General features: G+C 37.7%; 1 protein-coding gene across 1 annotated transcript; it reads right to left on the reverse strand.

The window, feature by feature from the left end:
- Positions 1-47,904: 47,904 nt before the first annotated feature.
- LOC127411545 (cadherin-11-like) lies at positions 47,905-112,878 on the reverse strand. The gene is made up of 12 exons (XM_051647211.1): positions 112,425-112,878; positions 73,244-73,709; positions 71,319-71,613; positions 70,425-70,544; positions 69,551-69,718; positions 67,825-68,012; positions 63,652-63,905; positions 63,058-63,194; positions 61,333-61,454; positions 60,977-61,094; positions 56,309-56,560; positions 47,905-49,575 (listed from the first exon to the last, which is right to left on the reverse strand). Exons 2-12 carry the CDS (start codon positions 73,490-73,492, stop codon positions 49,085-49,087), a joined length of 2,394 nt encoding a protein of 797 aa, XP_051503171.1. The 5' UTR covers positions 73,493-73,709; positions 112,425-112,878; the 3' UTR covers positions 47,905-49,084.
- Between the last annotated feature and the right edge of the window lie 31,301 nt (positions 112,879-144,179).

The raw sequence follows: 144,179 nt of genomic DNA on the forward strand, positions 1-144,179 counted from the left end.
GCTCTGCTTCATTGGTCCATCTCTTTACAGTCCTTACTACTGGCTTGGTTGATTTTAATTTCTGCCTGTAGGTTGGAAGAAGATGAACCAGACAGTGATCAGAGAGTCCCAAAGCTGCTCTAGGGACAGAGCGATATGCATCCTTTATTGTTGTGTAGCAATGATCCAGTTTGTTCCTGTCTCTGGTTGGGCATGTGATGTGCTGTTTGTATTTGGGCAGTTCACATGTGAGATTTGCTTTGTTAAAATCCCCAAGAATAACAATAACTGAGTCCGGGTATTGTTGTTCCGTGTCTGTGATTTGATCAGCCAGCTGTTGCAGCACTGTGTTCACACACGTGTTTGGCATGATATACACACTCACCAGAATAAACAAGGAAAACTCCCACGGCGAGTAGAAAGGCTTACAGTTAGTAAAAAGTGCTTCCAAATTAGGACAGCACATCCTCTTTAACGTTGTTACATCTGTACGGCAACTTTCACTGATGTAAAAGCATGTTTGCCGTTAACTCCATGATGCGATCCGCTCTAAACAGCTGAAAGCCTGGCAGATGTAATGCGCTGTCCGGAATGGCTTCACTCAGCCAGGTTTCTGTGAAGCACAAGGCAGCAGAGGTTGAAAAGTCCTTGTTTGTGTGGGTGAGGAGATGTAGTTCGTCCATTTTGTTAGGAAGAGAGTGGAGATTCGCAAGATGAATGCTTGGCAGGGCTGTTCGAAAGCCGTGCCGACGGAGTTTGACCAGCGCACCGGCTCGTGTCCCTCGTCTGCGTCTCCTGAACAACAAAGCTGCGCCTCCAACTAAAATGTCCAGCAAAACATCTGAATATTCAAAAACCGGGAAAAGACGGTCTGGTATAAGCTGTTGAATGTTCAGCAGTTCGTCTCTGGTAAAACTGACTGGAAAAAGATTGCTAAACACAGGACAAACAAACAAAAACAACAAAACAATAGGAGTGCTCCACACCGAGGTGGCCATCCGCGGCGCCATCATGAGAGTATATCTTAGAACCAAATGGAATGTCACAAAGGCAGACAGTTAAAAAGTTCTCTGGCCATGTCTCTCAGAGGCTTTGCCAAAAGAGGCAAAAACCATGAATCGCTACTCTGCAAAAGTCTATGTGTGAACTGGGCACCTGGAAGGGATTAGTTAATGATCACTAGAGTCTGATCAAACACTGAGAGACTGATTCAAGATGGGTCATCTGCCATTGATCATCCCTCCTTTTATTTACAGTGAAAACCATTTAAAATGTTTGTGAAGTTTTAGAATAAAGTAATTTCTCTTTCATGTCAAAATGTTAAATAGTGTGACCATTTTCTCCCATGCAGGGGTTCTTCAAACCAAAGCATCAAAAATCAAAGCATCATGGGGCAGGAAGAGTGTTGAAAACAGAGGACTGAGAACACACACACACACACACACACACACACACACACACACACACACACACACACAAATAGTCTCCCATTCACTGTCACATACACGTCTGGGAAGCTGTCAAACCTCCAAGAAGATAAATGTCCTTTATACTGCAGGCACAGCAAAAGAGAAAATCAGTCCTGATTAAATGTTTAGAAAGCTTAAGGAAATGGCCCATTAAAATCATTTCCAGACTGTTTTACACATATGCACATTCTGCAGAATGGTGGTTGGAGTTTTTTGCCTGACCTCACCAAGAGTTCAAACTGTGATCTGAGCTGTGAGCGCATCCATCACTGAAACGGTACAGAACGTTAAATGTCTAGCCCATGCCATGGCTTGTTATCCATAATGACTTCATTGGGCAACTAAAATCAACTGTGTGAATGTCGGTATTGCAAAGGGAAACAATACACGGACCAAAACTAAATACTAATGGAAAAAAAAAAAAAATCTTGTATTTTGGCATAAAATAAATTATGCTTTAACTTAGCATACAATTAGATAAACTAACAAAGAATTTGAAATTAAAATTCCCCCCAAAAAACCACCCCCCTCCCCAACCTCCACCCAAAAATGCACAAAGTCTTCATAGCAGGTGATAAGAGAATAGAAAATAGGCTTGATTGAATTGTATGCTTCGATTGCCACCAAAGCATAGGTCAGCTTTGCGTCATTAAAGCATTTTAACCATAACATTTTCTATTTTCCCATTCATCTTTCTTGCTTTGTTGTGAAACCTTTTTGCCTCCAATTATCCCATTAGGTTTCGAATACACTCACAGAGAGTAAAGGTTTTATGGACAATGTATGCAAACATTCAAAGCCCTCTTCCAGCATTTATGAACCTAGCAACCAACCTCAAAGATTTCCATCACTATGATAGTCCAAGAACAGATAATTATTTTAGATTATCATACTTTATATTTTCAGTTTAAGTTTTAGAATGTATGCATTAATTTATTTATTATTATATTTTTCATGATATGCCATTTGATCTGAAATTTTAGGACAGTCAGATAAAGGCTAGGCTGATTACTAATAGATGGTTTAGTTACAATTAAATGCTGGATAAGGAGTGTTCAGCTGCTTTCAGGGGAAAGTACAAATTGTTTTAACCCCATCAGGAAGAGAGGGTGAATGGCAGCATGCATAAAGAAATGAGCTCATGGCCCCTGCCAATGAGAAATGTTGGTGTTATATTCATCTTCTGTGGAATGGGAGCGAGAAAAAGGAGAGTCACAATGGCTGCCCTGTCACATCTCTATCAGCAGATTAGTCTGATGGCTTGTGTTTACTTTGTTTGATTCAAGCCCGATAAAGCCTAATGACCTGTATCAGAATCTCAATGTGTTTTTTTTTTTTTTTTTTTTTTTTTTTTTTTAATTCAAAGGCACTCTGGAGTTCTATTGAAAAAGAATGGTCATTTCATTGAGCATTTCAATAATACTTCATAATACCATCTCTTTTTGATTGAGTTACAAAATACCTGTATATACACTTTTTGGTCAAAAGTATGTGGACACCCAAGCACAACATCCATATGTGCTTGTTGAACATTTAATTTTAAAACTATAAGTAGTTGGTCCACCCTAACAGTTTCTACTCTTCTGGGGAGGCTTTCCACTAGATACTGAAACATGGTGCACGGATTTTCTCCCACTCAGACGCAAGAGCATCAGTGAGGTCAGGTGCTGATGTTGGGTAATGGGGCCTGGCTCACAGGCGGAAATCCAATTTATCCCAAAGGTGTTCAATGGGAATAAGGTAGACTATTTTAGTAAAAATAGACATGAACAAACATATCCAGTTCTGTCAAATATATGTTAAAACCTGAAAGATTTGGTGGAGATGGATGTTTAAACCGCTGCTGTCAGTAAGGGCAGCATATTATTATTATTATTATTATTATTATTATTATTAATCTTACTTTGTACGGATGCATTACAATGTGTTTAATCATACAGTAAGGTATGCAGGAAACCCAGACATAATTGGAATATGTCATTTGCAATGTATTTTTATTGCTCCTAGCCCAATCCTTATCATAACCACAGTAACCTCTTTTAAAGCAATATTTAACACAAATTACTTTGTCAGGGTAACATGGAACTACATAGTTCTCTTAACATTTTCAACAACTTCAACAAGTCTTCAAACATTTTCAGAATGATATCACAGGAAAGTCTGTGAATGGAGGTTAATTGTATTGTCTGCTGAAGTCAGTCTATGCTTTCTAAATTTCCCCACTGGCCAAAGCTGAAACTACCAGACTGATCTCGCTGTGAATTTGGCGACAGTAGGTCAAAAGATCTTCAGCTAAAATCAGCTTGTACTTACCAAAATTCCAACCACTACCCCCAGTGGCCAAAACTGTAAGTGTTGTTGAACGCATGGACACGTGTGAGCTCCACTTTCCAGGTGAAAAGTCCATAGAGTCTAACCAAAAGCGAGTAGTTTTTGGTTTGTAAACAGTCAACAGGAATACATATTTCATTAACCATATGCCCTAACCCAAACACTAAATGTAATCTATAACAGTACTTACACCAAATCAGCATTCTATAATTTACCTTTGTACAAATAAAGTATCTTGGGTGTAGGATTATCCACGAACGAAGCCATCAAATGAACACAACACCACATTCCACAGATCAGAGAGATCCCCCACCAAGCCATTAGAGAGTCATAAAAACGAATCCATGGTGCCTAAATTGCTGACACGTATGGACAACCCTTCTTTGTTCCACAAACTTAAACCCTCTGTAAGACCAAATGGCCAAGTAAGACCTTGTGACCTTAAATGCATAAATCCGCAGCCATATCAGGAAACGGAGACTCGTGAAGGAATCCATGAATGTTGTACCTTCACTGAGTTAACCCTCTTAAATGTACAGAATGCATTTAAACCTACAATGTACAGTGCATCCAGAAAGTATTCACAGCGCTTAATTTTCTCCACATTTTATGTTACAGCCTTATTCCAAAATGGATTAAATTAATTATTTTCCTCAAAATTCTACAAACAATACCCCATAATGACAACGTGAAAGAAGTTTGTTTGAAATCTTTGCAAATTTATTAAAAATAAAAAATGAAAAAAATCACATGTACATAAGTATTCACAGCCTTTGCCATGACACTCAAAATTGAGCTCAGGTGCATCCTGTTTCCACTGATCATCCTTGAGATGTTTCTACAACTTGATTGGAGTCCACCTGTGGTAAATTCAGTTGATTGGACATGATTTGGAAAGGCACACACCTGTCTATATAAGGTCCCACAGTTAACAGTGTATGTCAGAGCACAAACCAAGCCATGAAGTCCAAGGAATTGTCTGTAGACCTCAGAGACAGGATTGTATCGAGGCACAGATCTGGGGAAGGGTACAGAAAAATATCTGCAGCATTGAAGGTCCCAATGAGCACAGTGGCCTCCATCATCTGTAAATGGAAGAAGTTTGGAACCACCAGGACTCTTCCTAGAGCTGGCCGCCTGGCCAAACTGAGCGATCGGGGGAGAAGGGCCTTAGTCAGGGAGGTGACCAAGAACCTGATGGTCACTCTGACAGAGCTCCAGCATTTCTCTGTAGAGAGAGGAGAACCTTCCAGAAGAACAACCATCTCTGCAGCACTCCACCAAGCAGGCCTTTATGGTAGAGTGGCCAGACAGAAGCCACTCCTCAGTAAAAGGCACATGACAACCTGCCTGGAGTTTGCCAAAAGGCACCTGAAGGACTCTCAGACCATGAGAAACAAAGATTGAACTCTTTGGCCTGAATAGCAAGCGTCATGTCTGGAGGAAACCAGGCACCACTCATCACCTGGCCAATACCATCCCTACAGTGAAGCATGGTGGTGGCAGCATCATGCTATGGGGATATTTTTCAGTGACAGGAACTGGGAGACTAGTCAGGATCGAGGGAAAGATGAATTCAGCAACGTACAGAGACATCCTTGATGAAAACCAGCTCCAGAGCGCCCTGGACCTCAGACTGGGGCGAAGGTTCATCTTCCAACAGGACAACGACCCTAAGCACACAGCCAAGATAACAAAGGAGTGGCTCTGGGACAACTCTGTGAATGTCCTTGAGTGGCCCAGCCAGAGCCCAGACTTGAACCCGATTGAACATCTCTGGAGAGATCTGAAAATGGCTGTGCACCGACGCTCCCCATCCAACTTGATGAGCTTGAGAGGTCCTGCAAAGAAGAATGGGAGAAACTGCCCAAAAATAGGTGTGCCAAGCTTGTAGCATCATACTCAAAAAGACTTGAGGCTGTAATTGGTGCCAAAGGTGCTTCAACAATGTATTGAGCAAAGGCTGTGAATATTTATGTATATGTGTTTTTTTTTTTTTTTTTTTTTTTCGCTTTTTAATAAATTTGCAAAGATTTCAAACAAACTTCTTTCACGTTGTCATTATGGGGTATTGTTTGTAGAATTGAGAAAAATAATGAATTTAATCCATTTTGGAATAAGGCTGTAACATAACAAAATGTGGAAAAAGTGAAGCGCTGTGAATACTTTCCGGATGCACTGTACACCATACCTAGCCTTGCTAGATAATTCTGAAAATTACTTTGACCTGTGATTACTTTCATAACTGACAAATGAATGATTATAGCCTGATGTACCTTTTAAAATATGTGTAGTGATTTGTAATCACTTCTAACTAATAATCGTTAATCTTGTATTATTCATCTCAATCTACTAAGAATGATAACTAACCTGATAATATACCCTGACAATCAGGTTTCTCATAACGTGTAATGTTTTATCCATGTTGTAAAACCAATGAATTAACCAGTATGACTGGTAATCAGGGATTTTCATGTTTTGTTACTTACACGTGTAATACCCATGAAAGTATGTCACAGTATGTAAATGCTTGCTTGTTTACGTAGGAATGTTTTTGACAACGAATGTCATGTCTCTTGCAACGTTTTCAAGATATAAAAGTTCATGATTAAACATTCACTATTTTGAGCGAGAATCTACCACACAAAGGATCGTAAATCAACTGTGAAGAGGACAGACCAGTCGACCATGTGACTCTGAAAAGCCACTTCTGATTGGTTCAGGACGCCTTTGGGGTGCAGCCAATTTCAGTTCAAAAATTCCTAAACAGGAAGAACACGCTCTCTTACTTCTTCGCTGCTTCTTCTCTATTCGTCTCTTGCTTTTCACTGCAGCTCTTCAGCACCAGATCCTCCATGCCATGTAGAGTTCAGGAAATCTCTGCTCTACAGTTCAGACACCCAACAGGAGTCACGAGTCCTCCTTGCAGAAGACCTCGTTTCATCCAGACAACAAACTATCAGTGATCATAACAGAGTCCAAGACATCAATGAAACGAACTTTCTTCAAACGCCAAAGAACCAAGCAACACAAGGAAGCAAAGACACGCAAGTACATCTCCAGACTTTTGCTCAAAGTGCTGGTGTATTAGTTAAATACTTTGGGTAATCCCATTGCAAATCGATGTAGACTCAAAGAAGGATAGATGGTTCTTAAGGCATTGTCAACAGACTCTATGTATTGATCATTTATTTCACATTCTGTCACTACTCACCAACCTGTTTCATGTTGTATGTGTTAGATTAGTTTTATGTTTAGAATAGCAATAAGGTTTGTCTGTATTTAAAGATAATTTGACTGTGGTATATTTTGATAAATAATCTCATCCCTGTTTTTAAAAGATTTCGCTTCAAAGCTGTACCTAAATAGGTGTAATATTATTTTCAATAAGCCATGAGAATAATATTACTCCAATAAGTGAATTAATCATAATTCCCTTATTAAAGCTAATTCCTTACAGTAGAAATTGTGAGTGGATACAACAAGATGTTGTATTACAATTTTAATGGTGGATAATTTTATTCAGACAAATAATCTAGTAATTTGTCATTTATTTAATTTATAATGGTTGTCGAACGTGACTAATTCCATTATAAATTTCCTTACATAATAATGTAGAATAAGAACAGTTTAAATTAATTCCTAGCTCACACATACTCTTTCCTTACATATATTGGTGGTCGAATGCGTGCAAAGATCTAAATGAGTTATTTGATGTAATTCGCTGCATATAATGGTGGAGGTACGCGGGCACTTTAACCCATCCCGTGTACATTTATACTATCAAATTCGCTACATGGATGTGATGCCAAAAGTACAGCGCTGTCGATTTGCTGGGCATCATTTGCTGGATGGTGATGCTTGGCCGGATTTTAGGTGGAAAAACATTCGGAACTAACATGCAGATGTCCCATATTGTCATGTTGGAGCCATACAGACTACTTTATGTTGTGTGTGTGTGTGTGTGTGTGTGTGTGTGTGTGTGTGTGTGTGTGTGTGTGTGTGTGTGTGTCCTTTTTGGAGCATGACAGACATGGTAAAAAAAAATCCAGAGTTCTCCACATGATAATCTAATCTAGTGATTGTTCGCTAGATTATTACACACAAGGTCAAATTTGTGTAGACTTTTGTAGGAAATTAGTGAATTTATGGCAGGGTATATTTACAACTGCCAGCATTCATCACCAATAATATGTAGGATTTTATATGTAAATTAGTTTAGGAATCTTGCCCACATTTGACCACCATTATATGAAGGATAAATGACAAATAAAAATAAAAATAAAAAATAAAAATGATCCACCATTAAATATGTAATACGACAGGCTCGTTGTATCTGCTCACAATTTATAAGTCAGGAATATTAGCTCAGGAAAGGAATTATGATTAATTCAGAGAATATTGAAAGAATTAAGGTGTACATCTAATCACTTGGCCACACAGAGTTGATATGACATATCTGTCAACTCTTTAGAGTAATACTATTCTCATGGCCATTGAAAATTATATTACAAATATGTTGGAATATTGTTTGAGCATGTAGCGTAGACCTTTAAGAATCAGTTGACGAGATTGTTTATCAAAATATACCACAGTCAAATCCTCTTTGAATACAAACAAGACTTAATTTCTAATCTACAACATCAACTAACAAGCATAAAAAAAATAAAAAATAAAAAAAAAAAAAACAGGTTGTTGGATGAGCTGTAACAGAAGGTGAATGGAAATGACCTGCAATGGAGAAAATTGAACTTTATGAAATCTATAGGCCAAGCCCTGAGAACCATCAATACTTCATTTATTATACCTCAATTTGCAAAAGGGTTACCCAAAGTATTTAAATAAAACACCAGCACTTTTTTAGCAAAGGTCTGGAGGTTTATTTGCATTTTGTTGCATTGCGTTGGTTCTTTGGCTGGGTCCGTAGAAAGTTCTGGTTGTTCTCTGCTCCTCTCGGAACTTTGCATTCCGAGCTTTTCTGAACTCTATATTGTGCGGAAACTGGGCAGAGGGGCGCCGAAGTGAAGCCAACCAAAGAAGGGCTAAGAGAAGAGCAAGAGCCAAGAGAGATTAGAAGAAGAGCGTTCATCCTCGGCGGGGAGGTTTTGTTGAGTTGAGGTTTGCCACACCCCAAAGGTGCCTTGAGCCAATCAGCACTGTCTTTTGCTGGGTCACATGTTAATTTCTGTCCTCCCCTCAAGATAATTCATTTATGGTCCATTGTGTATGAAAATTTTCCCGCTCAAAATAGGGCAATGTTTAATCATTCATTTTTATATCTTAAATAAAACAAATTATAACAATTAAATTAATTCACCCATTGCTCTCCTCATGGGAAAACAAACCTTCACATACCAGACACGATACATTTGGTCTGAAAAATAGTTAACTAACTATTTCAACAAGGATAATACAAGATTAAAATTCATAATCACCAATTTCTCAATTATAGTCACTACACATATTTTAAAGGTTATATCAGGCTACAAGAATTTGTGTAAGATACATTTTTACTATCAAAAATAAACTGTGCTTTGTACAGTGTAGAATGATACAGTGGAGTCTTTTGATAGTGTTATAGTGCCTGTATATGCATTGCACAAACCCAAGAAAAGTTAGTTTTGTGCCTTTGGAGATGACAGAAAAACACTAGTTTTGGTCCGGCTAAAGAGGGTTTCCAAAGGGATCCTTCCAAAGAGAGTTTCAAGCTCTCTCTTGTCTTGTACAGAGTTTCTTAGCATGTGAGAAAAATGCTTCCACAGAAAATGTCTTGTGCTCCCTTATTAGTAAATTTGTAGTAGAAAACTGGTCCAAGAACAAAGAAGACTTAGTCTATGATTCCATGCTTTCCATTACAATCCTGAGGGTTTCTTGGGAGATTCTCTTGCAGATGGTCGAGATGGCCATGTCATGTGATGACCATTAAGTGTGGGGGTATTTTCTGATTTATAAAATGAGTGAGAAGGGGTCTGAAGGAAGGTTATGTGCTATCCTGAAAAGTTTCCTTTGTTCAGATGATGGTTGAGACTAACAGATGTGCATTCTTACACAAGGTTGATTCAGACTTTAACCCTCTGGGGTCGATGGACGCGCTGGCGCGTCCTGCTGGATTTTTTCCTCATAACAGCGGAAACAACTTAAACATTTTTGGGCATACAGATAAGTGTAAGACATCATTAGAGACTATAAAGGGTCTACTTTTATTTATGTACACTCACAATAACAACAAAACCTTGTGCTTTTGTAAAATAAAGAAAATAAACAGGGTGCGCTTTCAGCCTCTGTGTCTCCGCAAGCATCTTTCTGAAACACGTCACAAAAATTAACTGAAACTCCGCGATATTGATCAAAGAAACATATGTCTAAAGAAATCTTTTTTTGGGGGGGGGGGGGTTTTCCCCTTTTTCTCCCAATTTAGAATGCCCAATTCCCAATGCATAGTGATTTTGCCTCAGTCCGGGTGGCGGAGGACGAATCCCAGTTGCCTCTGCTGAGACAGTCAACCCATGCATCTTATCACATGGCTTGTTGAGCGCGTTGCCACGGAGACATAGCGCGTGTGGAGGCTTCACGCCATCCATCGCGGCATCCGTGCTCAATTCACCATATTCACCATATTTTACTAGTTGGACTATTTCCAGAATTGCCAGCCAGGATTCAGAGTATTGAAATTTGACATATGTCCTTATAGGCAAGATTTAGTTACATTTAAATGTTGTTTCGGCTAAAGCAGGTATTTAAATTGTATGTTGTATGATATAAATGTGATATGTAATATGATATAAAAATAATATGAATGCTTAGATTATATTTTAACTAGTGTTTATGCTGCCTCATTATCATCAACGAAGCTTGTGCTTGCAAATATCTGTTCGGGTGTAAATGTGTAAAATGTGCTGTAAATATGCCCATATTAGAAAATCAGCATATTAGAATGATTTCTGAAGGATCATGTGACACTGAAGACTGCAGTAATGATGCTGAAAATTCAGCTTTGATCACAGGAATAAATTGCATTTTACAATATATTCAAATAGAAAACAGTTATTTTAAATTGTAAAGATATTTCACAATATCACTGTTTTTGCTGTATTTTGGATCAAATAAATGCAGCCTTGGTGAGCAGAAGAGACTTCTTTTAAAAACATTAAAAAAATCTTACAGATCTAAAACTTTTAAATGGTATTGTAGGCCTAAAGTTTTTAAGTAAAGTCTTTATGTAAAGAAAATGTATAGTCAGATTACTTCTTTTAACTTAAACTTGATTTTGTGAATAAGCTACAAACAATACATTCAATGATTAAGTCTCCTCACATTCATTCTCTCTCAGGGGAGGGATCTTTGTCTCCTCAGGTGTGAATTACATCAATATTCATGATCATCCACGCCTCCTCGCGTATGGCCTTTCTAACACTAAAAGTGTCTTACAAAAGTTAATTGACTATATTATTTTGAATGAATGAGTGATCAGGATGGTTTTCACATAATTTTGGAAGCAAAAACTCTAGGCTACAAGATCCAGTTCTCAAAAGTCTTGTGAACAAATGTTTAGTATGTGTTATATGGCCTTATTTCAGTGCCTTAAAATTTTTGTTTTTTTCAAAAACCACGCATAAACGTTATTTTTTCAAAAATACAAACATGTACATACATGTTGTTCACATATTATTGTAGCCCAGTTTGTGCTGAATACAGTGTTATCAGACTTTAGCCATTAATATTTTTTTAAGCAACTGAAAAAGCACAAATGTCAAGGCATGTCAAAACTTCTCCAGGGCCCAAAACACCCTCAGACCCCAGATGGTTAAGGGCACCATCTTGGCGGTCTTTAATTTATGATGTTGAGGAATTTCGGGGTAGACTGTATAATTTATCTTACTCTTCTTCTGTTTCCGAGCTCCTCAGATCTTACACTTTTAAGCATATCATTTGCCAGATGATTTCACACTAGGTCAAATTCTCACAGACTCTTAAGCGTATTATTCAGAACATTTTAATGTCCAGTAAAGGATGTTTAATTTTTCTCCCTTAAGTTATTTCACTTCATAGTCAATTATAATGCTGAATAAAGCTGATTAGTCTATTATTCGATGCAATTCCACACGCATACATTTTCAGTGGAAGGTGGCTGAATAAAAGTCCCTTCATAGTCTTTTATTTAGTCTGTGAAGGTACAGTGCAAGTTTCACTAAAGTTACCTTTTCCCTTTGTTTTTGCCATGCTACTACAACAACAACAAAAAGTAATAATAATAATAATAATAATTATTATTATTATTATTATTATTATTATTATTATTTCTGCAATTGGACATTAAAGCAATTGTTTTGTTTTTGTTTTTGTTTTGTTTTTTTAACTGAGCTTTGAGAATTTAATTTGAAAACTACTTGTCCTGTTTTTAGTGTCTTAATATTACTTTGGAATGCAGTAACTAATTTATATTTCTTTGAATAAATATTTTAAAGTAACATGATAATTTTGCCTCACAAGTGGTGATTCTGAAGTGGTGTTTATTGGTAAAACAAATTCCTGGCTTTTATTTATTTATGTATTTATTTATTTATTTATTTATTTCAGCCACATTAATTGTCCGTTTTGTGAGTGTTGGTTTTTTTTTTTTTTTTTTTTTTTTGGTCTATGTGACATAAATGTTAAATGTCTTCACCCCTCAAGGCTGTATATATCTGCATGCCTCCTGTGAATAGATCTAGCTCTAAATTGGTTAGGGTATTAAAACAGAGATGGACCTTTACAAATGTATAAATTATTGATAGTCTTGGGAGGGGACACAACCACTTTGTTCTGACCTTCATTGAGCTAAAATTGGGGTTTAAGGGCCCACATCTCTTCTTTTAATTCTTTTATTGACAAAAGAAGGTCACTAGAACCAGTATATAGTAATTAGCAAAATGTTCTACCCTTGTGAAGGTCGTTTAGTCAGTGCCACAGAAAATTATTTCAGTATGTCCCAACTGCTGAAATCTTTTTTTAGATATCCTGCAAATTATATTAAATATTGGATCAAGATATTCTCTGCAGGCAGGTAGGTACAGTTTTACTGTACTGATTTATCTCATGACATACTATTAAAATGTTTGTCATCTAAGTAACCTTTAAGCTTGTAACAAAGGATTTTAAATGTAACTAATTTTCTCAAACTTTTCACCTATATCACATGGCTCAAAATCTTGACATATTTTCTTACTTCTGATGCTGTCAATCTTTCTCTCCATTCCACAGTCTCACATCGATTGAGTGTCCACAGATGACAGTCCCCTGTGGGCTGTGGCTTCACTCCACCAAGAAATCAATTTGCCACTAATGCAGAACTCAGGCACTAGTTTGGGTGACAGATTCAGACAGTAGGACAGAATGTGAGGTGTGCTTGCTTAATACTGTATGTGATACCTGACTGCTGCTATAAATCTGAAGAAATAATCTCAAGAAAGACAACAATACATGGTTGTCAATGTTTTCAGATCCTATTTAGACATTAGAAATGTATTCTTACATTTGACAAGCACATCAAATTGTTAAAAAGCAAATGAGCAGGAACTGTTCGCTTCTCCAAAAGTTACAACGAGTAAAGTAGATGCCTGAAATCCATTGCACAAGAACAATAAAATCTGTCACTTCATGCTCTCGGCTGAGAGATTTCCCTCTTTTTAGAATAACTTCTTGAAATCCTACACAAAGTTCAGCACATTGGTGCATGGATTGGCCTTTGTTGCATGGGGGAACTCATCTCTAAAACTTCTCTCTAGCTCTAATTCAATGTGCTAGCACTTTAGATGTGTCTTTGAAGGTTCCTGCCTTCCCATTTTATTCACCACAGGGGGAAAATGGGTAAATGACTAGAATCTTGAGAAGGCTCTGGATAGATGTGAATCTCTTCTCAAAGAATTTCACAGGTCTAACTCAGAATTCAAAAACCCTTTGAGCCATTTGTAACACACACTTGTATTTGCTTTTATTCGTGATTCTCTTAGTCTCAGTGGTAGAGAGCAAGGCTAGCAAGCCAGTGGTATGTGGACACATCATTTAAACATAAAATACAGAAGAAAAAAAATCCCTCTTGTAAAATAATAAGCATAGTCTTATGCATGCAATGACAAAGTATGGACTGTCAACACAATTCCATATTCATATCAACTCAATATCCAATGAGAGTATGAGCAACTTACAGGGCAACTCAACTATATATTATGTAATACAATTCAGCCTCAATTACCATGAAATAAGAAGACTAGCATAAAACACAAAGAAAGCCTGAGAAAATGCAGATAACTAGCAATTCATGCATTTCAGGTAAAGGAATACAACTATCACAAGGAAATGTAAGGTTGCACTGATAGTGGAATGAAACTGGTTTTGTTTATGGAAAAATTTTTATTTAATTTTATTATTATTATTATTATTGTTATTATTATTATTATTATTATTATTATTATTATTATTTGACATGTCTATCATTTTGCGTAGTTGCAGCGAATCATTGAGATTCACTGCTATTTTCAAGCCAACTATTTTGCTGCTGTTGTTTTTAACAACCATTTCTGCATGATGTCGGTCTCTATAAAGCTAATTTGGTATTATTGGAGTTCGGGGTTTTGGAAATAGGGGGCATGGCTAATCCAATGGCTCAGCTTGTGGAAGTAGAATGGCTAAAATCGCTTACAGCACCTTTAAAGTATTAGGTATCATGAACTATTATTATTATTATTATTATTATTATTATTTTTTTATTATTAATTATTAATCTTTGTTAATGCCACTTAATAAAAATAAACATTGTTAGTTCACGTTAGTTCAAAGTGCATTAACTAACTAATGTTAAAATGTACAACTTTTGATTTAAAAAAAAAAAAAATACTATATCCTCCTGAGACCCCCGCCTGACTTCTGTGTGCATTTTCCATTTCATTTTTTTTATTTGTAACTGGTAGCACCTAATAAACAAGCGTTTCTTTTTCTAGAGCAAAAAGATTTCCTAAAAATTGATGTCCTCATATGTGGACAGCGGGACTAAGTTGTGAAACTTTAAGAAATACCAAGCTATAGAAAGTCGGATTTTTTTCATCAGATAGTTTATTATGTGTCCAGGACTCTTGGTTATTCATGTTTTTGAGACGTTATAGACATTACAGCTGATTTTCTAGAAAGATGAATACATAATTCTGATTAAAAGTAATGACCAGCATCATCAAATAACTGCCAATCAGTGGCGAATTCTCAGGGCCAGCAAAGTCTTCTCTGCTGGCGTAACATGCTAAATAAATAAATATTTTTCAGCTTTTCATTCTCAATCACCTTTTTGTCTATATATTTTTAATCGCTTTCCACTCTTAATTAATCTACAAACAAAATGAGAAAAGTTTATCCAGTTAGAATTTATTCCTTGATGCTTACAAGCGAAGCGTGACAGATGTTTCACAAATCGCATGCCCGAAGCAGCACGTGAGTCTGAGCTCCACCCCCTCAGGCCTTCAGAATTTCTACAGAATCCCTCAACAGTGCAAATGAATGTGCATCTAATGTCAGATTGTCAGATTCATCAGCCAATCAAATTGATTTATTTGTTTTTGTTGGGTGTGGTCTTTAGGGTATGTCCCAGTCGAGGCCTTCTAGCTGGCCTTGAGTGACGCAATCACGCTTTAAGTGATGTAATTTGAAAGCGAAGAGTGCGAGATCTGGCTGACAAGTCAGCTGTCATCACTGCTGGTATTGCCGTTGAGAAAGAGATCCTTATGGATTTAAAAACATGAGATGTTCTGCATGAACATGTGATTGCTTAATTTATCAAACAGGTAAGGAGGACTGATTTTCACTTCAAGCAAATTGGTAAGTGATTTTTGCATTGTTATAGCAACTTCAGGAGTTTTCTAAGTGTAAATAAGGCTGCTTGAGCATTCAGTGTCGGATCAAGTTTTGAAAAGTAGTGCTGTGTTCCATTCAACTCGGAAAGTCAAGTAGGACTCAAGATGGCGCTGAGTATGGCTGCTGCGTTGCGAGCTCTGACACAACATAGTAATGTTTTGTTTGTTTTGTTCACAATTCTTATGTTTTTTGTCTCGGATATTGTCTGCCTTATTGTCTACGACAGACAAACACTTTTGGACATTGGTTCAGCAATCTCACACCATAAACCGGACTTCACATTCCTCAATGCCGACCCGCTGTTTACAAACACGCATGTGGAGCCCTTTGTCTGGGCAGCATGGCCGCGGAAACGCAGGAGGAAAAGGGGTAACAGAGCCAGCATTCTCATCAGAGTAAGACGCCACGCAAATCGACCCCCGCTACCCACTATTCTACTGGCAAATGTTCAGTCTCTGGATAACAAGCTCTGCGAGCTGAAAGCGCGGATCTCTTTCCAACGAGATACAAGGGACTGCTGCATTATCTGCCTAACAGAAACTTGGATGTCTGCGGAGATTCCAGACTCAGCCATTGAACCCGCGGGGTTCTCCGTGCACCGAGCGGACAGAGCGAAAGACCTCTCAGGTAAAAGCAGAGGTGGTGGTGTATGTTTTATGATCAACAAATCCTGGTGTGATCAGAGGAACGTACATTCTATCAAGTCTTTCTGCTCTCCTGATCTGGAATATCTTATGCTTCTGTGTCGACCATTCTGGCTACCGAGGGAATTCACAGCGGTCATTATCACTGCTGTGTACATCCCGCCACAAGCCGACACAGACCGGGCACTCAAGGAACTGTATGGGAGTATAAGTGAGCAGGAAACCATGCACCCTGAAGCCGTGTTCATTGTGACTGGGGACTTTAATAAAGCCAGTTTAAAATCAGTCGCACCAAAATATCAACAGCACATTAGTTTCAACACACAAGGGGACTGGGTTTTGGACCATTGCTACTCTCCGTTCCGGGATGGCTACAAATCCCTCCCCCGCCCACCATTTGGCAAATTGGACCACTCTTCCATTCTGCTTCTGCCCGCTTACAGGCAGAAATTGAAACAGGAAGCACCCACCCTCAGAACGATCCAGTGCTGGTCGGACCAGTCAGATTCTACGCTACAAGACTGTTTTGATCACACGGACTGGGAGATGTTCCGGTCTGCCTCTGATGGCGACATCGAGCCTTAAGCTGATAGCGTATGTGTTTCATCAGAACGTGCGTAGAGGACGTCGTTCCAACCAGAACTGTACGAATCCATCCGAATCAGAAGCCATGGATAAATAGCGATGTTCGTGCGGCACTTAATGTGCGGACCTCCGCTTTTAATTCCGGGAATGTGGAGGAGCATAAACAAGCCAGTTATGCCCTCCGAAAAACTATCAGAACCGCAAAACGGCAGTACAGGAGTAAGATTGAAGGACAGTTTAACACCACCAACTCTAGAAGCATGTGGCAGGGAATTAACATCATCACGGACTTTAAAGGGAATAAAAACTCTGCCATAAACACCGCTGCCTCTCTACCGGATGAGCTAAATATTTTTATGCTCGTTTCGAGGGAAATAACACCGCCCTCGCGGAGAGAGCTCTCACGGCTGAAGCTACAGAGGTTAGTCCACTCTCCATCTCTGTAGCGGATGTAACCCGATCCTTCCGACGGGTGAACATCCGTAAAGCCGCTGGCCCAGACGGCATTCCGGGCCGCGTCATCAGAGTGTGCGCGAACCAGCTGGCTGGTGTTTTTACGGACATTTTCAACCTTTCCCTCTCTTTGTCTGTAGTGCCCACATGCTTTAAAACATCCACCATTGTGCCTGTTCCAAAACAATCAAAAATAACCTGTTTAAATGACTGGCGTCCTGTTGCTCTGACCCCCATCATCAGCAAATGTTGAGAGACTAATCAGAGATTACATCTGCTCTGTATTGCCACTCTCTCTTGACCCGCTGCAGTTTGCTTACCGCAAAAACCGCTCCACTGATGATGCCATTGCATCTACAATACACACTGCTCTCTCCCACCTGGAAAAAAGGAACACTTATGTGAGAATGCTGTTTGTAGACTACAGCTCAGCATTCAACACCATAGTGCCCTCCAAGCTAGATGAGAAACTCCGGGCTCTGGGCTTAAACAGCTCACTGTGCAGCTGGATCCTGGACTTCCTGTCAAGCAGACGCCAGGTGGTTAGAATAGGCAGCAACATCTCCTCATCACTGACCCTCAACACTGGAGCCCCGCAGCGCTATGTTCTCAGCCCACTACTGTATTCCTTGTACACACATGACTGTGTGGCAACACATAGCTCCAATGCCATCATTAAGTTTGCTGATGACACGGCGGTGGTAGGTCTGATCACTGACAATGATGAAACAGCCTACAGAGAGGAGGTACACACTCTGACACACTGGTGTCAGGAGCACAACCTCTCCCTCAACGTCAGTAAGACAAAGGAGCTTGTAGTGGACTTCAGAAGAAAAGACAGAGAACACAGTCCCATCACCATCAATGGAGCACCAGTGGAGAGAGTCAGCAGCTTCAAGTTCCTGGGTGTCCACATCACTGAGGAACTCACATGGTCCATCCACACTGAAGTCATTGTGAAGAAGGCTCATCAGCGCCTCTTCTTCCTGAGATGGCCGAGGAAGTTTGGAATGAACCGCCACATCCTCACACGGTTCTACACCTGCACTGTGGAGAGCATCCTGACTGGCTGTATCTCCGCCTGGTACGGCAATAGTACAGCCCACAACCGCAAAGCACTGCAAAGGGTGGTGCGAACTGCCAGACACATCATCGGAGGTGAGCTTCCCTCCCTCCAGGAAATATATACAAGGCGGTGTGTGAAAAAAGCTCGGAGGATCATCAGAGACTCCAGCCACTCGAGCCATGGGCTGTTCTCACTGCTACCATCAGGTATGCGGTATCGCAGCATCAGGACCCGCACCAGCTGACTCCATGATAGCTTCTTCCCCCAAGCAATCAGACTTTTGAACTCTTGATCTCCCACGATCAAAATACATCAGCACTGCACTTTATTACCCTTACTCTTATATCTCACACCGGACTGTCATAAATTATATTATTATTATATTATGTTTTCTCTTAACAACTGACTATCAACCGGCAGCCTGAATGTCAATACAGTACAATACTGTACATTCTATATATATATATACTTTTTTACATATTTTTATTTTTTATTTTTATTGAATAATGTGTATCTATATAGTGCGTATTGTATACTGTACAGTGTATGTTATTATTTGTATACTATTGAGTGTAATTATGTTTATAACAGATGTTTAAATTGTGTTGTGTTAATTTGATGTTATTGTAAATTGGTATATGTCTCATCACTGTCACGACTGCTATGTTGATCGGAACTGCACCCAAGAATTTCACACACCATTGCACCTGTGTATATGGCTGTGTGACAATAAAGTGATTTGATTTGATTTGATTTGAGGAATATCCCACATCCAACTTGAATGGAACGCAGCATAACCGTGTACCCTGATGAAACGAAATTTATTGCAAGCAACATTTAAATCGCAAATATTATTAGATAGATTTTTCCAGGTATTATAGACCTCCTTAATAGATTCATATGAAAAATTATGATTTTGAATGTCTGTTCGGGAGACGTTTATTTCACAAACAGTCATGTTGCAGTTAAAATTAGGCTTGTTTGGGCATTAAATGTCATTTCAAGTTCTGGCTTTCACGCGTGGACGTGTTTTTAAAATGTCAGTTGGTATTATTAGTTAGCTGTGACATAATGTATGATGCCCAAAGGCATAGGGTGTCTTAGTCATTGTGAAACTGTGTTTTCTTAATGGCACGAATCACACTGAAGGCCTAGACTTTAAATGCATGGCCCGCCACTGATGCCAATCATGTTAAAATAAAATTCTGAATGATAAAAATGCTGTATCTATGTACTCATTATCATTGTCCCATGTCTGCCAAACATCATCTGCAAACTGAAACTGAACTTTTGGTTGGAATTTAGGGGTGAATGCACTTAGCTGCACAGGAAAGCTATAGGATGCACTCTTGCACCCTAGTTCCCTATTTAGTGAATTACTTAACCTCCAGTGTGCTGTCTGTCTGCACTGGTCTCAGAACATTTTGAAATGTACCGTATTTTCATCCCAACTCCATATAAAGCCTCTGAATTTTTTTTTTTTTTTCAGCTTTTGGATTAATACAGTTATTCTCAATGTGAAAATGCAGAGTAAATATATAGGAATGCATTTACTAATGTTAATGAATAGCACCTTATTGTACAGTGTTAACAAATAAAAATATAACAAAATTTAGATTAAAATGAAGCGAAATTACCCACAGATTTGTTACTGTGAAAAGTTATTCAAAATAATGAACATGTTTTTGGAAACTCTGTCAGAAAACCACTCCACAGCACTCATCTGTGTACTTCATGTTTATCAGCGTGCCAAAGCACAAAAAATAAACTAAATATTTAAAGCAGCACATCAAACGAAACTAGAGACGCAACTCTTTACAACCAAATAGTTTCAGTGAAAACATTTAAAGAGATTTCTATCAGGAAGACTCGCAGACTTGAGTGAAATTTAAGATGACATTTATTTGATGAATATAAAACAGAAATTTGATGTCTCTCTTTGGTGTAAGCCCCGTCTGGCGGTCCAAAGAAGTTGTACTCGGAACCGTCATATCCTGCCAGAGATAGGAGGCAGGGGCGAGGAGCCTTCCCCCGTGCAGGACGGGACTCATCTGGTGGTGGTGGGGTGGTGGAGGTTGCCATGTTAGCACGTTGAAACGCAATGTGATAGATTGTGAGCAGACTTATAAAGCACTGGCTTACATGTGATTGGCTAGGAGTTACCTAGCTAATGGTGCGATGATGTACAGCTGCTAGTCTTCCCGCTAGAACTACGCTGCGCTTACATTTCTTACCAGAGGCACTTTTGTTGGTGCTGCGCTCATAGAAGCAGCTTACGGAAATCGACACCATGGTGTTTGGTCACGTGACGCCGTGCTTCAGAAGTTTAACCCTTAAACGACTTCTTAGAGTGTCCTGAACAGTATGCAAAGGGTTTAAATGAATTTAAATTATGCGTTGCATATAGTAATCCAAAATAGCAAGTCCTCGCATGAGGCCATGGAGTCGCACAAGGATATGTTGAATTTAACATTAACCAAGATTAATCAATTTTGTACAATTATTTTTCATTCTTAGTTCATGTTAACTAATGTTAACAAATATAACCTTATTGTAAGGTGTAAACACAACTTAACCTTTAACCCAAACCTGCACCTATAACCAGAAAGTCTAACCCCTAACCCAAACCCTAAACCTAAACCATGATTTTAAATAGGAAAATAACTGTTGTGTACCACAAAAGAAAGAGAACTTAAGAGTTTGGAATGAGACAAGGGTATTACAGGTAAATGTCATTTGTAGTGCATAAATATATGGAGTAAGTGACTAAATTTATTCACAGATGTTTCCTTTCTTAAAATAAAATTTTGGACAGGAGGCTAGCGAAAATTTGATGTCTGTATTGTATCGATTTGAAATTCTGTTTGTTGATTGGTTGGTCTAAAAGTTATTTATTAACAGCCAAGTCGTGCAAATTATTATGAGTTGTCATGTTGGTGTTGACAACATGAAGCTGTAGACAAGTTTTCAAGCTGCAGAGCATAAATTCTATGGCACAAACCCCAACCTTTACACTTTACCAGAAGAGAAATATCAGCACCTCAAAGAGAAACATGTGTTCAACTCTTTCAGTCTTTGTGAAAAACATTAGTGGCACATGGGGTAAACAGTGTGAGGCAGTGGAATGAAGAGCATCAGATGCAAAGGAAGTTGAAAAGAAAGCTTAAGTTTTATCGTGCCACACTGCATCTTTGTCTGATTCATTGTCTGGATCAGCTTAGGCAACCCAAAATCAATCACTTTCCTTTGTTGTCCAGCATACCTTATCTATGATGGATGGACTTTGTCCTGCAAATGCTAATAAAGATATTACTAGCTCTAATCAGCTGGAAACTCATGCTTCCTCTACTAGATGTTATTAGTCAGAGTGAAAAGGGCAGCCACATGTTTTACTCAATTTAGAACTCGCATACTCTCTTTAGAACCATAAGAAATGAACACCAGATGCTGCTCAACAAAGTAATTTGCAACTACCTCGCAATCATTATATGTAACGAGACCTACATGTGGGCCCTTGTGAGCCAGATTATATTACACCTCTGACAAAACAGTTTACTTTGCAAGAGTTATTTTGAAGTACTAGGCTATTTACCGATCTCTCCTGATATTTAATTTCACATAAACCTCTCTGCTAAGATTTTATCTCTTTAAATATTAGATGCATGCACAGTTCTTTTTTGCCCCCACTGTAAATCATCTCTAAATCTTATTTTTGGTTTGCAGATGTAATTCCACCTAAGCTCATTGTGGGACGTTAGTTTTCATTTTTTTCATCAGAGTAAACAAGAATAATATTGGACTGTGGCTGATTAATCATGGGGCTTTGGATGACAGTGGATTAACCTGCTGCTTCTGGAATGCATGATATTTACTCGTATGGCAGAGATGAAAATACCCACAAGGACATCTCATCAGAACTGCTGTGGTCTTCGTGTCATTTGAGGGGCTAGAGCAGCAGGTCTGTCCTTTTTATATGTGTGTGTGTGTGTGTGTGTGTGTGTGTGTGACCTTGTGTCTTCAGAACATAGTTAAGTGTGCTGCTGCAGCAGAAGAATTTGTCTTGTGCATTGTTTTGTGCATGCTATTAACTAAGAGTAGTAAATATAAAAACGAAAATATTTGTGATTACGTTTTTAATCCTATTTTAAATGACACTTTTAAAATAGGAGTGAAAAACTAGCAAATAACAAGAGTGCTTGAATCATTAAAAATATTGTCTTTGTTGCCTTTATTTACATTTCATGATGTAAAAGGTAAATGTATCATAATGTAGCATCACTGGTTTTGTCAATTTCTATATGTGCACAAAAGGACTGTAACATGAAGAGCCCAATTATTCCAAAAAACTCAAAACTCTTTCCAAGTCCCTTTGGATACAGATTAAAAGTTGGCTGTCATTAGCAAGTGACAGTTTTTTTTTTCTACTGTTATTTTAAAACACAGTTTTATTTTTCTTTATTTTTTTTTAATGCAGAAAAATCTTCACATTGCTTTGTCAGCTGTAAGAACACTCTCACCCACAGTTGTTTTAAGTGTGTGTATGTTTGTAAGCAGATGTAATCTCTGTCTCTCTCCCCCTCACCTGTCTCATTGTTTCTTCCACCCTGCTGTTTTACAGCTATCACCACAACATTCTTTGTCTGTTGACAGTGCCTCACAGCAAATAGTACAATTATTTATTTATTTATTTTTGACTATTTGCCTTCATTGTCTGCATTTCTATATTGATTGTTCGAATACATTTTCCAGTCCACTAGAACACCAGAATTTAAATGAACCAATAATTGATGCCAAATGAACAATATCAAAAAAATCTCACACAGCAAATTAATATCTGCAGTACTTGATGTATGCTTTATGATGTTATTTATTATGTTGGAGGTGTGTCCGAAGCCAATTACTTGATAAATTAATTAACTAAAGAAAAGGTGGAGTAATTATCCTGCTTTGTGTCTTGTGTTGATATGCTGTTGATTTTCATCGATGTTTTTGATGCAGTGTTAAATCCCCGTTAAATTACTGGCAGCTACAGTCGCCAGTATCATATTATTATTTTACAGTCCATCTACTGTGATCTTAAACAACAGATTACTACCGTAAATTATTACAGTACAGCACTGTAAGATAAATAAAGATTTACAGAATAATACTGTTGGCTATATGTTTGGCATTGTAATGTTATTTTACTGCTCCTACTGTCATTTTCATGAAGAATTTATTCTAAAAATAGCATAGTACTAACAATTTGACCTTTTGTGTATAACATTGCAAGAAAAACCTTCACAAAAGACAAAATGAAACCCCATGAAACCTGCAACCATAAAGAAGCTCAGACAAGAATCTGCCTTATAACATTAGCCATTTATTAAAGGCAGTGCAGTAAAACATTAATCACAGTCAAGTTTAAAGTATCAAAATAAAATAATGTATGGAAAGTATAATTTTCAATAGATGGGCCTGCTGGAAGCACAAGAGGGAAGGTCATGGGTCAAGCAAATATAAAAAAGTTGACTGGCACACAAACATGACGATCACTGTTACATTTTAGCCTGCTACAGACTAGAGGAAAGGAAATGGTGTAAACATTTGCATATTTATCTTCCTGTAAACATAAATGATGTCACCTAATTTCCTGATGTCCTTTGCTCAGCAAAAACACAGTTTAACACACACACACACACAAACTTGTTTTTATATCATTGTGGGGACTCTCCATAGACTTCTATGCATTTTATGGATTTATACAGATCTAACAATAATTTCTATCCCCTAACCCTACCCCTAAACCTAACCCTCACAGAAACCTTTTTGCATTTTTAAATTTTCAATAAATAACAGTTTAGTATGTTTAATAAGCCACCCTGGCTGGGCCCCACAATGTAGGTGATCTCAAGTTTCACTATCCTTGTGGGGACATTTGGTCCCCACAATGTAGTATAAAAATGTACACACACACACAAACATTTTCTGAAAAAAACTGGTTCTTACAATTTTTATAAGTGAAAAGGGATATCTATTGAAAGATAAATTAATTAAATTCTACATTTGGACTAGGGCTATGTAAAGGACTAAGCTTTTTGGCTAAATAAACCCTCACTCAAAGTCCATGAGATTTTTAATAGCGTGGCTACATGGGGTTTCACTGTCGATGTCTTTTTCTGGAACATCTTCCCTGTCTTCTTGGACACATCCATCCCTTGGCTGGCCTTTGTTCCTCTCTCAGGGTGGATCCCAAAGAAGTGCCTAAAATTTTTATAACAGACAGAGCATAGGAGATATAGGGTGAGGTAAGTAACAAATAGGGTGAGGTAATTAACAAATTAAGTGAAGAATAATTGACTCCGGCCCATGAAAATTAATACACACCCGAGGTGATAATATGGCCATGACATGACATTAGTCAATTATTTAACTTATTCCACAGATACCACATTTATTTTTATTTCATTATTATTATTATAATTTTTTTTTTTTGGGTGGTTTTTATCTCCAGACATTTTCAGAAGGGATGCATAATATATCGGCTGGTGATAAATTATTGGCCGATAACCAGGAAAATCTAAATATTATTATCGCACTGATAATGGAATTACGGCCGATATTTTCACTGATAATTTGTTACGGTTTATTTGCTTGCGGCTGAGAATCTCTGACTGACTGTGGCTTTTTTCCTTCAGGCAGAGAGTCAGGCAGCCGCAAGCGACAGCACCTGTGCGCATTTGTAACCGGTCCTGCTCAAGGCAGGCATGCTAACGAGGAGGCTAAAGGCTACAGCCTCAAGCATCAGTCGCTAGTGTGCCTCTTGAGGCCAGGGGAGTGAGGTTTACACATACCGCACAGCTATCACGTATCAGCTGGCTCCCGTTACACACACACAATGTGTCTATGTCACTCTCTGAGGTTATTTCAACATCACTGCACCTTGTTACGTTGTTTTGGGGCTGGAGTTTAATCTGGATCATCTGCTGCAGGAAACAGCATACATTTCCCATATTCTGTTTATGTTTCATGAGGCAATAAACCAAAACACGACAAAACCATGTATGTATGTTACTTGGGGCAATCGTTTTCACTTATTACATCATGAAACATAAACAGAATGCATTGTACATTGTTACTTACAAAACACTAGTTTGTGAGTGAAACAAATGTGCTTGTTGTATTTTCAGAAACCTTGGATTAATAGCGATGTTTGCGCGGCACTTGATTCGCAGACCTCCGCTTTTAATTCCGGGAACGCGGAGGAGCATAAACAAGCCAGTTATGCCCTCCGAAGTACAGGAACAAGATTGAAGGACAATTCAACACCACCAACTCTAGAAGCATGTGGTAGGGAATTAACATCATCATGGACTTTAAAGGGAATCATCTCTCCCGGATGAGCTAAATATTTTTATGCTCGTTTCGAGGGAAATAACACCACCCTCACGGAGAGAGCTCTCGCGGCCGAAGCTACAGAGGTCAGTTCACTCTCCATCTCTGTAGCGGATGTAACCCGATCCTTCCGACGGGTGAATATCACAAAGCCGCGGGTCTAGACGGCATTCCGGGCTGTGTCATCAACTGTGTGTGCGAACCAACTGGCTGATGTTTTTACGGACATTTTCAACCTTTCCCTCTCTTTGTCTGTAGTCCCCAAATGCTTTAAAACGTCCACCATTGTGCCTGTTACAAAGCAATCCAAAATCACTTGCTTAAATGACTGGCGTCCTGTTGCTCTGACCCCCATCATCAGCAAATGTTTTGAGAGACTAATCAGAGATTACATCTGCTCTGTGCTGCCTCCATCACTGGACCCATTGCAGTTTGCTTACCACAACAACCGCTCCACTGATGATGCCATTGCATCTACAATACACACTGCTCTCTCCCACCTGGAAAAAAAGAACACTTATGTGAGAATGTTGTTTGTAGACTACAGCTCAGCATTCAACACCACAGTGCCCTCCAAGCTTTATGTGAAACTCCGGGCTCTGGGCTTAAACAGCTCGCTGTGCAGCTGGATCCTGGACTTCCTGTCAAGCAGATGCCAGGTGGTTAGAATGGGCAGCAACATCTTCTCATCACTGACCTTCAACACTGGAGCCCCACAGGGCTGTGTTCTCAGCCCACTCCTGTATTCTTTGTACACACATGACTGTGTGGCAACACACAGCTCCAGTGCCATCATTAAGTTTGCTGATGATACGACGGTGGTAGGTCTGATCACTGACAATGATGAAACAGCCTACAGAGAGGAGGTGCACACTCTGACACACTGGTGTCAGGAGCACAACCTCTCCCTCAACGTCAGTAAGACAAAGGAGCTTGTGGTGGACTTCAGGAGAAAAGACAGAGAGCACAGTCCAATCACCATCAATGGAGCACCAGTGGAGAGAGTCAGCAGCTTCAAGTTCCTGGGTGTCCTCGTCACTGAGGAACTCACATGGTCAGTCCACACTGAGGCCGTTGTGAAGAAGGCTCATCAGTGGCGGAAGTTTGGAATGAACCACCACATCCTCACACAGTTCTACACCTGCATTGTAGAGAGCATCCTGACTGGCTGCATCTCCGCCTGGTACGGCAATAGCACTGCCCACAACTGAAAAGCCCTGCAAAGTGTGGTGCGAACTGCCAGACACATCATCGGAGGTGAGCTTCCCTCCCTCCAGGACATATATACCAGGCGGTGTGTGAAAAAAGCTCAGAGGATCATCAGAGACTCCAACCACCCGAGCCATGGGCTGTTCTCACTGCTACCATCAGGCAGGCGGTATTGCAGCATCAGGACACGCACCAGTCGACTACATGACAGCTTCTTCCCCCAAGCAATCAGACTTTTGAACTCTTGATCTCTCATGATCAAATACATCAGCACTGCACTTTATTACTCTTTATTATCTCACACCGGACTGTCATAAATTATATTCTCTCTTAACAACGCACTGGCAACTTATTATCAACCGACAGCCTGAATGTCAGTACAGTACAATACAACCTACTGTACATTTTATATATACTATATATACTATTTTTATTGTATAATGTGTATTCTATATTGTGTGTATTGTACACTGTACATTGTATGTTATTTGTATATTGTGTCGTGTGTAATTATGTGTATATTAGATTTTAAATTGTATTGTGTAAATCTGATGTTTATTGTAAATTGGTATATGTCTCATCACTGTCACGACTGCTATGTTGATCGGAACTGCACCCAAGAATTTCACACACCATTGCACTTGTGTATATGGTTGTGTGACAATAAAAGTGATTTGATTTGATTTGATTTGACAAGTTGAGACTTTTCTAACGTTATGACACATTTGATCTATTTAAATTATGATTATTTTCACATTTCATAAGTTATATAGTGGAACTGTCACCAACAAGCGCTGCAACAAGTGTGAATGAGACGTGCATAAGCACAGTGCTTTTATTTTATTTTTTTATCAATGCCAAAAATGTTTAACATGACAGATGATAGCATGAATCACATAACAGCAAAAAAAAAAAAAAAGCAAGAGAGAAACCATTACATAAGATTGTATAATGTTAGTAGTTGTTGACATTTTAAGGATTTTTTGTTATTTTTGCCCAACATAGATGTAATATAAGAATCATAATCTACAAAAAAAAAAAAAAAAAAGAAAGAAAAGAAAGCAGGGGTGTCTTACAGAAAAATTTGCATTTACACTGGTGGTCAAGCTTGGAAAAATGTACAGATTTTGCTTTTATGGAGATAAATTGGTACTTTTATTCACCAAAGTGACATTCAACTGATCACATTGTATAGTCAGGATATTAATAACGTGAAAAATTAATATTACTATTTAATTTATTTAATTTTATTTTTTTATTAATTTTTTTTATTTATTTTTTTTCAGAACTTAAACTACTTCAAAGAGTTCTCATCAAAAAATTATCCACGTGCAGCAATGACAGCTTTGCAGATCTTTGGCATTCTAGCTCTCAGTTTGTCCAGATACTCAGGTGACATTTCACCCCACGCTTCCTGTAGGACTTGCCATAGATGTGGCTGTCTTGTCTTGCACTTCTCATGCACCTTACAGTCTAGCAAATCCCACAAAAGCTCAATGGGGTTAAGATCCATAACAATTATCTGTTGTCCAATGTCTGTGTTTCTTTGCCCACTCTAAACTTTTCTATTTGTTTTTCTGTTTCAAAAGTGGCTTTTTCTTTGCAATTCTTCCCATAAGGCCTGCACCCCTGAGTCTTCTCTTTACTGTTGTACATGAAACTGGTGTTGAGTGGGTAGAATTCAATGAAGCTGTCAGCTGAGGACATGTGAGGCGTCTATTTCTCAAACTAGAGACTCTGATGTACTTATCCTCTTGTTTAGTTGTACATCTGGCCTTCCACATCTCTTTCTGTCTTTGTTAGAGCCAGTTGTACTTTGTCTTTGAAGACTGTAGTGTACACCTTTGTATGAAATCTTCAGTTTTTTGGCAATTTCAAGCATTGTAAAGCCTTCATTCCTCAAAACAATGATTGTCTGATGAGTTTCTACAGAAAGTTGTTTCTTTTTTTGCTATTTTTGACCTAATATTTACCTTAAGACATGCTAGTCTATTGCATACTCTGGCAACTCAAAAACAAACACAAAGACAATGTAAAGCTTCACTTAATGAACCAAATAGCTTTCAACAGTGTTTTATACAATGGCAAGTGATTTTCTAGTACCAAATTAGCAATTTAGCATGATTACTCAAGGATAAGGTGCTGGAGTGATGGATGCTGGAAATGGGCCTGTCTAGATTTGATCAAAAATGACTTTTTTCAAATAGTGATGATGTTGTTTTTTCATCAGTAATGACCTGACTATATTTTGTGATCAGTTGAATGCCACTTTGGTGAATTAAAGTATCAATTTCCTTCCGAAACAGCAAAATCTGTACATTATTCAAAACTTTTGGCCACAAGTGTATGTATAAAGAATTTTCCAAGAATAATAAATTAATTATTAATATTCTGAATCTGAGGGTTTGTGTTATGATAGAAAAAGATGATATTTAAAGTGTTATATGTTAATGTTAATATTTGATTTTTTCTGAGAAGCGAGTACATAACTCATTCCAAAATGTTTTAATAAAAACACATTCACAAAAAAGGTGTTCAGTTGTCTCTTCTTGATCACAGAAAAAAATTTATCCACAGTTTGAATGTCTTTTGAAAGTTTACTATTACAGGGATATTTGTGCAATATTTTAAATGTTACTGCTTTAATCTTATTAGTTAAAAAATATTTGAGTGGAAAAGACCAAACTAGAGTCCATTTAATATCAAATAATGCCATCCACTGAAAGGAAGATGCTGGAATAAACCTTCTATTAAGAAGATTGTGAACAAAACTTGTTAAACTTGTCATCAGTAATACAAATTCATTCTAGTGAAATGGTGTTGTTAAAAGACATGGATTTAGAAAATTTTACTCCTTTCAGAAGAGTTTTTGTTATAATTTTATACTCTTTTGGTGAAGAACTCCCTCATTTTTTTTTTTTTTTTTTTTTTGTTGAAAAATCTAAAAAGGAGTATAACTGACCCTGGTCATCTAATAACTAAGTGTTAATACTATTTGAGGACCATTTCTAAAAAAATAAAGATTATTTCTATAAGTAATGCCGTGATTATTTCATATAAAGCACAGATGGGGTGAAAAATTATGTTTGTAACATAAACACAATGTTTGTGAAAGTTTGATCACTTAACAGGTAGCTTATTAACTGATAAAGGGCACTGCAACAAAAAATTTATACCACCCAGTTTTTCAAAAATAAAATTAGGGAAAATATTCCATATTGAGTCAACTTTTTTACTATATTTTTTAAACAATTCAACTTTATAACATGGTTGAACAGTGTAAAGTCAACAACATTCAATCCTCCGTCATTAATAAAAAATTTTAAGACCTCTTTTTTGATTTTATGTGGTTTGTTTTTCAATATAAAATTGTATAATTGTACCACTAAGACCTCTCTTGCAAACCATGAATTGAATTTATTTTTAATTGTTTCCATCATGGGGTTTAAGTAGATATCTGTAAGGGCCAAATTTGAATTTAAGGTTATTTTTACTCCTAAATAATTAATTTAGTCATTCCACAAATGACTGAACGATCTATATTTTTTAACACCAATATTTCACATTTAGAAATGTTAAGCTAAATACCAGAAACTTGGGAAAAGTAGTTAATAATTTTTAATACTTTGGGAACTTCATGTTGATCTTTTAAGAAAATTGTGGTATCGTCTGCAAATTGGGAAATTTTTACTTCTTTATCTGTAATTCCAATACCTTTCAGAACCTTATTTTGATTAACCATTGAGCTTAGGATCTGTGTATTTAGTAAAAATAAAAAGGGGGATATGGGGCAACCCTGTTTAATACCTCTCTGAATTGAGAATTTTTGTGTTGTTCCATGTAAGAGTTTAACATATCAAAAAACTGTAATGTACTAAATATGAAACTATGACTAACAATGTCAAAGGCTTTTTGGAAGTCTAAAAACAGAATAAGAGAGGGATCCAAAATCAAGTCACTGTACTCAATCAAATCCATAACTAACTTAACATTATTTGATATATGACGACCCTTTATAAACCCTGATTGGCATTCATCAATCAATTCATCAATTCATCAAGACCATACTTAAGTCATTTTGCTAATATTGATGCCAAGACTTTATAATCATTATTTAATAAAGTTATCGGGCACCAGTTATCAATTAGAAGAGTGTCGTTTTGGGGTTTTGGAATTAAAGTTATAACTAGAAAAGTAATTAGAAATAAGGTCACAAAAGATTTTGTACAGTTCTGAGGTCAATCCATCACTACCAGGAGACTTATTATTTTTTAGTTTATTAATACAAATCTTAACTTCTTCCAATGTTATTTTACCCGAACAGTTAAGAATACTGTATATTGTATCCTCATATACTTCACAATCAATTTTTATTTTCTTGATTGCATTTACCTCCCCCCTTCTTTTTCAAGATTGAAAAAATATTTGCTAAAAAACTTTAAACTTGGGCGAAAGAGCCAAACAGTTCTTGACCTAGACATAGTAAAAAAGAAGTGCTTATTTTCCTTGAATTCACCATCGATTTTGCTCTACAGCTTATTTTATTTCAGCTTAATGCTCTGGAAGCTATATTTTCATTGCCTCTGGAAAAAATTTCCTTGCCTGCAATATAGGCTTTGGATCCAACGAAGTACGCTTTTTTACCCTCGTTGCGTGCTTTTTGCACATAAGGCCAGAGTAGTGCGTGGACTTTTTTTTATTCTCTTGTCAAGTCCACTCTGAAGTGGATTTTTTTGTTCCTTGAGGTAGTCACAGTTCTTTGCTTTCTTCCAAATGAGATATCTCACCCAATGCAGCGCGAACAAAATGGTGATGACCCTTGTTTGGTCTGGCTCCAGCTTGCCTAATTTGTGAGCTATGTCTACAGCCGTTTCCTCGAGTTTGGGGCCACTCCTTTGCATATTTCTGTAACTTTTAGCTTGACATTTTCTGATTCCATTTCTGGAACCCCGTAGAGCCACAAACACCACCTCCGTTTGTAACGCTCAGCCTGCACAATTCTGCTTTCCATGTTGACCATAATACTTACTTGTTTGGAAACTCGAGCTGTTAATTCGCTTTTGCTCTTCTGCAGGTCCAAGATTTCCTCATTTACAAAGTGGAGGGATGATTTCAGCTCCTTGATGGTATTGGAATTATTTCTGATCATTTCTTCAAGGGAGTCTGCTCTTTTGTTGAGGGCTGTGATAATGTTTTCTTGGAGATCATATAAGGAGAGCCCACTTTTTGTTTTCTTAGGCGCTGGGCTGCTCATCGGGGTCTCGGGTAGATGAGTAAGGGTTTCACTGTAATCCATTTCTGTTTCTTCTTTCTCACTCACGTTTATGTTGACTGCATACCACAAAGTATGAGTGATCAGTGGTAGATTTCTGAGTGTTCTTTTTGCGTTTCTCATTTGCACCACTCATCTTTAGCACTTTTAGCATCAACTGTAACTGATTTATTTTAGTTCTTTTTTGTAATTGACAATTCGAACTTTACTTTCTATAAAAAAAAAAAAAAAAAAAAATGTTTAGCGTTCTATCTATATCAGCACTTAAACTATTCTTCTAACCAATTTCAGTGAGCCATTTTGAGGGAGTAAAGGCCAAAGTCCATACGGAGAAATTCACTAAGCGTGCGTCTCCGGCACCATGTTGCTGGAAGTCCCCATAAACACAATGCACGCACATACATAACACACACAAACCATCACTGCACTCACAGTCCGGCTGCTAGCATAAATATTACACCCCATATACACAGATTAGGAATTGTATTGTGTTTTTTGTTGTTTAATGTTCGTTACATGTAGTTTATAGCCTCATTTTGGTTTAATGGATTATTACAGCTTTTAGAAGTTTATTCTCTCTCTGTGTGTCATAAGGATTACCATAAACACTCATATAAATGGGCACCATAATTTAAGCAAGTTTATTGTAATTTATTTCTCATTCAAATCAGCTAGCAATTCCAGGTTAAAGGATTAAAAATATCAGTAAATATTTTTTAAATATTGGTTTTCTGTATTGGCCACAATGAGCTGTGAATTATCAGCCCAGAAATTCCATATCCGTGCATCCCTAATTTTCAGGTTTTTCGTAAAATTTTGTAATATGTGGAGCAACTTTCTTACTCCACTGTTCAAGCATCATGTTTAGAAAGAGCCCAAGCTGTCGCTACTAATTCGAAAGCATCACTTTAGTACTAGTAATGGAGGCTTAGACTGTTTCTTTGCAGTTGTTGCAGTAACAAGCTTGTTTTTGTGTGTTTGCATGTTTGACTGAGTGGGAGAGAGAGCGAGAGAGACTCCAGCAGTTAAATTAATGTCTTGTAAAGCGACACGATCACTTTTGGTGCAAAAAAAAAAATATAATAATTTAAAAAAAAATATTTAAGTACTTTTGAACTATAAAGCATCGTTTCTGGTCAGTAGTAGTATGCACCTGTGACGTAATTGCATTGAAATCCATAATCCTGGATGTCTCAACCAAGAGGAAACGTGAGATCATGTCTGTAACATGCCAACACGAATACGTCACACGAAAGACCGCGTGATCTCAGCGCTTTATTGAATGCGTATAGTGCTGTTGACCGGAAGTGATGGTTTACAGTTAAAACAATACTTAAATATTGATATTTATCACACAAAAGCAATCATATCACTTTAAAAGACATTAATTTAACTGCTGGTGTCGTATGGATGACGTTTATGCTGACTGCCTGTGTCGGATAACCATCCACTTGCATTTTAAGGACCTACTGAGCTAAGATATTTTTCTATTTTTCTTCAAATGTGTACTGTTGAAGAAAGAAAGTCGTTGTGGTGGTGGGGGCGTGGTTGAGCACCGGTTTGTGTCTGCTGAGAAGCGTGTTTTGAAGTGTGTCCGCTGAAAACTTGAATTTTGAGTGTAAAAATAAACAGACCGAGTTGGATTTGCCGTCTCCTGCTTCCTCCTTTTCCCTAACTGTGAACATTGTTACATATTCACCTGGGATATCATGAGGTTGAGTAAATGATGAGAGAATTTTCATTTTTGGGTGAACTATATCCATTTAATACTGAACCCCGCAGCAGTCAGAAATTATCATTGTATGTTTTCTCTTAACTATGACTTCTGTACCTTATAATTATAAGAGAATGAACTCATTATGAGAAAACTGCATTGTCTCTTGCTTTGATTCAATATTCCTGAACATAACAGGGAACAAACTATATTTAACACCAAAACGATTATTTACCTTTGTAAAAAAAAAAAAAAAAAAAAACAACTCAGTGTGCTTGCAGCCTCCTCTTAGTGCTGCAAGTTGAAGAAATAGTTGTTGGCAAAAACTGCAGCAAGCCCTGCAATGAAGCTTGGTTGGATGCCTTCACAGATAACATGGCCTTCAATGCTGTTCATCCACCATCCAAAAGTGGCTCCATCACCAGTGACTGACATAGACAGTAATTATGGTTAGAAGTAGGGATGTTTAGAGACTATATCAAATGTAGGTTAGAACTTGGTTGAGGCTTTTTTAAGGGATTATGGCATGTTACAACATTATCAATCAAATTCTGTCAAAGTCATAGTGTTGCTCATCATTACTTTCCACTTTTGATGGCAAACAACTCTGATGAGTGAAATATATCCATGTGACAGTAAAACACAATAGTAACAGGTTAGGTAGATAGATAAGTAGACAGATTGACTTATGTTGTACTCCATTCCTTGCTTATGTGACACTTACCTGGCAGTTTTAGGCGTGGGCTGGCTGGTAGGGTCAGGGTGCTCTCAACATCTGCAACAGTGGCTGACATCTTTAGGATATGGACAATAGTATCCAAATTTAGACTAGTATCATGTGTACTGTATGATCATAGCAGAAAGAAAACAAATAATGCAAAGCAAAACGTGTATCAGCAAGGAGAATCAGTACCTCTGTTCTCTCATTTAAGTAAGGTAGGCCATCAGAAGTTAGATGATGCAATGACTCAACTACACATCTTCACTCAGGGAGACAATAGATTGCATATCTTTGTTCATTTATTTATTTATTTTCCTTTTGTCCTTAAATACTTGTCCATTTCTTGTCTACTTTCATCAATAGAAAGCTCCAACATGCTGATGTTGCTCATGCCTAAATATAAGAGTACATACTCCTTCAAGTAAAAAGATAGAGCCGTGTTATTGTTCATTTACCTCACTATAAAAATAAAAAACATATATATATATATATATATATATATATATATATATATATATATATATATATATATATATATTTATATTTACAAGAATCATATATTGGAACTAATATCGATATTTGATTTAACTGCAAACTAATAATAATTAGATGCTAACTAGCATGAATCACCTAGCTATGCACACTGCATGTAGCTGATAGAGAAGTGTCACGCCCGTTTCACATCGCAAGCTTGAGCGAAACATGAGCATAGCATCAGTTTAACTACAGCATAACTGCAGCTGCAGACTCGACAGGGCTTTCACACTGAAAGCGTTTTTATAGCGTCACAGCAGCAGCTCTATACAGAAAAATACTGTGATTTCTATGTTACTCCAGTGAGTATTTATTTGAATAAAGACCATAACTTATAAAATGGTTATCAGGAGTGGGTCATTGATAAGTATTACAAACGTGATTGTCGTGAAATCTTATTTACATGAGGAGGAGGACCACATTTGCATCTAAAAGGTAAACAATAGAGCACTTTGTGCTTCTCCACCTCCACAATCAGTGTTGTATCATCCATTGTTGAACAGGATTAAGGTAAGTTCTGAATTTACTGACGTCACGGTCTGTCACCGTGTTTACAAGTGAAAGCAAACTCGGCTGTCAGTGGGTATTGCTGAAGCCTATAGACCTGTTCTATGTTTAAATGTTCATAAAAGACCATTTTTTTCCCCCATATTTTCAGGCTCATAATTTGTAATTTACTGTAGTTTTAAATGATAAACTGTACTTCTGAATTAAGATTAAATTTTGTTACTCGTTTTTTGTGGATAATTTTCTCCTCCAAGGCTTAAATTTACAGTATTAAACTGTGTACTGAAATAACAGTATTTTACTTTATGAAATTGCTTGTATTTTTACAGCAGTTTTTTACAGTGTGTATGCAAATCAGTGCTTTTTGAAATCTCTACAATGACTTGACTTTGCCAAACAAAGCATCTGCAGTGCATTGAGATTGTAGATATTATATCTATTGTTTGTTTGGTTTTTGTGCGAACAATTGCAGTGCTTTTTTATTGTATTTTGCACATTTTGGTAATCATTTTGCCCATGTAAATGGCAGGTTTATTCGAAAAGATAAAGTGACTGAAAAAAAAATCTTTCTTTGTTGTTCTCATTTTGCCACCAACATCCGTTGCTCTTGTCAAACAACTCAAGAGGCTCTCAGTGCTTGGGGAAAAAAAAGAAAAAAAAAATCTATATAAATAAATAAATCAAATCCCTAATGAGAAGAGGGAACCAGGCAGTAGGGAGTCAGAATAATAATATGTCATTTACAAATGATGAAACAGCAAAGACGGTTGTGTGGGGGTAGAAAGTGTCTCGTTTCGCCCCAGGAATCTGACAGCATTGTCAAGCAAGTGTCCTCTCGTAATTTCAGCTCTGCAAAAGAACTTCCCATCAAAACAAGTTTGCATCACGCTGCAGTTAACCTTGTGTCTCTTGTTTGTGTTGCGCTAATTTGGTCATCACTAGGCTCAGCGTGGTGCCATGGTGCTAATGGCATCAGTTTGGTTTATAGGAAGAATAATGGGACATGTACCTGAAAGACTCCTGAGGCAGGATTCAGGAGTATGTGTTTGTATGTGTGTCTCCATGATTGAGGGTGTCACATTAGCTATTTTACCTCTGTCGCAATTAAAATCCAAATGGAATACTATTGAAAATGGAATAATTGTGATTTATTGTTAAAATAATCACAATAAATTATCCAAATGTGCAAGATAGACAGTACATCAGTCATTTCAGTTTGGACTCTTTGCGGGTATGGCATACATCTTGTTTATTGTTTAGAAGTACAATTTAATGCAGTAATCTTGAAATCACATATATCCCAGCTACAGTAATAGAAAATATACATTTCTGCAACAAACATCTTAATGACTTCTCAGCAGAAGTTGTTTATAGTCTCAGTTAAGCAAAGACATTGTATTGGAAAACAGATATTTTTAAATCATTCTGAGAGAATCCTATTTTCATTGCCATGTTGCAATACTTCCTTTGAGAGGTTAAAAGATGATGGAGATTTTTTATGAGGGTTTTATGAAAAGACCTGGTGGAATTTCGTATTCTTTTGAAATGCATCTGGTAATCCCATCACATAAAGGCTGAGTGGAATGTTTCCCTTAATTGAACTTTTGGAGCATGACCATTCAGTCTATAACTGTAATGCCTTTTTGTCTGTAGTGTACCGGAGCAATGAAGAATAATGAAACTGAATTACTGTAAGAGCGCAGGTTTGAAGACATAGTCCTTTATCAGCTCCACTCAGTTAGATTTCCATTAGAATGTGCTCTTCCTATTTTTAATCATTTTAACAGTAGGCTTGTAATTACTGAATGGACATGCACATCGAGAGAACATTTTTTTTTTTTTTTTTTTTATATTAAAAACAACATTCTTGACCAACACAAAATAGTATTGTTTTAAAGCTAAGAAGTAGTAATTTACAATGCATGAAGGTGTCATGAACAAAACTGAAAAAGTGCTTTAAAATTTGCAGACAAATCAGAAGTGTTACATTTTGATAATTTATTAATAATTTTACAATCTGTAAAAACATCAAACTGATCAAACAGCCATGTGTAATATGTAGTTTGTGCTCCCAAAGAGTAGAATACAACCTATTTGTTTTACTTGCAGACAAAAATATAGCGAGAAATATCTAAGCACATGCCTTTGACATGCATGTTACATGTAAACAGGTGTTGCTTGTAAGCCACATTTTTGCTCATAACTTCACAAAAAATAAACAGAACATAAAATATAACATACTATTAGATAAAGATCATTAGATAATCCACACGAAGCACAATATGCACAGGGCACATAATGTGCTATCTGGCCAAAAATACGTTAACTTTCCTGGATCATATGACTTAATCAGAAATGATGTAGTACATTGTCCAGCTTCATGGAATGCTAAACCAATCATATTAGGGTTCACATTTCTGAAACCAGAGGTAAAAGTAACCCAAATATGGGCAGAGAGGACTGTTCACTTTAATTTCATATGGCCACAAAGAGATGGTGCCAAGTACATTACACAGACACAAAGATGGCTCAAATGACACAGAATGAAACTGAATGATATCTCATAACGCATGCCTGCATGCTTTGGAGAGAGAGCATACCTTAATTCATTGTTGTATTTGCATGTGTAATTAGTTCCTATGTACAACAATTATGTGTTTTTTTGTTTGGAGGGGCTTTTGGACACTTGGAGATGTTTTCTGGACTAAATTATTTTTGTAATGCTATAACTTTTAACTCAGTTACAGGTGACATGATTGGGAACAAAACAAAAGCTTTTTGGGAGCAATTTTATTTTCACCCTAAGATATATTATGTCAAATCCGAGTCTCATAGAGAGTTTCATAATTTACCATAATCTATATCCTAAAATATATATATATATAAAACAAATTATAACAAACAATTGACCATTTTTGTTTTTATTAATTTATTTTTATTTATTTATTTATAAGCCTATAATTTTTGACTGAAACAGAAAATTTTTAAAAACACCTTCAGAGCTTAAGGGTAGTACAAAGTAAATGCAATGACATTTGGTGGTAATTTAAACATATAGATCTACATTTGCACTGTTACATCTTGAAATTCTTAATCACCCTTGAACGGTGAAATGGGAATGTTGAAAAGAAATCATAAAAATGACTTAAGAAAATGTGCCATCACCCTAGTATTAGTATGTATGATATTGAAGCTTTTACATGGGCCTTCTCAACAAGATATTTGATAAAGAGATGCTATATGAATGACATGGATATGAATTGTATACTAGAGTAAACTGTCAGAGGATAAGAAGGATGGCATATAATTTCTCTCTATTTACCCGTTAAAGTCTCTATTTTTATTTATTTGTTAGTGCACTCACCTCGCCATTAATCAGAGCAGTCTTGGTGTGTTTTTCTTGTCTTGATTACCCTCAAACTACATAGGAACATAAGCCATTTTTCTGTAATGCAAATATCGCTGTTGTTGTGATGGATCTGATAGGGGATTTGGTTAAATTCTCTGAATAATAGGAGGCATGTTCTATCATGAGGATTGTTTTCACTGGACGGCCTGTTATATATGGTGAACATTTATAGGGTTCATCTGTCATCACCAGGATTGTTTGTGATGTATATTCAGAGCTGATTCTCATGTAGGAGATGAGCCGTGGAGAAAGAAGTCCATAAACATCCTCATTATTGTTGTAGTAGTCATTAAATGCTGCAGGAAGACAAATGGCAGTGACACTCACCCTCCAGCTCTTTAGAGGGGAAATTGTTTTTATCTCTATCACTCCAACATCATCCATAAGAACTCTGCAATCTGGAGGTATTTGCAAAACCCACTTAGCATGCTCCATATTCTCCCTGGGTGATATAGGTTTAAGACGTAATCATATGGGAATAAAAGAGTAGCAGATGAGTAATTTAATTTGGTCTTATTTCTGATGAAAAATGAAGTGAAGTAATGTAAAAAGAGTGGGTATGAGATGTAACAGTTTACAGAGCTCTCCATCTGAGTAAGCGGCCCACAAATACAGTGTCACAATTTGCTGCCTTGATTCATCTTCAAAAGTGGTGCAACAAAGACTATGAGTTTTCCCCTTGACCAAACAGAGGCAAACAGTATGTGTAACTGGTCCTGCTTGACCCCCTCCAAGCGGGATTCGAAACATCGGCATCTCTGGCATGGGAAGCAGGCACGCTAACGAGTAGACTAAAGGCTACAGCCTCTAGCGTCAGTCGCTAGTGTGCCTCTTGAGGCCAGGGGAGTGAGGTTTACACACTGCACAGCTACCTACCAGCTGGCTACCATTACACTCACCCCCCTAAATCTCACTCCCATCCGGGTCAAGGCACCACTGTAACCGGTCCTGCTCCAAGCAGGATTTAATCCGGAGTCCGGCATGGGAGGCAGGTGTGCTATTGAGGAGGCTAAAGGCTACAGCTTCTAGAGTCAGTCGCTAGTGCACCTCCTGAGGCCTGGGGAGTGAGGTTTACACACTGCACAGCTACCTACCATCTGGCTACCATTACATATGGTTCCACCTGGCTCTGGTCTCTTCCTACACTTCCAACTCAGATTTACCTGTAGAAAATGGTGCTAAATCCCTAGAGATCTCTTAGATTTTGAGTCATGCATCTGTTACATCAGTATTTGAAGTGGGCAAACAGTAGGGGATATAAAGAAATCGGCAAAGCCCCTACGCCCCCAGTGATCATCACATCTTCAAAGTCCCACTCCCTCTGAATCGAAAAGCTTTAGTCTTATCTATAAGAGTAGGCTTAGCACAATGATTGGATAGACTGGAACAAGGAAACATTTGACAGAATAAAATGTAGCACAGGGGACAAAAAGTATCCCAAATCCCAGATAAAAAAAAATTCTTCATCTTGACTTTAAGATACAAAGCTGCTTCAGGTTACAAGCCGTCAAGCAAAAAAAAAAAAAAAAAAAAAACGATGTGGCCATTGGCTTATCTCATATGCTGATGAAGGCTGCAGTCTAATCTTGCATTTACATGGGAAATACATCTGATTAAACAGAGAATTGTGGGATTGGCTAAAAGGTCAGTGCTTCCAAGCAGGCTAACTCTTTGCAAAGATTCCTCAAAAGCAGTTTGATGTGTTTGATGTGGCTTTCAAGCATCTCTTTACTTCCTTAGTTTCTGCATCCACAATATCCACACGTTTAAGTGATTGCACAATTAGATACAATAGGTATGGATGGGCTGGTAAAATGTTCTAATTTTGATGTCTCTAATCAGTCCTATTTAATGCTAGATACACTCACTGAGCACTTCATTAGGAAGACCTGAACACCTACTTATTCATGTGATTATCTAATCAGCCAATCGTGTGGCAGCAGTGCAATGCATAAAATCTTGCAAATATGGGTCAGTAGTTTCAGTTAATGTTCCCAAAAACCATAAGAATGGGGAAGAATTTTATCTCAGTGATTTCGACCATGGCATGATTGTTGTTGCCATATGGACTGGTTTGAGTATATCTGTAACTGCTGATCTCCTGGGATGTTCACGCACAACAGTCTCCAGTGTTTACTCAGAATGGTGCCAAAAAAAAAAAAAAAACATCCAGCGAGCGGCAGTTCCATGGACGGAAACGCCTTGTTGATGAGAGAGGTCAATGGAAAATGGCTAGACTGGTTCGAGCTAACAGAAAGGCAGCGTTAACTCAGATAACCACTCTGTACAATTGTAATGAGCAGAATAGCATCTCAGAATGTATGACACGTCAAACATTGAGGCGAATGGGCTACAACAGCAGAAGACCACGTCGGGCACTTTTTCTTTGTCACAGTTTAACTTTTTTTAAATGTGTAAGTGAGGAATCCTTACTGGGGAAACAAGGTGTCAGTCATCTCATGAAAAGACTGTAATTTGGTTAGCAGTATAATCCAGTTACACATTTTGCTTTGTTGTATAAACATCTGAGGTGGATCAGTAGTTGGTGCCCAGCAAGTCGATTGTGAAGCCAGTTTAGTAATGACTTGTTTCATTGCCATGACTTTCTGGCAAAAGTAAAAAGACAGTCTGTCCCAAACTTGGCTGCCAGAGGCGATTCTAAAACCCACAATGGTCATGCTGAGACCAACGGTCAGCCCTGAGCCCACATGCAGACTTCTTAACTGGCACCGTCCCTTATTTGGGACATTTGCTTTTTTAATGTTTACTGGACTATATTACCTTCAAATCTTGATAAATCTTATATCGTTTGAAAGCTGTAAGTCTCTAGTTTCTAAATTTTGCACTGTTTTGGTTTTTGAATGATGTAAAGAGCCAACTTAGTGACTTTGTCGCTAGATTTAGCGACTTTTCAGAACCCTTTAGCGACTCTTTTTCTAAAAAGTACCTAGCGAAAAAATCTAGCGACTTTTGGACAAACCTTAGCTACTTTCCATAGAAGAGTCCCTTGTACCCGCCGCAGGCACACCTCTCTCTGTGTCTACTCTGTTCAGTGAGTGGCAGACAGAGGAGCAGCACATTCAGTTGACCGCATGGCAGCTGACACAGACATGAATGAGCTGCACATGTGCAAACAGAGTTGCCAAGGACCATTCACTAATATGTATTGTTTGCTCCTCTGTTTTAATTTAAATAATTTAATTTGACCATTATTTTTCTTCTCATGTGCTTATCAGACGTAGTTTAACTCCATTTTGTGACAATTTCAATCTGTTAATCAATATGCACATAATGTTGTTCTTTTGATAATATGCACATAGTTTTTTTTGTAAATATTCACATAGTTCATTTGTATGGTTTTATCCTGAGTGGCAGCACACAACCTGGCCGGTATACATACCCTTAGTTGCCTGTTAAGCCGCCAATACACTTGATTTTCACCAGTGCAATGCATTCACCAGTGGTTGTGATGTCAACATCGTTGTTCAAATATTGATTGCGCACTTTTAAATCTTAAAAAACGGAACATCCTTCTTGTGGTTTGTTACCCAGACGGAAGCTGTGAGCTGTGTGAGAAAAAAATAAAATAAGACATTCTGTCGTTTCTAACTTTCTCGCTGAGTGATCATTTTACATGTAAATATAGCTGAAATCACAGCACAGCTGTTGTCTTTAACTTATGTTATAAAGTCAGGATTTTAGCAGTGCAGAGCAGCAGCTTGGAAATTGCTTGGAAGTGACTACTGGTTCACATGTCTTAATGGGCGGCGATTCAGTCACTATTTCATACTCGTTCCATTGTCTGACATCAGAAACAGAACAAATATGTAAATGAGAACAGCTTTATTGGGAATTCGGCTGTATTAAAATAAAGTATGTGAGCACAGAAAGTAGGAGAGAAGCAAATTGATGTAAATGGCTGACACAAGACAGAATGCTCTAGTAAATGCTCAAAAAGGGGGGTGCTAGTTAAAAATAAGTGGAATGAGTTATTGCAAAATATATGGTCAATGCCTTGATTTATTGAAGGTAGAACATATTCAATCTCCAACATATTCATTGCATATGATGGAGAAAAGAGTAGAAAACAGGGTCTATTTGTGAATCCATCTCATGGATCAATTTAAATCAATGTTTGTGCTCACTGCACATGTTTTCATCACATTAAATCCACAGAACATTTTGTGCCGTGATAAAATATTTCACTGAAGTAATACACACCAGCTGACCGCAGATTTTTTTTGTTGTCAAGTAGTGCTCTTAGACTGTACAGAAGTTTCACATACACAAACACACACATCTGACCAACACATGATTATTAAAGTGCAAGTGTTAATTTCAGCATCTCTGAGGAGGAATGAAAGTGGTACTAAAGATGGCCTTACCCTTATTGTGTCCTTGGGTTTTGATTTGATGTTACTGGGGATAAAAAAGATCCCCAGTCTGGTTGGTCTGCTGAATCAAATGAGTAAATGGCAGTAGCACAGGCTGTTGGGCCTGATCTTTCCCTAAGAATTAAGATACAAAATAAAATCAGGTTGATAATAATTTTTTTAAAGTGATATTTGGAGGAAATATTATTTTAAGTTAAGCCTTTATAAAATTAAAAAGCCTGAATAAAGTGGATTTCCTGATAGAGTGAACATGTCCAGTTTTAAATGACTCCACTTTTGAGAATTGACTTAATTGACCTAATTTAAAAGACTAGAATTAGGTTAATAATTGGCATACTTAGATGAGATTCCAGCTTGCATTGGCTACTTGGTTAGATATCCTTGATTATCAAATGTCTTTTCACTGATCAGTTTTTAGCCCCTAATATTGTATATCAGATCATGCCTTCGGGGTAGTTACTGTCCCCTGTCACCCCCTACGCAACTGTTACAGAAGTGTAGATTGTAGAACATTTTGAAGAGATATGCCAGATTAGATCTAACACATCAGTATGCATGGTATGCCTACTTATTAAGAGTTTCAAGGATATATGTTTTAATTAGCCATACCTCTAGCGATTAAGACCTGGGAGACAATTATATTAACTAAAATGTTAATTAAAGCAAAAAAAAAAAAAAAAAAAAAAAAAAAAAAAATCTTAATTGTTTTCACACAGCTAGTCCTCTGTGAGTCTAGAAATAATTCTCAGAAGCCTTTCCCCAATCTAGCATTCGCTGACCTAAATATGCTAACTCCCGTGTCACAATGACTGCTGTCACACGAAGCACTACCTGTTCTGAGATGGGAACACAATGAATGTCAGGACATTTCACATTGAGGAACTGGAACAAAGTGGAAAGCTACAGAAAAATCACCGTTAAGCAGTTATGAAAGGTCATTTGGTTCATATAGTGCAGTTAAAGAGGATTAATTTGATTATTTATTAGGCTATTGCATGAAATACAAAATCTTGGTGCCATGTGAAGGTCCCAGGTGTTCTGAATGTATTTCGTGAAGAACAGCAAAAAGTGTACAATATTGTTGAAGCACAAAAATGAATTTTTCCCTGCATCCCTGTGGGTGAGGGACACAGAGCAGAAAAGCAATATGGCCCTGAAGCTTTGCAAGGATCCTGCTGTGAATTATGGAAGCTAAGCTATTGCTAGTTTCCTTTGACGCACCATAAATCATGAAACAAGTTAAACTTTTTTTCTTTTTCTTTTTTCTTTTTTTTTCTACACCTTCATTTTTGCCCTCCTATAGCTGCCAAAGTGTAGGAGCAACTCTTGTGGAAGCATAATTCCAGAAGCCTCTTGTTTTGACTCAAGGTCAAACGCTAGATGTTTCCCCTCCATCCTTTTCTCTGTCTCTTTAAAAACATCTGAGGCTACGGCATTTGCTTTAATAGCCTCTTAGTATTTCAGGCTTACAAGCTTAACAGTCAGCTTGTAACAATCAAACAACAGAAAATCTGTTTGCATTTCCTGGTGAAACCAATCCTATATATATAAAAAAGACAATACAAGATCAGTCAGAACAGTTACAATTCTTAATTGAGGGCTTAGTGGTAAATGACAACACAAAGAAAATAATGGCTTATGCTGCTGATTAAAGAAAAAAAATAAATTAGCAGGATTTATTCAGTTATATAATGCAGAGTACATTAACATCATAAAGAACTATATTAGTAATCTACACAAAGCTGGCATATGATTCCATAATTCATTTCAAAACAGGTCATGCTATAATTTCCTGGTGTATGATGCTGTATATGAGTAAATATCATAACAAAACTTATATTATTATTATTACTCTCATAATGAAAACAAAACACTGCTAAACATAAATTAGATGTGAAGGTAAAAGCTGTTTCACATATAGAACATTTATTTCACTCTGGCTATTTCCTTACTGAGTAAAACATAACAATAGCTGCTCTGAGGCCAGTGTTTTTTCAGAATAGTTTTAATCTAAGAATTGTCAGTGACATTGGTAAAGATTTTGAACAGTATGCATTATTGTTTTCTAAAACTGTAATATATAATAATTTGGAATTCCTCTCATTGAAAAAAAAAAAAAGAACTCTATTTCAGGTCCATCTTTGTGCTCCTGAGGGGCCCATGCCACCCACTGTCATCCAATAGAAACAGGAGACACATGCCCCCTGTTCTATAACCCTGAAAATATTTCAAAACCCACTCACAGTCCTTTACGTGTAAATGTGAAATTTACCTGTCTTGCTTTCTAAACTGTAACAATAATACTCAAAATTTTAGTCAACCCAGTTCAATACTGACAAGATTCCAGCAGACAGGACATTTTTCATAAACAGTAAACCCCATTCTAAAGTAATCAGCTGTGCTGTTGGGAAGGAACAGTGGGATTCTGAGAGTTGCATGAGGATTGTGATTGACATGCATCTGTATTGCACTGGTTAGAAATTACTAATCAGCTAACAGGAGGCTGCATCCCCACTGCTAGTACACCTCAGATTACTCTTGTGCTGTCTAGCCCCCCCCTTTTATACCTCAAACCATAGGGAAGATACAAGCTCGGCAGCAGATTTATTCATTTTATTATTTATTAATTTTCTTTTTAATTTTTTCTTTTTTTTTTTTTTTTTAATATATATATAATAATTGTATAATGTGGGATAAAACACATCTCACCTCTCATACTCATGTCTGGAATTCATAATTTCATCAGCTCCTTCTACTCTACCTGAAAATATGTTTAAAACTTCATGCACTAGGTCTGAGGAAGACTTTCACATTTCTTGCAATGTGTTATGCCACTGTACTTCAGTAATTAAAATAGGAATTAACATTTGGCAATTTGATCAATTCAAATAGACATTTTTTTTTTAACATCAAGATTTTAGGTTAAAATTCATAGGTCTATATTTGTTTAAAGGAAAACATGTTTTCTAATGTTTTTTTTTTTTTTTCTCCACTTTTAATCAACTTTTTGATTTCACTAGTACAAATTTACAAATATGCCATATAGTCTCAGTATTCAATAGTCTTTCAATTAATATGAGGTCATGAAAACTGCTTGCACAAACATTATAATACAGTTTAAAAAATGCTGTTTAAAGTAGTTTTAGATGGGCTTAGCATTTCACACTGCAGGCAGGACACTGTATCACAAGAAAATGTTAAATGAGCTGCCTTTGCATACAGTAGATTTAAAGCTAACAGTAAGCACTCACAGTTCTTTGTGTGTAAATGTTACATTTTACCTTTTGTGCTTTCTAAATTGTAGCAAAACCCTGCACAACTATAGAATTTGTAGCAAAGTTCTAAAACCCAGTTAAAACCAAGATTTGGGCAGTAAATCCCGTAAATCCCATTCAACAACACATAATCAGCCATGTTGTTGGAAAGCAACAGTGGAATTCTGGGGATTGCAGGAGGACTGTGATAGACAAGCATCTGTGGTGCACTGGTTGGATCACTAATCGGTTAACAAGAGGCTGCATCCCCACTGCAAGTACACCTCAGATCATTCTCCCGTGATCTAGCTTGCTGATACAACACTTCTTTCAACATTAACATGACAAATAAATAAATAAATAATAATAAAAAATAAAAAAACACGAAACATGCATAATGCTATCCTAGGTGACTTTTTACTGCTAAGAACTGCTTGTGCCACATCATATACAACATGGTGGTCAGAAACAGTTTTATCTGACAATAACATGGGTGAAATAAATAAAATACACCAAACCAGTATATTTAAAGGGCATGTGTTTTAGCTGCTTGTTGAGAGTGTGGTCAGCAGGATTCTTTGGAGAATAGCTAAAGGCTACGTTACCACAGGGTACACTTTTATCATCAGAAGCTATTTCCTGTGCTTTATAGATGGCTACAGCATGTGTAGTCCTCCTGCATGGGTGAGAAGGGCCTGCAGCAGTGCTCTTCTGTTTATCTCCAAGCCCCTTCAGGGAAATCGGTGTCAAATCTCATTCAGGTGGGCTGAAGTTCAGTTTTATGTAATGCTATTTTTGTTTTCATTCTTTTTTCTCTTCTTTTAACAAAGTGCACGTTGACCTTTCTGTGTATGGCAACCCTGGGAGAGGAAAGAATGCAAGGCTCTCTGTTGGGAGACAATGGAGAGAGACCCACCACTGGAAAGCACTAAAACTGGTGAAAAGCTCTGCACGTCTCTGTAAGTGTGAATGCAATTCATGTGATGCATACCTCTAAGGCCCTGTGTCCTAATTCAACCTTTGTTGAATCATTACTCATGCTGCAATGATTATGAATTGTGCAATCCGATGATAGATACATTGTGTTCACACACATGTATTACCGCCATCAATCATTTTTTAAAAAGAGCATTTATTTCAAAGGTTTTGCTTCTCAGGTAGAAGCACATAATAAAGCAACAGTACAATGTTCATAAAATATAAGTGTGATGCTGTAATATTTTCCTTACATGTTGAAATACTGAGATTTATATGTATACTAAAATAAGAACTTTAAAATTGTACAAATTGTTACCATAAAATTGACATAGAAATTAGCCATTTCTCACTACGACAGGACAGACTGCTATTTTCTCACAAGGAGAATAACAAAAGCCATTAAAGAAAATGATAAATGAAGAAAACTGAAAATAATTATATCAGCATAATGAAAAAAGAGAAAGATTTACATAAACCGATAGGTGTAAGATTGATCCTCAAGAGACATATTTTGCACATTGTACTGTACATACGTTATAAGGACTTTAGCTTGCTTTAGGATATAGCTTTCAAGTTACAAAAAAATGCACTGCGTTGCAAGAGTGTCCATTAAGTTAAGGCGATTTTTGAGCTCATAGGTCTTTCTTTGTGATTGTTCATCGATGGAACTGGGCTGAAGGAATTTTTACCCAGATGACAGAAACACATGACAGATGAGTCTATTTTTGCTGGATCCATCTGCTTCCAGATATTTAAAAGCAAAAAAAATAAAAAAAATAAGAGGACCTGTTTGGACAATATCACTGAAGATAATATGGAGGTGCTACAGAAGATAAAAGTCTTCATTTGCTGTTGTTCTCTCCAGATTTCTTAATAAGGCAACTGTTTTTTTTTTAATTTTCTTCATCAGCTCATTCACAGTATCAACAAGTCTATGTCTCTCTGTGATCCACATCCATAACCTCAAACTTGCAGGAACCTACAAACATCAAAAGTGAATTGTATTGATTTCATACACACTAAAACATCCCATAGAGGTGTCTTTTTATCTTTATTTATTTTTTTTATTTTTATATTTTGTTGTTTTTTTTTTTATACAATTTTTATTTCTACCCTTCTGGCTCCCCCATAACACATTGTGATCATATCCAGCATCGAGTATACTGTACGTATACCTGAAACAGACAAACAACCTAAAGTTTACTATGAATTGATAAACTCAAAGAATACTTATAGTAAACTTTACAAAGCACACACAGTTAGTGGAGGAGGGCAGAGTGGAGGGAGATGTTAAAGGATTTATTTGAGTGAACGTTAAGAGCTTTCATCGGCCAAGTCTTTGGTGCCGTAAAGATCAGCAAGTTTCTTAAAACGTGGCCCCCAGCTTTGGAGGTAATCGTAGTCCAGGTCTGAATCTGTGGTCACTGACTCCAAGGAACTGAGAGAGCCAGCAATAGAGCCTCTCCCTTCATAACCATAGATCTGAATGGAGTCATATGGCGGCGCTGTGGGATCATTGTCCGCATCAGTAATCCGTGTTTTGATGAAATCGTCCACGTCCACGCTGTTAGCGACAGGCCTCAGACGCATGGGATACTGCAGCTCAGGCTTGATGTCCTTACGGGGCAGGAAACCGTTGGCACCATCTGGGTTCTGTAAGGTGGCGATGTCAAATGCCTCTGTGTCCTCCTCTCCACCTCCTTCATCATCATAGGTGATGATGTTCTCTCGAATGTCTTCCTCCTCAAATACGATCAAAGGCTCCTTCTTCTGGCGGCGCAGGGCCACAAACAGCACCACAATCGCTGCAGACATGCAAACAAATGTCAGGTCAATACTAAAAGCATGGAAATAGCATCTAGTACACTGGCTATAATTGCTATGATGCTTCTGTAATCACATTAGAAACAGTTTTCTTGTAGTTGCTGGAAATACTTGATAAATTAGCAAGTCTGTTTAACTTGAGACAGCTTATATATTTTGGGAAATGATGAAGTAGAGCATTGTAGCTCCAAAATATGCCTTCAGATGATTAGACGTTAGAATAAATTTGAAATCCCAATGAAAACGTTCTGATCAGCTTCTAGGGATGAGCAAAGTAAATAAATGATGATGCTGTATCTTAACCTCTTTGTAATGCATTTGTTCTATAAATACATAAAGCCTCTTCTGGACTTCATACCATTGTGGAGTGAAATGCTTATGTTGACATGCATCAGGTTCAGGGTGAAATGAACGCCCACCACCAGCCAAATTTGGGTACATTTTGTGCAGTGGCATGTAATTTTGCTTGTATGCCAACCACTGTGGTGGATGAATAATAAGACATCTCAGATACAAACATATCACTGTGAAATTCAGTTTAGACATTCTTAGATTTATTAGAAACAACTTAACCAAAGAGGAAGCCGTGTTATTTATGAATGCTATGATTATTCCCCATATCACTTACTACATGACTACTTCATGCATAAATACATGTAAGTCCATTATTAAGCCTGTTGAAACAGTTTATTAAGAAACTCTGAATGATTTTGACAAAAATTCAAATAGGTTCCATCATTGTGGTATTTTAGCTAAGTATTCTTTTTATTTATTTATTTTTTAAGTTGGCAACATCTGATTAAATCTGGAGATGTATTGTTGATTTTTAAAATTCCTATTGCTCCACCCATATTAAAGAAGTACATTAATGAGAGGGGTAATTGCAACATACAGTACCATTAAGAGAGTACTTTTTAGTCAGTTAGCATTTGCTTTCAGAGCATTTTTTATTATTGTGTGTATGCACTGTACTGTGTGTGAATTTTAATGTTCAGTGAAATGTAGCAACATGAAGTCCACACCAAATTTCCCCTCGGGGACAATAAAGTATACTTTGACTTTTTGACCCATGACTGGAACAGACTTCCAGCAGACTTGAAACACCAAACAAGCTATGGTGTTTCTCTAGAAATGTAAAAATCTAGTTGCTGTAAAATCTAAATTGTCAATATCTCTCTCTCTATATATGTATACAAGTTTACATACACCTTAGCCAAATACATTTAAACTCAGTTTTTCACAATTCCTGACATTTAATCGTAGAAACAATTCCCTGTCTTAGGTCAGTTAGGATCACTTTATTTTAAGAATGTGAAATGTCAGAATAATAGAAGAGAGAATGAGATATTTCAGCTTTTATTTCTTTCATCACATTCTCAGTGGGTCAGAAGTTTACATACACTGTGTTAGTATTTGGTAGCATTGCCTTTAAATTGTTTAACTTGGGTAAAACGTTTTGGGTAGCCTTCCTCAAGCTTCTCACAATAAGTTGCTGGAATTTTGGCCCATTCCTCCAGACAGAACTGAGTCAGGTTTGTAGGCCTCCTTGCTCGCACACGCTTTTTCAGTTCTGCTCACAAAATTTTTATCGGATTGAGATCAGGGCTTTGTGATGGCCACTCCAATACCTTGACTTTGTTGTCCTTAAGACATTTTGCCACAAATTTGGAGGTATGCTTGGGGTCATTGTCCATTTGGAAGACCCATTTGCGACCGAGGTTTAACTTCCTGGCAGATGTCTTGAGATGTTGCTTCAATGTATCCACATAATTTTCCTTCCTCATGATGCCATCTATTTTGTGAAGTACACCAGTCCCTCCTGCAGCAAAGCACCCCCACAACATGATGCTGCCACCCCCATGCTTCACAGTTGGGATGGTGTTCTTCGGCTTTCAAGCATCACCCTTTTCCTCCAAATATAACTATGGTCATTATGGCCAAACAGTTCAATTTTTGTTTCATCAGACCAGAGGACATTTCTCCAAAAATTAAGATCTTTGTCCCCATGTGCACTTGCAAACTGTGGTCTGGCTTTTTTATGGCGGTTTTGGAGCACTGGCTTCTTCCTTGCTGCGAAGCCTTTCAGGTTTTGTTGATATAGGATTCGTTTTACTGTGGATATAGATACTTGTCTACCTGTTTCCTCCAGCATCTTCACAAGGTCCTTTGCTGTTGATCTGGGATTGATTTGCACTTTTCACACCAAACTATGTTCATCTCTAGGAGACAGAACGTGTCTCCTTCATGAGCGGTATGATGGCTGCATGGTCCCATGGTGTTTATACTTGCGTAGTATTGTTTGTACAGATGAACATGGTACTTCAGGCATTTGGAAATTGCTCCCAAGGATGAACCAGACTTGTAGAGGTCCACAATTTTTTTTAATGAGGTCTTGGGTGATTTCTTTTGATTTTCCCATGATGTCAAGCAAAGAGGCACTGAGTTTGAAGGTATGCCTTAAAATACATCCACAGGTACACCTCCAATTCAGTACACCTCATACCAGAAGTTAATTGGCTAATTGTCTAAAGGCTAATAGTAAATCTGTGGAGTGGTTAAAAAATGAGTGTATGTGTATGTAAACTTCTGACTTCAACTGTACACTGGTAGCCAAAAGTTTGGAATAATATACAGATTTTGCTCTTATAGAAAGAAATCTGTACTTTTATTCACCAAAGTGACATTCAGCTGATCACAATGTATAGTCAGGACATTAATAACTTGAAAAAAAAATTCAGAACTTCTTAAACTACTTCAAAGAGTTCTCCTCAAAAAATCCTCCACATGCAGCAATGACAGCTTTGCAGATCCTTGGCATTCTAGCTGTTAGTTTGTCCAGATACTCAGGTGACATTTCACCCCACGCTTCCTGTAGCACTTGCCATAGATGTGGCTGTCTTGTCGGGCGATGATCTGGGGGTGCTTCAGCAAGGCTGGAATCATGGGCAGATTCATCTTTGTGAAGGATGCATGAATCAAGCCACATACATGGGGCAGTGGTGGCTCAGCAGTTGAGGCTCTGGATTACTGATCAGAAGGTCGGGGGTTCAAGCCCCAGCACCGCCAAGATGCCACTGTTGGGCCCTTGAGCAAGGCCCTTGACCCTGTCTGCTCCAGGGGTGCCATGTCATGGTTGACCCTGCACTCTGACCCCAGCTTAGCTGGGATATGTGAAAAAGAGGAATTTCACTGTATATGTGCAAATGTATAATGTGTGATAAATAAATATAATTATTTAATTATTTGACAAGTTTATCCTGGAAGAAAACTTGCTTTCTTCTGCTCTGACAATGTTCCCCAACTCCAGGTCAATCAAGGTGTGGATGGAGGACCACCGGATCAAGACCCCTGTCATGGCCAGCCCAATCTCCACATCTGAACCCCATTAAAAACGTCTGGAATGTTATCAAGAGGAAGATGGATGGCCACAAGCCATCAAACAAAGCCGAGCTACTTGGTTTTTTGCGCCAGGAGTGGCATAAAGTCAACCAAAAGCTATGTGAAAGACTAGCAGAGAGCATGCCAAGACGCATGAAAGCTGTGATTGAAAATCAGGGTTATTCCACCAAATATTGATTTATGAACTTTTCCTAAGTTAAAACATTAGTATTGTGTTGTTTAAAAATGAATATGAACTTGTTTTCTTTGCATTATTCGAGGTCTGAAAACACTGCATGTTTTTTTTTTTTTTTTTTTTTTTTTTTTTTTGACCAGCTGTCATTTTCTGCAAATTAATGCTCTAAATGACAATATTTTTATTTGGAATTTGAGAGAAACGTTGTCAGTACTTTATAGAATAAAACAAAAATGTTCATTTTACTCAGACACATACCTATAAACAGTAAATCCAGAGAAACTGATAATTCTGCAGTGGTCTCTTAATTTTTTCCAGAGTTGTTTATATATACAGTACTGTGCAAAATATCTTAGGCACATAAGATGCTTCACAAAAACATTTGTCTTAAGATAGTTATTTATATTTTCAGCTTTAGTGTGTCAATAGTAAATATACATTTTAGATTCTCAAACATTTCTTTTGCAAATAGAATATAATAGAATAGAAGAACATGGAGCCCTGCAACAGATGGCATGGTTCCCACAGAGCCCCCCACTGAATATTGAGTCAGTCTGGGATTACAAGAAGAGACAGAAGCAACTGAGACAGCCAAAATAGATAGAAGAACTGTGGCAAATTCTCCAAGAAGCTTGGAACATCCTATCTGCCAACAACCAAGAAAAACTGTGTCCAGGTGTACCTAGGAGAATTGGTGCTGTTTTGAAGGCAAAGGTGGTCACACCAAATATTGATTTAGCTTTTTTATGTTTACTCAACTTTGTATGACATTAATTGATAAATGAAAACAATTTATGGCATTATTTTTGAAGACTACCTCACTATGCAACATTTTTCCCAAGTGCCTAAAACTTTTGCACAGTACTGTATATATACGGGGTTAGGAGGGTTACATTTGAAATGTATTCCACAACAGATTACAGAATACATGCTGTAAAATGTAATTTGTAACGTATTCCATTAGATTACTCAAGGTCAGTAACGTATTCTAAATACTTTGGATTACTTCTTCAGCACTGGTAGATTTTTTCACTTGTTTTGACTATAAAAACTCTGCCAGTACAGTAAGACAAAATACACATATTAAAAACACATTCTCTGAAAAACCTAAATATCTTATGCAGTGTTGTTTCTAAAACTAGATAAATCAAATTGATCTTGTTTTAAGGATTTGTTGATATTTTTACAGGAAAACAATAAAAAAATTATTATCAAGAATACGATTTTTGCCCTAATATCAAAGGTCTTACTAGAAAAAAAAGAAATTATGATCCAATGTGAATTTTCTTGATAAAAAAATATGATTGTGCCTGGTAACATGTGCATGTAAAATGGCTAGAAATAGCATTTTAGCTTAGTGTAAAGCTGCCAATTTACACAAGGTTTATTTCTATTTCTTCTGCTCCAAGCTTACTTCAAACTTACTTCTCTGTCTGCTCGTATGAATGTAACACATCATAAGAAAGTTGTTCAAATGCACTTTGGATCGCATCATTTATATGTATAAATGTTTTCCATCTGAAAGGACTAAATATTAAATGAAACAAATGACAATAAAATGCAAAGTAATCTCTTGAGTAATCAAAATACTTTTTGAATGTAACTGTATTCTAATTACCAATTATTTAAATTGTAACTGTAGTGGAATACAGTTACTAATATTTTGTATTTTAAATACATAATCCCATTACATGTATTCCGTTACTCCCCAATCCTGTATATATATATATGGATGGACTAGATGGATGGATGAATGGATGGATAGACAGACAGACAGACAGATAGATAGATTTTTTTTCTTAGGGCGATTTTTTTTTGTTTTTTTTTTTTTTACTTTTTAAAATGTGTTTTTTCCCTCTTAAGATGTTGTATTGTTTGTATAGAGTATTTTGGTTAGTGCATTTTCCCTCTTTAACCTGCTCAGGGATGGTAGATGAAAATTAGCCATTTCAGCTAAATCTGGCACATTTATATTGAAATTTTAATTAATGTTTGTTGTCCCTGATTAAATAAATAAAATAAATAAATAAATACAAAAATACTAAAGTGTGCCAAAAAGAGATCAAGGCCACAAATTGTGTGAATTCAAAGAGAATGGTGATCCTTTTGGTCCACTAAAAAAGATCTTTGCGTACTTGTTTATTTTAATATTAATATATAGTGTGTAATTGTATATATTTGAAATGGATAAATAAAAATGGCTGGTAATTGATTAGATTTCAGAGCGAATATCGACTTTTTCTGTTCCTCATCTCAAAGAGATTGAATGGTTTCATAAGTCTTGGAAAATAGTGCAAAAGTCATATTGATTACTTTTACTTCTGTGTAAATGGAGTCAATATTAACTTTCATTAAAAGGCGAAAAGACGTGTGAATATTTCAACTTTGAGTGTGTGCGTGTGTGTTTGTGTGTGTGTGTTCCATGGAAGAAGAAAAGTCATACAGGTTTGGAACAATATGATGCTGAGTAAATAAAGACATAATTTTGATTTTTTGGGTGAAACACCCCTTTATGCCAGTCAAACTAGATGTCTCTTATTGACACATGGTAGCACACTTATTCCTCCATTCCTTTTTTTATATACTGCAGCCTTTATATACAGTATATATATGTTGACAATAAAATACTGTACATCAGGGCCCATATTCACAAAGATTTTTATCTTACCACAAGGAGTTCTCCAAAGAGTTCCTAGCTAAGAGTTTTTGCTTAAAACCTATTCATAAAACTGCTAAGTGCAAGTTTTAGTAAGGAAATATTAAGATAAGAGTAAGTCGGAGTTGACATCGTTGCTCTGGATGACATCACGTTTTATTAGCACGCTCTTTTAAATCACCCACAGTGATTGGTAGACAGGGAACCACTATTTGTCAGCAAAAACAGATATATATATATATATATATATATTCACACATAGATAGATAGACAGATGATAGATAGATAGATAGATAGATATATAGATAGATAGATAGATAGATAGACAGATAGATAGATCGATAGATTAGGAGTGACACGCCCCTTATTTTTAATTAAAATTTCTGCGTTAGGAGCTACTTTTAGCCTTAAGAATTTTTGTGAATACAGGCCTAGGACAATAATATGAATCATTTAAGCCTCTTAAATAATGTCTAATACTTACCCAGTAGAATAACAATACAGGCCAAGATGGCAATCAGGGCTCCGGTGCTAAGCCCTGCTGTCAGGATGAAAGGTTCCACGTTACAAGAGAGAATGGTGTTTTTGCTGTCACAGCTGCATACACGGACTATAAGGGTATTGGTGCTGCTCATGGGGGGTACACCGTTGTCGTTGATCTCGATTGGAAGGTGGTATACATCCTGGGTCATTCTGCTGAAGCCCTTCCTCATAACATATATGCTAGCAGTGCTGTCTGTGGAACCAACAGAGGAACAATGAAGGAATGTTTAGCTCAATTGAGGTTACAAGAGTTTTACACAACAGAGTTGTAAATATGCCAACTACTGAACAGAATTACAGTAATGCTCGCCTCTCACTGCAATTTTGGTGCCAGAAGAATGACTCACAGCCACCGGTAAGAGTCAATGAGATGTGAATCCTCTAATATTAAATTAATGTTTAATATTGTGAACATTTATCAGCTTTTAGAAGTGTAATCAAAGTTAGAGCGGAGGGAGAAGTGTTGGTTTTATTTGTGACTGGGAGGGATGGATCAGTGCCAGCACACTTCCCTGACTCAGTGCAAGGTCACGCTCAAGGCGTAGATGGAGTGAGTTCATTTAAGGGCCTGGGGTTTAGTCATTTTCTCTCCCTCTGGCACCACTGTCTTCAACCTTCAGCGGCTCTGTCAGGGAAAAGGCCACTAATGATATGGCTACAGCACTCATAAATAGCACGACACCATGGACTCATTCAATCAATCTAGAGTAAGCCATTATAATTCTATATTATATTCTGTCAAGAAGATTACCATAGACAGTGTAAAGTATCAATTTGCCACACTGAACCTGCGAGAGCTCCCCTGGGTCCTTGTTTACTATGTTGTGCTGAAGAGGCTTCCTTGGGCCACTTTTATTGGGAAATGCTGTGCATAGAGAACTCTGGCATCTGCCAGGAATGGAGCATGAATTTAAATGATACATTAATTGATTATGCCCTTTATCACATAACATCAGCTCTGATTTACAGTGCACATAAATAACCAGGTGTACTGTATATTCTTTTGCCTTAGGGATGGTGATTAATCAAATATAATTTGATTAATGATATCCGACATTGAAGTTATTACTTTTATCACTACAACTAAGCACAAATAATATTCAACACTCTAAATAAGTGGGTTCAGACAAATATTTAGAGTTCATGCAAATTTATAATCAGCAGGTTATAAATCAGCTTCATTAAGTCAGTCTGATAAGAGGAACAGTGTCAGAGCCTCTGTGTGGAGCCAAGCATAATGGAGCTTTAGATAGATGAGTTGGCAAAGCTGTTGAAAACTGGATCCATTTGAAAGGCCCCGGACCCGATAAAGCCAGTCAATCTGAGTCGCCTAATCTTTCTCCCTAATATTGTTGGCTTTTGAAATGGCTTTCTAAAAAGTGCTCATCTCCTTTCTCATTAAAGCAGACCAAATGGGAAAGAGAGAATAATTTCTCTCTCTTTCATACTCTTAAGTTTTCAGTTCACATGGGTTCTGTCTATCTACCGAGAGAAGACTCTAAACAGATCTGTGATTTTAAACATGCACCGATTAAACAACATTGAATGCATTGTTTACATATTAAGTAATAATGATGACATGACATGTCTCACATGCCATAAAGGCACTTTAAAAAAAGCCAGACATTTGGGAGACTATTCATCTGTTTCAGTCACATAACCTTCATCTTGAAGTCACCATTTATGACTGTACACAGGGGATGAATGGCAAAACACCTGAGAAACGTCAGTCATTACTTTTGATCCATTCTGTCTCAGGAAACAATTATACAGGTCTGAAGTTTGCACAAAGTTGCCAGATTTGCCATACACACACACACACATGTTGGTGCAGCTATTCTTATGAGGACTCTCCATAGACATAATGATTTTTATACTGTACAAACTATAGAATGTATCCCCTAACCCTACCCCTAAACCTAACCCTCACAAAAATCTTTCTGCATTTTAACATTTTCAAAAAAAAAAAAAAAAACATAGTTTAGTATGTTTTTTTTTAAGCTATTTGAATTATGGGGACACTAGAAATGTCCTCATAAACCACATTTATAGCATAATAGCCTTGTAATTACCAGTTTGTAACCTAAAGAAATTTGCTCGTAAGCCACCCAAACCCGCCCACACACAAACACACACACACGCACACACACACACATACTCACTGACACTTTATTAGGAAACCCTGTACACCTACATATTCATGCGAATATCTAATCAGCCAATTGCGTGGCAGCAGTGCAATGCATACAATCTTGAAGATATGGGTCAGGAGCTTCATTTAATGTTTACATCAACCATCAGAATGGGTAAAAAATTTGATCTCAGTGATTTGGACCATGCCATGATTGCCGGTGACAGACAGGCTGGTTTAAGTATTTCTGTAACTGCTGATCTGCTGGGATTTTCACGCAAAACAGTCTCTAGAGTTTACTCAGAATGGTGCCAAAAAAATTAATAGTTAAATGAAAAATGTCCAGTGTGTGGCAGTTCTGCAGATGGAAAGGCCTTGTTGATGAGAGAATTCAAAGAAGAATGGCCAGACTGGTTTGAGCTGACAGAAAGGCTACGGTAACTCAGATAACCACTCTGTACAATTGCAATGAGCAGAATAGCATCTCAGAACGGACAACATGTCGAACCTTGAGGCGAATGGGTTACAACAGCTGAAGACTATGTTGGGAACTTTATTAGGACCATAGTGTTCCTAGTAAAGTGCTCAGTGAGTGTATATATAGAGTATATATACACACACACACACACACACACATACATATATATATATATATATATATATATATGAACCCATATATGACAAGATCACATGAGGGAACAGGAAATCACATGACATGACACCACATGACCTGAACAGGAATTAAGCAAATAAAAGACATAAAAACAAGAACAAAACACATAAACATGACATTAAATTGTTTTTGTGTTGTTTTCTTGTCTGATTGGGTCACTGTATTACAAAAAAAGTCTGCGATGTCCATGGCACTTTTTTCTGCTAGTGCTGTTTTTAGAGCACCAAAATAACAGTCAGCTTAAGAAAGATACACAGAAGGCAAGTGAGCACACTTCTATTAAGGGTATAGTTTAAACTGCTGTTGTCATTAATTAAAAACTGTCTCTTTGGGGTTTAAAAAATATGAAATAATGAAAAAAATGCTATATAATCCACATCAACTTGCTTTCTTAAGATGTGTTGTTTAGTGGGTAATTAATTTGCATAAGCACAATAAATACATTGCTACAATTATTACATACTCTTACAATTGTACAGTCGCTGTGTTACAAATTTAACATAATCCTTCATGAATTTCCCGTTTAATTACCTGACACAATTCAATTTATAACATAATAGTGTCGGAAGTAACATGTCAAAGATGTTTGAGCTAACATTTCAAAGCTTTATCTGAATAAATGAGCAAACACCAACAAGTGTTTTGTCACTGCTCTCTCATTGTGAAATGAAGCCATTTCATTAGAAAAATATAACTCTATTAAAAAAATAAAAAATAAATAACAAATCTGGTTGTGTAAATAAACAGCAGTATCACGTTATCAGCCTTTAAAAACAGAAATAAACGTTTTGCCTAGTTTTTCACACTGGTTTTGGTAACAAATATGGAGATGCAGCCATACAGTGATGTCACAAGAAACAAATTAAAAAAAAAAAAAAAATCTGCTCTCAAAAGAGTATTTTCACATGGAAAAAAAAATTGTGAAGCAGTTCGCCATTAGGGGAAATGTTCTCTAATCAGTCAAGCAACTATTATGTAGAATGACTGGCAACAGCAACTGACTCAAATATCTCCCAATGTGTAGGTGGTCAAAGACAAATATAGCATAGCCAGAAATTAGGCAGTGAAATAAATGGGAACAGTAGAAATAGTTTAGTGTGACAAAATATGCAATACTATTCATTATCATATCATAGCAGTCATATTGAGTGCTCCAAAATTACATAAAAACCTCATGGTTAGCTGAGGAAACTCATGACACCATTTTCAGTTTCTTTGAAGCATGCACAATTCAGTTTTGTAATCCACCAAGAGTCACTGCATAATGAGTACACATAAAAACAGGAAATGCCCCTCAAACTGGAACCACCCAGTCACAAGGCACTCCTCAGAGAGGCACCTCACAAGGCTGAAACTAATGGCTTCTCATTTCCCAAAAACTGGGTCTCACATCAGATGGGGCTTTTGCTTGTGGGGTATCGTACTAAACAAAGGTAATGAAAGTCTCAAAGATGCACCAAGCAGGATGCCTGAGAAACAGATACAAACAGTGCTGCCAACCAGCAGTGCCTCTCCCACGTTTCGAATCCACAGATGGAGAAGCTTAAACAACGCTTGCATAATTAATAAGAGGAAGTTGACTTGAGTTTGCCCACCTCGTCATGACCTAATTATCAACACAAGTTTAGCTGGGCAACACTGAAGACACTTACTCCTACGCATGGATAAACTCATTTGGCTTGCAAAGAAAAAAAAATATTTTGTGTTTTAAATTGGCACATTTCCAGAGGCAGTTTCCTTGGCTTGAAAGAGGCAGTTCTGCAGTGGAAATTATTCTATTATAGGATGTTTGGTGTGTCACGCACCTCTGTTGTCCTTGAGGGAGAAACTGTGGTTGTTGACAACCTCAGGGGCCAATCTGAAGTGGAAGTGTTGGCGGTGGGCCATTTCATCCTTGTCCACAGCACTAACTGTATCAATGAGCTATAGAACAGAGAGTTCAAATCAGGTCATATTAAATTGGTTAAAATCGGTAAAAAAATAAATAAATAAATGTATGCCTCTTTTTCTTTCTTTCTTTTTCTGTCACTCACTCAAACTTCCAAATGTAGATTTCACAAGTCACCAGTACAAGGAACAAACAAGTGACATTTAGATTACCAAACTAGAGCATTCAGCACTAGTCTACCATCAGCTTTTGTGCTATTATACAGTGACTTACCTTGCCTGGGCTGACATTCTCACACACAAACACTTCACTCTGAGTGGCAAATTCTGGGGCATTGTCATTTACATCTTTGACTTTGATATTGACTCGTACTTTTGCGTCTTGGTGATGGCCACCTGGAACAATAACAGAAATCAAAAAGAGATGCATATTAATTAGCCTATAGTTATAGACCGGGGCTAGTTGTCACTCGGAAAATTTGTGCTATATTGTATCTCAGTCAGGGCTCAGTTTGCCATCCCCTTTGTTGAAAGAATAACAAAAAACATCCCCCTTGTAAAACCACCATACAAACCCATGTATGGTAGCATACATGTATTACTTAGAACCAATCGTGGGAATAAAATATTTAAATTCTCTACGTATGATAAATAACAAACTTTAAATAACGACGATTAGCTGATCACAACTGAATATTCCAAAGAGCCTTGTAGATTTAGACATCTCTCGTGCAATACCATGATCAGAGCTTTAAACCTGCACAGATCAGAAACATTCTTTATGCTTTATTTGTGCAATATGGTAACAATGAACGTATAAGTTATGTCCACTGAGAGAAGGTACCGTGAATTTATCACATAACCACCAGTGAATTAATAACGCTTTGAGTATAGATCATACTTAAGCATCTTGCACAGAAACAGCCTCCATTTTCGGTTATTGGAGTAGAAAAGATTGTGTGTGACTGAGCGAGAGAGAGAAAACCTTTCATGATCTTACATAGATTCATACAAAATGAATCCTAAAATACAATAACAGAGTAACAGTTGCATAAACAGGTGTAAACATTATAAACTGCACATTATCAACTGCATATATATATATATATCACTTTCAATAATCATTGAGTGATTATAACAGCTACTTTTACTGATCTAATGTGGATTCCAACTAAAAGAATAAGCAAAGCACCCATCAATATTTCTGGCTAAAGCTGTTGAGTAAACAAGTTAACAATATAAAACCACATGTGTTTTAAATGTTATATTTTAAAAAGCCTATACTAGTCAATATGTGCATGTACTGAAATTGACTTTTTTTAAATAAAAACTTATAATTAGAAATATTTACAAAAGTAAAAAGTGTGACAACTAACCCCTGGTCTCAAACAACTGTATTCAGTTTTTGTTTTTTTTTTGTTTTTTTTGTGTAAATGAAAGTTATGGCTTTAGTAGATGGAAGTGAATGACTTCAAATGAAACAGAACCAGAGCTGTCAAAACTGTCTTTAAAAAAAAAAAAAAAAAAGTGAGCTTCACTGATTTCTATCTGAAATTATCAGGTTTTATGAATGCTATATATTACGCTTCCAGACATGAGTGCATTTCATGTAACAAAATAAAATTTTCGATGTTGAGCTCCAGACATGAATTTTAAATGCTTGAAATTATCAAAGACAGTGGAATGAAAAGGAAAATTTATGAGACTGAAATGTTGAATCCAACCAGACTGCACCTCGAGGAGGTCACGTACTCAAAAAAATAAATATCTAACATTTCAGGGCAATTACACACTGTTCACCAAACTGAGGGTATCATTTGGAGTTTGAAGAGGTAATCTGTGGTTGTCTCTTCTGAAATCATTCCGGAGGCCTGGCGACACTGCGACCACATAAGAGCAGGGTGGAGGAAGAGCTGGGGAACTCGGTTAGGGAAAAAATGAGAAAAATGCAAGACTACTCTGTTATTTCAAAGCCCCACAAAAGAGAGGATTGACCTACCAATCTCTGTAGCACTGACAGAGATGTTGTGCCAGCCCTGTGCTTCCCGATCCAAGGGTCTTGTGGTCTTTATAGTGCCGTCCTCGGGATTAATAGTGAAAAACTCTTCCAAGTCTGTGTAGCGTGGGATCATATATCTGGGACGAAATAAAAATAAACAATTTATTTTCCTTTCTCTTTGTCTTTTTGTATATTTTGCAATAAATTAAAGAGATTCACTCAAAAATAAAAATCCTTTCATCCGTCCCTTAATCACACACCCTCCTTTAGTTCCAAACCCACATGACTTTCTTTCTTCTGTGGAACACTAAAAGAGATGTTAGGCAGAATGTTACGGACTGAATGGTGACTGAGGCTGTCAGCCCCTAACATTGTGTGTTTTACGGAAGAAAAATTGGGTTTTGGAACCACAAGAGGGTGAGTAAATGAAGACAGGATTTTAATTTTGGGTAAAGATTCCCCCAAAGAATAGACAACTTTCTTGACTGTCATCAAACAAACAGCACTGATACTAATTCTGCTGTCTTGACAAAAAAATGTAAACAGCCAAAGACAAGTAATTTGTTCCTTGTTTTTAGAGGGAGTGAGTGTTACCTGATTGGACTGTTTGTGGTATCAGTGTCTTTGGCATGTACACGGCCAACCAGAGTACCTTCTGGGGCATTCTCCTCCACTTCAAAGTTGTAGCTGGGAGCCATGAATGTTGGGGGCTCGTCTGCATCTTCTACTGCTATTTTCACAATGGTAGTATCTTTGTACGGACCCCAGGCAATGAAACGGGGATCCACATGTGGGTTGGAGGCTTCTACCCTTACTGTGTATGATCGCTTGGTCTCAAAGTCCACAGGCTGAAAACAAGAAGTCACGGCTCATATTAATTCATTACTTTTTGATGGATGCTGTCAATACATAAAAATAAATAAATAAATAAATAACATTAAAAAAAACAATTTTCAAGAATTACTGTGCATGTTTAAATATGTAAATTGACTGTGGACTGCATTAAGGACTAATGATTAATTAACAGCTCACGTTCTGAGCAAAAAAGTACTCAAGAATATATTACCAACAAATCAATAGAAATCAAACAGAAAGAAACAACACAAAAAAACATACACAAAAGAAAAAAGTAAGGAAGAACACACACACACACATACACACACACACACACACACACACACACACACACACACAGTTTAAAGGGATAGTTCACCCAAAAATGAAAATTATGTCATCATTTATTCACCAACATGTTGTTCTACACCCATATGTCTTTCTTTCCTCAGTGGAACACAAAAATAAATGTTGGGCAGAATGTTAAGCACAGCCTCAGTCACCATTCATTTTCATTGCATATTTTTTCCATATAATGAAAGAAAATGGTGATGCTGCCATTCTGCCTAACATCTCCTTTTGTGTTCCATGGAAGAAAGACAGTCATACGGGTTTTGAACATCACAATAGTAAGTACACAATGTAATTTTAATTTTTTGGGGTAAACTATCCCTATAAAATCTAACCACATTTTGAAAAAGAATTAAAGGAACAAGTTTTGGAGAAACTGACTAGAGGGCAGTGTTGTAATACATTTGGGAAGAAGACTGAATTCCACAAAAAAGCTCATAACAGAAAGCATAAGCATATCATGATATTGCAGACATGCAATATATCATTTAGAGATCCCACTACTTCTCACAATTTTCAAATTTAACCCACATGCCATTAAAATGCAATCAAATAAAAAAACAAGATTGCAAAAACAACTGTTCTGTGTATAACCATACACTAGTCATTTGGTCTACTTCTGGATGGCCAGTTTTCACACATTTGCCTGTGTTCTGATTAGCCTGTCTCACCCGTCACAAATCTCGGTCACAAATTACCAAGTGAGAATTACACTTAAAGGGTACATATCAACTCAAATACACACTCACACGTGCACATTCTGGCTTGCTCTGTGTGATTGGTTCAAAGTTGTTTTTCTTGCTTCCTCATTCCCTTTCCCCAACCTTTTTGTTCTCTTTTCTTTCAATCTCTTTAATCGAGCTGCCAACAGTGGAAACAAGTATGACCCAGTTCTTTCCTCCAACAGGTTGGAAACTATTCTCTGTTTATCCTGACAGCATGGGTCCCTGTCTCTTTCTTTCTCCCTCTCTTTCAACTACTGCAATCCTTTATTTTGACACCTAATAACTCCCGACTGAACCTAATCAAGAGCAGATAATATTCACAATAATGCTACATCTCCTCTTAATATTCAGCCTGTGTCGCTTGCCTGCAGTTGAAACAGTATACTTGATTAAAACCCTGGCAATTCCGTCGGTAATTTCGACTTTAATTTTAAACATGCTTTGAAGAGCAAAAGGTGATAATTTCCCAAGAGGTGAATCAGCGAGGCATTGTGTTATTGAGTGAGGCAGCATTGCATCAAGCTGATTGTTGTTGGCATGCAGTGTTGTCTGTTCTCTCACACTTCTGCTCCCTTCATCCCCTCTTTACTCTTTTAGGCACTGCTGTTGTCTGTGGCAATGATGTCTAAAAACCAAGCAGGGCTGACAATTACACTCCCACCTCCAAACCTTTCATGCACCATACACACCCCTTTCACACAAACAACATCCACAATGCTGATGATTCACCAGATTGCATAGCTATATCAGTGCAATAGTGCAATTATTTATTTGCATACATTTTCCTTTCAATATGCTTGTCTTTTCCTTTCTGACTATTGAAATAATTTAGAAGTGGACAATCATTATAGAAACATACTGACAGCAGAGATCTGAGCTGTGGGATGTAATGGAGCAGATCACCAGCAGGTGGCACTGTTACGGCTGCAGGCAGGGTCTCTTTGGCTCTCAGGCTGAAGCTGGTTGTTGGCTCTGAGGCTGCTAGGGGCACTGTGAGAATTTCTTTCAGCCACAGGCAGTGGTGGCATGGATGGGCGGCAGCCTAACCCGAGTTGCTGTGTAATTGTCTGCATTATCCAGGACCTTGGAGCAAGGGAGGGATCACCCATACTCCAGGCCAGCACTGCAGCTCAGCATGCTGCATGGCCCAGATCAGCTTCCCTCAGATGGAAAAAGAGAGCCAGCCATGAAAGTCAATGCTCGTCTCAGATGTAATAAGGAAGGCAAGGCAATGTCATTGCAATTATGGAGTGGAATGGTGAAAAATCACTCAAGCTTCCCACTGTACAAGCTAAGACCCTAGACCAGCACTCACAACTTCAGTCAAATACGTGCATCCATGCAAATAGGAATACAAATACATAAGCAAATAAGCTATATGCAAACAATTCCTCAAGAACAGAACGAGAAAAATGGAGAGTAAGGGATGGAAAAAAAAAATGTCAAAGTAACACCAGAACCAAGGGGAGCCTTCAAGGTGGCAGGATCCCAACAGGGGGGCGAGAGGCCATTATATTCCAATGGAGAAGATGCTTCAGTATGCCAGATAAATGGCTTTTGTGAGGAAACAACTCATCACTTAATAAAACGACTGACAGTTTGCTAAACTTCAACATGTTTTACATTAAATAATAATTTTGAAGTGAGAATGTGGAGTGAACTATGAAAAAAAATGCTGTTTAAGTCACAAGCAATTTTGCAACAAGCGTGATTTATTTTATGGTATTCCCTATTCATTTCTTTGGTATCTGCAGACAGAGATTTGCTGTCATAAAACTCAAAGCAGTTCACTGACGTTTAAACCTTTTATGTGATTGTCATACAAGACTTGCGACCAAGTAGGGCATCCGTTATTACAAAGTCATTCAAGATAAGGAAGAAACCAAACTAAAAGAAATACACAGTAAACAATGGCAAAATCTTGTTTTCATTTATCAATTAACATCATACAAATTACAGTAAACATAAACAAAAGCTAATTTAATATTTGGTGTGACCACCTTTGCCTTCAAAACAGCACCAATTTTCCTAGGTACACCTGGACACAGTTTTTCTTGGTTGTTGGCAGATAAGATGTTCCATGCTTATTGGACAATTTTCCACAGTTCTTCTATCTATGTAGGCTGTGTCAATTGCTTCTATCTCTTCTGTAATACCAGACTGACTTGATGTTTAGTGGGGGGCTTTGTGAGGGCCATGCCATCTGTTGCAGGGCTCCCTGTTCTTCCATTATATTTTATTTGCAAAAGTAATGTTTGGGAGTCTAAAATGTATATTTTCTATTGACACACTAAAGCTGAAGATATAAATAACCATCTTAAGACAATTCTTAATGTGAAACATCTTATGTGCCTAAGACTTTTGCACAGTACTGTTTATGATTTATTAATACATGGTATGTTAGAAATTATTAATTAATTTTCATAAAACAAACCCTGAAAGGTTAGTCATTAGCATTACATTCATTGACTACATGATCTGTCATTCTGTATATAGTAATTAAATATTATTAAAATAAAGCACTGAAATTAAAATCATCTTTCATGTTGACATGCCTTTTCTAATGTCACAAGTCAACAACTCAGGAATCATCTAAAATTCGGAGTTTTCTATTGGTAAATACGACTTTACTTGGTCATTTATGTGATTGGAACTTGTAATTATGTTATTTCTGACTCCACTTGAAGCCCCATATCTCCTCCTTTCAATAAGACAATCTCTGGTAACACTATCTGAATAACACCCACCCCTTGTCCTCATGCTCACTCCCTTCCAATCACATTCACACATACTATTTTAGCAATCATCCTCTCTTTTTCACTCTCACACTCTACTAGTTCCCATTCGTCCTTCTCACCTTCTTCAGTTTGATGACTGCCTCTTGGGTCTCAGAGTCCTTGGAGATCTCAAAAAAGTTCATGCCATCTCCATCCAAAATGCGATAATCCACCAGTCCGTTCTCCGCCAGATCTGGATCTCTGGCCTTCAGTCGACCAACCTCCTCACCAGGAACCTTATCCTCGGAGACCGACATGGCATACACACCTGCAGAGAAGGAGAGTAAGTGAGTCCCAGGAGCTCTCAGCAAGGGGGCCAGAAGTTAATATGGATTATAATATCTCTGAGCCACAGGCAAGAAAGATCATGATCACACTGCCCACCCGGGAACAGAGAGCCCGTTTGCTGCAGGATTCCAGCACTACCTTCAGCTACCTGGCACCTGTGAGCTCTTAGCTAGTTGGAACCGGAGTGAGTGTGTGAAATTCATATTTGTGTGCTAGAGTGAGAGTCTGTGTGTATGTGGGTGGGTGTTGAAGACTATAACACACCTGCTTAAGGCTGGGGCGCGCAGGAGGACCATATGGCTCCACTCCCTGTCTGTTAAGAGCAAAAGGCTTCAGCTGCACTGACAAAAATAACTCCCACATGGTGAGGAAGTTCTCAAGAAAATGCCAGATCATGTAAAGGGGTCTGCTTTTTCAATCAGACTTTCAATAAAAAAAATACAATTAAAAAAAATGTCAGGCAGCATTCTCATCTAGATTTCTTTTGTGACCTACTGTAAGTTTGAATGCACACTCAGGCTGTGGTTTCTGATAGGACAAATAACTCAAAATTGAGCCTAAAAGAGACAGCTGACTGCTCAAGCTGCATGTCCTAAGCGAGTGGAACCACGTATATTTCAGAAGCTCAAATTCTCATCCGTATACTGAGCCAGACTGCTGTCCACATTATAAAATCTATCTTCTCCCTGAACTTTTCTATCATGCAGTAGGCTTACAACTATTGGTGCGGTAGATTTAAGGATCTGCTAGCCTAAGCTACTCATTGTGGGCAATAACCTTGCAATGCACAGTTTATTTTGGTCCATGAAAAACGGTCTGTACCACCACCAAAAACATGCTTGGGTAGGAGCTGCAGCTCTGGGACCATGCTGCATTCTGCTTAACTCAGGAAAAGCTTCAAGTCTCTTTGCTACCAAGCCGGAGGCTCAGATCACACAAAAAAGCAAAAGCTCGGAGGAGATTTATAGGGCCAATTTTTGGCAACAAATAACAGATCAAATCTATGTGCTTAGTGTGCAGTTTAATATCACATTGGCAACACGTGAATGCTATCTCACGCTGCCCTGTGAGTGACACTGCTTTATTCATTGTACACAAACACTGTAAATATTTTATCCAGCCTTTCACGCTCAAGTGACTTGATGTCATCATGCTCGTGTTGAATGTTTAAAGAACATTTGAATAATTAAGTTGTGATATTTTAATGTTAACATCTGTAGCTCGTATTAGCAGATTCAGACTCGGTCCCGGATGGCTTGTCGATGTTAATATGTGGTTTGAGGACTGAAGTGTGGTGAAGAAAGAACTGTACACTGGCTAAAACCAAACTCCCCTTCCTTGGTGCATGCATAGCAGAGGTCAGACTAATGTTGTGTGTAGCCAGCCAAAGAGAAAAGCAGGGCCACAGTGAGTGTAATAAAACCTGAAAGGGATGGAGGTGGACAACAAATTATGTATGGAGGAGAGACAGAGATGTGGAAAAAGCACATTTATAGAATAAACAATACATTTTCTCACCCTGAGCAAACTTAGGAGGGTTGTCATTGACATCGGTCAGGGTGATTTTAACCTGAGTGGTTCCTGACAGCCCACCCATGTGTCCACCCATGTCCTTGGCCTGGATGACAACATCGTACTCCTGCCTGGCCTCTCTGTCCATGTTGGGAAGAGCTGTTCGGATTATTCCTGCAGAAACACACAAATATATAGCATGCACACATCATACACAAATGTCTTTAATCCAAGGCCTGCAACTGACTTTGGTCTTACAATTCAGGACATTGCTTTAAATCGAGTCAGTGTGACAGGTGATTGTCTAGTACAAATGCAAAACCTGTTTCCAAACAGATGTGATGTCTCAAATGACTAAAATTCCTGATTTCACTTGACACTTTACTCTCCCATCATCACTCAGCCATGAAAAGGATTTGCCAATTTCATTCTTTGCTGAGGTTCATAAAGCACTTAATGTAAATGTATCCCCCATAATGAAAAAGTAATACATGTCGGACAGTTGTATGTTGGCTTTGGTAGTACCGCACAGATAAGCCTGGAGTGAATTTGAAATGTCAGCACTGAACAGGATCAGGCAAAATATCCAGCTTTAGTTTATTAGCAGCATCTGCTCTATCCTCTCTGACAGCAGCAAGGTTTTCAACTGCCACTGGGACATTGTAGGACTAATCTGACCACTGGTTAATTTAGCTGCGAGAACGCAAGGTGCTCTCATGAAGCGTGAAAGGACTACCCTCCTCATTCCCAATCCTCACACCACAGTAATTGAACTGAAGCCAAACATGACTTGAAATTGCACGTGATGCATATTTGAATGCATGGTTAGCTGCAGAGAGCCAACATGGAATCTGAAAAATATCATTACTGGAGACGGTACCTGTTTGTGGTTCCACAGAAAAATAAGGCTGGCCCTGTAGGATGCTGTAGACCAGCCTGGCACTGTTGCCATATGTCGGGTCATCTGCATCTGTAGCGGTGACCTTTATAACTGACGTACCTAAAGAAGAAGGCAATAATGTTAAATCATAGGCCATTAAAGGGATCCAACACTTTTGGATACTTGCCCAAAAGTGTGAAAGATCTCACAGTCAGAGATAAACTACCCACTGACATTCACAGCACAAGCTAATAGAGATTTTGCAACTTAGCAATTTATTATGTTATAAACTAGGGTATAAATGCCCTTTCAAAGGCAACAAGGGTATTCCAGAATAGGCAGACTTTAAAACCAAAAAGAGATGATCTGATGATGAACATCTCCGGTGCCTTACTATATCACAAGTCTATCATTGTCTCAGGCTGCATGTGAGTTGAAGCTTCAAATGAGCTACTCTCCCTGAAATCTGATTAGTTTTGCCCACTAAAATGAATTTACCCTCTATGCTTAACAACTTGTCTAAAAAATATTTAGAATTTAACTGGCCAAAACAGGCCATTCCAGGATCCCAGTAGAGCTGTGAATGGGGGGGTATCAGGGTAACAGATCGTTACCCCATGACAGGAAAGCATTACTGATGATGTATCGCACAGTGAAAAGCAGTAAACACAAACAGATATACACAAACAAATGTAGGCGAGCACACACACATAATCCTAGATAAGTCAGCAGTCTGAATGCAAAACAACAGTTGCAACAAGAGTACCGACTCACTTTCTGAGAGTCAGATTTCAGCTGTTTTGAATAATGCATGAGGAACAAGCTGTCAGGCATAGCCTCATAGTGAAAGAGAAGGAGCTTGACAAATATGCTCTTCCAGAGGTCCAGACTCACCAACATTGGACATCTCAGCCACACGCGCATAGTAAGGGCCATGAAGGAACTCAGGAGGATTGTCGTTGATGTCCTGCACCTTGACAATGAACTCTGAAGGAGGCTCCAAAGGTTTGTTGGTGTCTCTGGCCACAGCCTGGGCAGTTAGGGTGTACTGTGCCTGTTCTTCTCTGTCCAAAGTCTTTGTGGCATGAATGTTGCCGGTTTTGTCATCAATCACAAAAATAGTGCCTGCTCCCTCGCCTGAGAGAATGTATTTAATCTTTCCATCTCCTGAATCGACATCCGAATGAAGCTGGAAAAAAAGACAGTGAGAGAAAATGTGTGAGTTTTCCAACAAAAATGAGCAGGTCAAAAAGACTATGTGGTAACATGAAAGGAACACTGACTCTGAGGTAGAAAGCTTTTAGGCTCATCTTTAGTGACCCATGATACCGTCTTTGCTAGAGTATCATATTAAAACACTCACTATATCCTCCCTGACAGTCTGCTGCATCGACAGTGTGTTCAGTAGGGCTGGGTATTGATACAGATTTCCTGATTCGATTAGATTCCGATCTCGATTTGATATCGATTCATATGGGTACATTTCTGTTACAATGTCCATTTTGCTTACATATAAAAGGAATTATCTCTCATCTAATGCTCTAAATGATAAAGGAACTTTCTAGGCAACCCATCTAGGTACAATTTGGAAATATAAATTTTAAAAATTATATTTTATCATACGTTTTTCATGAAATTGGTCACATTTTAGCTTTTGAAAATGTTCAAATTCAGTCTATTCCATCAGTCAATGTCTTGAAATTGCATATATTATGTATATTTGTGTTACATTTTTATTTTTTTTACATTGATTTAAGTATTTACATTGATATGTAGAACATGTGCTTAATCGGTACAGTCTCTTTAAGACTAGCTGCATCAGCAAATATAATGAGAGAAGACGTGTGTAATTTCTTTAGGGCATCCATGTGTGATTAGAATTAAATGTTGCTCTTTTTTTCTTTTTCTTTTTTTTAAGAGACTTTATTCAATGACATAAATCTGTGGATCTCGTTTTTGGACACACAGAACGAGTTAAACCAAACTTTTACTCTCAACATGCAGTTAAGGACCTCTGTGCTAATAACTCCACCATACTACTCAATCACTGGTGAGTGAAATCTAAATATTTACTAGCCAGTGGCTAATCATAGACATTTTAATTTGCATAGTGTGAGATTTGGTTGCACGTGCAAGTGATTTACTTGCATTATAGAGTGTCGCCATATAGAGTGAAAGATCGATCGTGGGATTTAAGAATCAATATTGAGATCATTCAAACGAAGATCACGATGCATTGGAAAATCGATATTTTTACCCAACCCTAGTGTTCAGCAGGGAAAAATGCTTTTCTTGAGTGCAAATCTACATTACTCTCAAGCAAGCATCATATTTTCACATTAAAATGAGAGCAGACCTAATTTTAGTGATGCATGATTGTTTATGTTGCACACATACTGTAAGGAACTGCTTTAAATTAAGGGATGTTGATGATGCTGGTTAAAATAAAATCAAACTCCTGACACAGACTATCCAACTCAATAAGTTCAAACCTCCAGTTTGGTTCAAGTGGGAATTAAAAGGCAAATGTGCTGTAGGTTGGCCATGTAACTATCAGGCAGGCCCATAAATCGTCTATTTCCCTTATGCAAGAACCAAAGGGGACTGCACCGTTATTAAAAAGGAAATCCAATTTATAACCTTTAATCAAGTAGGCCACTGATTGCTTTTGTGGAACAAATGGAGGATATTGCAAGGACTCTGTCTGTAATGAAAACCCCAATGACTTTCATTCACAGCATAACCTTAAGAGAAAAGAGAGGGAGGTAAAGAGAGAACCAACATCAGGACAACAAGAAATAAGTGTGAAAGTTACTTACCCGGCCTACTAAGACAGGATCTGGGCCTGTGTACTCCTCAATGACAAAAAACTGGTTCCAGACCCAGCCTCGTTTGGATCGGTGAAGCACCTGGCCCTCCTTGCCCCTCTCCCTGTGTCTGTGTAAGGAGAGATGACGTCGATGGCTGCGCTCCCGTGGACCTGAGCTCCTGTATGCTGCTGCTGCTGTCGTCCATAGTGCAGCTCCCAAACACAAGAAGATCACCTGCAGTCTCAGTTCCTCCCACATCCTGCCCACACTCTCCACTTGCTCTGGGCCTTCCTGTTCAAAGCCCTTTTATGGGTTTTAGGGTCCAGTTAGAATCTAGTATAGCCTCTAAATGGGTCGAGGGGTTGGGGTCAGGAGTTCAAGGGTTGCTGACCTCACCGGATTTCACTTCCCACGTGGAGATCCATCACAAAGTTGTACTTTGCCTCTCTTTCTCACTCTCTATGTAGACCGTAGTCTGAAAAAAAGTGAATAGACATGCCATCAGTCACATTAGAGAGAACAGAGTATGTATATACAACATGGGTTTTTAGACCACACAGGAATTAAATCTGACTGTTGAAATGTATTAATTCATTGTGTAACAGTGTACTCTGAACTAATTAAGCATTAGAGGTTGTAAGCCCATTTGCTCTTATTCGATTAGGTATTACACAGTCAGTGGTCTACCAGCAAGCCATTGTTGCAGCAAGCTTTTCTCCATGTTGCAGAATATAAACCACTAGGCTCTGCAGGTCTTATGGCTGTTTATTTGATAAAGTGATGTAAAAGAACTTTCTGTACAATTCCCATTGAGAACTGCTTCATAATAAATAAAGAACATACTGTATATAAACAGACACAAAAAGAAAATGTATAGTCAATCACCTTTTAGAGCTCCTCTCTCTAACAACTGTCAATGGCATCCCTTTCCAATTCTCTATACTGTGTAAACACTTGTCATGTCACACATTCCATAATTAACCACTTGAGGTGTTGGGTGAAATCCCATAATGGTCGTTCATCGCTCTCTGTCTGGGTGTAGGCGGAAGTGGTATGGGAGTTAGGCCCGCCGGCTATTTTCTCATCCACTGAGCCGCAAACAACCTTCAGCTCTGACAACAACTGCCACTGTGGCCCGTCACACCCCCACACACACACTTACGCATACACTGCAGCATCCAAATCCTCACTTCACAGACATAGGAAAGAGGGTTTGTGAAAATGTGAAAGGCAATTGAGGGGTGTATAAGAGAGAGAGAGAAACTAAAACTATCCAATTCCAAATTTGCTAAGCTAAGCCTGCAAATATTTGACAAATAAAGTGCATCCAGAGGAGAACTAGGTGCCCTAACTCAAAAAGACCACCGTACTGCCAGGCCCTATAATGATTACATTATATTGCTTCATGCTCTTCTCAGTCTTGGCTGTAAAATGGCAGTGGCGCTAGAAGAAGAAGACATTTTATCCTATCCTTTCATTATTGACAGGCAACCAAAATGTCTGCATGCTCTGTTAATTTGAGTGGTTTTACAACCTCTGAAGCCTTCTTCTCAATGATGTTTTCTGGGGAATCTAGAGCATTTGCTTAAATACACATTTCAGGTTTTGTTCAAAATATGCTCAATCGACAGCATTTGTGGAATAATGTTGATTACCACAAAAATAATTTTTACTCTTCCCCCCTTTTCTTTATTATTATTTTTATTTTATTTTATCCCCTTTTCTCCCCAATTTTGGAATGCCCAATTCCCACTACTTACTAGGTCCTTGTGGTGCCGTGTTTACTCACCTCAATCTGGGTGGCAGAGGACAAGTCTCAGTTGCCTCTGCTTCTGAGACAGTAAATCCGCGCATCTTATCATGTGGCTTGCTGTGCATGACACCGCAGAGACTCACAGCATGTGGAGGCTCATGCTACTCTCAGTGATCCACGCACAACTTACCACGCGCCCCATTGAGAGCAAGAACCACTTAACCTTGGCCACGAGGAGGTTACCCCATGTGACCCTACCCTCCCTAGCAACCGGGCCTATTTGGTTGCTTAGGAGACCTGGCTGGAATCACTCAGCACACCCTGGATTCGAACTCGCGACTCCTGGGGTGGTAGTCAGTGTAAATACTCTCTGAGCTACCCAGGCCCCCCTTTTCTTTCTTTAAAAAAAATAAATAAATCGATATCACAGTGAGACACTTATGATGGAAGGGAATGGGGCACATTTCTAGAGGGTTTAAAGACATACACGTGAAGCTTGTAATTTTCTAAAAGCAATTACATTAACTATATCATTGAAACTAATGTATTATTTGAGCTGTAAAGTTGTAAATATCGCAAATTTTATCGCACATTTTAGGATTTTAGGGTTTAGAGCATTGCGTTGTCAAGGCAATGAAGTTGTAGAAGTCAAAATAAATTGTTGTGGTAATCAACATTATGCCACACATGCTGTCAATTGACCTTAACTTGTATTGAACATGGAATTTTACCTTTAATCAACATGGCTCCTTAGTGTGGATATATAAGGTATATAAGATATAAAACTCATTGGTGAAGTACATTTTCCATCCATGTAATATCAAAGGAAAAGGGTGGAAATTAAACCAGAAAGGACAACAAAGCATCTCCTTGTTTGAGGCTGTGATTACGTGACTGACATCTACTGCACCCAACAAAAACACTTTGATATCGACTGCATATTTTTCAATAAATCTTTGTCTGTCCTTATGTCAGAATGGGACTCTGTACTCAGAAACAGCTTTCCATGTTACCGTTCAAACTGTAACCAACAGCCCACAAGAAAGATTTCTCAGAAAAAAACCCTGGACTTTTTCTTATTCGTCACTCTTTGTTTCATGCTCAATACATGCTCTTTGTTTCAACCACCAAACCACTCAATTATATATATATATATATATATATATATATATATATATATATATATATATATATATATATATATATATATCATATGTATATGATAATTACAGTAAATGGTCAACCCCCAGACTGATTTATCCCAGGCCTGAATGGTGTTTTTGTATATCAAACCAAGTCTAGAGTCACTCAAAGATGGTAAGTGATTTGTCAACCCTACAACATATTTCACGGTGATACAATGAGTCATTTGTTGAGCAATCGTTTTGCCCAGATGTTCAAGTGTCTTCAATGAGCAATTTTAAGTGGGCAATTCAACCTCAGTTGAATGTGGGGGATATATCAACACTCTGTAGCATCTTACAACATTTAATGAAGGAATGAACATGCAGATATTGCAATTTAAGGGCAACAGGATTACTTTGTCTCTGGTAAAAAAAAAAAAAAGAAAGAAACTGCTAGCGTGTACTGTTACGGTTAATGGAGGGCAAGGCCTAAGTGTTTTGGAACCACAAATTATTACCCTGCCTCACAGCCTGTAATTACTAAGTGGAATATATTCAATGCAATATATTACACATATATAATATATTACCTTTAAACACAATATTGAATTTTATGCTATAAAATGCAAGTCCTTAATAATAATACAGAGTTATGGACTCAGTTGCCATTCTAAGTGCCTGAAATGTGAGGAAGTAATATAACTACAGAATCTGAGGGGCATTTGAAATCAAATGACCCTCTCATGAGAATTGGTAAGATTTCCCCAAACAGTAAAACAAATAAACGGATGAATGGATGGATTGATGGAGGGATGGATGGATGGATGGAAGGATTTCAAATATCTCACAATCCTTAGAAAAATGTCAAACTGGATCTAGAGCTCTTTCATGGCATAATGCAATCATTCAGAAGTCAGAGAAAAAGAAATTTTCTATCATATCTTATTTTTTTTAAAGAAAAACAGAGATAGAGGAAGGGTTACGAAATTACACTTGAAATCAAACAGAAGTGAAAGTGTTTCTGAGACCTGAGACATTATTTTCAGGTAACAGCCACTTACCCTGTTGGCTTCAGAATTTTCACAGCTATCACTAAACAAAAATTACAGCAATTCAGCAGCAAGCACACTCTGCTTCTCTGGAACTTCAACCACGAAGTTAGTATGAAAAGAGACTTGAGAGCAAACACTAATGAGAAAACGGTGTGGTCAGCTGTACTCTGTTTCACTCATTTTTCCCCTTTATTTCTTTCTCTCTTTTTTTTCTTTTTACTCGCAGCAACATTAACAGTTTTAGGACCAGGCTAAGGAACACCTGGATAGAACTGGTGTAAAGCAATAAAAATGATTCATCTCAGTGTAGACTTTATTTATGCTACTGTCTGCTTGCTCCCTTGGCAGTTATGCAGGGAATGTTTTCACACGAGTCTCTGAGATTGCATTTATATCTACAGCATGTATGCATATGCACACACAAAGTATTTTATATCTAAATTGGCTTAAGCAGTACACATCTTTTCCATGGGGTTTCTCATGCCCATGCAAGTGATATCGTCCAGTGATTTTGTATACTAACATTCTGCCACAAGCTAAGCATTTTTTTTTTTTTTTTTGCTGGCTAACCAGTGTAAGATGTTGTGTAGCGTTAACTGATAAGGCATGGTGGCACTTTGATTGTGTAAATAGCTTCTTGCTATTGTGTTACTGTAACATACAGTATCATGTCCAGTCTTTTTTTTTGTTTTTGTTTTTTTTTGGCAATTGCCATTAAATTAGACTTGGGTTCTAAATAGTTTCTTAAATGGTTCCTGATCATTGTTCTTTTGTCATTTTGCATTTGAACTGACATACGTTTGTGTTTCTGTGAAAAGTTCAACGCTCAATGCTTGGTGTTTACAATAAATCTTGTATGGTGAAACCTGCATGAATATATGGATGAACAGTTAATCTAATTCTGCTCACTAGTTACTGTCTTCCTTGTAAACAAGTGATCTTGCGTGTTATCGCAACAAGCCACTCAATCCCCTGTGGTAAAATGACTAAGACATGACATTGAGTTGCTTTTTGCTTAAAATGGTGGCAACCACAATGAGACAAAGGATCAATAAAATGGTTAAATAAAAACATACAAAAATATAACAATAGTATTTTTGTGGCTGGCAAGCAATGCAGCAAGAATATTCCTTTACAATTTAGAGTCTGAATCAGCCATTTTCTATCAGATTTTATTGTCAGCTAATTGTATATATATATATATATATATATATATATATATATATATATATATATATATATATATATATATTAAACCTTTCTTCAAGCTTAATAAAGGAGCACAGAAATCAAGAATTAACGTTTCTCAGTAAAAAAAAAAGAAAGAAAGAAATGGCATGTAGGTACTGTATGTACTTTGTATAACTCACTCTATACATCTTTGTTGATACTGTTTGGAAGTATTAGATGGTGTATCTTAATGATCAAGTTGTGCCTTCGGCCTAATTTTAATATGCAACTCCAGTTAAAGTGTGATTTTTGATAGTCTGTTAAGATTTGTTTATAAATCATGTGTGACTATACAAATGAGTATAGTTTACTGTAGCTCTATCATTTGACAAGGGCTTTCTGAAAGAAATATAAAAAGCATTAAAAAAACATATTCTCAAGTATTGCCTGCTTATTTGATGATTGGCTTTGAAGCTTTTACAGAAGAAGCGAAGAGCCATTGGTAATTGCTACTAGGGATGGGCACGAGTACTTGAGTACCCGAGTTATCAGAAGTGACATCAACGATCGATCATGAAAATGATGATCGAAAATGAAAATGCTGACAACTACCTGACAACTTACACAAACGTGTCAAAGAGGGGCCTTTTTTAAAATTTTAAGATTCATTACATTGTGATTTTCTGAGTACCTTGATTGTCAACAGACATAGCAAAGTATACCAAACTGATAAACAATGCTGCAACGCTAGCATTTGTTCTACAGGTTTACGATAATGAAAAGAAAGTTTACTCTACCATGTTTCAAACATCTGTCTCTGCAAATGTTTACAAAAGTTTTATTGTCATATAATGTAGAAACTTTGACTCATTAATGTATATCATTTCAAAAAGTGAAGGTTTATCATTGACTGTAAATCTCCCTCGGTGCCGACATGTGTCACACATTTCAGCAAAATCAAGCTGAAGATTTCCGCACGCGTTGTAAATCCAATGTAAACTTGTGTTCCAAAGTCCTAGTGGTGGCGTAGTGACTTGCCTCAATCTGGGTGGCGGAGGATGAATCTCAGTTTGAGACCATCAGCATCTTATCATGTGGCTTGTTGAGCGCGTTACTGTGGAGACATAGCGCGTGTGGAGGCTCATACTATTCTCTGTGGCATCCATGCACAACTCACCATGTGCCCCACTAAGAGTGAACCACATTATAGTGACCATGAAGAAGTTACCCCATGTGACTCTACCCTCCCTAGCAACTGGGCCAATTTGGTTGCTTAGGAGACCTGGTTGGAGTCATTCAGCAAGCCCTGGATTTGAACTTGCGACTCCAGGGGTGGTAGTCAATGTCTTTACACGCTGAGCTACCCAGGCCCCCTCCCAGTATGAAGTTTAAAATTCTGAGTTAAATGGGAGGAAGCATGAATCATCACAGCAACAAACTCCAACAGAGCGCAGCGTGACATTCTGTCCAGGGCAAAGACAGCGCTCCAAACTCTACAGAAGCGTGCACACACACATACACAAGGCGAGCTCTTTCTTTCGAACATCTAGAAGAAGCAGAGCTGAATGCAACAACGCAGGGTCTTCAAAACTATTTTCAACTTAACACAGCATTTTAAAAACGCAATGGTTATGGCACGATGGTCTCCAGTCACACCAATCGCAGTTTGCAGAAACACGGTTCAGAAACAGTGGTGCACACCTACTAAGCTTATTACGGTAAACTGAAGGAAGAACAGACACTCACATTCTGAGCATTGTTTCAATGAATTGGCCAGTGAGTCTTTACATAAAGACAAAATATTATGAATTATATTTTGATAATGCCCTCTTTTGTACTTATTGTAACAGACTAGATTATAACAGCCTATAATAATGAATAGACACTGGCACAGCAACACGCAATGCAGCAGCCAAAGACGTATAACATACAGTATATGTACATACTCTATATGTCTAAAACTGGGAACTTTTGAGAACCAGGGTGTCATTCAAACCTTTCCATGGCAGTGTTTGTGTGTAGCATGTGGTCTCCTCATAGACAAAAGTATCAAGACAGTTTTCAGTTATGAAAGCCAAAACCTGAAGTACTTTTTGCCTAGAAGAGATACCATTATTTTGAGATGAAATATAAAGAAAAAAAATATTTTGAGATGAGTAGGCTCTTATAAAGTAGAAGTTTTCATTCAATGGCTAATTGCTATTTTAGGCAAACAACCAAGCATGCTTTTAAAAAGTGCAGTGTAACAGGAAGTCATAACCTCTAAACATTACACATGCTCATGAAAGACCTGGCAATTGAGATGTGTATCTATTCACTTCAAAGTTCTGCCATCAAAGCCTTTCCCGATGCTGTCACGGAGAAAAGAGCTTTTTGGTTTCTTATTACCCGGCAGCACTTCCACTGGTCAGCGATTGTGCTCACAGGGCAAAACCTGACTCTTAATTGCCGTTCAATTACAGAGACTAATCGGTGGAGGTGTTTCGCAAACAAAAATCCCTCAGCCTGGTTCACTGCAGAGCTAAAGAGCTGATTTGTATTCCAAAAAGGTGACTAATGTTCATGCCTCTTTCTCCTCTCCTGCCTCCCCCACTTCCTCTGAGAGATCGGGATTATGAATATGCAAACAGTCGTGGCCAGGTTTCTAAGGTATGGTTAGAGGAGAGGGAGCATGATGGAACGCATTCTGCCTTCATGTTTATGTTGTTGATGCAGCTACTGCTGCCACCAGGAACATCATGTCAATGGACAACCACAGTTTCTAGGGATGACAGCTAACAACCAACCTTCCCAGTGAGCGCAAAGAGTCCACACTGCTCAGAGCAACGGTGGTAAATCTTGTAACTTGGACTTCAGAGATAAATGCCCTTATACTTTGTCAATGATGTTATTTCAGAAGAGCCCAAGGCTCTGCTACTGTCTGTTCAGCGGCTCAGGATGGCAGCATGTGCCCTTGGAGAAGAGAACTCAGTATCACCTTACTAAGGCAAACAAGGCTCAGCACTCTACTTATGTTACCTAGAATAACATGAAGGTTAGCCGCCTAAAGGCAAAAACAAGAGTTTATCATATACAATATATACCTTGTTTTCCCTACATACCTCGAATATCCACTGTAGGATGTGTGTTTTAGTCAAACAGAACATCAGCCTGAACATCAGGTGAATAGCAGTATATCCTGGTAATAAACAGAACTCTAAAAATATGGCATAAATGGTGTGTCTTTGGTGTGTGTGAATATGCAGATGGGAGTATTTGGTGCGGATGTGTATTTGAGTCATTCAGCCACAGTACTAAAACTCATTAAAGCTTAACCCGTAATTATTAACTACAAGGATCAGCTTTTGCACATGCCTGGTAATGATAATTCATCTCATTATTCATCTCTGCTAACACATCACCCTCAAGTTTATTCATGCAAGCACAAATACAGGAGTATTAATAACAATCTGTAAATTATCCCTGCCAGCCTGTGTTTTTCCTGCCATAACCCCAAAACAAGAAATATAAAATACTCCACTAAATAAATAAATTGTTACAGTAATAAGACTGTGTTAATTTTCATGAATAGATGTGCAAATATACTGAAAGCATAATTAATTTCCTGCTGCATGTTGTAGATGATGACATGGAAACTGAAATCAATGCAAAACTAGTTTTGAGCAATTATCAAGGAAGTTGATAAGAAACAAACAAAAGATGACAGATAATCAGTTCAAGGAGACCCACATAGCAGTGTTAAATCTAGTCATTGAAGTCTATAGAAGTAGCTCATGCATAATTGAATAAAATATTAAGCTATTAAAGATGATTCCGGGGTTCTAAAGCCTCTCAGCTGACTTCATGGATGTCATTTAACACGGTTTCTAATTTTTAAAGATGATTGTTCCTTTCTTCTCTTTCCCCTTCTTTACACATCAATAACATCCCAATTATTTCTTCGGTATTATGCTACTCCAATAACCACTTCATAGCTTCACTGTATATCCAAGAATACTAATGACTAGGTTATAAAAACACTGACTAAAGACAGCTGCATCTCCTCAGAGCTTCAATCACCCACAAGACACTTCATCCATTATTATGTACAATGCTAATAAAGGCCCTGTGTTTCCTCTTTTGTCTTACGCATGAGGCTACATAATATTTCTGTAACTATGGAAGATATGCTTGCATATTTTTTTCTTTAACAGCTACATTACAAAGAGGTGAATGGTGAGGGCCTGCCAAAGCCTCTCATTCCCCAAACTTTTCATTTCCTGGAAAATGGAGGACTAGTCAGGGTTTTCAGACAGCCCTGTCCCGGAGGATCCGGGGAGCAGGAAACTGCGGTGTCTGGAATTAATTTGAGGCAAAAGGAAAATAACATACTCAGGATTCTTGAGGTTGGGGGACAGCAGACAAAAAGTCATGGATCCCACCAAACGCTATGTAAGGAGACACTGAAGTGAGAGAGAAATGAGACTATTATGCTACTATGACAAACTCGGGTAAATTTAGGGAGCCATTTTAAGTCGCAGAGCACAGACAACTTATCTGACCATGCCAAGACTACTGTGCTACTATAACAAACTCAGGTGAATTCAGGGAGCCATTTCAAGTCGCAGAGCCCAGAAAACTTATCTGAAAATGCCAAGTCCCCTATTTATGTCACTAGGCATATTTCAATAAAACTCCCTTCTGAATTTCAGTGTAGATTTTTATTTTTCTTTTTTTTTTTTATAAATATAAATCCACTCTTTTTTTACCAATAGCATCTGCAAGCTATTCCCATACTGAAGGCACTTGATTGACAGATTCATTGTTTTCGAGAGCCTGTCAATCACTTTTTTCAAGATGATTGAAAAGCAAATGGTGCATTGATAAACATCACTCGATTTTTAATACCTTTTCACGAAGCTTCGCCTCTGAGGAGAGGTTAATTCACTGAATTGGTAAACATAGAATTTAAACCTCAGAGCCATTTCAATAGTGTGCACAACAGAAAGGGAGAGAGACTAAAAAGATTATCCAGCTGCTCTGGTGCAGGACTGCATAGGACTAAGGATGAAATTGTGTCACCTGGAGTCAATAAATATACAATAGACTTGTCCTAAAGCAATCATCACACACTTTAAGAAATGTCATGGCTCAGATAATTCTCTCATTGTTTACAAAGTGATCAATAAATATAGACAGAATAAATGGACTGGATGACTTTGAAAATATCTTTGAAACTCTTTCTTACAGTATCTCTACATGTTAGTATAGAGCTTAGTCGGAGTAGGACCTTTTTAATTTGATAAAGAATGAGGCTGTGAGGCATAGTCTGTACAATGGCTTATACTACAGTAAAGGTCACAGATCACATCTTCTGAGTTTTTGCCTACAGAAAACTTTTTGGAAAGATGTTCCGTCAGCTGAATGATCAACACCAGTTTAAACAACAGTACAACCCATTGAACAGACTGTATTCTACTTCTGTTCCTCACAGCCTTGTTTCACTCTGGTCAAAAATTAAATGAGGTACTATTCTGTCTAAGGTCCATTAATACTGTTGAGCGAAATCTGTAAACCAATATGGCTTTGCAGCAGAACTTGGAGAATAATACTATATATATATATATATATATATATATATATATATATATATATATGTGTAATTTATATACAGGGTTGGGAGTGTTACTTTTGAAATGTATTCCACTACAGATTACAGAATACATGCTGTTAAATGTAATTTGTAATGTATTCCATTAGATTACTCAAGGTCAGTAATGTATTCTAAATACTTTGGATTACTTCTTCAGCACTGGTAGATTTTTTCACTTGTTTTGACTATAAAAACTCTGCCAGTACAGTAAGACAAAATACACGTTAAAAATACATTCTCTGAAAAACCTAAATATCTTATGCAGTGTTGTTTCTAAAACAAGATAAATCAAACTGATCTTGTTTTAAGGATTTTTAGATATTTTTACAGGAAAATAATAATTAAAAAAAATGAATATGATTTTTGCCCTAATATCAAAGGTCTTACTAGACAAAAAAAAATATATATATATATATATATAAGAAATAAAACAACAATAGCAGAAACTGCAGACAGTAAATTTTGTTCTTGGAAAAAAAAATATTAAGCTGCATTTGGACCATTTCTAAGGGCATTAGAGAGAAGGCATCTGTCTCTCAACACAAGCAATTTGAAGCTCAAGCTTCCCTTTAACTATGGCTTACAGACCCTGAGAGGTGGTTAAAACAGGGAGCTGTCTGTCCTCAATCCTCCAACCCAATCCTCCACTGTCATGCACTGCTGACTCAACAAAGATGCTCTGTCTTCCTTAAAACATCTGGTGGCAACTGCCTACCAGCAGGTCTCCTTTGAGATAGCCTCAAGCCACCAATTAGGTGTAAATGATTCAAAACGGGAGAAGGCAGTGATATAATAACACAAACCTTGGACCTGTAGATCGGTGAAGAGTAAACAAAAGAAAATGTAGAAAGGTAAACACGATTCCATTTGATATCAATCTTTTCAAGACATTTTGGTTCAGACAGGGTTTATTTGTAAGCATTTACATTTACTTAGGTTAATGAGTCATAATCCAGAGTCAATTAGGAGACACTCTTATCTGTAGAAGTCACCATTCAGGATATTAGTCATCACCCATGCCAATACATGTCATGATAAGGTGAATTTATAGAGAGGTGCCATAACATTTTTCACAGATGGCATAATGGCTTAAAGTGTTTTAGGTCTATATATGTGATATGTGGCATGTATAATATAACCATCAGTTGAAGGATATCTTCCCCAACCTATCCAACATTGAATTCAGCATTGTCGCCTCTATATCTTATCAGCTGGTTTTTTGTCTTTACATAATGACCTTTTCACAAAAGCATACGCATCCAGATAGGCACGTGAATATGTCTCATGGGGCGTCAGTTGACACAATCCGCCATTTCAAGAGCAGCACAAATACGGCTCGTCTGCCTGCTTGATTCTGACCCAAGCTGCCCAGGCCCCAGAGCACATGGTCACACTTACTGTGCAGCAGTAGAAATTAAGAAGATAATAATTTGACAAGTATCTAAGGAAGCAGGGCAATCCTCTCTTTATTCTAGCAAGTGGGAAAATGAGATTGTTAATCCTCTGGGGCTTACATTTGTTTTCTGTATTTCCAAGTTTGATTCCTCTGGGATTTATGAACCATCATAATCCCTCAACAAGGGAGTTCTGCTTACTTTATTTATTTATCTGGGCCTTTTAATAATTTATTTATTTATAAATTGAATGAATGTTAATAATTCATTTATACATTCATTCATTCATTCATTTGTTCGGTAAATATATTTCAGGTTTAATATAAGTTCTTACTGAAGAATTTGTTTCTTAATATCCAGTCAGAGAAACAGCAATATTTCATGCATTATTCAAACAAAAGTGTCTTTAAAAAATAAAAAAAATAAAAAATAAAATAAAAAAAAGATACACTTAAAAAACTTCCCAAAAACTTGAATTATGAATTCAATAAATTAAATCAACGTCTGTCAGGGCTTTTTTGGTGTCTTTACACTAACTGATTTGTGCAAATTAGCTTTGCCTTGAACTGCAGCAATACCACTGATCTGTCATTTTTGTATCTCAGTTTAATCAAGCTCTTGCTTACAATCAATGTATCCAGTTGGTCTGCTAAACACCTGCGGAATATCAAGAATCAAGGAAAAAATCCATCTAGGAGTAATAATTTGGATGGATGGGAGGTTGCTTATCTATTTATAGCAATAAACTGGAAACTAGTTCGAAAAAAATCTGTCTTCTACCATGGCAACAAGATGATAAATCTAGTCTTTCAACTCACATGGCTAGAACTAAACTTATCATCTCTGTTTAAAATCCAGAAAGCTAAGTGTTTTGTTTCAATGCCTAGCATGTGCGCTGAGCTAAAGCCAGGCCTCTTGGTCAAACGGTTTAAGACAACAGAATCATCTGCCATAAAGAGACTGAGTCCTCCATAAATGTCACCAGCACGCTGATTTATCCTACTCAAGGCCCAGGGTCAGGGGTTAAGGCTCAGAGGGGGGCTAACTGCTGCAAATGTTGATATTAGCATCCAGCTCCCAGGGCATTTGCTTAAACCAGGCATCTCTCTTCTTGCCTTTTTTTTTTTTCTCACATTGTAGACAGGACAGGATTAGTGGCTGCTGATAATCATGACATATGGTACAGCTAGGCTACAAGCCATAAAAAATATCACACACACACACACAAAATAAATAAATAAAATCATGAATTCAAAAGAGATTCAGTAGTCCACATGGTTGTCTAAAAAGAAAAGAAGTCAAGGTACATTAATGCATATTGCAATGTGTGAATGCATCATAAGATGATGAGAGCTGTCACATGTTGATGCAATAAAATAATGAGAGGTGAAAGATTGATTACCCGCATTTGAATCAACTACTCTGTTTAAGGTATGTGGAGTACAACAAACCAAATCTCTGACAATAAATGGTTACTTTATAATATTATTATTATTATTATTTTTTTTTTAATTTTTAATTTTTACTTTTTCTGTTTTCTGTTAAAGCCCAGCAGTGAAGATCATTCATATCTTGTCTTCCAAAAAAAAAAACAAAAAAAAAACAAACAAACATGCGAATAATAATAACTGGGAACATTTTGTAAAATGTAATGTCATGTCCAAAGCTAGCCAACATCATAGGGATCTATGAATTCTTCTTCAATTATTTACAAGTATTTTCACAACTTGAAGAGATAAGTCATCCTATGCACTCTCAAAATGCCATTTCTAAGAATATTTTCTATGAAAAGAACAATATAGCAATATAATATATAATACTGCAATATAAGTGTGAGTAGTGGCAGCGGTTCTCCCATGATTTCTTCAGGGTGTCTGTATGAATCCATTTTGCAACCTTTATTTTTTTTTTTTTGTGAGGCTTTTTTGGTGAGACTTTCAGGCCCTACTACCACTATTATTACAGCTGAGTATGTGCACAATTCCAGAAAACCTTCCTGACAAATACATTGCACACTAAGTGCTTGTTATGACAAACTGGAGAAGCCTTTGGTCTCATAGCCAATTAGAGCGGGGAAAGCACTGTAGAGAGGAACTCACTATACCCTTCATCCTTACACGGTGCTACATGCTAGAACAGCAGTGGAAGTTGGAGAAAGGTTAAACTATTAAATGCTATATGCTTTGGGCCCGCAAATGACTTCTGGTGACATATTGAATTTCATTTAGTGTTACACTAGCATCAAATCAACTTTGGGAGCTAGAAGGCAGACTCACAGTCAGTTCTCTGAAATCCCTGAATAACAATGATGGCCACTGATTCAGTAAAGTAATGAGGGAGCATGAGAAATGGTCTCTCCGTTGGAAGTATTGGAGGAAGAGCACTAGGGGGTTTTGAATTAGCAGACATATCAGCAATCATCATGGAATATGACTGTCCTAACTATTTTAGAATGATATGCTCTGTCTGTAAAATAAAATCCAAACAGTTGAAATGTGACTCAGTGTGACTGTGTGTAGAGCTGAAAGGTCATTGCTTGTCATTAGCCTTTGTTAATCTCAGTTTTGCAATTATAAAAAAAAAGTAATATATCCAAAGCTCAGATACAGATGTTTGTCTAGACTTGTCTAGAAAAATGCATCTAGAAAGAAATGTTCCAGCACATATATCCAATCACAGCCCATTGAGTGTTGCTGCTCCCCAGCTGCACGACTGCAAATCTTAAGGCATGATAAGAGTAATTAACAGTGTTGTCTTGAAGCCTGGCAGAGCAAGTTACCCTTGTAATTAAAGTGGGTAGGGTCTCCAATCTACTGGAAACAAATAAAAATACTCAAGCTCTCCAAAAAATAACAGAGGAACTCATGTGTGTGCAACTGAAAACTCTGTTATGTTCTGTCTTGTGTTGTGTTTTTGTATAAAACATTTTTTATCTGCAACAGTTGTTGCATGCTAAACACTGTGGTTCTGTCCAAATAAATTGCCTGAGCGAATCAGGGCAAACAGGAAATTGGGTTTGGGCAAACAAGGGGCATGTGTAGACCGATTAGGCCTGTTTACGAGGTAAATATGCAGGTCACAGCTGTGTGGAGCCACTGCCACAGACATCATCTATGCAACACATGACTGAGCATCCTGCCAAGCTTTCTCACCAACCAGACACTACTGTTATTTGTAGCAGAACTCATGCTCAAATTCACAAATTATGGGAATATAGTGAATAGATAAGAGTTGGGCCCCTCTTTATTTCTTTTTGAATTTTGTCTGTCTTTGTGAATTTTAAATATTTTTATTTCATAATTTATTACTGCTGTCCAATTACAACCATTTGGAAAATTGTTTCTTTTGAATAACAATAACCAGAAATTACCCTGGGATAAGAACACAAAAAGTGGACATTAAAGATGCATGGTAAGAGAATAAATAAGTAAAACAAAATACGATCAAAGGAGCACAATGTAAGCAACCTTAAAGGGTTTATCGAGAGAAACAGCACATCTCCATCTCACAAATGGCACTGTCTGGCCCTGATTTCCAGCACTTCAAATGGGGCGGGGGTGGGGGGTGCAATCTGAATGAATAAGCATCCACAAACAACATGCATTCTGCCTAACACAGGCAGCACAAAAACCAATAACAGCTGCCCAATCTCCCGCAAGCACGAGCTGGAACAATCAAAAATGTCTTAGACGTAAGCACAGACGACAGATCTGATTGGCTGTTTCTACAGGAGCATAGCAATGGCTTAACGTGCATTTGTTACAGAGAGAACAAAAAAATCTGCATGAATGCTTTACTCTGTTCTTCTGTGAAAAAAAAAGAAAAAGAAACTGGACACATTACATTCAACAATGTAATCGGAGCACATTGTTTCTTTAACATCTCAGAGGAAAATATCACGAGCTGAGATCAAAAGGGTCAAAGATAAATGAAAGACTATTCTCGTTCTCTCCTCTAAGACTAGACTTGCCTCATTGTAAAGAAATAGTATACCCAAATATGAAAATTCTATCATAATTTCAATTCTAATTCAATTAAAATTCTAATATCATTTCAAACACATTTGGGTTTCATTCTTAACCGGAACACACACAAAAAAAAACAACAAATATCCCAGTCCGTCTTCACAATACAATGGCAGCTGAAACAGTGCTTTGAACGATCTTCTTTCATGCTTCGTTTCGAGCTTCTTTCATGCTCACACTCATGACCGTGCAAGAAAGGATTTTCACAGAAAATTCCTTAAACTTTTGTTTCTCACTAAAACCTATCGTATGCCTTCAGAAGACTTGGAAAATGATGCACAAGCCACATGGACTACTTTTATGACACTTGTAGGTGCTTTTTAAACTTTAAAGTGTGTTAGTATCAGTTGCCACAGTATTGAGAAGATGGAAGAAAATGGCTGGGTATCGCCTGGCACTTCACGATATGATAAGTATTTCAATACACATGTCATGATTCCATATATTGTGATACATCACAATATCATAATTTGATTCTGTTACAGATTAATTCAAATTTAAATTCCAATTCATTTGGGTATATTTCAGTTATATACTTATGTCAGATGAAGAGCTAGTAGCTTAAAACATCACGTTTTTGTCTCTTGGTGAGCTCATTAAATTGATTTGAAAGTAACAGTGTACCAACTTTGTTGTGTGTTTACATGATATGAATACATAAATAGTTTAATATAAATGTTGATACATGGATCTAAAGTATCAATACAATATCATTAGAAAAAATATTGCGATATATCAATATTTGATTGTATTGACACAGCCCTAGACAATTTTTTTCTTAGAGAAAAAAATAATAATCATATGGTTTGGAATGACATGAGGGTGATTAAATTAGGACATAATTTTCATTTTTGGGTGATATATTCCTTTAAACCTAACTATACATATTTACTGAATTGTTGATATGAAACAAATCTGATAATTCACAGCATATTCTGACGTTTGTTTCTCTGTTTTTCTGTGGTGGGATGAAATGAGTGGCTGATGAATAGCTATCCTCTTTTAACAGCTAGTCATCTATTCTTCTTTTTCATTCCTTTTCCAGACCATTTTTTATCCCCAAGAGGAATCTCAAGCTAGGGTGCAGTCCAAGTACTGACTTCACCTGAAGCATCATCACCAGCATCAAAACCACAGCCTTAACACATAGTATTTTCTTCTCGGTGTGGAGGCGGTTACAGGCCTATGCCTGGTGCAAACATGAGAGTTAGGGCTTATATGTCTCACTGTGTGTGTGTGTGTGTGTGTGTGTGTGTGTGTGTGTGTGTGTGCGCGTGCATGTGTGTGTGTGTGAGTGTGTGCGCGTGCATGTGTGCGCGTGCATGTGTGTGTGTGTGTGTGTGTGTGTGTGTAAGAGTGCAACAATATGAGCTCAAAAAAACTGTGATTGCATTGGTAATATATGTAAAAGTGGAGAGCGGCAGAAGCTTAAGGAGACCATGGGTCATTGAAACGCTTTCCCCCTTTGAGTGCTGATATTCCTGGCACCTCTTCTCTCTCGAGGGTGATGTTTATGGATAAGCTCTTGAATATGTATTCCACAGATTATGAGATGTGCCTCCAAACAACTTTCCTTTATTTCCTCCAAAAGAGGTCACTGACCCCGCGTTGCTGATGGTCACCTCGAGCCCAAATTAAAGCACTCCACTTTTCCTCCTTGACTGTCATTTATTTTGAAGAAGAGGCTCCTACTGCATCATATTACCTGTGTGAAAGCCCGCAATTGAGGAGAATTCAATAGGCTTTCAACATGCATTTAGCCTCTGTGGGAGTGGTGTCATATTTGCAATTGTGTATATCTGATAAAAAGGCAATGTTTCTTCCTTTGTGCACAAAAAAAAGTGCACATCGAATTATTGCAGTTCCACCTATCTGACCCTAATTTTGTAAATCATTAGGTTTTTATTATTTGTCTATAGTTCTTCAAGTCAAACTGCAAATGATTTTCTCCACTCTGGTGCTTTCTAATAGGATTTGTGCAGCAGCATATTTGATTGTAGTAATCTATTTACAGAAATCTTTAGAAATGAAGAAATCTCGAGAACAAGCTGTGAAAATTGTAAATTGCTATTAAATGGGGCTTTGTGCCTGCACATCATTGATGCCCTGTTTGCATAGCTGCGGTGAATTCAGATAAAATCATCATTAAATAGAAAAGACGGGCCATGCAACAAACCTGGTGATACATGTGAGATAAACCGATATTTAGATTGCTTGATAGATAAGTAAAGGACATTTGAAAAACTAGCTGCCCTCAAGCTGAAACAAGCATTAATATTAAAATAAGCCCAAAGCTGTCTTCCAAATCATTAATTCCAGAACTTTGCAAGATCAGAATTTAGTAGTCAATACAAACCCTGTTATTAAAAAGCACTTGAACCTCCGTGCCTCCAGTGCATTCCAGGAGCTAAATGATAGAAACACCATCTTATAGTGATAATAAATTTCTTCTTTGACCTATACAATGCACTTTTTTTATTTATTTACACAAAGTGACCTAAAAAATTCACTTTTTTTTATTTATTTACACAGTTATTTATTTATTTACTTTCTATTTCTATTTTATTTCTTTCAGTGCTCAAAAGCTGGGAGCAGTTGAATGGTTATCTTGATAAGAGTGGGCCCTGAGCTGCATGCGTTGTGACAGCTTCCAATGAATATCAAGTGACGTGAGTCATTCCGGAGGGGACAAAAAAAGCCTGTGGCGGTGGGGGCGTGGTCGAGCGTTTGTCCGGAGAGAGAGAAAGCGGTAAGGGTGCACACACCTGAGCACTAGATGTCTAACACCTATTTCTGATTGCAGTGAGCAATGGGGAGAGCAGTATAAGGAGGAACCACGCCAGAAACGGGAAGAGAGAGTCGCGCTTCAACAGCCAGAGTGTGTGTTAATTTATGTTGAAACTGAAAAGCTATTTTGGAGTTACATGTTATTAAAAAACTTCCTTTTGAGTTGAAGCCCCACGTTTTCCGCTCCCTCCTTTCACCCAACCATGAACCCCATTACAAAGCCCTTCCATTGTAATCACTACTTCCTTTTAAACAGCCACTACCTTAAGGCGTAGTAGCTAGAGGTGAGGTAGGAGTGCTGACATACACTCACAGTCGCTTGCCAAATTAAAAAAGGCTCCAGCCTGTTTTTGTAAATACTAAACACATCCTGGAATGCTCAGTGTGTTTCAAGTTCATCCATTTGGACTGGACGCACACCATTCGCTCTGGCAGCGAAATCCAGTGTGCAAAAAAAACAAAACAAAAGAGAATAAAATCAATAAGCTTGAATTGTCGATAAATAAAACTTTAACAGACAACAAAGTGTAAAAAAAGTCATTGAAAGTGGATGCAGGCTAGACTGCTGAGAGGGAGATTTTTAATGTACAATCTGGCTTCTGTATCTCACCCACTCATGGACGCTTCGCTAATCGGCAGCAGTTGAGCCTCATTCATCAAAACGGTGGCTCTTGTATCCTGCTCCCGCCCCTCACTCGTGGGGGGTAGAGGCAGATGTAACTCCCAATGTGTGCTCCATACTGTGGCTAATGAGTAAATCTGTCATTTTCACCATAAAAAGGTCTCAGTTCTTTAAGCCTACAATCTCCATCATGGCTGATTAGTTGTGGTATGCTAGATTCACTATGAAATTCGGCTACCTCGCCATTTGGCCTAGCATCCCTCCATGTTTATTTCTCTCTTTTATACTTACGTTCCGAATCCCTCCTCTCTCTTTTCACTTTGTTCTTTCGATGGGTGTCCTTGACATTCTTTGCCCATATCTCTTCCTTTATGCAATCATTTGCCCCATTATTACGCAGACTATAGTATGGAATAATTCATGACAATGAATTATTCCAATGGCTTAATGAAAGAGAGCTGAGCCTTGCATACTCTTTGCCAATATGCCAGTATAGACACAGTAATCTTACATACTGACAGTAAGAAGTCAGTGATAATGAGGGAATATATTATGCTGAACACTCAGTCATAAACTCAATATATAATACACATTTGTGCAGTCCCCCCCCCCCCCCCCACTCTCTCTCTCTCTCTCTCTCTCTCAGTTTTTGTTTCTCTCTCTTTACTACACAATTCTGTGCTCACCAGCAGCTTTGAAATGACCTAAAATCATAGGCCTTCAATTTCTTTCAAGGGCTGCACAAACCCCATGCATTTCTCCACAGATTTAAGTGTCTTTTGAAAGTTTTATCCCTGAATTCGGTGAGGTGCCACTAGCCAGTCATAATCTGTTATTGTCTGCCTGAAACCATGTGTGATTAATTTCTCTTTTAAATGAACCGTCCAGCCCAGTTTGGCATTGGAGCCGTGATGGAGCCACACTATAAATGGTTTATGTCATGGCTTTTGTCAAGTGCCTTTCCCCTGCAGCCTCGCTCAGTAATTGAAAAGCCACCTCTGACGAAGGGACTGAGTGACTGTGTTTGCTGCATACTGACGACGGAGACCGAGGGGAAAATGGTCCGAGAGACACTGACCACCTCAATGTGAGTAGCAATGTGAGTAGCTACTCAACAGGATATCCAGAGACAACTAAATTGACCAATAATGACTCACTAGGCACCCTCTGTCCACACAATAATGTGTTCTGTTCAGAATGGGTGGGAGGTGGAATAACTGGATGACTGAATGAATAACAATGTTAGAGCTCTCACTGAGCTTTGTGTTTGTATCAGATGTGTTCATTGTGAATTTGATTTAATCTTTGAGGAGACTATGTCTAGGCATGGAAATCTCTCTCTCTTTTTCATCCTTCTCTCTCTCTCTCTCTCTCTCTCTCTCTCTCTCTCTTTCTCTCTCTCTGTTCTTAGCCCCTGGTTTTGCTTTGCTTGCATACAGAAGGGTTATGATAAATGATAGCATCTGCCTGCATTCTTCCCCACCTGCATTCAGAAATTCCTTTTACAGGTCCCCACTGTTGACACTGTTTAGCAAACTGCACATTCAATTCAGGAAAAAAAAAAAAAAAAAATATTAACTCTATAAAGTGTATTTTAACATCTATTTAAGCTACTTTAAATATTTTGTCAGTAGAGTGCATATTAGGGGTGGGAATCCGCAGGGACCAAGTGATTATATTAAATCAATATTTAGGTCATGATACAATAATATTGGGATATGTTAAGTTTTGTGTTTTGTAATATATTGCAATAATTTACTAATTTTTTTCTCATTCATCTTCAGTGGGGTTTGGTGCGTCTACATGCAGTCAAGCAATGGAGTTAAATTTTTTACTTTGTATTTTGGTCGAATTGAAATAACTGATTGAAATAATTGCTTGTTGATCTAATGCCGTATTCTCACTTCTAGTCTGAGTGGTGCTCAATCTATTTGTTCCCTAAAATGCTAACATAAATTATGTTACAATACTTATACAGCATTGTAAGTTCAAATATTGTGATACTTTGAAATATCAATGTTTTCTCGCCTCTAGTGCATAATGCAGTGAAATCAGGCCAAAGGAAGCTGAAACATAATGCATCCATGGACTTTTTTTTTTAAATCAGCATTATTTTAGAAAAGATTTTATTATAAAAATGTATAGAAATGTATATATTTTATTTATAAAAATGTATATAAATGTATAAGGGAAAGTGTATTTTAGTTACTGTAATGGTTTACCATTTCACAGCACTGTTTTTTTAAAACACCTTTTTGACTTCACTAGTGCAGTATGAATTTTTAAAAGTACAAATACTCAATGAAGTCTCTCAATTATTATGACCTCTTGCATACATAATAATAGGGTAGATGCTATTTGCACCCTGGCAAATACTGTATCATTTTAACCCCAACCCTGGTACAAATAATGGTAGATACTATTTGCACCCGTAATTAAATACTAACAGTATAGGGTATCACTACAGCGTGTTTATTGTGTTTATGTACACAAATTACCCATGAGTTAACCAAAAATTTACCATGTTTGTACTACAATAACCATAGTATTACCATGGTATTTTGAAGTAAAATCATAGTTACCACAAAATTAAACATTTACTATATAAACACCATATTACTGTAATAACACTATTGTTAATTGCATTAAATCTATGGTTTCTGCCAAAAAACATGGTTACTACAATATTACTATAGTGAAACTACCTTTATATTAAATTGTATGTATTATTAAAAGTAGTACTAAAGAAAATATTAAGAGAGGAGACAGGAAACTGAATGGGAAAAAGAACACGACAAACGCGGAATCGAACCTGGGTCAAAAAGGCACAGTCTCACCACCGTTACACCCTATGCCACTGAAGTGACACTCACAAAGCAATTTGTCATAAATGTCTATGTTTTCAATAGACTAGAGGGGTACAAATAGCCATTTCTGTGTCACAGGTGTTATTTACATCTGGGCGCAAAGAGTCACTCCATTATAATAATTCTGAAAGAATAAACAAAATGCTGTTTTAAATATTTTAGATGGAGTATAGCATATCGCACTGCAGGACATGTCAACTTACTAAAAGTATTTTATTTTGACTACTCCAAGACACATCTGCAACCAACCAAGACTTACTTTCCTCTCTATTCATTCACCACTTCTATCAACAATATGCTGTGTCCCAAATAGTCCTCAGATGGCGAGAAACACCTCCAAGTTAAGAAAATATAGAATTGTCAGCTTTCATGCCACTCAAAATCACCCATTTCCTTTGCTTCAAAAGCTGCTTGGAGCAGTGCTTTTAAAATCCCCCATTTGAACTGTCCCCAAATACAACATACAGCAGAGTTTTGCACTAAAAAAACAAGGCAAATCTTTTGGATCTTAAATGTCACCAGCAACTGTTCTGCTCGCAGCCTTGGCTTGAAAACCTGCATGAAGAAATGAAGTAATGGAGTCTAATTACTCTAGTATATGTATGTAACAAGTGAAGTAAGGAGGGCATGATGCAATTTATAAGCAATGTTTTTACAGTCTCTGTGCAGTGCATTTTGTCACAGTCACTTATTTGACCCTTCCATACACTGCATTCCCTACTGTTACCAAGGAGAGCCATTCAAACACAGACAGCTGTCTGCAAAAAAAAAAAAAAAAAAAAAGAGGGGAAGGATTTTTCAAGACAGCATTTTGCATGACAGTTGAAGGAAGTATAGCTTGTTTGCTCTTTGTGGGAGTGGTAGTCTGATTTGCATGGAGGGGGTTTTCTAGTTTAGGGCCCCTGTACACTGCACTGTCCTGGTCACTCAGCAGGGGCCAGTCTCCTCCATTACAAGTTGATTTGGTTTACGACACCAGGCTAACTGTCATGTTAACGAATGCCTTGCTGGCCATCACAAGGCCCTGTGTCCTTGTGGAAGCGACAAGCAGTGTCCAGGCCTTTTACTATACTCATTGAAAAGGCCATTACATCCCATCTCCTGCAACAGTTGTACTGCTAATGTTTAACAGCCTAATTAAAAAGGGAAGTGGCTGCTTTTCTTGAAAGACTGTCTACCCATGGGCCACCCACAGTGTCAGGCAGCTGGAAATCATTTCTGCCTTACTGTAACCTACAAACCTCTACAAACAGGGGTCAACAGGATGTGGACACCCTTGCTTTAAATTATAACAATTAAAACCTCAGGCTGGATGAGTCCCTGAGGCCCCAAACTATTTACTACATAGCTTGTCGGTGACAGATAGAGGTCTAAAAAGAACCTCCCTGACACAACAGAATTTACAAAGGTGTGAAATTAACTAGAACTTGGCATCACTGTGATCCAGTCAAATCTAAAACGCCTTAATGCATTTTTCTAATGCAAGATTGAAGAATGATTCAGTAAGGCTATAAGCTGTGAAAAAGCTGTTGCATCAAAGACAAACAGCCCCGCAAGTGAAATGAATATGTATCTTCTTCAGTGATAGTGCTACAAAATTCCTGAGGGTGCTGGCTCCAGGAGTGTGAATGGGTTTACTGATGCAAACTCACATTGACAGGCACTAAACAAAAGTGGGACATTGGATGGAGGGACATACACTCTCTTTCTACATCATTTTGTTTCATGATCTTTTCACACTTATTTATTATTATTATTATTATTATTATTATTATTATTATTATTATTTCAGGGCTCCAAACTGCAAATAAATGGTCACCTTTTTGCTATATTATTTTTTCCACTGGTGTGACTAAATTTGTAATGAGTTGCACTGGTGTAACTACAAAATTGCCCAACCGTTTTTGAGGATATGATGCTTTTTTTCTGCTGCATATGGGAAATACCAAAAGCTAAATAACAATCCTTAAGTGATACAAAACTGCGAAACAGTCCTAAAGTGAGCCAAAACTACCCGATTGAACTGCAGACCGCTATCTGCACAAGCCAATAGACATTGCGGAGTGATCGACTGGTGGATGGCACAGAACGACATTGTTTACACACAGACTGGACTGGACCATGCAGCCAAGAGCAATTTGAACAGAGATGTGCAGACAAGAGGAAAGTGCGGTGTTAGTCGCGCAAACGTTTTGAATCCGACAGAATTCTGCTTTACAACCTGAGATGGAACCCCAAATGACACGGTGCTTAAGCTGTTTGAAGCCATATTAAGCAGCGCTGACAAGAAAAACAGAGAAAACACTGTGCAAGAGAAATCATTGTGCCATTCCCAAGGATTTTCAGTCCACACATCGCCACCCTTATAAAACTTATCATGGAATTACTTTGGTAACACAAACTATAGTAGCAATGGTATTTTCACAGAAATGTTGTATATTATATTGTAACAAGTTTAAGGTTGGGAAAGGAGGAGGCAGGATCTGGCTGAACAGTCAAAATAATATTTAATTTAAACAAAAAGACACAAATACTCTAACTGCCGCATTTCGCTGTACTTATCCCTCTCCTCGGCTGATTAGCCCGATTGGGGGCCAGGCATGCGTAGTCATGGCCCGGCCCCACCCTCCTCCTCGTCACATATATTATATTATATTATATTATATTCAGGGTTGGGAGGGTTACTTTTTAAATGTATTCCACTACAGACTACAGAATACATGCTGTAAAATGTAATTTGTAATGTATTCCATTAGATTACTCAAAGTCAGTAACGTATTGTAAATACTTTGGATTACTTCTTCAGCACTGGTAAATTTTTTCACTTGTTTTGACTATTAAAAATACACATGTTAAAAATACATTCTCTGAAAAACCTAAATATCTTATGCAGTGTTGTTTCTAAAACAAGATAAATCAAACTGATCTTGTTTTCAGGATTTTTAGATTTTACAGGAAAACAATACAAAAAGTATTATCAAGAATACGATTTTTGCCCTAATATCAAAGATCTTACTAGAAAAAAGAAATGGTGATCTAACATGAATTTTCTTGATTAAAAAATATGATCGTGCCTGGTAACGTGCATGTAAAATGGCTAGAAATAGCATTTTAGCTTAGCGTAAAGCTGACAATTTACACAAGGTTTATTTCTATTTCTTCTGCTCCAAACTTACTTCAAACGTACTTCTCTGTCTGCTCGTATGAATGTAACATCATAAGAAAGTGTTTCACCGCAGTTCAAATGCACTTTGGATCACATCATTTTTTATATGATTTATATGTATAAATGTTTTCCATCTGAAATGACTAAATATTAAATGAAACAAATGACAATAAAATGCAAAGTAATCTCTTCAGTAATCAAAATACTTTTTGAATGTAACTGTATTCTAATTACCAATGATTTAAATTGTAACTGTAGTGGAATACAGTTACTTATATTTTGTATTTTAAATACGTAATCCTGTTACTCCCCAACCCTGATAAGATTATATATTATATTATATTATTAGACCTGTCAGAATTAACTAGTTAACAAATGTGATTAATTTAAAAAGTTTAACGTGTTAATTTTTCTTAATCACGATTAATGCATTTACCATTAATACTGCATAAACATTTGTGTGAAGGGCAGAACCTTTGTAATGTGTCCACCCGCGAGTCATTACACTGATGCACACGCCACAGCGCCAGAGCCCTTCTAACAAGTAGAGCCTACAAGCTAAGCATAAATTAGCATAACGTGGGCGGAACTGTCTTAACACACTATTTGACCATTGATATCCTCTATCCTATGATATATTGAGGTTGTTATCTCAGTAAATAAAATAATCTCTAACAGCGCTTCCCTGTCAGTGATAAAATGATGGAGAAAGGAGCTCTTAACACTATTTGATGTACAAAATAGTTGTACATCAAACAGTTGTGATAGAAATCAAGTATTTTTCAGCCTTTGTAAGGCATGTTTTAATTACCACAAAAGCACACCAAATTTTAACTATCACCAAAATGCAGAATGAGACGTTTTCATGGTGAGTTTAAAGCGGCACACGACGCTGGCATTGCCGCTTTGATGCAAATCATGAACACAGCTTCACGATTACTGTAGGAAAGTGGATAGCCACAGTCTACCAGCAAAGTAATATTGTGGAGGATGACAGTTTAAGGGATTTAATGCCCATTGCAATAAATATGCAACCTATGTGGGGACTAGTTCTTTCAATTAGTCAAACTCCCCCTTAGACTTTGGAAACGTTTAATGTTACTTGATTTGGTGCTATTTTAGTGCATTGTCTTTATATTTTGGAACCTTTGTTTGGAAAATGTTAATAAAGCATTATATTGCTACATATTGTTTTGTTTTCCTTCCAAAAATGGAAAAAAATGCATTTTGACAAGAAAAGATGTATATATAGTGTCAAATTTCAGAACTTTCAGAATCTGCGATTAATCGTGATTATCTACAAAAAATATGTGATTAATCGTGATTAAAAATGTTCATCGACAGACAGAACTATATATTACATTATATATTATATTATATTATATTGTAACAGTTCAAATGTGGGCAAGGAGGAGGCGGGAACCGTTTGACCAATAAACATAAACTTTAATGATAAATGAACTTAAAACAAAGTAAAACATAAGGACACAGACACACGAGCGTGGCAGCGTGCATCTTTCTCTCTCTTTAACTGGCGCCTCTAGCTCCCCTTTATCTCACTTTCCCGCTGATCAGCTGATTCAGCGCTGGCCATGCACCATCACAGCCCGATTACGCCCTCCTCCTCGTCACATATATTATATTATATTATATTATATTATATTATATTATATTATATTATATTATATTGTGTTATTATTTTATATTATATAATTATTCCAACTATGGCAACTCAATTCAAAGTTTCTAATTTTGTTTAGAGAACAAAATTGCACGGCCCGGTTATGCCCTCCTCCTCGTCACATATATTATATTATATTATATTATATTATATTATATTGTGTTATTATTTTATATTATATAATTATTCCAACTATGGCAACTCAATTCAAAGTTTCTAATTTTGTTTGGGATAAGATTTTTTTAAGAAACACAATAGTTTGTTTTATGGACACCAAAGATATATTTAAACATGGTAATGCAGTTGAATGTGGTTCCCATGGTCCTATTACAAATACCACAGTTAAAATGTAGATACTACGCAAGAACTATGGTCAATTGTCATAAGGGCAAGTATAAAGAAAAATCAAGAGCTTTAAAGCCTGGATCTTGATGAATTATGGACCACGTTGTCATTTTTCCTCCTGTGTGAAATCAGTTCTGTTCTAATGATCATTGAGTGTAGAAATAAAAAAATCACTGCCTTTATTTGCCTTCAAAAATTCCAATATGTGACAGTGCTTTAATAATTAAAATCCTAACCAAAGGAAAACCATATATTTTAAGCAGTCCAAACTCAATTTATCTATTGTCAGAATATTTTAGATTAGCACTATGAGTTAATTTACTATTTACAGACGCTATTGTTGTTAATACCAGTAAATGTGATCGATAAAATTTGTGTTTGATTGCCTAAAATACGTATACTTGGTACAATACAATAATATTATCAATATTATTATTAGTTTCTGTACTTTAATTTGTCATGTTAAAAGCAACCCACCAATGTCATTGCTCTCATATGTTAAGGCCATAGTTTACTTCACTCATCCGCATTGCTGATTGCTCCGCGCACAGTATGCGTGACGCAAATTTCATCATCAGCACAGCCGCCTAGATTTTCTTGACTCGTGCCCGCGGTCCTCTTCTGTGCGCGTCGTATGTGCATGCGCTGGTCATTGATAGTACTAAAAGAGTGTCACAAAGCAGTTGTAGTGTGCTTGTGTCAAACACATTCGTGTTCGCTCGCGGTCAGAAAAGTATTTATGAATACAAAGGCAACGCGGTCGGCTGGGCCCGATCTGATCCAGAACACGCAAAAACATAGTATACCTGGGCCTTTAGTCTGGAGCCCCGTTATTATTATTATTATTAGTTGCTGTAGTAGTGGCATTTACATATCTTAAGCACATAAAGATAACCAATAACCACTTGTGAAAATTTTTTGTTCTTCCTGTGAGGCTGGCTGAGGTTAGAGAGTGGTCAGTTTAAAATGAACGTCTCCTAGTCTATAAGATCTCGCCGACAAGGCCGAAGACTGAATCCGCCATTGTGGCTGCCTGATAAAGAGATTACGGCACTGTGAAAGGAGGCGGGACTGCATCTCTGTGAATCTGAAATGCTAAGCTGAAAGGCCCATTGTAGGACCGGTACACATCCTGCCTTCCCAGAGTACTTGACAACCAAAACAGCAAACAACAGAATTCCTGTGTCAAACAAAACGCTTCTTGTCTACCCAAAGGTTTATCTGCCTCATTTACAAATGTATGCTTTTGTGACCAAACCACTTCCCATTAACCAAGCTACTAGAAGCAGAACTAAATAAATTATTCAATCATTCCACACTATTTTTGATGATCTCGAGGTTAAAAAAGGAAAATGACACAAATAACATTTAAGGACATGGACTGACTGAATGTCCCTCTCTTAAAAAAGTCCCTGAGAACATGTGCAGGGATTGTCCTTGTACTCTTTTGAGTGTTCATTCCTTTTAGCTTAAAAATTGTATTAGCATATCGAGTCAAAAGATTTTATAAATTATATAGAACACCAGATGTTCCAAACCAATTGAGTTCATACAAATGATTTTTTTTCTTTCTTTCTTTCTTTCTTTCTTTAAAAGAAAGAAATCACGTGTATTGATTAAGTAGCAATTTCCCCCTAAGGAAATGAGGTCCTCAGATTGTTATATTTAGATAAATACATGTAATCAATCATGAATCTTGTCCTGTTATAATTGCCTGAAAAAACTGAGAGGTATAAAAGAGAAAATTAAATCATTTACATATCTTTTCAAGTCCTTGGATCCTGGCAGAGAAAAGGCCACATCATACACAGGATCCGTGGCCCAGCATTTGGCTAAAGTAAACAAACTACTGATTACGAACCCCTGGGTTTATTTTTGTCTTATAATTCAACTGAGACAGATTTCCAGCCAAGAGTTAAGATGAGACCATGGATACAAGACTATGAATGCCAAGGACTACAGAAGGTTATCAGCTCTGTACTTGTTAAAGTCCCGATAGTGCAAGCTCAATTTCTTCTACTTATTATGTATACACACAAAAATTGGAAGCACTTAGCCGTATAATTCGCCTGAAATATTGGCCCACCAGGATATTCCACCAATTTTTTTTTTAGCTCAAAACCTTCCACATAATCTGTTCCATGAACCTACTTTTCTCTCACAGTTTGGAAATTGAGCTGCTGTTATTTCCAGCCCTTTCCCTGTTCTTTTGGTGACTGCGTTGTAATTACCCTGCTTGTTATTCACTGTCGACAAAGCCCCAGTGGTGCTAGATTTGAATCCGTTGTTTTCTTTGAGTGAACCAGCCAAAGGCAGGCATTGTGGCTTTAGAGAAGGGTGCCCATCAGATGGTCAGTGGAATGGAACATAGCCTGATTCTTCACACACCATTTTCGCAGATTAGGGATTAAAAGGATGAATATTTTATCGAGGCCATGAGGACCACACAAAACTGAAGTGTTATGTCTGAGAGATAATCGTTATGTCTCTCTTCATCTCTGCCAAAAGAAACGTCCTTTGATATACAAAAAACTAAAATAATTTGAAACAGAAACAAATATCATGTCCGCCCATCCATACCAATACACATCACACATGTCAAGTTCATTTTGTTTTGGTGGATTTTCTCTGTCTTTCATCAGATAAGAAAAAGGAGTGGTAAAGGGCAGATGAGTGACAGAAAAAAAGGAGGTAATTCAAAATGGGAAAGAAAAATAAACTCAGGCTATGGTTGAGTGGAGGCCCTGAGATGAATTTTGACTAAGGTTGGCAGAGATAGAGGGAGCAAAAGAGTGGGCAGTGATGAAGAGAAATAAGAGATGACTGACTAAGATAGACGGGAGAAAGACTTTCCTCACAGCCTGTCTGACATTTACAGGGCCAGTTTGGAGGAAAGAAGCTGGAGGAAGCTCTTGACCTCCACTTCATTACAAGCCCAAAAGACTCTCCACATTAAATATTGAGAACAGGTGAAGCAGCTGCTCTGAAGAAGTTCAGCCAAGTAAAAGGACAGAAAGCAATGAGATATCCATTGAATGGTGAGAAAAGCAATGCACTTTTCCTCTCTGTTTGCAGCAAACTTAAAATCCAATTTCATGCTTCATTCTTTCTAGTGAAAAAGTAATATACCAAATTGTATTTAAAATAAATTTATTTCATGATAGGTATACTACAAATACATTAACATAGCTATGTACTAATTGTAAGTATAATGTAATTGCACTTATTTCATGCTTTCTTTAAATGCACACAGATAAACTTTGATCATTACAAATTAAGTGGTAATGTAGTATAGCTTTTACAAATGCAATTAGAAGAAGTATACACTAAGTTTAAATATAGTGTACTTTAAGAAAGTACACTGGTTAGGTGAACAGTGTTAAAAGCAATTATCATAAAAATGTTCTTCAAGCACAAAAAAATATTACTAATATGACAGAAATATTTTCATATATATATATATATATATATATATATACTGTAGGCCTATGTTTTAAATTATGCCATGTCTGTTCTGAGAACTTTTAAGAGTGCATATTTAATTTGCGTTTTAACATTCTGTTATCATATTAACAGAGAACAATCTCTTTATTTGTCAACAAAGTCTTGTAACTTGGATGTCTTATAACAAGAGATTTCTAATGCTGTAAACTTATTAATTAAAAAAATGATAATTAAGCATTATCTTGAGTGGTTATTTTAATTGCACAATGCACATTCCTTAAAACACAAGAGTGATTCTAAATTTACATGTGCTGCAGTCACTGCGCCATAACCAATTTTGAAGTGTGTGTGTGTGACATTTCATTTTAACAAAATGAAATGCTTTCTGTTAAGCCATTGATGATGATCCTACTCAATCAGTCTTTTGTTGTTTTTTTCTGCATTCAACAATGTTACACAAGAACGGTATGCCCTGTGTTTTATACCATTTTAAAGCAGGATATTGCATTTGACATTGTGTGACTTGAAGAGTTAAGGGCTAAAGTAATTTCCTCATCGCCAGTAATAGGGCACAAAGCAATATTTGTTCATTATCCTACTTTGTCTAATGCTGCTGCCTTTATGACTGATCTTCGATATAAATTTTGTCTTACTTTGAATTAAGACAAATTTCCCTTTTGAAAGAAGAATAAACACAAAACCAACAGATAATCTAAAATACTGTTAATTTGCTTGTTAACATTGTGCAGACAGTATATGGTCATTCTACAACTATCACGCAAGTCATATCATATAATTTATAACTACCTACGTAAACATCTGGACTTATAATAGTGTATAATGGAGCATCTCCTTATTCTTCTACATGCATCTACAACACAGAATGGCAGTGACAGCTAGCTAGAGCGCCCTCATCCACTTTTATAAATTTCTGGCTAGCCTCAAGTTAGCCACTGTCGGCCAGGGGCCTTTGTAGATCAGTGATTAGATGGACCAATCAGATGTCTGTAACTTTTTATTTTCTTTGTGCCAAGGGCAAAATGATATGTTTACCTATTTTAATAAAATGTCAGGTGTTAAAACTACATAGAATTATAGTCATTTCCAGGAATATACTGTAATGTCTGTTGATGTTTCTGCTTGGAGACTAGCTATTGGCAGTTGTGTTTGCATAATTAATGAGGTAGGTCTGTGTAGGTCTTAGGGACTGTTTGGGGGATTTATAACTCACATTTAAAAGTAATCGGGATTATAGTTATGTTTCAAGTTCAGCTTAATGTTAAATATGTTGTTTTATGTTATAAAAAGGGGTTATTTTTTAGTTACCCTGGGTGAGATTGCTTGAGATAGATATGATCCTGTGTAAGTCAGTGAAATACTATGTGCAAGTTTTCAGTGTGACCATTGTTGTTTAACAGTGGTTTAAGACTCACAATGCTTGATCCCCCAACTTTCTTCCCAGAAATATCCACATGCTATAACACTATTATTGCCAGATGAAATTCAGTTGTGGAGTGGGCCAGCAGTATTTTATCAGTATAACATTAATATATGTCCAGCACTCCTACAATGTAATGGAGTTACAAATGTAATTTCACCAAAATACATTATAAGTTCACACTGAGTCAATTCTGTGTATTTCAAAAATTAAATACAAGGGTAGATATTTAAAGTGTACTAAAGTAAACTTGAAATAGTTCTATTTTAGCACAACCAAGTATACTTAACACATCTTTCGTTGCACCACAGCACTGCTTTCAGCAAACTAAAGTGTATTAAGTACATAATTAGTTGTTCTAATTTAGCAGACTTTAAGTATATAAATTTATAGTCTGCCAGTAATACACTTTATTATACTGAAGCACCCAAGAATAAAGTGTGCTTAAGTATATTATTTTTTCACTAGGGTTAAACTGAGCAAATTTTAAGATATTTGCTTTCACTATTTTGTTTCTGCATTTCAATATCATTCATCTGCAGCAATATTCATTACTTCTGAGTAGGTAGCAATAAGCCACTTGAACGTTGCTACAAAAACTCATGCGATGCCATAGCAATTGCAAACCATAAGAGACAACTAGCTAAACAGACAAATACCAGGCATTAGCCACTGTCTCTTTATTCTGGAAATTTTTGGTATGTTAAGGCAACAGATACATATTTAAAGACAGAATAACACCATGGTTTACATTCCCCACATATTCCGAGACTAAAGTCAAATGCAAAGAGTGAAATTATTACAATCAGGCTTTGATTTTAAAGTGTGTTTCATTGCTTTTCTTTTATTACCTTCCAAGACTTAATTAGATGAAAGAACAATGAGTATACATCTCAGGGAAAAGTTTAATTGCACCAAATCGCACATTGCCAATAGCACAGTGAGGGATAAAAGAGACATAGTTGGAGTAAGTACTAGCGTATTATGCAAATGCATTACCATATGCCACTTGATAATGAACCGTGTGCACATAACACAGTGATTGTGGCCTATTGGTGATCTGTAAATTAAAAGATGTTAGAGCACTTTCACAAGGAACAAAGGGCTGAATTTGTGATCCACTTGTGGCAGTGAGCTCTTCCTGATTGGTCTGCGAGGAGCACAACCCACTCTCATTGTTTTATTTGTTTTTTTGAATATTAGATTGATTGTGGCTATGCTGGGCTTAAACAAGGGAAACCCAACAATTAGCTTTATTGCAAATCCAAAGGAGGAGTAATGGAGCGTGTCATTGCAGATCAGTACATCCCACCCTTTTCCCACTCCAAAAGGAGGAGCTGCAAACCTGTGCAAACTGTCAGCAACACTAACCAGCCGGTTATCTAGAATCACAAAAAGCTATTTGTTTTCCTTTGAAGGATTCCTGGAATGACAGGAACAATATAGGCGTAAATCTGATAACTGGAAATGCAGAGAAAATAATATATATGCAAGCACATATTATTGTCTTTATGTGTAGGAAATAATTTTGTACTTTATGTATCTTACACATAACATGAAAACATTTGTAGCTGTCAATTGGAAATTGTTTTGACTCCTGTATCATTGGTATTATACCTGGAATTCCAACTGAGTGGAAAAAAAAAGAAATTTGGTGGGTGATGAAGGCACTTCTGTTGTAGGATACATTAAAGAAGAAAAGGTTACACACCTCATGTCTAATTGCGCTGTGAGGAAATGGGTTCAGAATAATGCTATATGCTGTTTTGTGACCAAGCAGTCCTGAGAGAAGTCAGGTCTATTAGTGCTCATACACCTAAGTCACATCACTTATTACCAGTGCTTTCTTTCTAAAGGTCAGCTGCATAAGAACACAGCAAGATTCTGTAATTTATATATATATATATATATATATATATATATATATATATATATATATATATATATAATTTCAACAAAATTATTTTAAAAAAGTACTTAAATGACCTAGGACAAAATAGCACTGGCAAAAATTTGCCAGTTTAAATAATAGTCAAGATAATTTGATTATGCGAGATCCGGCATTTATAACAAAGATTAAGGACCATCAATATTGTGCGCTTCAGCAAAAGGGGGCAGCTGAATTTTTGAAAGAAACATATTTGAACCATTACAGATATTGTCAATCTTGCACAAACATGTCTAAAAATGAAGTGATGCCACTGAGATATTTGTAAATAAAGAGAAAATCTGTCCATATGCATGATAAATAGTCACATCTCTTCCTCTCTCTCTCAAAAAAAAAAAAGAAAAAGGAAAAAAGAAGCCAATATCAGCAAGCAAATATCATATCCCATTAGAGCTGTGTATCTCTGATAGAATCTTCCATTGCAAATAAAGTCTGCTAATAATACTCACAGTGCAAAAAAGAAAAAGGGGACATTACACTGATGGACCAAATTTCTACTATTTTGGATACAGTGTGAGAGTTGTCTCTTTCATTTTAAAATAAATAAATTTTCTTTTATGGCATGTAAATTAGGAACACATTTCTCTGCAACACAAGCAGTAGAATGAAACCAAATTTGCATTAAATAATTAATTTAGCAAATATGTACATTTGCGATGAGCTTACAAAGCACTCGTATCAAACTCCAAAAGACTGTCTTCCATGTATAGCCATCCATAAAAGAACACAGAATAAAATTGTCAAGAGTTACATCATGGTCTTCAAAGGCAAGGTTAAAATAGTGCTATATAGATCAAAATCTACTTCGCCTGTCACAATGTCTAGAGTAAATGAAGAATATTAACAGTGCTTTACTGTGTATTCATTCATAGTCCATATTATTATCAGTGCAGTGCAGTACCTTCAACTGAGTTCAGAGTGTCAGCTTGAGATTTGGGAGCTTGAATGCATATCACACCTTGTTTTGATTCACAGTGGGTCTGTTCCAAAACTTAGTTAGCTGCCTCGTTGTCTCCTGCCTACATAGGCAGCTCCCCTCTATGGCATCCTAACTGAAATGGAGCCTAATAAGTGACCAGTTTGGAACATTATACATAGGTGATAGCGCTCCTCACACACAGCACATGGGAGACTGGAATCGCAATTGATTTAAATACAAGTGACGTGAGAGGAAAGATAAGATACTTAATGATATAAATACTGTAGCACACATCCATTTTGCGTGAAAGTCAGTTTTCTATTATTTTAAGCTATTTTTGTCTATACTTTTCAGTATTAAATGGATTATAAATACACTCACTGAGCACCTTATAAGGAACGCTATGGTCCTAATAACGTGCCTGACGTGGTCTTCTGCTGTTGTAGCCCATCCGCCTCAAGGTTCGACGTGTTGTGCATTCTGAGATGCTATTCTGCTCACTACAATTGTAAAGAGTGGTTATCTGAGTTACCGTAGCCTTTCTGTCAGCTCAAACTCTCTCATCAAAAAGGCGTTTCTGTCTGCAGAACTGCTGCTCACGGGATGTTTTTTTGTTTTTAGTACAGTTCTGAGTAAACTCTAGAGACTGTTTTGCGTGAAAATCCCAGGAGATCAGCAGTTACAGAAATACTCAAACCAGCCCGTCTGGCACCAACTATCATGCCAAGGTCGAAATCACTGAGATCACATTTTTTCCCCATTCTGATTTATCAATCATTAACTGAAGCTCCTGACCCATATCTGAATTATTTTATGCATTGCACTGCTGCCACATGATTAACTGATTAGATAATCACATGAATAAGTAGGTGAAGGTGTTCCTAATAAAGTGCTCAATGGGTGCATATTTACAATCAAAATTGATTTAGCTTCTTTTGATCTTGAATTTATTTTTTCCACTTTGGATAAATTTTTTCATTCATCATCATATGGCATTTATACCATTTCAACTGTATCACTGAGATCCAACAAAATCTTTATATCACTGAGGTGTTGTTCATTCGGCATCATTTTCACATTCCCATCTCATTTCCCTGGTACTGAATTAGTTATGAGATAATGAATGACAAGTAATGGTTTGTCATTGCACTGCCTTATAAAGTAAGGCATTAAAAGAATACAAGAAAGAAAAGAAAATATCCCCCTGCTCTAAAAGTTACCATATAAAAAAGGGGGTATGATTTTCTGCTTTGCTAATTGCTGCTCATAAGGGTGAATGGATGTATTCCATGCACCCACGCAGTGATTAGTACAACCACGTTCAGCATGAAGGCTGCTTTGTAAAAATGAAGCTATAATTCTTTACTCTGTCAAATAGTCTATTAATAATTATTTGAGGGGAAATTTTAAAAACGAACACATCCAATTTATTCTCTTGTTGACTTACTTGCCACATTGCATTCACCATATTTTCTAGAAGTGGTAAATGAAGTCTTCTTGACTCTTTGTGAAAATACTTCACATTTGAGGATGCCGACAGATCAAATGGATCACTTTCATCAATCTGCACTGAACCGCAATCACCAGGAAAGACTGCAAAGTGTAGTGTTGTCTTATAGCACCATGCCACCAATCAGAAAATTGTATTTATGTGTTCCAAGGCCACTAACAGATGGCATGAGATTCCTGCACTACAGATATTTGGCATGAACGACTTGGCCCTTTCCATGCACCAATTTAATCATCAGTATTCTGCGTCATAGTAGAAACCACCACAATTAGAGCATTCTGCTGAAGAGGCTGCCATAAGAAATAGAAAAGGCTTTTCTTCATGCTTCAACATGACTGAATTTAACTAGGAGTGCAGGTTAATTTACATCACCTTTCTTCAGTCAAGCCAATTTATTTGCAAAAGCACTATTTGTGTGAATGTCATTTCATTTTCACTTTTTGCCTTTCAAAAAACTTGCATTAATGGAACCTGAAATGAAACAATCCCTCACAGAACAAGGACTGATCAAAAGTGATCAGAAGAGCTCAGTGAATGTTGTGTTTTGTTCATTTCTAGCTGAGGGAGTAATTCTTTAATTAAAAAGTTAACTCAATACAGAGATCTTTCCTCAGCTGCCTTGCTTGGATGTGGCTGATAGTGAGAAAATGGGCTCTTTGAGAAGCTCCACCAGAGAAAATAACAAATGGCTTTATTTGTTGAAAATGATTGAGTCTCTTCCTCTATCGACCTGCAGTGATGTGGGACTGAAGCAGTGCAGCACCCATCACAATGCAGGCAGGAGACTGAGGCTTACATTATTATTTTTTTTCTCCCTTCACACAACTTTAAGGTGGTAATGTGACACCAAAGGTAACAGAAGCCACTGACTAGAAAGATGTTAATCCTGACAAAGTGCCACAGCATTAGCCAGAGCCTCTGCTAGATTGAATTCTGCATCCCTGGGGAGCATGGGCAACACATACGGTGGCGCTCAATCTTTTGGAGTGGCCCTATGAGACAAAACTGTGGTGTGCAAACTGGGCCAGGACTGAAAAGAACAACAGCACCCTCTATTGAATACCTGTAAACATGCATTGTGTTCATCATCATTATTATTATTACCACCACTGCCCACTAATTATGTGTTATTCCACCTTTCCATATACAATATAGATAGATAGATAGATAGATAGATAGATAGATAGATAGATAGATAGATAGAGAGCCTATTGTATAATCACCCTATGCAGACTTTTTAACGGCCTCTTCCAATCAAATTCAAACACATATGGCTCCGTTTCGCTAATGCACTTACTGTCTTGACCAGTTCTTCGCCTTCCATGTCTCACAGAGGAGCTGATTTTCTTCGTGAAGGATATGCATAATGATGGGATTCTCACACTGGGGGGTATATGACTGTTTTCATGCCCAGGTTTGTCGGCCACTCTCTCTCCGCTTGCACGACTTCTCCGTTCCCAACAGCGCGAGAGCAGCGTGAATGCTGAGGGGGTTTTGGATTCACTCAAGCAAGAGGGGAGTCGTTCATTTTCAGTTTTGTATAACGTTCCCTTCTGCAAACCAGTAAGTCGCCGAAGTCATGAAGCTGAAAAAGACCCCCGACTTATTGCAAAATATTGTACTGTTGCTCTCTACGCTTTAACTTCTTTACTAACTAACTAACTAACGAAAGAAAGAAAGAAAGAAAGACGCTGTGCCTGCACTGTGCACGAGACATAATAATATAATGGCTATAATATTAAAAGCACCACGGAGACTATGAGAGTATTTCCCAATGCGTTGAACAAAAGCAAAATAAATAAATAAATAAATCAAATAATCAGATATTCTAAGTATAACCTATAAAGAGATTCGTTAAATTAAAAAGAGCTACAGTATTTCTGCAATGGCCTCATTTATGCGTTTGCTTACATGTATTTCAGTAAACTTGATTTTAATGCTTGTAATTGCTATTTTTGTGGTCAAGCTCAGTGGAACGCAATGCATATCCACTACACGGTTCTGATGTCAAGAACAGCTCAAAACTAAAAGTTGCGCACTCACTGAGCCACAAGAGAAGAGCAGTATAGTCCAGCAAACGTCTACAAAAGTGACTCGCTGCCGTCAATGTCATCTGATGCGGGAACATTTATTACAGACTGAATCGTGCACGGTTTGCAAAAGAGCTATACAGAGGAATGGAGAGGACGCCTGTCCTCTGCTTTCCTTTTGAAGAAAGCACTTTACTGTCCACCGTTGTTATGAAATGAATTTCTAACGTGAGAATTCGTTTAAAAATGTTATAACAGTGGTAATAGCATAATCACTCCCTACCTTTGAAGACTTTCAGACGCGACACCGGTTGACCAGTGATGGTCCCAACAGCGGCCAAACGCTGTCACTTCTTGTCTTTGACCAACAATCAACATCCAACAAGATCAGTCTTGTGTAAAAGCACTCCAGACACAAGGTCCCTCTAGCCAAAGTCCTCTCCCAGAATTGAACCAACCAAAACATATATAAACAAGAAACCCACTTGATTCCTTCTTTTCTTCCTCCTTAAGCAGGTGCCGAAGGCAACTGTTAAATTAAGACTGGTATAATAAAATTGAGGTATCTCCACGAGGTGTAGTTGCTCGGCGCGCAGGCTCGCTCTCTTCCTCCACCAGTCGGAATGATGATGACCAGTGCAATGTAACGCAAGCAGGATGCTCCTCACCGCCGGTGACTGAGTCGAGCCAGCCCTCCTTCTCTCACTGCGTTTCTAGATGGAAGCAGTTTCTCATCTGTCCTGTCGCGGTCCCATCAGAGGCGAGCTGCCAACGCAATTGTTAAACCGGCCTCTAAAATCCTCCTCCAATCAAAACAGGCGGTTAAAAGTTAAGGCCCCCACTGGTAATATATATATATATATATATATATATATATATATATATATATATATATATATATATATATATATAGTCGTGTATTAAAAAAAATAAAAAAATAAAGTGACTCATTGAGGCATCGAGTTTCAAAGACGAATAAAGATGCGATTTTGATTGTGATCTCATTATTACTCTTTGTAATATACATTACATTATATATACATCAGGGATAGCAAACACTTTTCTTAAGGTTATTCCATTTGACGTGAACAAAATGTGCCTTTTTTTAATGTATTTTTTTATTATTTATTTTATTTATTTTTTTAGAACCTTTATGATATTTTCTTTAAAACTTTACACACAGTCACGAGGGTCTAAATGTGTCTTTATTTTATATTTATTTATTAATTTTTTTTTTAATTTTTTTTTTTTTACATGACCACATAATGGGTATACCTGCCTGATGGTAACACGACCTGATAGATTTGGTGGAAAAAAGTTTGTAAAATATTACTAATAAGAAATAAATAAGAAATAATAATACAATAATATATTTTGTTCAATAAATTAAGATTTTTCTCAGACTTTTATTTATTTATTTATTTACTTATTTATTTATTGCCTGTCTCTGGACATTATACCACAAAGACATTTTAGACTCTAAACACTAGAATAAGTATCAAATTAACATTTAAATAAATAAATAAATAAAAATAAAAAATCATAGTTGAGGTGTATTCAAGTAGATATTGTTTTGTGTGAATTGCAGTGTGTGTGTGTGTGCATGTGTGTTTGAATGAACTAATAGATCCAGACAACAACAACAACAAAAAAAAAAGTGTCACATCACTGACCCATGTATGTCTATATGTTTTATGTATGTATTTTTTGTTATCTTTTTTTTTTTTTTTTGTATTTTATTTATTTATTTATTTATTTATTTATTTATTATTATTATTTACAAATAAATACATGATCTGTTGCACACATACTGTGGAAAAGAGCACAAAGCTCAGCAAAACTAATTTTGGAAACACATCATTATGCAGTAAGACCATTACTCCAGTCATCATGTCAGGGCTTAATTGTAGGTTAGGTCTATAATTGTGGTATCCATTACTGCCATGCTAATTGGAATGTCTCTTACCATTTTGCTTTGTTGATTGAAATTGGTAGTCTAGTAAAACTGCAGTCTGACCCACTTTTTCCACTTGTGACTTAAGGTTTAGGCAGAAAAGTCTCTTTTTTCAGTGAATGTGGATCATGCTGAAAAATAAAGCTTACAACAATTCAGGTCTAATATCGCTATTCAGGATCCTATTTAAAGTCTATCGGGAGAAATGCTAAATACAAAGCTTAGATTGGGAGTTTAATGCGATGAAAATCATTGTCTTCACTGTTTTGTTTCTCGTTTTTGCAAGAATGCTATAACAAAGGAAGACAGCACTAAATATTTGCTAAACAAATTGATTTCCTATGGCGTATATATGTTTTAAGGTTCCATACACATACTTTCATTAAGAACAGCTCCTAGTCATAGTCAACCTGTGGTCTATTCCTGTCTTAATGGCAAGACATCTCAAACATGATCCTCTCTCCAAGAGCCATTTGGCTAAGGATAGAGTGAACAATCAATTCAGTCAGATTATTAGCCCATCTGATATTTGAATTGAGCTGTCGCTTGGATAATGGATTCACTACTCACATGGTCACTTCAGCCAAGGCTGGTTTAGAGAAGTGTGTTAGAGAGAGTGTGAGAGAGAAGTAGCAGAGAAGGGCGGGGGAGTGGATGGAAGGGAAAAAGAGAGAGACCACGTTGGCAGTGACACCTCAGGATGGCAGAGAAATCAGATGCATGTCAGTTTTTAATCAGTTTCCTTGGAGGCACAAATTAGTCGTCACATAAGAAAAACGTCTTTCTAAGTCACAATTGCATGTATCAACTTACATCTAAGGAGAAACTGTTTAAGCTTCCCTGGAGAATTCCATGGGCACGTTTTATATAGTCTGTCTTATTAACTTTCCTCCAGAGATTATGTTTTGAAGTAACACTTTTAAAAACGTGCTAGACTAATGCTATGAATGAATATGCTAAATGCATAATAGTTCAGATTTTGCAAATATGAACATGCGTTTCAATGTCTATTGTTCATTCACACAACTGACTGCCAATATCTATTGCATGGTCTTATGAGGGCACAGTTGGGTAAATAAAATAAGATACCCATGCCAGTGTGTATCCCAGGAGCTGAATAAAACATGTCATACCCCAGCTTGGATTCCAGCACACTTTAGAACTATTATTACTCTGTCTCTGTTGTTTTGATCACATATTCACTGCAGAAACAGAGGAAACAGTGAGATGCATACACTCTTTGATATGATATCCATTCTGTCTAACCCTATTTTAATCCATTACGAGACACTGATATCTGTTGGTGGATCAGAGAGCTGGCGGGGGTCTGCATACAGAGCATTGAGAGAGGCTGATTACTCTCTCTGTTGCAGTGAGAGATCAAATGAAAGAAAAACAGAACAACTCTAGTCACAGTAATGGAGTGGTAAATCTGACACCTTATCAGTTGGAGGTGTTCATCAGTGAGAGCTTTCTGTATTTTATTTAAGAGATTCTCCACGGGTATGGTTGCGGTTGAGGTCCCATCTTTCTACTTTAGGTGATTTTGGAAACACTGGGTCCTTGCTTATCAGATCATGTCACTTCAAACTAGACTTTGAATGGGAAGAGAAAATTAAAGCAATTAAAAAGCAAACAAACAACCATGTTGTTTTTCTAGCTCTTTCTCTTAATTCTGTTTTATTTTCTACTCGGTTATTATCTCTACCTAATTCTTTTCTCTTTTACTCACTCTGTTACCCTCCTTCACACCTTTGATCTATGACCTGCGTATGATTTTGATCCAGAAAACCAGAAGAGCCCGTAAGAAGAGTAACACAAAAACACACTAGGAGCTTCATCTTTATAATGAACCATGTCATTCTAAATGGAAAATATACAAGCAGAGGAAGCCCTATGAATAATTTAATGAGGAAATCATGAGGAAGGCCTTTCGCATTACTGCAAATGATTACATTTTTCTGCTGATACAAGTCTTTATGATGAAACTGGCTAATTGCTGGTGCAGCTGGCTGGCAGTTTCACTTTCAGGCATATATGCTAATAAGAAACCATTTCAGTTATGTCACTTAAAAGACAGCTTTCTTTGAAAGAACAGAGGGAACGCTACTAACAAAAATGTTTGTCTCCTGGATGACAGCGTACAAAGGCACATGCATCCTCATTTGACAATTAAACATTGTGTATTTCTTTTATAAAAGCTGTATAATTGAAATCACTGCAAGCCATATGTAACATGTTTCATAAAACCTTTCTAATAGAACATATTACAAGCAGTATAAAACATTAATAGTTTAGTTTGAAAAATTATGTAGCTTATGTAGGCTATTGCCTTGATCTACCATTCTGCTCTCAATTTACAGCCCCTAAATTTGAATAGGTAATGGTAAGGCCTGCTTTAAACAGTAAACCTGATCATTCTTGGCAATGAGTTGTGCAGAAGAGCCACTGGCAGGCATAGTGGATATAATTGAATGGGGCTGTGCTGCACTAGCTAATGGAAAGGAAACAGGCTGCTGGGCTCAAATGGGAATCTTTGCCACCATACGGATGGCTCCTGCTTCTATGGTGATATCCAGTAAATAGGATTGAGCCCAATAGGGTTTTGTCTACTGGATGCCATGTAGCTGGACCAGGCAATCCCCCCAGATTTATCCTGTTAAAAAAGAGACCTGTTCTCCCAGTCTCCCTAGCCCCATGGCTAGGTGTCATCCACTAATCTGATCACAAGAAGCATGATTCGGCAAGACAACTTCTGAGGGCATACAAGAAGAATGATAACATGCTACAACACATGGATCACACAGGCAATGCAGATATGTTGTAAGCAGAGGATCATTAGCACTCATTGTAATATTTTGCTTGTATTTATTCCCAGTTAGTAATTGCTATGAGAGAATTCAACTTTTCCTCAGTTTCATAAAATTCTCCACATCTGTGCTTCAGGGTCATATGAATAAAAAGGAACACCAATGTTATTTTTCACATGGCATATTTTAATTACCCTGATTATATTGCGTGCTAATCATAGACCAGTACACATGTGTTGACATACAGCCCCTTGTAAATATAGTCCTACAGTCCTCTTTTATTTAGGCATGCCATAAGCTCTTGGTGATGTTGATTCTACTTTGATGAAAACTAGGTCCTGGCCTTAGGCAGGCATTCAGTAAAAAAATTAGTTTATCCAACACTGCCTATTACAAATTGAGGGCTTCCTTTTTTGAACTCAATCAACTGTAGTATTCTAGAGTTTTTCCTACATTTTTTGTATTTGTATGTGTGCATACATTCATTTTGTGAAAGACCACTGCATGTTTGTAGTGGGGGGTGGGTGGGATGTTCAGGGGGAGGGACATATAATTTGATATAATTTGATTCTGTGTGTGTGCGTGTATGTTCTGTTTCTTCAATCCTCATACATTTAAAACTACAAATCTCTCTCCACTTCCCCTCCCCAAGAGCCTTCTAAAAAGGCTAAATAGCTGCCCCATTTTTCATTAAATAAATCCATGTTGCCTAGCCTTCTATATGACATTTCTTCAAATGCCGCTACCCTGCCCATCTATGTATGCCACTCTTGAAACGAGGGTGCTCCAGCTGACTTCCATCCCCTAAGAATGACCTGTCTGCTGATGATAACACTGGCTAGGACACAATTTTGTATGTATTTATCCCCTATATTAATGACCGCCCCATTGCCTAAAATACAGAGTCAGGTGCAAAATTAAATTTGAGTGCCCAATACATCACACATAAAACTCTGAACCCTCAACCAAAATTCTTGGATCTTAACACACCACCAAAAAACATGGGTTGTGTCCCCATCTTCTGATTGGCATCGCCAGCAGGTGGGTGTGTCTTTAAGACCAAACCTATACAATCTAGAGGGGGTCCAACAGAATCGATGCCAAATTAAAATGCATGAGGTGCACCCTTACATCTCTAGATGTAGACTTGACGTTTTTAGAATCCTAGCCCCCACTCCCTCCTCCAATACCAAGTTTAAATCTTTCTCCCATAATCTCTTGAGAGAAGTTGAAGCACCATTAGCAAGGAATAATACACTGATGCCTCATGACCTTTTCCAAAAGCAGTAATCACCACTCCCAGAGTATCTGCCGTTTTAGGGGGGTGTATGCTACTCCCAAAAATAGTACAGAACAGGTGGCGCAGCTGTAAATACCTAAAGAATTGAGACCTGGAAATACCATATTTTCAAAGGATCTCAACACTCCACTCTCATATAGGTCACTGAGCGTATTACCTCCCTCACAATCCACTCTGTCCAGCAGAAAAGGAATTTATTAATACATAATTTGGGGTTCAGCCATATGCTCGAGGCAACATTTAAATAAATGTCCGAATTAAACACTCTGGACACTTTTGTCCATACCGAGTGCAAATGCGAGATAACAGGGTATAACTTAACTTCTCCAGTTAGTTTGATAGAAAGGCTTTGCAATGGCGAAATAGGGGAAGAACTTCCTGTTCAATACAAAACCAGGGAGGGGCTCTCTCAGGTGGAAGCGACCAATGAGCCAAATGTCTGAGACTGAATGCATAATAATAAAACAAACTCTTGGGTAGGCCTAGCCCACTTTTGTCAATGGGCCTGTATAATTTACTGGAATGTAATCTGGGACACTTAACATTCCAAAAGAAGGACTTCTCTATGCTATCAAACTGCTTGAAATAAGAGAGGGGGACATCTATAAAGAGAGATTATAGCAGGTAGATGAATTTTGGAATACAATTCATTTTAATAACATTAACCTTCCCAGTCATAGATAAATGTAATGAAGCCCATCTACCCACATCGCTCGAAAACCTTTTTATTAAAGGGTCAAAATTAACTCTAACTAAATCACTCAAATTTGCTGGGAATAAAATACCTAAATACTTAATGCCCTGTCTGGGCCACTGGAAGGCGCCAAAGCTTCGGGTTTAGACCAATTCACTCTGTATCCTGAGAAATTAGAAAAGGAATTAATAATTCTGTGGAGGCAAGGCATAGATCTAGTAGGGTTGGAGACAAATAATAAAATATCATTTGCGTAAAACAAAAGCTTATGCGCCACACCTCCCACCACCACCCCTGGAAAATCTTCCTCCTTTCTTATCTCGGCTGCTAATGGCTCCAGGGCAAGACCGAACAATAAGGGAAAAGAGGGCAACCCTGCCAGGTGCCCCATCCAGAGTAAAATAATCTGAAATGAATCCATTCGTTTGAACCGCCGCTACCGGGTGTCTATAAAGTAACTTAATCCACCCAATAAAAGTATTCCTGAACTCATACATTTCCAAAATTTAAAAAAGATAATCCCATTCTACCATATCAAACACCTTTTCAGCATCAAGTGAGATGGCAGCGACCGGAGTCTGATCATTCGCCACTGCCCTCAAGACATTGATGAAACGTCTAATGTTATCAGCCCCAAATAAACCCCACCTGATCTATATGTATAAGAGATGTCATAACTGTACTTAATCGGTTAGCCAAAATGTTTGACAATTTTTTTAACATCTAGCTGGATCAGGGAAATTGGATGGTAACTCTTACGCTCGATTGGATCTTTGTCCTTTTTAAGAATCAGTCTGATCCGGGCTTGCATCATGGTTGGCGGAAGCTTTCCATTCTTTAATGATTCCGTATAAACTTCTAGCAAAAGTGGAGCCAGTTCTGTAGCATAAGATCTAAAAAATTCAGTGGCAAAGCCGTCTGGCCTCGGAGCCTTGCCTGTAGGCAAGGCCTTAATTTACCTCGCCAAGCTCCTCCAAGCCTATCTCAGAATCAAGAGAATTTGTTTGCTCAGTCGTCAGTTTAGGAAGTTCTAATGGTTCCACAAAGTTTCTAATATCCTCATTAATAGACGAAGACTTGGAACTATAGAGATCAAGATAGAATTCATTAAAAGCATTATTAATATTGTTGGCCAAGGTAAATAATTCACCACCAGCAGATTTCACTGAGGGAATGGTAGAAAAAGACACTCTCTGTTTTACATATCTAGCCAGTAGTTTCCCTGCCTTGTCCCCCAATGCAAAGTATGACTGTCTTGCCCTGAATATCTAAAACAAAATAGTATTACAGTATATCTGTATTTCAGTCGGGTCAATTCCCTGAGGCCATTAGACGACATTCGGCATTTCAGCTCTGCCTCGGCACTTTTAATATTCCCTTCCAATTTCACGAGTTCTTGTGCTTTGGATTTTTTGGTGAATGAGGCATACTGTATGATCCGGCCCCTAAGAACCACCTTAAGTGCCTCCCTAGCCACGCCCACAGAGGATACTGAGGACCAGTTGGTCTCCATATAGACATTGATTTCAGACTTTAGCATTTGTTGGAATTCAGGATTTTGCAAAAGGGATACATTAAAGCACCAAGTATATGATTTATTTTTCTCCATATGTGGCAACACCTCTAAACACACCAGGGCGTGATCTGAGACTAAAATGTTTCCAGTTGAGCAATCCACAACAGATGAAATGAGGGACTTAGATATAAAAACAAAATCTGTTCTACAGTAAATCTCATGGACTGATGAAAAAAAATGTATAGTCCCTCCCAGATGGGTTCAAAAGTCTCCAAATATCTGTAAGACCAAGATTTTTACACATCCTGTGAAGTGTCAATATTGCCCTGGGGGCTTGCACACTTTTGCTTCACTATGATCAAGGACTGAGTCCATCAAATGATTAAAGTCTCCTCCCAATATTATATCATGAGGGGTGCCAGCGGCTTGCAACATCCCTTCAAGATCTATAAAAAAGTCCTGATCATCAACGTTAGGTGCATAAATATTAGCCAAAATAAGACTTTGTCCCTGAGTTTCAGCTAAAACAATAATGACTCTTCCTAATGTATCTTTAATCTGTTTGAGACATTTGAATTGTAGATGTTTACTTATCAGTGTCATGACTCCCCAGCTCTTACTTGAGCCAGCACTAAAAAAAATGCCCATCCCATATCTTCCCAAATTTTTCAGCTTCCTGCAGAGAAAGTTGCGTTTCTTGAAGAAACACTATATCATATGTCTTAGTTTAAGAAGAGAAATACCCTTCCTTCTTTTTATGGGGTGCCCCAACCCATTCACATTCCTCGTGGAGAGAGACAATCCACTCATATTAACCTTTGACATTTTGACATAAAAGAAAAAATAGATTGTGTGTCAAAAACAAGATTATAAGGACCACATTCCAACACTAGTGCAACAATCAAAACCCGAACATCCCCCAGAACAAAACAAATGAAAAAAAAAACAAAAAAACGTGTGCATTAACCCCACGCACAACAGTGGCAACTGGCGTCCATCCCTCCAAACTCAAACAGTCCATGCATGTCTACGAGAACCCCCGTGACAACCTTTCCATCAGATTGTTCATGTCCGGTGTTTCTATACAAATTTTGTGAGACAGAATTACACACCGTAAAATAATCTATAAACAAACTCCAGCCAATAAGCCGAACCAGCACAAAAAGAGCAAAAATTCCTCAAACAGTCAAGCAAATGTTCAGTGAGCCGGTCTACTCGGCTGCAACATGAGTATAAACAAATGACTTACTCACTCCAATGACTTTGCAAGAAATACTCCACAAAACAAACTCCAGCCAATAGGAGGAATAAGCACGAAGAGTGTGTAGACTCATCCATAAAACTGTCCTGAAGGTGTGTTACCCTACAAAATAAACTCCAGCCGATAGGCGGAAGCAGCACACAAAGATTTTGCAGATTCCTCAAACAGTCAAGCGAATGTTCAGTGAGCCTGTCCACTTGGCTACTACGTGAGTGCAACAAGATGATTTACTCACTCCACTGACCTTATGAAGGACATCGCTTGCTGTGGGCATGTGAATGTTTTATGGCCATCCTTAGCATCTATTCTCAATTTGGCTGGGAATATCATTGCAAAAACGACCTTCCGTTGATGTAAAAGTTTCCTGCATTCCTTGAATCGATCACATTACTCTTGTCGAATTCACAAAGTCTAGGAACAAGAAAATGCTGTGGTTCTTCCAAGAAAGCCTCCCTTTACTCCTCGCCTCCTGTAACACAAGATCTTTATCAGATGATCTCAGAAATTTGGCCAGAATTGATTGGGGGCCTGTCTCCCTCCGTGGATCGCCAAGCAGGAACCCTGTGCGCTCGCTCGATTTCGAGCTTATAGCCTGCTATGTCGACCAGATCTGGAAGGAGCCCATCCACGAATTTCACCGTATCCTGTCCCTCAACTTCCTCAGGGACTCCAACGATACGGACGTTATTCCACCGGCTCTGGTTCTCCATGTCCTCCAACTTCTCCCAGACACGCTCCAAATCCACCTTGGTCGCTAGCGGATTAGCAGATAATTCCTTCTTCAATGACTCCAGGTAATCGATCCGTTTCTCAACCTCTCCCACTCTTGTAACCACATCAGTGAACTTCGCCTCCATGGCAGTGATCAATCGACGTATAACAGCAAGATCCTTCAAGTCAGCAATGACCTTCGTCAGCATTGCCGACATGTTCAGCATCTCTCACTGCATTTCCCACACCTTCTTAACTAGGTCGACTTCCAGGCTCGCAGCCTGCTTGGGGGCGTCAGCTTGAGAACGTAAGTGTCTTTTAATGTCTCCAGAGCCCGAGGATTTTGAATTCTTTGACATACTGTCCTCTTAGAACAGTTATGGGCAGAGTGTTACGAATCTAACCTGTTTATGTCATTTTAAGTATTAAAACTAGCAAAATGCACAGAGCTCGCCGTTCACATGTCCGATCCTTGCATGGCGTCACTTGACTCCTCCTACATTTATTTTTTACATTTGGAAGAATTTTGCTAAGGTAGGTTTGCTTAGCTTAATTCTAACTTGCAAAAACATCCTGTTCTTTAATATTAAGCTAGTTTCTTGAAACTTAAATACTCTGTCTCACTGTCTAATATTGAGGTTCTAAGCATTCCCCTGCATCAGTGGAATCAGACAAGAGAATAGAAAGTGTAATACTGGGTATTTTCATGAAGTGGTTTTATTTTACAGCCCAAATACAGTCAAAGCTAGGTTGTAATGTCACAGTCAGTGCAAAGCCCCACTGAGGCTCAAAGGCCTTTCATATAACAATAAGTGCACAGTGGTGTGCTTGTCTTATGGTTACCATGGATATTGATGCACTAGCAATCAGAGTACTTTTTCCCCTTATATTACATACATAATAAAATAAAAAAAATCAGTGTCTGTCATAATGAAAGTGCCTTTTTTATGAAGTCTTAATGTATACATGGTAAAAAACAAACAAAAAACAGATGGCAAAATTGTTTTGTCATATCTCCAGCTTATCAAACAGTGTGCAGTTTTGCTGCAAGTCTGAGCTGATGAGTGACTTAACAGCTGTCACTGTTTTAAACAAGGTGGGTGAGATTCTTACTTCCTTTCAAGCACCATCCCAGAGTAACCCCAGACAGTGCCTGGCCCATACCTGTCACTCAGTTGTCTTGTGTTTTCACTAAAGCTTCCCCTCAGCCAGTAGGGGACACCCAATCGAATCATACTGTCACAACCTATTCCCCTTTCAGTCCAACTCATCCATCAATCTGTTCAGAGACACGACCCACCACAGGTTCAAAGACACAAGCTCTCCTCTAAAAATTCACATTCATGAGCTTGCTAATGCTGCAACAAATAGATTGAGTATAAAACTTTGCCAGCTCTTGGTAAACACCCACAGTCACAAGCCCTATAATGACTGTGAGCATGTTTTAAATATTTATTAACTGAGTCTAAAATGCCAGTTACACAACCAAAATGCTGGTTACATCGTAATGACTTTTGAAACATTTGAGTTTGGTACCGATTTCAACACAAAAACCTTCTGAATGATTTTTCACTTTATCCTTCCATCCTTTATCAGAGACATGTCAGAGGCCTAGACTTCAGCATGCAGAAATCCCTGTTTCATATTGAAGGGGATCGTGCAAAATTCTGTATAATCATTTATTATTATTATTATTATTATTATTATTATTATTAAATGAAAATCAAAGCATAGCTGTGAGCAGATGAGATTTTTGTGTGGCCCAGGACATTGGTTTGGGACCCTGATGCGCCACATGCCGCCCCCGATTGAGCTGGGATGTACCGCATACCTGTGAGTATTAAGGGGGGTACATACCAGGCCTTGGTGCATTTGGGTTGCAGCCTAACCTCCATCCATCAATATCTGGTTCAAGATGAGGCTTTGGGTGCTAGTCACAAGGTGAAGGTAACGTGTACATGGGGATATCCACGATTATCCTGTAGTGACCGTGATGATTCAATTTTGGGTACAAAAACATAGTGTCGAGGCTGCGGTTAGTTCGCGCCTCACCCATCCTCTAATTTTGGGCATGAATTGGCCAGTGTTTTCGATGTTATTAAGGGAAATTTGCACATATGGGTCCTGTAACAGAGCGTTTCGGTGTGGGATTTGTGATGCACTGCAGGGGAGGCAGAGCCGAGGCCATCTACGTCAGTTCCACATCAGGATGATGTAAGGGAGGGGGAAGTCTCGGTTTCCCCAGCCCTTAGAGGATTTCCCGCAGGGGATTTCCTTCTGGAACAGACATGAGACGAGACTCTTAGGTATGCCTTCGACCAAAGCAGTGTCATTGCGCAACATCTCAGCAGGTAGTGTTGCAGAGGCACTCCTATATCCCGAGTGGGGATTCTGAAAGAAATCCTCACTGATCAAGGCACTACTTTTATGTCATATACACTACTTGAGCTGTATGAATTATTGGGCATTATGGATGGCTTGGTTGAACAGTTTAATAAAACCCTTAAAAACATGATTCGTAAGTTCGTGCACGAAGATGCTTGGAATTGGGATAAGTGGCTTGAACCCCTATTATTCGCAGTGTGAGAGGTCCCTCAAGCCTCCATGGGGTTCTCCCCATTTGAATTATTGGATGGGTGTAAGCCTCGTGGTATCTTAGATGTCATGAGGGTGAGAGGAAATTGGGAGGAGGGACCTTCAAACAGCAAAAAACAAATTCAATACATTCTTGACCTGAGAGCAAAACTCCACACATTGGTGTAACTATCACAGGAGAATTTGCTGCAGGCTCAAGAACATCAGACCCAGCTGTATAACGGGAGCTCGGCTACGGGAATTTACACAGGGAGATAAAGTCCTGGTATTACTACCCACATCAAGCTCTAAATTGCTCGCAAAGTGGCATGGGCCCTTTGAGGTCACATGGCAAGTCGGGGAAGTCGATTATGAGGTTAAATGCACGGATAGGGGTGGAGCACATCAGATTTACCACCTCAACCTCTTAAAACTGTAGAGGGAGGTGGTCCCTGTGGCTTTGGTGATGGTGGAGGGAGGAGCTCGGGCCGGAGGTGAACTTAAAAGCCAATCTTGGCACCCCAGTCACTTGCGGAGACCACCTCTCTCCGTCGCAAATCACGGATGTGGCTCGGTTGCAAAGAGAATTCTCAGACGTGTTCTCACCCCTTCCCGGTCGTACGAACCTCATAAAACACCATATCGAAATAACCCCAGGGGTTGTAGTACGCAGTCGTCCCTACCAATAACCCAAGCACAAAAAAAAGTTATTCGAGAAGAATTAGAGGCCATGCTAGATATGGGGGTAATAGAAGAATCTCACAGTGACTGGGCCAGCCCAGTGGTACTGGTTCTGAAGAGCGATGGATCAGTGCGGTTCTATGTGGATTATAGAAAGGGCAATGCAGTGTCTAAATTTGACGCATACCCAATGCCTCGTTTTGACGAACTGCTCGATTGGTTGGGTGTGGCTCGCTTTTATTCGATTAAATGAAGGGTTATTGGCATATCCCCTTATCTCCAGTGTCCCATGAGAAAACGGCCTTCTCCACAACGTTTGGCTTACACCAATTCGTGACCCTTCCTTTTGGTTTGTTTGGGGCCCTGGATATGTTTTAGCACCTTATGGACCAAGTCCTCAGACCACACTCTGCGTACTCCGCTGCCTATCTGGATGACATCATTATGTCCAGTAATGACTGGCAGCGACATATGCAGCATCTGAGGGCAGTTCTGAGGTTGCTGCGATGGGTGGGACTCATGGCAAACCCCAAGAAGTACGCAATTGGATGGGTGGAGGTACGGTATCTGGGGTTCCACTTGGGTCACGGGCAGGTGAGCCCCCAAATTGATAAGACTGCAGCGGTTGCGGCCTCCCTGAGACCCAAGACCAAAAAAGAGGTGAGACAGTTCCTGGGGATGGCTGGCTATTATAGGAAATTTGTGCCTAATTATTCTGACATCACCAACCTGCTGACCGATCTCACTAAAAAGGGAGCCCCAGACCCAGTCCAGTGGTCAGAGCCGTGCCAACAGGCTTTTATGCAAGTGAAAGCTGCGCTTTGTGGTGGGCCGTTGTTACATGCTCCTGATTTTTCTCTCCCTTTTGTTGTCCAGACTGATGCGTCGGACAGGGGGTTGGGAGCCGTGTTGTCCTAGGTGGTGGAGGGGGATGAGTGCCCAGTGCTGTACATCAGCTGGAAGCTTTCGGCAAGAGAGGCGAGGTACAGCACCTTTGAGAAGAGGTGTCTGGCCATCAAGTTGGCAGTCCTCACCTTTCGGTACTACCTCCCGTGATGGGCTTTCACCCTCTGTTTGGACCCCGCTCCAGTGGCTCCATTGCATAAAGGATACCAACGCGCAGATCACCCGTTGGTATCTGGCTCTTCAGCCTTTTAAGTTCGAGGTGGTCCACAGACCAGGGGCACAGATGACTGTTGTGGACTTTCTCTCCAGAAATAGTGGAGTACTGGGCAGGCTAGATGGCTCCCCGGCCTGAGTCGTGGTGGGGGCATGGTTAAGCGCCGTTTTGAATATGGAGAGCAAGATCAGGAGATAAGAACTGTAAGAATCATCACCTGGCAATGATTGTCTCTAACAGCTGTTTGTCATTGCAGTGAGAGTGGAGACGGGTTTTAAGAGTGAGAAATCGTACTTGTCTATGTGGCAGTCCTAGACTTTGTAAACAAGGAGATCTGTCTGTTTTTTATTATTTTTATTTTTTTATTTTTGCCATTTAGAGAAATACTGCCCAAAACTAATGCCTGCGAATCATATTGAATGTTCAAGTTTGCTGACAACGGATTTGTTGACGTCATTGTGAGGTGAGATTTTGGGGAGATGACATGTGATTGAAGGAATGGTGTGCGGTCTAATTCAGTGACTGAAGTTAGCATATCTGGCGGAAGTTAGTAAATAGGCTGATATTGCTTACAACAACTTTATGTTTGAGTTCAGTGTCCCTGCTTTAACTATGACTTTTTAGCATGTCCTCTTTTAAAGTTCCATGCACACAAAGTGTAACATTTGTATGGCTTTTATGCTCTATCTTGTCAAAGCAGAACAAACAAAAGGGGAAGGACAAGGGGAATGTCTCTGGCTCATCCAGGTCACTTCAGTTCAGATTCATTCAGGTAGCTCTCTCCTTTCATCTCTGTGTCTCTCATAATAGGAGCACAGGGCAGCTATGCAAACTACACTCAATGTTAATCTCCTGTTCATAATGCCTTGCATCCTTTTGTTATTTCAGCAGGCAGATGATTGAGAGGTGAAAACTCATTAGAGGCCCTGTTAGCTGATTGCGCACTGCTGTGCCTTCTCTCATGGAAATGGAATCATATGTCTGTACGTATATACTTGTCTAAACCACAAGTCACACTTATGCCCCAATTTAAACTTGAAAGCTCATAGATTTAAATATTTAAATGTAAATTTATGAGGTGGAGGTGGAGGGAAAAGGTTTGTTTGACGTTTCCAGCTTTGTTCTGTTTTTGTTAGTTGTGTTTTATGCCCCCTCAGCATATTGCAACATTTGTCAACACCTGCATCATATTCTCAGTTTCCACAGCAGAAGGAAACTATCCATAAACATTCAGTGAGTGGTGAGAATGAAGCTTTAAAGGACACAACCTGAACCAGATGGTGAAATAAATGCCTCATAGCAGCTTAGCAAGATTTCTCAAATCATATTTGAAATTCACCATAGATTTTTCGATTTGTAACAGTGGACCAAAGTAAAAGACTATGTAATTGTTCACCAGTGTGTGCATGTGTGTTTGTGTGCATGTTTGAAAGGATGTGTGTGTGGGCGATGATGTTGCCATACAGTATGTGTATGTGTAAGTATGCCTATGAAATGTATAACAGAAAGGCTTCTCTGTGGATGAAAACTTTGTTTTTATGATAAACAAACACTTTTGTTTAAGATGAGGTTTACATCTCTAATTTCCTAGCCTAATCTGTTTTAGGCAATATCAATCAGACATAACCACAACATCCTCATTGCTTGCAGTTCATCTTGAAGTTTATCTGGAAGTTATGCTTTACAGAATGTGGTCCTGCCAGCAACTTTACTGACTTCAGATTATTGGTATTTGTATTATTCCTTACAAACAACCATCTGTTTGTTAAAGTTCATGAAACCCATAGTGATGATACAAGTAATTTGGATGATGCTTTGTTTATACAACCAACTTACCAGCTTATTTAAATTTTATCAATAGAGAACACTCAATGCTGAGTGAAAGGGGTGAAAGGTTTGGGTCAAGAATGGCCACAGATGTCTGCGCACTTCAGTTATTTGTCTGAAAGGTGGCTTTAGCTTAATGGCTCTCCCTAAAAGAGCATCACAAATGCTGTGTGCTCTCCAGAGGCCTTCTACTGGTCAGCTTTTCCACAGAAGGGGTCAATGGCATATTCTACCAAATAACAGATGTAATCGACTAGAGAGGTGGAGTTTACAGTTCAGGGCAGTTATCTGCACTTTTCATATAACACAGCCTTTCAAAAAACTGCTTTTTGTGTTATGATGGCATTGATCTAGACTGAAATGGCACATATGTGTCACAAATGCTTTGGCTGTCCCCAGGCAAATTTTTGCCCGCACTCTCTAAGGGAACCAAAACAAAATAATTGGATCATTTAATTACTTTCAGGGACACACAAATGAGTTCAATCTATCAAGGTCTCAGGACCTTGTTTGTGGCCTCTGTTTTTAATACTGCCTGGATAAAGCACCAGGTGACTTGCAATACACATGGCTAAGCTAAATTAACAATTGATCTCAGCACAAACAAACATTTTTAGTTTTTATAGAGAGTATGTGCAATTTACAAACCATACACCTTATTGGAATTTGATGAAAAATTGTCAGGGCACTGAATGTTGAAGTTTAAAAGAAAGTTATTCTAACTATTTAGCTTAAAAAAAAATGTTATTATTGAAAATTTCTATTAGTCAGAGAAAACAATGGGTAAGTCAAGTCATCAAGTCATTTATTTTTTGTAATGTATTTAATATCTTAAAGTCCTCATTGAGCAGTTTAAATGCAAAAAGTTATTTAAAAATCATGCTTTAAAAATTATTTGTCTTCAGGCAACCCAGTGAGCTTTGAAGTAACACATAAGTTCTTACATGTAGAAGACGATACATCCATCTAGAGACAAATTACAGTATATTCTAGCATTTTAAATGTGGATTACGAGGTTTAATCTGAAAATCTGTGTAATTTCAGCACCACTAGTGTCACCAAACAGAATCGCAAACAATAGACGCAAATAGAATCATTGACACATCAGTGCCACCTTGAGTAAGAAATAGCATGTATAATATGTTTAGGTATCACCAAATGGAATACTGATAATTTACAATTGTCACACAGAAAATCAATGTGATATACTGTAGTAGTCATTTGAATGGATATAGTACTCCTTTGTCTTGTAATAAACAAAGAAATATACAGTATATCCTTTGATAGTAAATTTATATGAAATAATCATTAAAAAATAAATAAATAAAATGGATGAGGTACAGAGGGTGGAATGAGGTCCTGGGTCACTAAAGACCCGAGGTATGCATTCAAGGGTTAAACAAACATTAGACATGTTTTGATAGCCACAGTATTCCTTTTAGGTGAAATTTGCCTACAAATGGGTTACTTATAGTTAAAATCAAATCAAATCACTTTTATTGTCAAACAACCATATACACAAGTGCAATAGTGGGTGAAAGTCTTGGGTGCAGTTCCGAGCAACATAGCAGTCATGACAGTGATGAAACATATACCAATTTACAATAAACATCAGATTTACACAACACAATTTACATATCTAATATACACATAATTATACACAACACAATATACAAATAATAATATACAATGTACAATATACAATACACACAATATAGAATACACATTATACAATAAAAATAGTATATATAGTATATATAAAATATACAGTAGGTTGTATTGTACTGTATTGACATTCAGGCTGTCGGTTGATAGTCAGTTACCAGTGCGTTGTTAAGAGAGAATATAATTTATGACAGTCCAGTGTGAGATAATAAGATTAATAAAGTGCATTGCTGATATATGTTGATCGTGAGAGATCAAGAGTTCAAAAGTCTGATTTCTTGGGGGTAGAAGCTGTCATGAAATCGACTGGTGTGGGTCCTGATGCTGCGATACCGCCTGCCTGATGGTAGCAGTGAGAACAGCCCATGGCTCAGGTGGCTGGAGTCTCTGATGATCCTCCAAGTTTTTTCACACACCGCCTGGTATAGATGTCCTGGAGGGAGGAAACTCACCTCCGATGATGTGTCTGGCAGTTCGCACCACCCTTTGCAGGGCTTTGTGGTTGTGGGTGGTGCTATTGCCGTACCAGGCAGTGATGCAGCCAGTCAGGATGCTCTCTACAGTGCTGGTGTAGAATCATGTGAGGATATGGCGGTTCATTCCAAACTTCCTCAGCCGTCTCAGGAAGAAGAGGTGCTGATGAGCCTTCTTCACAACGGCCTCAGTGTGGACGGACCATGTGAGTTCCTCAGTGATTTGGACACCGAGGAACTTGAAGCTGCTGACTCTCTCCACCGGTGCTCCACTGATGGTGATGGGGCTGTGTTCTCTGTCTTTTCTCCTGAAGTCCACCACAAGCTCCTTTGTCTTGCTGACGTTGAGGGAGAGGTTGTGTTCCTGACACCAGTGTGTCAGAGTGTGCACCTCCTCTCTGTAGGCTGTTTCATCATTGTCAGTGATCAGACCTACCACCGTCGTATCATCAGCAAACTTAATGATGGCATTGGAGCTGTGTGTTGCCACACAGTCATGTGTGAACAGGGAATACAGGAGTGGGCTGAGAACACAGCCCTGTGGTGCTCCAGTGTTGAGGGTCAGTGATGAGGAGATGTTGCTGCCCATTCTATCCACCTGGCATCTGCTTGACAGGAAGTCCAGAATCCAGCTGCACAGTGAGCTGTTTAAGCCCAGAGCCCGGAGTTTCACATCAAGCTTGGAGGGCACTATGGTGCTGAATGCTGAGCTGTAGTCTACAAACAGCATTCTCACATAGTTAACTGTATATTAGATGAAATTCGAGAAATAATTTTAACATCGCAACAATTGCACACATCAGCTTTCATTTTGTCACATGCATACAGTGCAGACTCAAAAGTGTGAACAGAGTCAAAGGAGTTACGGATATATTTATTCTTTCCATATGTGCTGCTATTATTCTATAGCAGCACAAATGAGACATTGGACTGTTTACCCCAAACATGTTGATATTTATTGCTGTCAACACACAGACCTACAAATCATGACATTGTTCAGTTACAAGTCTGCAGACAGCATCCATAAACAACAATGACTCAAACCATCTGGGTGGAAGGAAAGCATGTCTGATTGGTCTGTGTGAGAATGCTGCACATTGCCTGAGGGCCTCGCCAAAAGGAACCCATGAGATTGAGAGTACCACATTTTTGTAGATGCTTCAGTGAGGCTACTTATGCATAACCCATTCATGAAGTCCCATTATCCATGTTCCTGCAATTACCTGGTCTTAATCAAAGCCTAAATATCTTTATGTATTTTTTATGTACTTTTCTCTTGCATGCCTTGTTACATGGATGGATTTTTTTTAAATAATCTCATCTGTCTTCTCAACAGTATGTTATCTCTGCCTTGAGATTGACATCATATGGATCTTGTTAGCTAGGCCTGGACTAAGGGCTAGTTACTATTATGCAGAAATTGAATTGGATGGGTCACCACAGATATCTTTGAAAAACATTTTTTTTTTAAAAAGTGATATTGAAAAGGTATATTTATAAAATTAATAAAGCTCTGTTGTATTATTTAGTATAGCATTGAATAGTGTTATCTTCTTATGGTATTCTGCTGTTGATTTTGCTACCTCTGTCATGGTCAGCATAGCTCTTTTGTTTTTTTTGGGGGGACAGATTAAACTTTGTCCTGGAGAAAAGTATATTGTCAGTGTGGATTCTCCATCAAATGTCCCATTTAGCTTTCAATTAGGTTTAATCTGTGTCTGGGAAACCAGCCCTTCTTGTATCAATTCATGGTAAACACACCTTGTTGATTTTTCTGTTCTGTGTCTGGGCTCTGTTTAGGAAGTTTAATATCCTGTTCATATTTATCACTGTCATAACATAATTATTCTAAAAAAGCATTGTCAAAGCTGGCTGACGAAATTCCCGTAAACGTGGGCTGATGTTTCTTATGAAGGATCTGCCATTTATGAAAGGAAGTCAGGGTTAAGCAGTGCGCATGTCTTGGGCGTGTGCTTGTAAACAAGCAGAGATATGAGAGCCTTATTTCAGACAGCGGGGCTCTAGTCTTGCAGATTGGTGTTAGGCAGCAAGCTAACATGTCATATCAAAAGGACATTTACAAGACAGACCATATATATTTTACATTAAGTGTGCTCTTCACTTTAGCAGGAGAGACAACACTGTTGATGAAGCACTTTTCCCCCTTCTCTGCAACTCCTGTACTACCCTCCCTAATTTAGCAAAAAAAAAAAAAGCGCTTTGAATCGGCTGGACGGCTGCAAGCGCTTTGAATCGGCTAGACGGCTGGTAACAAATTAAGGGATGTCAGTTTGGGAAATGGGCTGGCCAAGATGATTAGTGTTGTTTTACAAATGGGTAAGGTTTGACCTTTCAGGGTAGCTTGAGAGAGGGGCCAGATGTAAAATGGAGGCTGTTAAATATCTGTCAATCTGTCAGTGTCGGCCTCAGACATCGATTTATTTCACACTCGTTTGTTTTCTTTACTCTCTGGGTTGAAACTCATCTTCATTTGATCCCAACATGAGGCAACCAGAGAAATCACACTGTCAATACCCCCAAGTAACGGCAGACTACCACCTATGGAATGAAAACAGATTATGTGTCAACAGATGGAACTCGGCACTAAAGACATGGTGGAATTTATGTCTCCATAACTTGCTCAAAGGAGCCGCATTGATGAGGACAATAACAAAAAAGCTAGATGGATGATCAAGATGTTTTACGCAAGGACTGTTTAGCCTTGTAGCAGAGCTGTTGATCCCAAGTAGCCCTCTTCAGTTTTTAAGACAGCTGTCATGGCTAAGGTATAAAACAGAAACATCTACAACAGCCAGATGTCTACATTTATATTTACGCATTTAGCAGTTTTATTTCAAAGTGCTTTACGGTGCATTCAAGGTACATTTTAGTACCTTGTGTGGGGTTCAAACCCATGACTTTGAAATTGTCAGCAACATGCTCTACCAGTTGAGCTACTGGAACCTGATAATATGTGTTCATGTCTTTACTGAACACACTATATAAACATTCACTATGCAGGGTCTGAAAAAGTGAATGCCTAGGCTAGTGACTTCTCCAAAAGCTAACTGGTGTCAAATCAATGAGGTGAGATTGGAGGTGACTTTGTTGGAAGAGATTTTTTCAGCTGCTTTAAAGGGATAATTCACCCAAAAATTAAAATTCTCTGGTAATTTACTCACCCTCATACCATCTGAGATGTGCATGAATTTCTTTCTTCTACAGAACACTTTTGAAGACTTGTAGAAAAAGATCCAGTCTCGCAGGTCCTTAGAATGGGAGAGGATGGTGATTAGATATTTGTAGGTCCAAAAAGCACAGATAGTCAGCATAAAAGCAATCTTTCCTATCTCCAGAGAGGATATTAATCTCTTCTAAAGCGAATCGATCACTTTGTGTGCGAAAAAGAATGATATTAAGCACTCTTTAACTCTAAATGATCGCTTCCAGTCAGGTGTTGACGAATGGCCGAATTTACCTGAGTACTCCTTGGTACGCTCCTTCGAATCATTGGTTGTGTGACTGTCACGTGTCAGTTCACGTCCTATTGTGCTTACATCACGGGAGCACTCGGGTAAATTCGGCCATTCGTCAATGCCTGACTGGAAGCTATCTTTTATATTTAAGAAGCAGAGATGGGTAGTAACGCACTACATTTACTCTGTTACATTTACTTGAATAATTTTTTATGAGTATGTTTTATGGTGGGTACTTTCGATCTTACTCAAGTAAATTTCTGATGAATTTTTTTTTACTTTTACTTCGTTACAATGGGTAGCCAAGACAATGATATATCTCAAGATTAAAATTGCAGCTCCAACTTAAAAAAATCAAACACAGTGAGGTAAATTTAGAGATTGTAATAATGTGGGCTTGTCTGTGTCATGGTGATGCTCATTCATTTTCAGCGTGAATCTGTAGCTATGGTCTCTTATGACATCAGTTTCTAAGTTTGCATTTTTATATCAGTGCTGCAATATATCAGTGCCTACTGTATAAATCCTTGTAAACATCTGCATTAAGTGCAAATGTTTTGCCCTGCCTATCGCGATTGTGAGCATTTCCACATGTGCAAGGTTGGCGCGTGCACAACGTTTGACAGATGTGGGTGGCTTTGTCTTATGGACAACAAGCTTCCAAATACAGAGATAAGGTGCAATTTACACTTAGTGTACAGAACTATTTATCTAAATTATTTCGACACTGAAAATGCTGGAACTACACTAAACTAAATTCACGCAGGACATCAAAAGCTGTGAAATAATGACAAAAGGCATGAATAAAGCATGATCTTGCTTCAGTGTATAATTAAACATTATATATAACTTGGGACTGTGTGACACTGTTCAAGTTTGTCACCGTAATAATTACTAGAAAAAGGTTTCCAAACTTCTCTTCTAATTGACAGATTCGTCCAAATCTGAGAAGCATCCTTAAAGTGAGAGTACAGCCATTAATTATTATTCTGTCATCATTTCCCCACCCTCATGTTCTTCCAACCCCGTGGAACTTACTGTATTCTGTGGAACCTAAAAGATGTTAGACAGAATGTGAGGGACTGACAGTTTCATTCACCATTCCCTTTCAAAATATGGAGGGAAAAAAAACATGCAGTGAAAGTAAATGATGATTAAGGTTAGCATTCTGTCTAAAGGAATATTTTTTCCAAAATTGAAAATTCTCACATCATTTTCTCACCCTCATGTCATCCCAGATGTGTGTTTTTTTAATTCTTCTGCTGCTAAACACAGATTTTTAGAAGAATATCTCAGCTCTGTTAGTTTATACTAAAATGCAAGTGAATGGGCGCCAAAACATTGAAGTTCAGAAAGCACATAAAGGCAGCACTAAAGGAATTCAAATGACACTGGTTTAATCTATGTCTTCAGAAGGGATATGATAAGTGTAGGTGAGAAACAGATCAATATTTAAATCCTTTTTTACTAATAAATCTCCACTTTCACTTCTTCTTGTGTGTTTTTTATTCAATTCCTTGTGCTTATCGCCACCTACTGGGCAGGGAGGAGAATTAATCGTAAAGAAAAAAGGACTTTATATATTAGAAAGTTATATATATTTATCTGTTTCTCACCAACACATCATATTACTTCTGAAAATCACTGGAGTTGTATGAATAACTTTTATACATTATCCACAGTATCTCATTTTAACCATTCCATTGCATTGTATGGACCAACAGAGCTGAGATATTCTTCTAAAAATCTTCATTTATGTTCAGCAGAAGAAAGATGGCATGAGGGTGAGAAAATTAGTGCATTTGAATTTTTTGGTGAACTGTCCCTTCAATTTGATGCATGGAAGAAAGAAGTCATATGGGGTTGGAACAACATGGTGGTGAATGATGACAATTTCCATTATTAACAATATTATTATAATTATTATTATTTTTATTATTATTAATTATTATTATTCTGTAATGCATGTTAAATGTGTATCGTGTACTGGAATATAGGAGAGTAAACATCCATTACGTTATATGTGAAAGTAACTAGTTACACACTACTGTAGTATTCTTTTTATTGGATAATTTCTTACTCTAACTTGAGTCATGTTTAACATTATTACTTTTACTTCTACTTGAGTAATTTTTTTTAAAGTAATTGTTCTTTTACTTGAGTAACGTTTTTGGCTACTCTACCACAAAAAAAAACAAAAAAACAACAAAAAAAAAAACTTTTTAAAAAAATTTATTAATTTTATAAAAAAAACGCTGCCTATCCCTGGTTGTTATTGCTAGGATCATTTTGGACCTTGTCATTGACAAAATAAATAAAAATAAATTAATAAATAGAAATCTCCCACTGTCTGAATGTTTGACAAGTTCAATTAGTGGTAGCTAAATGATTAGTAGTTAAATACTAATTGTTAAATCATTAGTTCAATAAAAAATACAAAAATATATGGTTCTACACCTTTAAAGAATTGCCATAGCTCTTTACACAAATTCATTTACATATGTAAATTCTTACGTAATAAATTACGTCATCACGTGATTTAGCTACTTTTAGCAACATTTAAGCAAGCCTTTGGTGACTTCCCATGAGAACTAGTTGGCAACACTGGGCACACGCATTATTAGTAGTATTGCATGGGAACTGTCTGACAAGGAGTGACTACTAGCTGCTTTGAGTCATTGCTTTCCTATTCTTGACTGAAAATAATGATCAAACTGTTGTTTCCCTCAAGCAATCAAAAGTTCAGACTTGAGCAAAGTTTGACAAATGACAGGCGCTTAACCTTTTTGCACGTGAGTTTCTTCTGTACTGATGGATTCAAATTATAAACAGTAAATGCTAAAAGTTATCATATTCATTATTCATAGGTGTGTATGTTTTACGTAATGTTCTGTTATGTGTGTGTGTAATTAGTCATTCCTTTACACACCTGTGTGCCCGCGTCACCATGGGCATGCACAAAGAGAACACTAGTGATGCGCTTCATTCGAGATAAATCGCCATTGGAGAAGCATTGCATCTGAGTTGTTTCTTCTCTCATTATTCTCCCTTTTCAAGAGTTCTACAATAATAGCATAGAAGGTTCTAAAAAACTAGCCCTTCCACTTTCCCAGCACCGGAAGTGGTTAGAATGAGTGGCAGATGGAATGGGAGAAGGCTCAAGTGGATTGACTAGTTTGTCTATTCTTTGTTTAACATCAGAAAACGTGGCTGCATCACTGCATCAAAAGAGTGCGCTTTTATTAAGTGATTTTTTTTAATGTTTCTAACATATACAAATAAAGATATTATGATGTTGAAAAGACTATTTGAGCAGCTAGTTCATTATGACAACCGCTTCAGTCCCTCTTTTGCTGGTAAACAGCAGCACGGATGCAGATCACACCGCTTTGATCGTACGTGTTTGAGCCCAACCTAGAGTAATCACACTGGTTTGATTGTACGTGTGAAAGGCTTAAGAGAAACGCTTCATAAAGCTTTGAAACCTTAACAAACCATTTGTTTCGATCCAATGCTTATAAGTGCACATCACACTGGTCAAGTCATGTGATTTCACCAGCAGGTGTTGCCAGTGTGTAGTGGCATGAACACTTCAAATCACAGAATTATTTACCGAATTAAACGGAACTTAAAACATAACTATAACCTCCAATTGTTAATTAATTGTAAATGTTAATTAATTACACCCCCAAACACTCCCAAAACCTGCACAGATGTACCTCATTAATTATGCAATGACAACAGCCAATAGCAAGTCCTCAAGCATAAACAACAACAGACGTTAAAGTATATTCCTGGTAAGGACTATAATTTGGTGTAGTTTTAGAATCTGATATTCATTTAAAAAGGTAAATGTGTGTGATTTTGCCCTTTGCACCAAGAAAAGTGAAAATATACAGACGTCTGATCGATCCATTTAACCACTGATCTACAAAATCCCTGGACCCTGAATAAAAAAAGCAAGAAATGAATGAAAGTGGATGATGGCACACTGGCTAGCTGTCACTTCCATTCTACGCTGTTTGTAGATGCATGTTGAACCATAAGGAGATGTTCCGGTATACACAAGTCCAGATATGTATGTAAGTAGTTATAACTTGCATGATATGACATATGATAGTCGTAGAATGACCATATACTGTCTGCACAGTATTATCAAGTTTATCAAGTAAAATACCGGTGTTTTAAAACCCATGTGGGTTTTGTGTAATTCTTCTTTCAAGAGGGAAATTTGTCTTAAAGCAGTAAGCAGTAAGACAAGATTGATATCGAAGATCAGTCATAAAATCAACAGCATTAGACAAAGTAGGATAATGAATAAATATTGTTTTGTATCCTATTATTGGGGATGAGGAAATTAGTTTAACCCTTAACTCTTCAAGTCACACAATGTTGAATGCAATATGCTGATTTAAAAAGGTATAAAACACAGGGCATATTGTGCTTGTGTAACATTGTTAAATGCAGACACAAACAATAAAAGATTGTCAAATAATTTAATAGACACATAAAAAGAGGGTCCCATACACAAGAACACGTAGTTGACCCAAAAGTTTTCCAGTAATATCCAAAACTGAAGACAGCTGCCTCATCAAAGGTATGTGTAAACTGTGAATATAATGACAAGTGTATAGCAAGTCTCTGTGCTGGATGGTGCAGAAGCAGATTGGAATCTCTTTAGTTAGATTACTTCAGCATTCTAACTGTGTAAGTTGATAAATAACTTGACAGTCACTGTGATTTTGACAATCTTGGAAGCTGGTCTGCTATAAATTGGCCATATTATTATTCTTATTATTGTTATTATTATTATTTGATATAAATTGGCCATATTGACTGCGGAATGTTGTTCAAAGGGGTTTGGAATAACATGAAGGTGAGTGAATGACAACATCATTTTCATTTTTGAATGAACTATCCCTTTAACCCAAGGTGATCCCTTTAAAGGAATATTCCGGGTTCAATACAAGTTAAGCTCAATCGACTGCATTTGTAGCATAATACTGATTACCACAAAATTTTATTTTGACTTGCCTCTAATTTTCTTAAAAAAATAAAATGAATACAAATCTGGGTTCCAGTGAGGCACTTACAATGAAAGTGAATGGGGCCAATCCATTAACATTAAAATACTCACTGTTTTAAAAGTATAACCACAAAACATAAGCAATATGCCTGTTAAAATGATTTTAGTGTGATACAATCACTTACAGTACTAACCTTTTCTGTGTAAAGTTATATTCAGTTTTACAACTTCATAGCCATGATGATGTAATGTCAACAAACCCTAAAACCCTAAAATGACATTACAGCCAGGGGCGCAGATTCCGGGGGGAATGGGGGGGAGGAATCCATGGATCAATGGAAACATGTAAATGCTTCACACTGCAAGCTTTGAAGGAGGGACGGGTTTAAATTATTTTTTATGGTAATTTTTGTCATTATTTTACAAATGCTGTCGACTGAGCTTAACTTGTATTGAACCTGTAATTTTCCTTTAACTCAAAGATGATGTGAGCCCAAAAAGCACTGGAGACCTGCAAGATTGACACTGTGGAGTGTGGGCCTCCTGCCAGCGTGATGCGATAAAGTCAGAGTGTTCTCTCACTCACTGCCAGCTGCAAGAGCAGAGGCAACAAAGATTCCCCTGTGACCCACACAGCAGCAGATTCAGAGAAAAAGATGGACGCCGCAGGCCCTAACCCCTGCCAGCGTTAATTGCCTTAAATTATTCAGTTGCATCTGAAGCCAAAGAGGGTGCAGCACCTTGGGCGTGCAGCTGCAGGGGAGAGCTTATGTGATCCCGGCACCTCGCTTACATTCACTGCCTGCTCTCTGCTCCCACGGCTCAAAGATAAGAGCAGAGGAGAAAAGCTGTATGGCCCATCTTTCACCTTCAGCTGGGCAGGTCAAGGCAAGTGAATGTATATGTAAGTATGTACGATTGCATATATTTGTCTGTCTGTCTGTCTATATTCATTCGTTTGTTCAAGCAAGCTCCCATATTGACACTAAACAGAACTTCAAACCATCTCCAAAATCCTGTTACAGTAGCTGCTGACTCTTCATTTAATTTAAACTATATATTGTTTAATGTGCTGGATTTCGCCCAGTGACCCCCCACTTCTACAGCACCAGAGCTCTCCACAGTATCTCCCTTTTATGACCCGATAAAACACCACTGGGATGACAGATTTGCAAATCACTTTCACACAGTCATAGCACAAAGCCAACCTTTAAATGTATATTCTGAATTCAAAGCCATTCCAAACAACATGGAATATATAGAAAGAGGCACCAACCGCTGCGAATACTTGCGTATGTATGACCGCATTCATAATTCATGTAGGCATGTGCAGACAAAATTAAAGAAAAACATTTTATCACATTTCCCATTGTGTATGCAAGAAGGGAATACAGACATGATAAATTTAAGAGGATGGGACTGTGTTAGTCCACTGTGTTGCATGAGTTCCTCTGCTCTCTAAACATTAGACTGAATCCTCTGATGCGTTGATACCATTGGAGAAGTGCATACGGGCATTAGTAGGGCTTTGTGCAAACATGCCAAAAATAAGAAAAGTGGAAAATAATTATCACTGCTTTCTGTTGTAGGAAACATTACATATTGCTTGTGAAGTTATGAGTATATACATAGGCCTCCACAGGGAATCAGACCAGTCATGACAAAAGGTCACCTTGGTCCGCATGACCTCACCTCTGTATCACTGCTCCGCATTGTCAGGTGTCTCAAAGGAGCCTGATGTAGGGGATGGAGGATGTGGTGATTGACACTGGATTTCTAAGCTCCACCCAGAACATTTTCTCAGTTTTTGCAGGCAACAGAGTGGAAAAGGCCCAAGAGTGGTGTGTTCTCATCTGAGACTGCAGGCTCACCGTTCAGACGTAGAGCTCCTAGTCCCCTTCATCAAGCCAAACAGGAAGCTTTTTGCGACCTGTCACCAGATATCTCACAGTTTCCTTGTTTCATATTTTTTATTTGCTGTTAAAAGAAACATTTCTCCTACCACCAGACACCAGTGCATCACGTCCACTGGGAATTCTTTCACAGCTTCATACTGGCCCATTCATTCACTTTTTTTTTACTCTTTTTTCCCCTACTCTGGAATCTAGCGCAATGCTTTCTAAACTTGGTGAGCACACTGCACAATTCAAGATTATGCATTGGACTAAAATGGCACACAGGCTGATCTTACAACAGAACTCACTGTGTATTCTGAAACTTTAAGAAATAACAATAATTAGGGTAGACTGGGCTAGTTGTAGCACTTTTTACTCCAAACATGATTTTCAGGGTAGATTTATTCTTGAGAATCAATTTCTGTATAAAACATAATTTAAAGTCTTGGCTACAAAAACAAAAAAACAAAAAACAAACAAACAAACAAAACAAAAAAAAAACTATTGAACATGTCCACAGTTATTATCCATGAAAAAAAGATACAGTTTACTTAACACATGTTGACCTTTTGTGACAACGTGCCCCAATAGGGGGGCATAATAATAGCCACTGCTAGAGAAAACACAAATGTGGGAATTGGTATTTTCGACTCAAAAACTTAGTGTTAATGGGATATAGCTCTTGTGACAACATCCTCTATATGCAAGTTGTCTGAAAAGTATTCAGAAGAAACCAGCAGACCCAATGATAATAAATGTTAGACTGCAGTGTGGCTGCAGTTGATAAACTGTGGTCTTTTACCAATTAATAGCATCGTGAACCAGGACACAGTTAAGGAACAGAGTGGAGGGCCTTCAACAGATGCCTGGCAATCCAGCAACAAGGCATTCACAACTCACTTGGGACTATTTGTTATGCAACGAAGAGTCGGAGCATACTTCTTGAAAAGCTGTTCTAGCTCATCATCAGTTTGAACAAAATAAACAGTGACAGTCAGGCGCATCCAGAAATTCACTTGAAAAAGTCAGATCTGATTCTGTCAAGCAGATGCTCTTGGTCCCCTGTGTGATTGGTGGAGAGGAGTGGATCTCCTCCATCGCAAAGGACAATGATGAATTGCTCTCCCTCTTTGAAAGAGTTTGGGATACAGAAGACAACCAACTTCAGTAGTCCCAGTAGGCTACATGATTATTCCGTTTGACACATAATTCTTTCTAAGGCCCAACAGTTTAGTGAGGGGGCAGAGTTTCAGGTAATGAGAGGATCAGAGGTGCAGTCAGATCAAATAGTACTCCAATCTTTCCTTAAGTAAAAGTACAATTACTTTAAAATATATATTACTCAAGTAGAAGTAAAAGTAGTCATGTGAAAAAACTACTCAAGTAAGAGTAAGAAAGTATCCAATTAAAAGAATACTCAAGTAGCGAGTAACAAGTTACTTCCACATAAAACATAATGGATGATTACGCCCCAATATTCCATTACATAATACATATTTAACATGTATTACAGAATAATAATAATTATACTACTACTACTACTACTACTACTACTACATAATAATTATTATTATTATTATAATTATTATTGTTAATGTAAACTGTCATCATACACCCTCATGTTGTTTATGATTTTCTTCAAAGCAACACAATTAAAGATATGTCAGACAGAATGTTAGCCTTAGTCACCATTTACTGTCATTGCATGTTTTTTTCCTCCCAAGGGAATGGTGACTGAGACTGTCAGTCTCTAACATTGTCTAATATCTTTTTTTGGGTTCCACAAACTACACAATTTCACACAGGTTTGGAACAACATGAGGGTGGGAACTTATGACAGAACATTAATTTATGGATGAACTATCACTTTAAGGGCTCTTGTCAGATTTGGACGAATCTGCCAATTAGAAGAGAAGTTTGGAAGCCAGTTTCTAGTAATTATAATGGTGAAAAACATGAACAATGTCCCACAGGCCCAATTATATGTAATGCTGAATAAAACTAAACAAGATCATGCTTTATTAATGCCTACTGTCACTATTTCCTAAGTCCTGTTGCTTTTTAAAGTTCTGTATGGATTTTTAGATCAGTGTTGCAGTATTTTCAGCGTCGAAAGAATTTAGATCATTAGTTCAGTACACTAAGGGTAAACTGTAAATTATCTCTGTATTTGGAAGCGTGTTGGGCTTATTTAAGTTCAGAGCTCTGTTGTCCATGAGAAAATGTGCTGCATCAGTCAAATGCAGAAATGCTGTGCAGGCGCAGACATACTGTCAGCTCGCGCTCCAGAAGTTAAGCATGCGATCTGCAAAGCCTTAGACATTTACACTTAATGCAGATGTTTACATGGATTTAGGAACTGATATATTGCAACACTGATATAAAAATGTATATGTACATATAAACTGAGGTCTTAAGAGCCAGTAGTTACAGAATCACCATGAAAATGACAATGACACAAGCCCACGTTGTCATAATCGCCAACATTTTCGCTCTGCAATTTTAATCTTGAAATATCCACTTGTCGTGGTGTAAAATGAAGGCACTGCATGACGAAACGACTCTTTTTCATGGCGTGAAGTGAAGAAAGTGTTTATTTGGAACGCTTGTTGCAGCTGCAGTGGTGGACGACTCCAGTGACAGAACATTTATTTACACTTATTACATTCAAACCAGTAATGTAACGACTGGAATGTCGCTCATTGTAATGAAGTAAAATTATTTTTTTTTATTTGAAATATACTTGAGTAAGAGTGAAATGTACCCACCTTTAAATATACTGATATAAGTACATTTTTTCCAAAAGGTTACTCAATTAAATGTAACATAAGTTAATGTAGCACATTACTACCCACCTCTGGAGAGGATACAAGTAAGGGAAGAAAACCATAGTCCTAAACAGAGAGTGGGAGGATAGGAAATGTTTTATGGTAGTGTGAAGGTCTGCTTGTCTTAAGTTAGACTGTACAAGCGGTAGATATGCTTTCAGTGTCATCTATGTGGTTCTATAATGTTTTTTTCATTATTGTAAGATAAATTAATTTAGATAGATTGT

This window comes from Myxocyprinus asiaticus, chromosome 2 (assembly GCF_019703515.2).
Source record: "Myxocyprinus asiaticus isolate MX2 ecotype Aquarium Trade chromosome 2, UBuf_Myxa_2, whole genome shotgun sequence".
Classification (NCBI taxonomy): domain Eukaryota; kingdom Metazoa; phylum Chordata; class Actinopteri; order Cypriniformes; family Catostomidae; genus Myxocyprinus; species Myxocyprinus asiaticus.

Bases quoted from the DNA above. Each gene is read 5' to 3' on its own strand.
- LOC127411545 (XM_051647211.1), bottom strand. From the start codon at position 73,492: ATGTGGGAGGAACTGAGACTGCAGGTGATCTTCTTGTGTTTGGGAGCT. The intron at 63,195-63,651 runs GTAACACTCACT...ATTTCGTCCCAG, and splicing joins ACCACAAACAGTCCAATCAG to ATATATGATCCCACGCTACA. The intron at 61,095-61,332 runs GTAAGTCACTGT...TCTGTTCTATAG, and splicing joins AGAATGTCAGCCCAGGCAAG to CTCATTGATACAGTTAGTGC.